Below are 144,179 nucleotides of genomic sequence, written 5' to 3' on the forward strand. Positions count from 1 at the left end.
CCACAGTAAACTTCTTTTAAAATTGAAGTCAATTCTCTCAAACCCTTCTGTAGCATGTGATGCTGTTTGATGGCATTTTACCCACAGTAAACTTCTTTTAAAATTGAAGTCAATTCTCTCAAACCCTTCTGCTGCTTTATCAACTAAGTTTATATAATATTCTAAATCCTTTGTTGTCATTTCAACAATGTTCACAGCATCTTCACCAGGAGTAGATTCCATCTCAAGAAACCACTCTGTATATCCATAAGAGGCAACTCCTCATCCACTGAAGTTTTACTGTGGCATTGTAGCATTTCAGTCACACCTTCTAATTCTAGTTCTAGTTCTTTTGCTATTTTGAACCACATCTCTTGAACCCCTCAGTCATCCATGAGGACTGAAATCAACTTCTACTAAACCCTTGTTAATGTTGATGTTTTGACCTCCTCAAAATGATTCATCATTCAGGATGAATCATGAATGTTCTTAATGGCAACTAGAATGGTAAAACCCTTTTAGAAAGTTTTCAATCTACTTTGCCAAGATCCATCAGAGGAATCACAATTTATGGCAGGTATAGCCTTACAAAATGTACTTCTTAAATAATTAGACTTGAGAGTCAAAATTACTCCTTGATCTATAGGCTACAGAATGAATGTTGTGTTAGCAAGCATGAAAACAAAACTAATCCTCTCGTTCATCTCCAACAGAGCTCTTGGATGACCAGGTGAATTGTCAATGAGCAGTAATATTTTTGAAAAATAAAAATCTTTTTTATTTCTGAGCAGTGGGTCTCAACAGTAGACTTAAAATATTCAGTAAACTATGCTATAAACAGAAGTGCTGTCATCCGGGCTTTGTTTGTCCATTTACAGGGCACAGACAGAGTTCATTTAACCTAATTCTTAAAGGCCTTAGGATTTCAGGAATGGTAAATGAGGACTGGCCTCAACTAAAGTCACCAATTGTCTTATCCCCTAGCAAGAGAATCAGCCCTATCCTTTAAAGCTTTGAAGTGAGGCACTGATCTCTCCTCTCTAGCTATGAAAGTCCTAAATGGCATTTTGTTCTAATGAAAGGATATTTCATTTACATTGAAACTCTTTTATTTAATGTAGCCACCTTCATTAATGATCTTAACTAGACCTTCTGGATAACTTTCTACAGCATTTGCTGCTCACCTTGCACTTTTATGTATGGAAGCAGTTCCTTAAACTTCATGTACCAACCTCTGCTATCTTCAAACTTTGCTTCTGTACCTTCCTCACCTCTCTAAAACCAACATCACCACCTAATATCCAGATGCCCTTGGCAAATTACTTAACTTCTCAGGGACTCAGTTTCCCCATTTTAAAATCAGGGCTTATATCTACTTTGTAACAGTTGCTAGGAAGATTAAATGAGATGTTCTACGTGAAGTGGTTGGGCACTACTGGCACATGGTAAGCACTCAGCCATACTGGTATTATTCGCATTATTAAGAAAATGAGTTCTAGAACACGTTCTGGGGATCTGCTGTAAACCACAATACCCATAGTTGACAATAAAGTATTATACACCTTGAAATATGCTAAAAGGACAGAGCTCATGTAAAGTGCTCGTACCAATAAACAACAAAAACCACAAAACAACACAAGGAAATAGTTGAAGATGATGAGAATATTTAGTACCTTGATTTTGATGATGGTGTCATATATGTTCAAACTCATAAAAATGTATACATTAAATATATGCAATATTTTATATATTGATTATATATCAATGAAGCTCTTTTTGAAAAATAATTGTATAAGATTTTCAGGCATTCTCTTGCTTCAGATTCAGGCCTTATTAATGCTTGTGCTTTTCTTTTAATGCTAATTTTAATATGCATTTGGGTACTTTTACACAAACCAAGCTTTTAAAAAACATTTTAAAATATTTCAGCAGTACTAAGGTTGTTATTTGATCATTTTCTCTCATGCTTCAATCATTTTCCACCCAGATTGTATGCATGCATGTATGTATGTATGTATGTATGTATTTAGTGTGTGTGAGAGGGCATCTCGCTCTGTCACCCAGCCTGGAGTGTAGTGGCATGATTTCAGCTCACTGAAACCTCTGCCTCCTGGGTTCAAGCGATTCTCCTGCCCCAGTCTTCCGAGTAGCTGGGACTACAGGCACCCACCGCCACGCCCGCCTAATTTTTTTTTTTTTTGTATTTTTGGTAGAGATGGGGTTTCACCCTGTTGGCCAGGCTAGCCTTGAACTCGTGACCTCAAGTGATCCACCTGCCTCGGCCTCTCAAGGCACTGGGATTACAGGTGTGAGCCAACGGCACATGGCCCCACCCAGATTTTCAAATGCAATAGTCTGAATATTCTGTTTAACTTTTCCTTAGAAATAAACCTGCCAACATTTTTTTCAATGTATCAATACAGAACAGAAGATATTTGCTATTAAATAAGATCCACATTATTTCCCTTACTTCACCCTAAAAACATACATCATAAATACAGATATACAAGGAATTTCCTCCAAACACTTTATTCAACAGAAATTATAACAATAGGCTTCAAAGTAAAATCCAGGAGACACGTTGTTAAGTTACTCTGGTAACTTTTTCAGTATCACAATGCTTTTAAAAAACAAACACAATGGAAATAACTGGTGGCATTAGCCAAACATGCTGTGTCTTGCCATCTCCATCAAATAATAATATTGGAGAGGCATAACTTTGTCATGTTTAATGGTCATATCCGTGAAATAAAGGACAGTTGTATAAATAGTTGACTTGTAGAAAAAGAGAAAGTGTAAGAAATATTAAAGGAGCTGCTGTCTGTGAAGTTCCAGTTCTGGATTACCATTGTTAGCAAGGTTGCTCACTGACCAGCTTCCTTCAGTCAACGCCATATCCTACAGGTATTATCCTTGCTGCCTAATAAAACAGATTTCACAGAGTTATTTTTTTCTTCATTTCATTCATCTCATTCTCTCTTTCTACAAGTTGACATTTTCTGGGCCATTGGTAATTAGCAATGTGCTACATGGGCTAGGTTCTCCGCACCTAGCTGCAGAGTCTCTGAGCAGCTCAGGCACTTTTGAAGTAGTGATTTTTTTTTTTCCCCACAATACCAGCTAGTTGTAAATTAAGCAGGTACACATCCTGCTTACTTACACTAGCAAGATTCATGGCTTCTTAGAATGGGAAAGAACTTGAGAATGTAGCCACCTCAGCCATCCCCTCTGCCGTCCCCTCAAACATCACTGCCCAATGGAAATACAGTAACTTTGAATATCTCCAGGTTTGGGTGATAAGCCTAGGAGGAGGCAGGACATACCACTCTGGAACTTTTCAAAATTTTAGGGGGGGTTTCTCATCATCAGTGGGCACTACTGGTTTTCTCACCTTCAGGGACTAGGCACATAACATCAGTATAAGAAGTGTGAGTGCCTTAGGACCTAGGAAAGCCTATAAAAACCATATCCCACAAAACGACACTTCATGTTTTAAAAAATGTAAAGACCATGCTAGCTACTTTTCTGCCATTTTCTTTGTGATTCTAAACCCAGCCTCAAGCAGCCCACGACAAAATGCCTGCAGTTAATCACACTGGCGTCCACTCGGAAAATAGAGTAGACTCTTTCAAATAAAGTGATTGCTCTATTGATGGCAAGAGAGAAGTATCACCCCATTCGAAAAAGCTCTGTTGTCTAGCGAGCCAATGTTAAGCACTTTGGTGCTTTGGGATACACTAAATTACTCAGTGGCATCTTAGAAGCACTCAGGAATGTATGTGCCAGCACCAAAGCAAGGCACAACAACAAAATTTCTTTCGCTAAACTCTCCAGGGTCCTCTGTGAAAACTGGTTGAGAGAAGAGGTACTGTAGAGCCAGTCTCACATGAGGCCATGTGGACTAGGAAAGGCTGGTCTTCCTTCTTTCTCACTCCCTGCAGGAGCGCCCTGTGCCCTCCATCATAGCCTCTCACCTCTTTTCTCATCAAGGAGAAGGATTTGATATTGTGTTGACAACAAAAATCTATGGCTTATTTTCCCAGTGTTTTCGAAGTACCTACATTTTAGTTAACACTTGAAAATCACAAGCCTGAAGATTTTGAAGATCATAAGCCCTGTGATTTTGGAAACTGTCCATGATTAAGTAGACTGGGGAGGCATTTTAGGTGGTATGGGGAGATAATTCTCAGCACCCCTGAAGTTACCTGACTAGGAAACCACCTAATTAGCCAATATGTAAAGCCAACCTTGGGCCTGTGGCATTTAACTTATTAGACCAGTAATTTTTAAATTTGCTCAACACAATGAGAATCACTGGTACTTAGGCAGATCCAGTCTTCTGTGCTCACTTAGGGCACCCTACTCCTCACCACTGTGGCACCCGTTCCCTGCCAAGGCCTCCCCTCGAACCACTGCACTAACATGATACCATCAACTTGTCATTTTTCTCCCCTTTCCACAATCTAAGCTACCCTTTTCTTATGAAAAGTTGCTAATATTATTAATTCACTATAAACTGTTAATGGTTGGAAAATGGTTAATACATGTTCTTTTCCCCCCAAACATTAGTGCTTTAGCAGGGGAGAAAACAACTCTGCTCAAAGAATAAATCTCTAATGGGCTGTAAAGCCAACTAGGGAGAATTTTGATCCTGACTTGTTTTGGTTACTAACACTTACTGCCATAAACTCAATTTTTTTCTTGAGACAGGGTCTTACTCTGTCACCCAGACTGGAGTACAGTGGCATGATAATAGCTCATCGAAGCCTCCAACTCCTTGGCTCAAGTGCTCCTCCAGCCTCAGCCTCCTGAGCAGCTGGGACTATAGGTGCATGCCACCATGCCCAGCTAATGCTCTATTTTTTGTAGAGACAGGGTCTTGTTATGTTGCCCAGGCTGGCCTCAAGCATTCTTTCTGCCTCAGCCTCTCAAAGCACTGACATTGCTGGCATGAGCCAATGCATATGGCTGACTAAATATCAACCATTCAATTGATATACAACACCTGGGGAAAGTTAGTAACCAGTAAGGTTACTAAATCTAGATAAATTATTACCTTATCTAGAGCAAATAAAATTCAAAGTTCACAAGTCAATGGCAGAGCTCACTCCTGCAGGTCCTCATAAAGCTAAAATTAAATAATGAAAATATGAGGGCAGGCCAAGATGAGCTAGTGACTATAGAAAAGAGGTAGGGAATGGGGATGAACTCCTGTTAGTATTCAGCTTGGAAAATCTAACAGCCAATCAAGAAAAAATGAGTCTATGGTGTTGATGTCTTCCATACCTGTAATGACTATGTTGCCTTTATAGTTGAAAGTACATGAAAAGATTTCATCAGTGTGCCCCTCAAGAACCTGGAGGCACTGGCCAGTCTGAGCATCCCAGATTCTAGCCGTTTTGTCAGAGCTGCCAGTTAGAAGACGGTTCCCTTGAGGGTTGAAAGAAATCTGCAAAAAAGAAAAATGATCACAGCTTTGTGTAATGGTTCCAAACACATTTCTTATCAGCAAAAAGAGGACATTACTAAGCACATGTCACCTTCCTAGTCTGGTATTTATTGTTGCATAGAACAATTTCTTCATCATGGGAAAAAAAAAAATATTGCAGGGATTAATACATGGAAATTAAAATCCAGAGAGAAAATTTAACTGCCTGCTCCACACATTTTTAAGCATAAAGACCAAAGCATCCATATAATTTGAGTATTCCCCACCCAGCTTCTTTCCAAAGATGCATGATGCCCTTCTCCATGCAAAGACGCAGGGCCCTAGTGTGGGTGAACACACGAGTCAGGATCCTTCATAGCCAAACCCTGATGTCGTCTTTGTGGTCAAAAGCACACAGATCCAGGCCGGGGGCAGTGGCTCAGGCCTGTAATCCCAGCACTTTGGGAGGCCGAGTCAGGTGGATCACCTGAGGTCAGGAGTTCAAGACTGCCTGACCAACATGGCGAAACCCCATCTCTACTAAAAACACAAAAATCAGCCGGGTGTGGTGGCACACACCTATAATTCCAGCTACTGGGGAGGCTGAGGCAGGAGAATCGCTTGAGCCCAGTGAGGTGGAGGTTGCAGTGAGCCGAGATCATGCCACTGCACTCCAGCCTGGGCGACAGAGCAAGACTCCGTCTCAAAAAAAGAATAATAATAAATAAAAATAATAATAATTAAAATAAATAAAAAACAAAAAAGCACACAGATCCTTCTCTAATCTGTGCCAGAGAATAAGTGAATGTTAGAACCTATAAGAAAGGAAGTTCTTATCTACTGCCACCCCAAGTATAGCATTTTCCATAAATAACCTTCTGTGCCTCCCATGTGCCAGGTGTTGCCAGTTGGTATCTGAGTGACCATCAGAGGAACCTGTTAGCCCTGCATTCCTTTGGGCGTCATGCTTACATCCCTCTCTAATCACCAGAAGACAGTGATTCGGGCCATCTCATCAATGACTGAAGGTTTGAGGAGGGCAGGGCCATTTCTGTTTTTATCACTGTGTTACCAGTGGCTGTGCAATGCCCAGCATAGTGGACACTCTCTAAAACTGTTTGCTGAATGACTGAATACTTTAGCTTTGCACCCCATAGAAATGCCCTTACCAGATGCCAATTCAATAATATGTTCACTTAAAAAGCATAAAATTTAATAAAATAGCACTAGAGAATTCTTTATAGTCACTCATTCATGAAAATAGATGTTTACTTGTGGAGGGGACACACCAGATGTATCAATAGCTACCTAGTCAGACACTCAGAAATGTGGGCCAGGCTTCCTCCTCGTCCTGCCTCCCACACCCACACCCCACTTTTCCATCCCCTCCTGCCATCCATAAGCCTCCCAGCTTATGAAGAGGCCATAGTCTGCATGCCCTGGAGACCACCACTGACCAGCCAGAGGGCAATGATCACCAGCTGTAGGTGCAGAGGCAGAAGAGCCGAGAGCACAGCATGGGGCAGAGTTCCAGGGTCTAGATGGAGCCTTCAGAAACCTAAAATCATCAAGCTGATATTTTGCAAAGCAAGAACACAGGTGATCTCAGACAGGGAACCAAGGGATTGGGCTGAGCTGGGAGGTAAGAGCCACCAAGTCCTAGTCTACTCTACGAAGTTCTGATGACACATCTAAACTTCAGATCACTGACTAGGTGGGCCTGCTCTGTGAATGATATTTTGGGGTAAGTTTATACAAAATCCTAAGATACAGCTTTGTAGTTTCAAAGTGGATAATTTTATATTTTAGGTGTTACGTATTTCCAGGAACTACTTTCTCAATTGCATCTAACTTACAGAACACTTGACACTCGCTGCACAGCATATTTTTTGCACAACATAAACTTATGTGTTTACCGGAACAGGAAGAGCACTTTACACGCTCCTTAAATTGCTGTATTAAGTATTTTCATCTAACTAAATATTTTGCTGAGAGTGGAAGAGAATGTTGCTCCATACTTTTTAAGAGGTTTTAGAAATCATTATTATGCTAAGTTTGAGGGCACAGTTAAAAATAAAGTCTTTAGGTGAGTGATTTCTAGAAAAAAAAAATGAGACAATTGAACAAATCTTAGTACTTCAGTTCCAGTAGACCTATTCATAATAAGCATGTGCTTTTTGCTTTTTTAATTTGAGATAGGGTCTTGCTCTGTCACCCAGGCTGTAATGCAGTGGTGCAATCACATCTCACTACAGCCTTGACCTCCTGGGCTCAAGCGATCCTCCTGCCTCAGCCTCCAGAATAGGTGGGACTACAGATGTGTGACCCCACACGCAGCTGACTTTTTTTGGTTTTTTTTAGAGATGTGGTATCCTTATGTTGCCCAGGTTGGTCTTGAACTCCTGGCCTCAAGCAATCTTCTCACCTCTTCTTCTAGTGCTGGGATTATAGGTATGAGGCACTGCACCCATGCCCTGCTCTTTATTTTTTGAAAGTAAATAAACTCCTCCAAATGAGAAAGCAACTCACCTTTGAAATTTCACCTTCATGGCCTTCCAGTTTGGCAATGCATTTTCTTGTGGCAGCACTGAAAATTCTTGCTGTTCCTTTTTGAGAGGGGTGGGGATACATATAAATTCATCTTAAATACAGAACTTTGGATAAAAGACCCTGCATTGTATAAATATCTATCCCCCTGACACATGAGCTCTGTGCTAAGTTCATCTTCTTGCCAGTGGTGAGAGCCGGATACTTAATACTCTAAATGCCTGCTGGTGTCACTGCAGGAGAGGGCGAGAGGGAGCTCCCCAGTAATCCTGAGCTGATTAGAACCAATAATGTATTCCAAGGTAGAAAAGAGAGCAAGAAACTGGAATCCAGAAAGAAAAACCTTTAAGAGAAAAAGAGGAATTAGAGCAAGTTTCAAGAGGCAGGTGATGAAATAAGCAGCAAGACCAGCATGATACACTAGGTGTGAGTCTGAGTTTCTGCAAGGTGCCCAAGGAACATCCCAAGAAGGAGCATCAGCCGCTACTCAACAGGTAAAAAACAGGCTTCAAAAACTCTTTTCCACAGAAAAACCTAATCGAACACTTTGTTCCTGCTCTGCCTCCAGCAACTAAAAGTGCCAAGCCTGTAGTAGCCATTCAATAAATAGCTGTAGGATGGATGGATGGATGGATGGATGGATGGATGGATGATGGATGGATGGATGAAGGATGGATGGATGGATGGATGGATGGATGATGGATGGATGGATGGATGGATGATGGATGGATGGATGGATGGATGGATGATGGATGGATGGATGGATGGATGGATGGATGGATGGATGGATGGATGATGGATGGATGGATGTAGAAATGGATGGAGTAAGTACTATGGACATTTCCTTATAAGTAAAGGATGAATAAGTTAAATAAATAAATATTGAAAGAGAAAAACATGAGTAGTAAAATTTTTGTTAGAAGAAAAGTTATAATTTGCTTTGCCAGATGAAGACTGCTTTTTTAAATCTCTAATTATAGCTTTACATAGTAGTAAAATATAGCAAGGATTCAAAATTGTAGGTACTTGATTTGCATCCAGAGAAAAGTAAAATATTGTAATAAATTTTTTACTTCCCTTTCTGACAATGTCAACTTCATGAGGAAGTACAAAAATGATAAAACTTGCCATTTTAGAATTAATGTAATTAAAAAACATATAACTTGAAATTCAGTTGGACATTTCAAAAGCCTCAAAGGGAAGTGACCAATTTGGTTTCAGAGTCAATAACATGAAAGAGAATGTCCTGCATAGATCTACACTTTAAATTTTATAAAACTATATTTCTAAACTTCAGAAAACTCAGAAATAATACGGCCTGAAACACTGTAATTTTTTTACAGATAGGGATACAACTAAAGAAACAAAAAAAAAAAATCAGCCTTCAGAATAATTCCAATGAAGAAGAAAAAGTAGATAGATAGATAGATAGATAGATAGATAGACAGACAGACAGACAGACAGATAGATACATAGATAGATGTTGCTGCACAGGTAACTATTAGATGATATCTAAATTTTAAGAAGGGAATTAGGAGCAAACACCAGAGATAAATAAAAAAGATCATTCTAAACATCAAGACTTCCTAGAAAGACTTCTCATTCCTAGAATGAGAAGAAGTTTACAAAGCAAGCAAAAGGAAAAAAAAAAAAAAGATATTTTCAAAGCAATGTTTTACCAAACAAGGGAAGAATAGAATCACGGCCAGAGCAAATATCAGATTATAGAGAAAATAAAACTAGAATTGAGCTTGATTTTATTCTCATTCAGCCCAAGAATCCTGATTCTTTAATTCTACCTTTTTTATCCCCACTTAGTGTGAACCAACTTCTAACATTCTATGCAGTCAAACATTCCATGTAATCTAGCATTCTATATAAGATATGAGTATGGTGTTACATATTGTCTGCCTCTCCCTTCACAATGTACCTCCATGAAGGCAGTGATCCCTATCTCTTTTGTTCACTCAAATATCCCATATTCCTAAAACAATTCTGGCACAAAGTAGATATTTTGATACATATTGTTGAGTAAATTATTTCTATCAATAATGATATTTAAAATGAGAGGGGTGGATTAATTACACTTAAGGTATGGTTATTAAAAGCCAGGATCTATGAGAAGATAAAAAAAAGTAAATAGTTATTTAAAAAAATAAAATCCTCCAGCCTCAGGATATTTCCATTCTAGGGTATAAGGAAGACTTATATGTATGAGCAAGGGATCACCTTTGAAAAGTCCTAGTGAGTAAGACAGCAAGCATGCAAATGTAATTTTGAAGGAGACAATGAAATACTGTGTAATTACAATAAATCACCAATAAAATTCTACACCTGATTATAACATAAAGGATATGTGACTGCTTAAAAGTATGTTAGTCACAAGGTATTTCCATTTTAGCCAGAATTTTTGTATCCAAAAATTTCCTTGCAGCCATAAAAAAGAATGAGTTCATGTCCTTTGCAGAGACATGGATGAAGCTGGAAGCCATCATTCTCAGCACACTAACACAGGAACAGAAAACCAAACACCGCATGTTCTCACTCGTAAGTGGTAGGTGAATAATGAGAACACATGGACACAGGGAGGGGAACATCACACACCAGGGTCTGTCCGGGGGTAGAGGCAAGAGGAGAAAGGGGAGAGAAAGGATTAGGACAAATACCTAATGTTTGCAGGGCTTAAAACCTAGGATTGATAGGTGTAGCAAACCACCATGGCACATGTATACCCATGTAACAAACCTGCACGTTCTGCACATGTATTCTAGAACTTAAGTTTAAAAATAAATAAATAAATAAATAAATAAATAAAAATAAAAACCTTGCTCATAACCCCTCAGCCAGCAAATCACATATCTAAGTTCTGCAACTCCAAGTTTGTCTATCCAGCAAATATTGACCGTTATAAGAGATTGTGAGGCATACAGGGAATGTAGTTATACAATCATTATATTGAATAAAAGAGAAGAACTGCTGTCTAAAAAAAATTTCATATAAGTACTTTTTAAAAATGTTTGTTTTTGACAAACAAAAATTACATATACTCAAATTGATGATGATGATTTTATACACAAATATATTGCGTAATGACATCAAAATTGAGTTAATTAGCACATCCACCACCACCCATGCTATACTTGAGACCCCAGAACCTGTTCCTCTTATAACCTAAGTTTGTGCCTATTGGGGCCCGCGCCGGGGGTGGTGGAGAATGAACAGACACAAGAGACAAAGACAAACAGAGAACATGGCGGCCGCGCCTAGAGCCTCCGCCTCACTTTATTTATACTCCATAAATCCCACGTCAGCAAAAATAACACAATGCAAAACAAACTTTCTGCACCCAGATATAACCTTCTGCTTAGTTCCTTGTCTCTAAGTTCTTTCTTATTTTGTCTGCCTTCTTGGCGCCTACTAGAGCTCATTAAAAGTTCAACTAGAGATACTGTCCTTGACTACTGGAGTTCATTGAAAGTGCAACTAGCTACAGATACTGTCCTTGAGCCTTACCTATTCTTAGCATATTATTTTCAATGGCCCCTGCATGTGCCCTTTGACCAACATCTCCCCATTTTTCCCACCCCTTGACCCCTAGTAGTCACCCTCCTACTCTATCTTCATGAGTTCAACTTTTTTAGATTCCATGTCAAAGTATATCATACAGTATTTTGTCCTTTTGTGTCTGGTTTATTTCACTCAAATCCTCCAGGCTCATCCATATTGTCACAAATGGCAATGTTTTCTTCTTTTATGGTGAAAATAAAAGTATTTTACTATATATATATATATATATCACATTTATTTATCCATTTATCTGTCAATGAACACTTGGTTGTTCCCATATCTTGGCTATACTACAAAGCTATAGTAATCAAAATAGTACTGGCATAAAAACAGACACATAGACCAATAGAAAGCCTAAAAATAAACTCACACATATATGGTCAACTAATCTTTAACAAGGCATCAAAAATACACAATGGAGAAAGAAAAATCTCTTTAATAAATGGTACTAGCAAAACTGGATATCCACATGCTGAAGAATATTACACTATTTACAAAAATTAACCCTAAATAAATTAAAGACAAACATAAGATACAAAACTGTTTTACTTCTAGAAGACAATATAAAAGGCAGCTTGACATTGCTCTTGGCAATGACTTTTTGGACATGACACCGAAAGCACAGGCAACAAAAGCAAAAACAAACAAGTGGGACCACATGAAAGTAAAGGCTACTGCACAGCCAAGAGAATAATTTTAAAAATGAAAAGGCAACCCATGAAATGGGAGAAAACGTTTGTAAATCACATATGTGATAAGGGGTTAACATCCTAAATGTAGTTCACACAACTCAATAGCAAAAAATAAAAACGGGCAAAGAACCTGAATAGATTTTTCCAAAGAAGACATATTAATGGCCAACAGGTACATATGAAAAGGTGCTCCTTTCACTAATCATTAGAGAAATGCATATCAAAACCACAATGAAATATCACCTGCACTTAGGATGGTTATTGTCAAAAAGACAAGAGATTTTAAAACGTTAGCAAAAGTGTAGAGAAAAAGAAACCCTTGAATGTTGCTAGTGGGAATGCTAATTGATACAGCCATTATGGAAAACAGTATGAAGGCTCCTCAAAAAAAATTAAAATAGAGCTACCATACAATCCAGCAATCCCTCTACTGGGTACATATCCAAAGAAAATAAAATCAGTAACTTGAAGAGATATCTGCACCCTCATGCTCATTGCAGTATTAGTCACAGTAGCCAAGATATAAAAACAACTTAAATTGTCCATTAGTGAATGGATGAACTTCCAGAATCTCTTAAAGGCTGTCAAGGAGTTTATGCAGACATGATGTCGATCACCACATGCAGTCATCAGAGGAATCGGAAGAATCAGAGGAATGTAGTCATCAGGGGAATCAGACAGAAATATGTGCCTGTCAAAGAGACGATAGTGTAGACACAATGTATTCTCATATATGATTGCCAAGCAATGACATGGTCATAATTCAGCATGACACATATCACAGGGGGTGACACAGATATAATGTAGTGTCATATGTGGTCAACACAGATGTAGACATAGAGTAATGTCATGCATGGCCATGAGGGAGATGACACAGACATAGCTTAATGTCACATGTGGTCAGAGAGATGACATGAATGTACTGTAGGGTCAAATGTGGTTATCAAGGAGATAATGCAGATATAGTGTAGTGTCATACATTGTTGACTAGGAGATTATACAGACATAGGTCAGAATTACGGAGCTGACACATACACAGTATAGCATCATACATGATCATCAATAAGATGATCCGGATGTATAGTAGTACCTACACAGGAGTCCGAATGTTAATGCAGACATACTGTACATCACATGAGGATTTAAAGGAGATAATGCAGACATAGTATAGCCTGAGGTACGATCATTGTCAAGTTCAAGTAGATGAAAAAGACATAGTGTAGCATCACATATGATCATCAAGAAAATAATGGAGACATCGTGTAGGGTCATATGCGGACTATAAAAGATGATACCCAAATAACATAGTATACATGGCCATCATGGATATAACATATATCCATGATTATCATGTGTAATTGTCCAGAAGATGATGCAGAATTGTATGGCACTCTACAAGGTTATCAAGGAGATGACAGAGAAATAGTATAGCATCATACTTGGTTTTCAAGTAGATGACATGCACATGGACATTCATAATATGTGGCTATCAAAGAGAACAAGCTTGGTTTAAACATCATACATAGTTATCAAAGAGATAATGCAGTCATAACAGCATCATATGTACTTCTCAAGCAGATTTTGCACATATAGTGTGGCACCACATATAGTTATCAAGGTGATAACACAGATATCTTGCAGCCTCAAATACTGTCATCAGTGAGATTACTCATAATATCATGCATAGTTATTTTAAAATTGATGTAAACGTGGTACAAATTCATGGATTGCTGTTAAAAACAATGCAGACATGGTATGTAACCGTAAGTGGTTGTCAAGGAGATAATTACATATTAGATATAGTGTAGCAGTATATTATTTTTAGAGTAATAGTCATACAGGGTCTCAGTAAGACAATGAAGACATAATGTTGCATCATACATGGTTGTCAGGGAAATCACAAAGGTTTAAATGTCACAGATGTTTATTAGAAATATGTGACTGATAAAATAGCTATAGTGAACATATGCAGAAATAATGTATAATCATATGTAACTTTCAAGGTGATGGCACAAACATTGTAGCATTATAAACTGTCCTAAATGAGATGAACTACAGCACAATATCATAAGGAGTTTTCAAGGACATGATATAGACAATAGTATAACATTGCATGTGGTTATCAAGAAGAGGAAGTAGATACAGTGTAGCATTATATACGGCTATTAAGGATATGACACATAAGATAGCATTGCATATGGTTGACGGAGACAATTATATTGTAGCATAATAACTGGGAGTAGTGAGACAAAACATAGTACATATATTCAGTGTTATTAAGAAGACCCAAATAGAGTCTAGTATCACAGGATTTACTACAGACAGGGTATGTTACAGCATCACACATCATTCTCAGGGAGATGATTATCAGAGGTTATTGTCAAGGAGGCATCACATAAATAGTTTAGCATCACACAGGGTCATTGCAGAAAAGACATAGTTATAGTATTAATCCCACTTGATGTTCAAAGAGATAATGCAGACATCTTCCAGCATCAAACATGGTCATCAGGAAACTGACCCATAAATTAGCATACTTTACGGATATCAAGAAAAAGAGGCAAACATAGAATAGCATATACATGGTACTTAACTTGATGACACATACATAGAGTAACACCATATGTTACCATCAAAAAGATGACCCATAATAGATTGTCATTTGAGAATATTGTGGAAATAATAAAATCATAGTATAGCATCATATATCGTCATCAAGTAAAGGATGCAAATATAGTTTACATCACTACATGACATGAATTAAAGCAGAGCATCATATATTTGTCAAAGCATGCCGCAGTAATACTATACCATAACACATACTTAATAAAATTATGATGCAGACAGAGTGTGGCACCATATGTTTTTGTCAAGGGTATGATGCAGACATTATGTAGCATCACTGTCATCAGGAAGTTTAGCCATAGTACAGCAGTATCATACATGGCTCTCAAGGTGAAAAAGTCATAATGTGACAACATATGTAGTATGTTAAAAGGTGATACAGACATAGTATAGCATGGTATGTTGTTGTCATGGTGGGCTATAGCCTAGAATTATATATGATTATCAATGACGCAAACATATCATGTGATTGGCAAAGGGATGACATACATTAGTGCAACATTATCTAAGACAGATATTGTATTGAATCCAGCATAAATTTCAAGATGGTGATAAAAACATGTAGCATCATGGGTGGTTTTCAAGGTGATGACTCTGATAAGATGTTGAACAATACATATTAATGCAGACAGTGAAGCAGACATCATGTATCCTCATAAGTGATCATCAGTGAGATGAGGAAGACAGACAATATAATGCCAAATGGGGGGATAAGGGAGATGACATAATCTAGTGTAACATCATATGTAGTCTTCTTGGATGTAAGGTCCACAGAGTGTAACATCGTAAATGGTTTTCAAAGAGATGACACAGAGTGGCATCATATATGGATATCAACATGATGGCTCAATGTAGAATCATAAGTAGTAATCAAAGTGGTGACAAATAACATAGATCATCAATGATTGTAAAGGAGATGTGGTACACATAGTAGAGCATCGTTTGTGGTTATCAAAGAGATGGTGCATGTAGTATTATAGCACCATCCATGGTTATCAAGTTTATGATGTAGATATATTGTAGCATCATACATTATGGTCAGAGAAATGACCCAAAATATAGGATAATCCTCAGTACGGGATCAGGGAAAAGACCAGGTTCCAAGATCATACATGGTTATAAAGATGATGAAGATGCAGTATAGCACCATATTTGTTTATCAAGCAGGTGGTGCAGACATAGTACAGTGTCACTCATGGTTATAAAGTAAATGAGGTAGACACAAATGTGATGTGATGTCCTATGTGCTTATCAAAGAAATGTCACAGAAATATTGTTGCATTATAAAGGCCTTTAGGAACATGAGTAGACCTAATGTAAAGAAAGAGAGAGAGAGATGACTCTCGATAGATAGATAGATAGATAGATAAATAGATAGGATGACTGTCTTCTGGCAGAAGGTGTAGACATGTTGAATGTCATACATGATGATCAGGGAGATGACAGAGACACTGTAGCATACTAGTGGCCATCAAGAGCATGACATAGGCATAGTGCAAGGATATATGTGTTGTACAAGGACTCTACAAAGATTGATTTTAGAACCATACCTAGTTCCAAGGAGATGATACACTTACAGTATCACATGGTTATCAGTGGGATGATGTACATGTAGAGTACCATCACATATGGTAATTTTAAAATGGCACATAGGATAGCATTATACATGAATATCAAGGAGATGACTTACACAAATGTAGCACTGTAGGTTTTCCTCATGGAAATAACTTATATTATGGCATCATAAATGTCACAAAGGAGCTGGTCCATATAAACAGCAGGTATCATATGTGGTTACCAAGGACAAAAACATTACCCATGATGAAAGGGACAGTACAATGTCACATGTGGTTATCAAGGTGATGACTCAGAAATAGGGAGGTATAAGACATGGTTACAAAGGCGATAACTTAGTATAATATCATCTATAGTTTTTAAGGAAATGAAGTACACATAGTATAACATCACATGTGGATATGAATGATATCATGCAGTCATGTTTTAACACAATATGTGGTGATACCAAGACCCAAACAAAGGATAGTGTCACAAATCATTATCAAGAAGATGATCTTCTCATGTGTGGTTCTGAAAGATGAATCCTAAAATTGCACGTCACTTTGTTATCTAGGAGATGATTCAGATATAGTACAGACTCATACACGATTGCGATTGTAAAGGAGATGACAGAGAAATAGTTTAGCAATATACATCCTTGTCAAATGTTACATGCTCCTTTGTAGCATTTAGGATGCTATCCGCAGTGACAATATTGTACAACACATAGCGGTCAGAGATGATGCAGATGTCTTGGGGCACCAAACATGACCATCAGTGACAGGACCCAAAATGTGGCATCACATATGGTTGCCAAGGAGATGTGGCGTGATATTATAGCACACATAGTTGTCTAAGACACACAGATGCAAACATATAAGAGCACAGTCCACAATTAGCATGTTTATCATTGCAGACACATGGCAGCTCTTTATACGATCACCAAGGAGATAACCCAGAATATACCATCCTACATGATTAACAGGTAGGGGATGACAGCAGTATAGCTTAGGTGTGGTTTTCAACAAGGTGACACAGACATAGGAAAACACTGCTGTTTTCAAGGAAATGAAGAATACAAATGAAGTGCAATAGGCGGTCATCACTGAGATGATGAAGACAAACTGTAGCAATGTCCAGGCCTCCAGTGATATGAAACAGACATACCAGACAGTGCATCATTATATATGATCATCAAGAAGATAAGGAACACAGTATGTAGCATAACATATTGTTGACAGCAGATGACACGGGCATAGTTTAGCATCACATCCAGTGATCAAAGAGATAACACGCCGGATAACATCATACATGATTACCAAGAACGTGACACAACTCAGGAGGCTGAGGCACGAGAATCGCTTGAACCTGGGAGGTGGAGGTTGCAGTGAGCCAAGATCGTACCACTGCACTCCAGCCTGGGCGACAGAGCGAGACTGTCTCAAAGAAAAAAGAAAAAGAGAAAGAAGGTGATCTCGATATCACATAACATCATACATGTTGACCATGGAGATGAGGCAGAATGTAACATTATACTTAGTTCCAAAAAAGACAATGTACACACATAAGTCAGTATAGTATGGTATGGTACGGCATAGCAGAGCAGAGCATGGTGTAGCACAGTATAGACACACAGACACACACAGACACAGCACAGAGCCAAAAACTGTTATCATGAAAGGATCTACACATAGTGAAGCAGGATATATGGTCACGAGAAAGATGAATCAGACAGCGTAGGGGCATATGTGATCAGGGAGATGGCACACATGTAATGCAGCTGCCATCTGTGGCCATCAGGGAGATGACATAGACATAGTGTAATCTCATAAAGGTCCTACAGAGAGGTAAGAGAGAAGACAGCATCACATGTGGCTATCAGGGATATAAGACATATGTTATACAGCATCATATGTGGTAGTCAGAAAGATGATGCAGAAAGAGTACATGTGGTTATAAAGGCAATGACACAGACGTAGTGGAGAATTACAAGTTGTTGCCAAGGAGAGGATGAAAACATGTTCTTACAAATAAAATGATCATCAGGGAGACAAAGTAAATATATTGTAGCATCATCCTTAAATAACTAGGCCATGTCACCCATAAGGTGTAGCACAGTCCTTTGTAAGGGCATGATGAAGTTATAGTGTAATTTAAGTGGCTTCAAGGAGATTATAAAAACATAAAATAATATGCAGTCTTCAGGCAAAAGAAGCAAATACACAGTATGTCATATGTGATACTGTATGCTGAATTGTGTCCTTTTAAAATTCATATGTTGAAGTTCTAATTCCCAGTATCTCAGAATGTAATATATATATACATAATATATAATCATGTATAATTTTAGATATATACATGTGTATATATATTATATATACACACACATATATGTATGTATACCCATAGTATGTATGTGTGTATATATACATATATAGTATGGGTATACATATAGATACATGTATATATGTATATACATGTGTATATATACACACATGTGTGTACAAACATGTGTGTATACATACACACATACATATAAAATTATACATGATTCTTAAATATATGCAAGCATAGCATAGTTTCATCCATTGTCAAGAACATGATGAGACATAGTATAGCTTCATATACAATTGTCAAGAATATGGCTCACAAAATAGTATAAGCTTACTTAGGTTGTCAGAGAGATAATGCAGATACAGGGCGGTGTCATACGTTATCAGGGAGATGACACATAGCATAGTGCCATACAAGGCATCAGGGTCTCATAGATGATTGGATGCAGGAAAAAAAAGGTATCTGGGTGATGACATATAATTTTGTGTCATATGAAGATACCATGGATTTGACACAGATAGGTTGTAATGTCACAGGTGCTTATCATGAAAATGAAGCAGACATATTGCAGCATCATAAATTAAGTGATCAGGGAAGTAACACAAAAATATTGTATCATCATACCCTGTTTTCCAAATGGCACAGACATAGTGTAGTATCATATATGTTTGTCCTGGAGATTAATTGTAGCCTAGTGTAATAAATGGTTATTACGAATATGACACAGAAATAGTATAAAGTAACATATTATAGCACCTTATGGGGTTATTAAAGGGGTGATATAGCAATAATATAACATCACACATTGTTGTCCAATATATTTCAAACAATGTAACACCACATATGGCTGTCTAGAATATGAGGGGCGTGTGTGTGCATGTGTGTGTGTGTTCATTAACGAATATATTCATCAAGGAGACAGGGTCTCACTCTATCACTCAGACTGGAGTGCAGTGGCATAATCATAGTTCACTGTAACCCTGAACTCCTAGGCTCAAGTTATTTTCCTCAGCTTACTGAGTAGTTAGGTCTACAGGTGCACGCCACCACACCTGGCTAATTTTGTTTTAATATTTTGTAGTGATAGGGTCTCCCTATGTTGCCCAGGCTGGTCTCAAACTCCTGGCCTCAAGCGATCCTCCCACCTTGGCCTCCCAAAGTATTGAAATTACAGGCATGAGCCACCACACCTGGCCACGATGCATATATTATATAGCATCATACATGATCATCAAGGAAATTGTCATAGTACAACATCATATATGACTACCAAAGAATAAGATAGGCATAACACATGCTTTAGGATACCTCAGAAACATCATGACAATGTATTTGGTTATCAATGAGATGATGCACATATAGTATAGCATCATACGTGGGTAACAGGTTATACACAGACACAGTGTGGCATTGCGATGGTTAATTTTATGCATCAACTTGACTGTGTTAAGGGATACCCAGGTAGTTGTTAAAACATTACTTCTGGGTGTGTCTGTGAGGGTGCTAGACTGAGTAAAGAAGAGCCACACTCACCAATGTGGGTGGGTATCATCCAATCCATTGAGGACCCAGATACAATAAAAGGTGGAGGAAGGATGAAATTCTTCTCTCTTCTGGAGCTGGGACATCCATCTTCATCTTCTCTGGCCCTCAGTCATCAGAGCTCCTGGTTCTCAGATCCTCAGACTCCAAGACTGACACCAGTGCCCTCCTCAGTTCGCTCAAGTTTTTGGCCTCAGACTAAGAGTTACACTATTGGTTCCCCAAGTTTTTAGGTTTTCAGACTTGGACTGAATTACACCACTGATTTTCCTGATTCTCCAGCTTGCAGATGGCATATCGCAAGACTTCTCAGCCTTCATATATAAATATGTGTGTGTGTATACTTATATAATATTGGTTACATACTATATATGTGTGTGTGTGTATTTATATACTATTGGTTACATATTTATATGTAGTATGAACAGAATTATACATATAGTAAATATAGTATAAAACATATAAATATATAATATATAAAAATATATAAATATATAAAATTATATATAGGATAAAACAGAACAAATAGGATATATATATAAAATACAATAGGATATATGTATAAAACAGAACTAATAGGATATATATATGTATAAAACAGAACCAATAGGATATATACATAAAATATCACCACCTTTCTAAAGGTGGCGATGTGATATAGTGGACCCTGCAGACTATGTTGGCCAGGGCAATGAGGTACAAATACTATAGTATCATACATGGATTTCTAAGAAATACTAAGATATGGAACAGTATCATACATGGTTATAAAGAACAGGATAAAGATATAACATACTATCATACATTATTATAAAGAGGATAACAAACACAGTGTAAATTAAAACATAGTAGTCAGATACATGACATAGATAAAATATAGCATCATATGTGGCCATCAGATGGATAACATAGACTTGGTGTAGCTTCTTACGTGGTCATCAGGTAGATGGTATTGATGTAGTTTAGCATCATCTGTGTCTTCAGGAAGATGACACATAGTTCATACTTCATATTCTATGCCTCATAGAATAGCATCACGCATTGTATGTGATGCCATGATATAACAAAGACTTAGTATAGCATCACATATGCTTGGAGACATAGGATGACAAGGAGACATAGGATGATGGAGACATAGTATAGTACCATGTGGTTATCAAGGATCTGGTGTAGACACAGTTTAGTGTAAAACAGGAAATTGTCAGGGAGATAATGTAGAAGTCGTATAGTGTTAACACATGTTTGTCAGGAATATGCTGCAGCCATAGAGTCGCATCATAAATACTTGCCAGGGAAATAGTGCAGACACAATGAATCATCACATGTGGTTGTCAAAGAGATGACACATAATATAGCATCATATATGTTTGTCATGGCAATGACTTGTTCAGTATCATAAAATGTTATCCAGGACATGATGCATGCATAGTACACCAATACAGATGGTTGTCACTGAGAGAATAAAGACATCGTATAGCATTGCATGTGGCTTCAATGAGATGATGTGGACACAGAGTTAGTATCATACATATTTGTCAGCAAGATGACTCAAGGTTTTGCATCATATATGATTATCAAGGATATGATGTAGATATGGCCCAGCATCAAATGTGGTTTTAAAGGAGTAGGTGAAAACACAGTGTAGCATAATATTCAACTTTCAACAAGATGATGCAGATACAGTGTAGAAATAAACATGATCCTTGGGCGATAAGACAGACACAATATCATGTCACATGTGAGCCACAGGGAGATGACAGATATAGTGTAGTATCACATGTGACTGTCACAGGATTGAAGCACACCTAGGATAGTACCATGTATGGTTATCAATAAGATGACTCATAGTATCGAATCACAGTGGTAATCAAAGAGACAATGTATACCATAGCATCATGTATGCTTATCACAAAAATGTGGTAGACATAGTGGAACAGCACATGTGGTTATAAGGGAGATTATAGCACCATTGATGGCAATTAAGTTGACAAGGCCAACATAGGGTAACATCATACATAATAATCAGGGAAGCCAGGCACGGTGGCTCATGCCTGTAATCCCAACACTTTGGGAGGGCAAGGCAGGTGGATCACCTGAGGTCAGGAGTTCAAGACCAGTGTGGCCAACATGGAGAAACCCCTTCTCTACTAAAAATACAAAAATTAGCCAGGCATAGTGGTGCATGCCTGTATTCCCAGCTACTCGGGAGGCTGAGGCAGGAAAATTGCTCGAACCTGGGAGGCAGAGGTTGCGTTGAGCCGAGATCACACCACTGCACGCCTGCCTGGGCAATAGAGTGAGACTCCATCTCAAAATAATAATAATACTAATAATCATGGAGATGACCCAGAATATAGCATCATATACAGATATTAAGAAGATGACAAAGATCTCATATACCTGGTTATCTAGCAGGTGACACAGACATTGTATTACATTTACACATTTATATTTACATTGTATTACATGTACACATTACATGTGGTTATCAGCTATATGATATAGGCATACCATTGTGCCATACATGGTCACCACAGAGATGAGACATGGTTTTTAATCATGGCTGGTCATCAAAGAAATGACCCATAGTGTAGAATCATGCATGGTCATCAAGCAAAGCATAAAACTCTCCAAAAATTAAAATATGAACAGATCACCTACCATCAGCTGAAGCAGTTGCAATAAGCTTTCCAGTGTAATCAAAGCAGCTGTCTAGTATTTCATCATCATGGCCTGTTAAGGTTGCCACACATTTTCCATTTGTAGCATTCCACAGCTACAATTAAAAGCAACAAAAAACAAAAAAAAGACTATGACTTTCTTTCTCAAGTGTGAAGATGGCCAGTGGTCTTCATGACATGCTTATGCCTGGTTAAGTAACTGTGCAAATATTACTTGTGTAATTCTCACATGTTCAGTTAGATTTACTTTGATTCATGACCAGAGACCACAGCCAACCATCAAGGAAGGCACACCCTAGTCACAGAGAAAACCAAAGTCAGACATTTAGAATCTGCCACTACATTAAAGAAAGAAAAAATATCTCAACGTTTATGCTTTACTGGTTGGTGAAGAGTTTTGCTCTTTTTATAGGAAGGACATCAAATGATTAGGAGCTTCATATAAAACTACAATGTCAGAAAATGAAAAGTACATTATAAAATTGTAATATATCTGTTACATAAACAAACGATAATTCCATAGTATAATCTCTTAGTAACCATTTTTTAAGTATAGAAACTTAGGGACAAGGAAACATTGTGTTTGAGGCTCGTTGAGGGTCACTCTACTAATTGAAGTTCTATAAATGAACAGTGGAATATTAAATAAAAATAAAATGCCTTCTCAAATAAGATATTTAATATACTTGAAGAAGGATTGCTTTACTACATCACAATTCCTTCAAATTTGGAAAATCCAAAACTTGAAATTTAAAAAATTACCAATTATTATTTGTAAATTAATATCTTAATTTTATATCACCCTTGAAATTTGTTAATCTTACAGTGGATATCTGACACAGTAAAGAGTATAGACACAACATAAAGCAAAGATATTTATGTATTTAGCTCACCATGCAGGTTTTGTCCATAGAGCCAGTTAATATTAGAGAGCAATCCCAATTGAATAAGGCACTGCTAATCTCAGCACAATGACCAATTAAGATATGTACCTTCCTACAACGCAAAAATAATTAAAATTAATGAAAGATATCTTACTTCAGTATATGCACATGAATAATGAGGTCAAGCCCATCTGGGTAAGCTAATCTAAATTTTGGTTTTTATAAAATAATATATTTGATGACAAAACAAATACGGCTTTACTAGTGCTCAAAAAGAAACTACTAATAATTTCATTTCGGCCGGGCGCAGTGGCTCACGCCTGTAATCCCAGCACTTTGGGAGGCCGAGGCAGGTGGATCCACAAGATCAGGAGATCGAGACCACCCTGGCTAACATGGTGAAATCTCACCTCTACTAAGAATACAAATAAATTCTCCGGGCGAGGTGGCGGGCGCCTGCAGTCCCAGCTACTCGGGAGGCTGAGGCAGGAGAATGGTGTGAACCCGGGAGGCGGAGTTTGCAGTGAGCGGAGATCGTGCCACTGCACTCCAGCCTGGGCGACAGAGCGAGACTCCGTCTCAAATAAATAAATAAATAAATATTTCATTTCAACAAAAATGTACTTAGATTTTAAACTATCAAAATAATGCTACTTAAGGCAACATTTCAAAAAGAAATGGGTAACAAATAGTAAAGGCCATGAGAAGTATTCTTATACCAGACGAGTGCACCCTGGTTGTTCAGAAACCACACATCAACTGAAAGGTCCTTCTTTCTCTGTCATTTCTTGTTGCATACATCTTGGTCGGCACCCCTGATAATTAGCCCCTCTATTAAATCACAGACAAATCCAAGAGTAGTTTTCCAACACAAATATGCTAATATAGTTAACTTCCTAGCAACTAGGACCAAGCATTAGGAAGGAAGTTGAAGTTCTTGGACTAAATTAAATTTGGGAAATTAACTAAGAGTTTTATTTATACATGATATTCATGCCTAACATAATGACAAGCCATTGAAATTTGATTATCCATGGAATAAATAATAGCTATGTAACCAGACTATTGCTAACATTCTCCTTTTATGTTGCTGTTTGTCATTATTTGCTCAAAATTCCAAGGATGCACATATTTTGTGAATCAGAAATATCATTAAAGAATGAATTAATTTACATTTTCCATATGTCCTATTTTTATGGAACCCAAAGCAGAGTTAATAGAGAACAGCTTAAGCTAATAAATAACAGAGGGTTTTCTGAGCCCCCTGATCCAGGTTAAAACAATTTTTAAGAACTAAGAATTACCTTCCAGTATCAGCGTCCCACACTACAACTGTATGATCAAAAGACCCCGTGATGATTCTGTCTCCTGAGGTGTTAAATGACAAGGAGATGACTTCGCCAGAATGTCCCTAGAAAAAGAGCACATACCGCCAAGTATACCAGCAGATAAAACAATTTCTGCAAGTGTACAATATCATAGTCTAAAAGGAAATGCTGGAGAAGGCCGAGCTCTAGGAAGGGAGGTCAGCGGTTGGCTGGGGTGAGGATGGGGAGTGTCTGCACATGGGCACAGGGTTCTTTTTGGGGTGATGGAAAGGTTTGAAAACTAGGTTTTGGTAATGGCTACACAATCCTGTAAGTTTACTAAAATTAGTGACTTAACACACAGCTGGTTCATTTAACTTAATAATGTTGATTAAAAACAAAAGAAAGAGGTTGTGTTTGGGGAAACTAGAGGACGTCCTTTACATTGTCTCGGAAACACTACAGAGCTGGGGACTACATGGGCTAATAACGCATGGTGTGCAAAAGTAAATAGTGTATGAAATAAAACTAATTACTTTTAAAAAGGAAATTATTAGGATAACTTGACATGAAATCGATTGATAAATTCCTGCCTTTGGCCTGACTTTCAGCTCGTTACTGTCTAGTGTTAGTGCATCAAACTGTGAGACAATGGGAAGAAACCCCTCTCTACAGCAGATTCTGGAACTCTGGTAAGGGGATCCTGGGTGGAGTACGTATAGCCCTTGATTCCTTCACTATTTTAGTAAATTCACATAATTATATTTTTAAATAATACAAAGAAATAGAGAAGTTGATTTATAACTGGATATTTCTGATTGATTTCAAAGGACAAAAACATGTAGTTGAATATTAGAATTCTAAGTACGCAAAACAAATGCACTCTGGCGCAGATAGGTGTGCCACGCAGGACCCCTCCCTTCGAGTGCTCTTAGGCAGTCTGTAAAAGGAGTCATTTTAGTTGAAAGTGCAGCATTAATGGGGCCTTTCCCTGCACATTTGCCTGAAAGAAGAGATAGTAATGTTGTTGTTGTTTAAAAAAAAAAAAGAACTGAGAACAGAAAGAGTATACTTACACTAATAATGCTAGATTCTCAGATTTAAGAAAGAAAAGCCATTACTGTTACTTTTAAATGGTGAATTTTTTCTTTCTCAGTCCATGTTTCAACTTTCTTAGAAAAAGCTTTCTGAGGAAACGAATCATCTTTTTAAAAATGTATTTACAGTTTTGAAAGGACAAGGAAACTGAATTTCCCATCCAGCTGTTCCCACTGAGTACAACATAGGGTCACCCTATTTTTGTTGCGGTGACTTGGGCTGGCTTGGGAGAAAGGGGAGGGTGGGAGGAAGGGGAAGGTGGGAGGAAGGGGAGGGTGGCAGGTCGCAGGGAGGTGCTGGGCGCAGCACACCCCACCAGCACTCACTCTGTGGGCAGAGCCCTTTGACCTTCTCCCTCTGGTCACTTGCCCCTCTCTCATTTCAGACTTTGTGATAAGGATGGTTCAAAGAGCAGCGGGCAGAGGAGAGTGTGCTCACAGTCATTGCTTTAAAGATTCTCTTGGCATGGTTCTCCAGTTCTGCCTCTTCCAAAAGTGCCAGCCTCCACCTGCTTTCCTTTTAGCCAGAGAGATGGTGATGGGTTCTAAGCTATAGTTAATGTGTTTTGCAGACTAAAGTTAGTCAAAATAAAAAGCTCCTTGGACTTTCCCAGCACCTCCACCCAGGTCTTTTGGAATAGCCAGGAAACCAGTGGGAATACTCTTTCACCACTACAGTATGAAAACCAGCAACTCAACAACTTAGAGCTCATTTTGTAACAAAAACACAAATAAGAATTAACACAAATAACAGGCTGATTAACATTATTGACATACTCTTAAGGTGCAAACTTCCTCGCCATTCTGAATGTTCCACAATTTGGCTGTTGTGTCCATACTTCCAGTCGCCACCAATGTGCTTTGAGGGTTAAATGATAAACACACCTAAATTACATGAAATGGGAGAAATTTTAGGAAGATAGAGTTTCAAGGTGTTCATTATACACAGAAAATTTTCCAGATGCAATTACCTTACCAGATTCAGCCTAATTCTTTGTACAAAACACCACATATGTGTGACCTGCTATCCCCAGGTTGAGTCCTTCAGAGTCCTCCTCTTGAAAAGAGGCTGCTTGTTCTCCCACAGCACCCAGCTCAGGCTTAGGAGGGGCACTGGCTCCCTTCGCCACTTCCAGACCACAGAAGAGCAAGAACAAAAGTGAAGCCCACTTCCTTTAAGATCCGTGCTATCTAGCTCTCCTTCTCCTTGCTGCTGTCACCACAGTCCTTCCAATCATGGCCCCTCACTCATCAAGAGACTACTGGCTTGTAGTCTCAATGCCAAGTCTTAGGTGGCCTTCACATGGGCAATCTATCCATTTCCCCCAGACCCATGCCCCAGACGACTCTTTAGTAGTCTCTCCCATGGCCACACCATGGACCTTGGTATTATCTTCTCTAGAAGATTCACCACCAATTCACCAATCCAGGGTCACAATTTCCCTTCCCACTCCCCTCCCCTAGAAGATCTTTCATCTCATTGAGGCATCTGCCTTTTCTCCTGGTCCATCCTCCCCATTCAACTGACACCCTGGAAGCACCACTCCTGCCAGTATCCTCGACACTCTTAGTCCCTATCTATCTGATGCACCTTTCGTACAAACTCTTAACATTAACTTTTATCAGGCAAGGATTTTATCTAATCATCTGCCTCCCTGCCTCATCACCCAGCCAAGATAGCTTAAGAGAACTGCACAGAAAGTTACTGATATTGCTCATTTATGCCTCTGTCCTCAACAGAGTCCTCAGCACCATTCCCTACTTTGTTTAAGATGCCTCTGGCTCCATACATTCTCCCATTCCCCACTCCTGCCTCTACTTCCATTCTCACCCCCCCCTCAACAGACAAGCTGGCCTCCTGCCACTTCCCCACAAAAACTCTCCTGTCAGGTAGGAACTTCCCCGCTTGAATCTTACTTTCCTTCCCTTCAGTCTCAGATGCAGAGGGATCCTTCCACCTATTCTAAGACCCCCTTCCCTGGACACCTAGGGGAGATGTGCCCACCAGTTTTCCTTCCCTCTAGACTAGATGCTTTTCAGTGACCTGTAAATATGTTTGAGTAAATCCTCCCTTGACCTTATGTACCCCTCTTAGCTACCCTTCTTCTGCCTTTACAACCAAATTTCTTGGGAAATAGTCTACCATCATTTTTGTCCATCTTCTGCTCACTCTTCAACTCTTCTGAAACCACTCTGGCTAAATGTCCAATCCAGGTTTGGTCAGTCATCCCACTTAACCTCCCTGACATCTGCAGCACTGACTCCTTTGTTCTCTAGTTTCCCTCTCTTTCTTCTTGTTTTTCTTTTTTCTTTTTGTATAATTTGAAGTTCTCTCTTCTCCATCCTCCCAAGATTCTGTCAGTCTCCTCTCCACACTCTACCCTTTCCTCTGGGCAATTTCAATTGCTCATTGGTTTCTACTGCCACTCAGATACCAGTGACTCATGCATCCAAGTCTCTTTCCCAGACCTCACTGCTCAGTTCCAGCCCCAAAGAGCCAACTGCTAAATGGATGCCTCTGTTTGGCTATCACACAGGCAGCGTATATCAATCTAAGACACAAAAGTCATATCGATGCAAACCTGTTCCTCCTCTTTTATGCACAGAATTGGTGAATGGCACTGCCCATCATGCAAGCACAAAATCAGGGAATCCATCCTGGGTTCCCCTTTTCTTTTATGCCTCATAACTACTTAGTAACCAGGTTCTACTCACATTCTCTTCATCTATCTTTACAACACGCCTTCATCATTTTTCACTTGGATTGCAGCAAGATCCCCAACTGGCTGATAACGTTGATCTTACCACCCTCCCATTTCTTTTTCACACTGCACAAAAATAATCTTTCCAAAGAGCACAGATGATCATACCATCTCCTAGCCAAAAAGTCTCAACAGTATGGCATTACCTGCAAAATAAAATCCAATTCCTTAGCATAGTATATAACTTCCTGCATAATATGACCCTTGCCTGCCTCTCCCACTTTAATTGCTCACACCCTGTGATCTGAATTTGAATGGGCTATAGGTGTGCTAAGGCATGGACATTGTTAACCCAGGCAGCTGGGCAGCAGCAGGGATCCTTGCCCATCGCCTCTGGCCATGCACAGCAGGCAGCTCCCCTCAGTGTGCTGCAAATCCACATTTGCATATTCTGCACATGGCACCACATGGAGGGTCAGGAAGTTCTGCTCTGATCACACAGAGCCACCTGAGTTTCAGGCACATACCACTTCTCAGCATTTACCAGGACTGCTCGCTCTGCCTGGAATGCACACGCCACCCCTCTGGAAAGTCTTTCCTGAACACCTTTCCCTGGCTCAGGAGGCTGCACGGCTCCCTCTGTGTCCACACTGAAATCCCCATCTACTCTGACCCTTACAACATATCTTTGAACTTACCCATTGAGGCTTTTACTCCTTCTATTAAATTGTAAGAACTGTGTCTGATTCTCTCAGGTACCCTAAGCATGTAGGCCAGGGCTCCACACATAGTCATTATTTAATAAATATTTATTGGATGGATGTTGACTATGAAAAAGATGAATGTCTCCCTAGGAATTATAGATAAAGAAAATACTTCCCAAAATCTAAAGGAGTGTGGGAAAATGGTCACACTCTAAGGACATGCACTGTAATGCCCAGACCCGCGATGACCCAAAAGCAACCACCAGAGTCCAGAGACAAAGCCAAGCGGCAGGGATCGCTTTATTTCGAGTTCGAACTCAGTTCCCTCCAGCTAGGTATCAGATCCTAGGGAGAGACCCCAAGCTCGGTGTTCAGCCGTCTTTTATAGTCAGACACAAACGAGTTACAGCAAGTTACAGAGTCACTGGGGATTTGTACAGTTGTAGGTTTACAATTGGCTGACATTTAAAGTTAAACATTAGTCAGTTGTTCATTGGTTCCCACCCTTTGACCAAACCACAAACGGCCGCTTGCCCTGCTAGGGACTTTCCAGATAACCTTGTTGTTTTTAGCATTAAGGGGAGTTTCCTGACTTTTCTGACCTCTGATATTCCTGACTTTTCTGACCTCTGATATTCAGTATTTTTCCACTCCTCACTCCCCCCTCTCTCTAGTATCTTGAGAGCCAATCTTGGGTCTTATATGTCTGACTCGGAAGTCTCGGTGAGTACAGGTTGGTACTGGGCTCTCAGGACCACAAGCTGGACAGTGTTGAGTCTTTCTTTTACAAAGTTTGTTAATCTGTTTATTATACATGCTCCTATAGTGAGTAAGAGAAGCATACTTATGAATGGTCCTATGAGGGGCACTAGAAGGGAGTACATGGAGGAATTCCACCAGCTGTTGGCAGCAGAGGTGAATTGTTGTTTCTGCAATTCTAGGCTGAGTTTATGTAGCTGTTGAACTCGCGTTTCTACGAGTCCAGATTCATTTATGTAGAAACAACAATCTTCTCTGAGGAAAAGACAGGTCCCTCCTTTTTCGGCCATTAACAGGTCTAGTGCACGGCGGTTTTGTAAAGTAACTTGGGCAAGGGAAGTCAATTGTCTCTGCAATGAGGCAAGGGATTCAGCGGAAGCTTCCATAGCTATGGAGAATTGATGAGAGAGTTTTGCAGTGCTGATAAGAAAGCTCCCCCGGCTAGTCCTGCAGCAACTAAGGACGTGGTGAATGAGACTCCGGCTACTAGGGGGAGGAATATAGCTCGTTTTGGTCTAGAGAAAGGGGCAGAGTCCCACCTAGAAAATTCTGCAGGGGTGCGCAAGGTTAGTTGAGGGACTAGCGTGACAGGGAGACACAGTAGGGTTATAGTGGCCTGAGCGGAAAGGTTCTTATATAGGGTCCCATTGCACCAGAAGAAAGAACCAGGAGGGGCAAAGAGGGTTGAGTTGGGAGTGGAAGTTGTATTACAGAGGGTAGTGCCGGCATTTGAATAACAAAAGGAAACTTGTGTCTGTCCAGGGTTTAGGAACAAGGGGACGTCAGGGATCAGGGGTGGTATGTGGCTATTGTTAGGGTTTACGCTGAGAGAAGCGTTAGACGGGCCTGGAAGTGGAACTGCAGTTAACGGCGGTCGCCCTAGAGCCACGCAGAAGAAGCATGCAGAGAGATTGCCTAGGCCAGTGGTGTTTGCGATTTCTAACCCTTCTCTTAATAGGGATAACCAGGAAAAGGGGCGGGTAGGAGTTAAAGTTGAAAGCTGGACATTTAATTCCCTTTCCTGGTTCTGTATAGCCGCGTGTAGGGTGGTCTGGATCTGAACAAGGGAATGCCAGAGAAAGAGACGGCTACTAGGCCAGGTAGTTCCTGAAGTCAAGTACATAGCCCCTTTTTGCTGGGAAGTCCAGCGGGGGTTCCAGGGGTCCCAGATAACCCAGGTGTAGCCTGATGTAGTTTTAAAGAAATTGTGTGACTGCCACGTTTGACTGGATAGGGACTCAGAAGTTTTTAGGATTTTAACAGTGTGAATTTTGCAGGACCTATATGGACAGCCGACACTTTGTTCTACCCATGAGTTATTACAATAAGAGAGTGTTTGGTCAAAGAGGAAACAAATTGCGGTGCTGCTTTTCCTGGCTGGTGTTTAAAATCAGTGAAATTTAGGTGGATGGGAGTGCTACAGCCCCCAGGGGGACAGTCAGCAGTGCCTAATACATAGCCCTTTTGTTCTGTCTGAGCATAATTGGTCCAGTTCTCAGTCAGGAAGAAACACCAAGCGAAAGGGGATGTTGCCGGGTTCGCCTGGGTCTCCCCACAAGGTATCCATAAGAGTAGAAGAGTTATAAAGGAGGTAGGTGTCACAGTTACAGTTTAGGTTGCTGACGGCATAGAACAAGTTTTAGAGGGTTTTCTTTGGTCCGGTCAACTGTCCAGGTTGCTGCCTCTCCCGTCGAGGATGTAACAAGGTCCGAGAGTGGGTCTATAGGCTTGGCGTGGGTGTGATGAATCCAGGCGGTGATGCCTTCCACTTTGAGGGCCGTAGGCGTAGTCAGGATCACCTGGAATGGTCCTTTCCACCGGGGTTCTAGGGTTTCTTGTCGGTGGCGCTTGACGAGGACCCAGTCTCCCGGTTGTATTGATGTGGAATGGGTGGAGGCCCAGCTTCATATAGTTCTTTAGCTTGGGCCAGACTTCCTCATGAACTCTCTGTAGGGCTTGTAAGGAGAACAAAAGTTCAAGACCATTATCTGTGTCAGCTTTGAGGAGATTGTCTTTAAGGTTAGGGAGGATAGGGGGTGGTTTGCCATACATTATTTCATAAGGGGTAAGTCCTAGTTTGTAAGGAGAGTTACGTGCCCGGAACAGAGCATAGGGGAGGAGGACTACCCAGTTAGCGCCAGTCTCCATGGTCAATTTAGTTAGGGTCTCTTTTAATGTTCTATTCATTCTTTCTACCTGACCTGAGCTTTGGGGTCGATAAGCACAATGTAGTTTCCAATTAGCCCCAAGGATGGAAACCAGTCCCTGACTTACCTTTGCAGTGAAGGCCGGCCCATTATCCGACCCTATCATGACTGGAAAGCCGTACCTGGGCAGGATTTCTTCTAGGATCTTTTTGGCCACAATCTGTGCAGTTTCTTTCTTTGTCGGAAAAGCTTCTGCCCATCCTGAGACTGTATCTATAAAAACTAGTAAATATTTGTATCCATATTTTCCTGGCTTTATTTCAGTAAAGTCAATTTCCCAATATATACCAGGTCTATCTCCCCTGTGTCTTTTTCCCGTGGTCTGGGTCCCGTGACTGGCGTTATTGAGTTGACATACTACACAGTTTTTAACCGTGGCGTCTACTTTTTCAGGGGCATTTTTAATTTTTAGTCCAGCGTGTTGAATCAAATCTAACATCCGTCGTGGGCCCAGATGAGTGCTTCAGTGGATTTGTGCTATTATTCGCTGCCCCAACCTGTCTGGGAGAATGGTATTGTTGTTAGATTCTTTCCACCACTGATTACTGACCTGTGTTCCGGGGAGTTTACTTATCCACTGGAGGTCTTCTTCTGAGTATTCTGGGTGAAAGGGCAACCCTCTGGGCCCGGGATCAGGCAGCTGGAGGGCCAGCAGCTGAGGAGTGGTTTTAGCCACGTCCTTTGCAGTCTGGTCAGCCAGGTTGTTTCCTCGAGTGACTGGGTTAGTGGCCTTTTGATGTCCCAGACAGTGGACGATAGCCAGCTTTCTGGGTTCCCAAAGGGCAGCCAGAAGATTTAAGATTTCTTCTTTATTTTTAATGTCTTTTCCTTCAGCTGTGAGAAGCCCCCTCTCTCTGTATATAGCCCCATGTATGTGGGCAGTGGCAAATGCATACCGGCTGTCAGTATATACTGTCAGTTTACACTCTTTGCCTAGTTTTAGGGCTTGTGCCAAGGCTATTAACTCAGCTTTTTGAGCCGATGTTCCTGGAGGTAAAGGCTCAGCCCAAATTATCTCAGTCTCTGAGGTTACCGCCGCCCCCGCATACCTCTGTCCTTGGTGAACGAAGCTGCTTCCATCAGTGAACCAGGTGAGATCTGCATCTGGCAGCGGTCGGTCCTGGAGGTCTTCTCTGACTCCATGTACCTGGGCTAGTATTTCAGCAGTTGTGGAGCGGCTTACTTAAGTCTGGGTCTGGCAGCAACGATGCCGGGTTTAGGGTTGTCGGGGGCTTAAATGTTATTCTGAGGGGGTTTAGCAACAGCCCTTGATAATGGGTAAGCCAAGCATTGCTGAGCCATCGGTCGGGGGGTTGTCGGAGGATGCCTTCGACAGCATGAGGGGTGGTGACTTGTAATTCTTGGCCCATGGTCAGTTTGTTAGCGTCTTTGACCATCAGGGCCATTGCAGCAATCATCCGGAGGCAAGGAGGCCATCCTGCAGCTACCAGGTCCGGTCTCTTTGAGAGGTATGCAACCGGTCTGCACCAGGGACCTAAATTTTGAGTTAATACTGCTTTCGCTATGCCCCGGCTTTCGTCCACGTATAAGTGGAAAGGCTTAGAGACATCCGGAAGACCCAGCACGGGGGCCGAGAGCAGAGCAGTTTTGATTTGCTGGAAAGCTTGCTCAGCCTCTTCAGTCCAATTGAAGGGCTGCTGCTCTTTGGTAGTCTGATAGAGGGGTTTTGCCAGTTCAGCGAAGCCAGGTATCCAGAGTCTGCAGAACCCTGCAGATCCCAGGAACTCTCTTACCTGTCATGTTGACTGCGGTCTGGGGATCTGTAGGACAGTCTCTTTTCGAGCATTTGTTAGCCAGCGCTGTCCGCCTCTAAGTAGATACCCCAAGTAGGTTACCTCTGGCCTGCAGATCTGGGCCTTTTTAGCTGAGGCTCGATAACCCAGGTTTCCCAAGGTTTTCAGGAGGTCTTTGGTTCCTTGGATGCAGGCCTCTGGGGACGTTGCCGCTATTAAGAGATCATCAACATACTGCAAGAGAGTTATACTGGAGTGTTGGCATCGGTACTCACCCAAGTCTTCGTGGAGGGCTTCATCAAACAGAGTTGGGGAGTTTTTGAATCCTTGTGGCAGTCTGGTCCACGTCAGTTGGCCACTTATGCCTCTCTCAGAGTCTGTCCACTCAAAGGCAAAAATTTCCTGGCTTTTAGGGGCTAAAGGCAGGCTAAAAAAAAGCATCTTTTAGGTCTAGCACAGTATACCATTGATTTTCAGGACTCAAGGTACTCAGGAGGGTGTATGGATTTGGCACCGTCGGGTGTATGTCCATTACCCTTTAATTGACTTCTCTTAAGTCTTGTACCGGTCTATATTCTTTACTGTTGGGTTTTTGTATTGGTAGCAGTGGAGTGTTCCATGGTGAGTGGCAGGGGCGTAGGACACCATGATCTAGGAGTCGGCAGATGTGTGGTAGAATTCCCTCTTTGGCTTCCAGGGTCATTGGGTATTGGCGCACGCGAACAGGGTCCATCCTGGGCTTAAGCTCAACAAAAATGGCGGGAGGGTGCTTTGCTAGCCCTAGCCCTCCTGTTTCTGCCCAAGCCCCCGGGAAGTTCTGGAGCCAGGAGTCTATATTTTGGTTAGGAGGCGTTAACTCCTGGTGAAGCCGGTACTCATCCTCTAGAGTTACGGTAAGAACAGATAGTGGCCTGTTTTGGGAGTCAGTCACTTTGGGCCCTTCTGGTTGAAAATGGATTTGTGCCCCCATTGTTGTCAACAGATCTCTCCCCAACAGGGGACAGGGCTGTCAGGGATGACCAGGAAGCTATGGGACACTTTCCCGGTTCCCAAGTTTACTGCTCTCTGGGTTGTCCATGGATATTTCTTGGTTCCTGTGGCCCCTTGAACCCAGGAGGAGTTGGAAGATAACTTTCCATAGGGCTTGACTAAGACCGAATGTTGTGCCCCGGTATCGACCAGGAACTGGACCGGGGACCCCTCCACTTGTAAAGTTACCCTAGGTTCGGGGAGGGGATCCGAACCCCGTCTCCCTAGTCTGTATCTTGGGTAACTAGTATCGGCATAGATTTGGGCTGCCATTGTCCTTGCCTGGCTGGCGCTGTTTCTTTTTGGGGCAGTCTTTTATCCAGTGACCAATTTCTTTACAGTATGCACATTGGTCTTTACTCAGATTGCGCCTAGGGGCACGCGTGGATTGGGTGCTTCCTGGTGGTGGTTGTTCTTTTGGACGACCGCCGCCAGGACTTTGGTCATTTTCTCAGTGGCCCTAATTTGTCTTTCCTCTGGAGCATCTCTGTTGTTATAAACTCTCTGTGCTATGCAAAGGAGGTCCTGGACCTGTTTTCCCTCCAAATCTTCTAATTTTTGTAGCTTTTTCTGAATATCTGGGGCCGCCTGGTTGACAAAGGACATAATGACTGCTGCCTGATTTTCAGGTGCCTCTGGATCTATAGGTGTATACTGTCTAAAGGCTTCCATTAGTCTTTCTAGATAAACAGCAGGGCTTTCTGTCTTTCCCTGTAAAACAGAATATACCTTAGCCAAATTAGTGGGCTTGCGAGCTGCAGCCCGGAGACCCGCCATTAGAGTCTGGTGATAAACGAGTAGCTTTCCTCTACCTTCTGCTGTATTGTAGTCCCACGTTGGCCTGGTCAAGGGAAATGCTGCATTAATGAGGTCAGGGTTTGCAGTCGGTTGTCCGTCATCTCCAGGAACCAACTTTCTAGCCTCTACCTGGATTCTCTCCCGTTCCTCCGTTGTGAACAGAATGAGGAGGAGCTGTTGGCAGTCATCCCAGGTGGGCTGATGAGTGAACATGACACTAGAAGGGCTGTTAGGTCCTTGGGGTTATCAGAGAACCGGGCATTCTGAGTCTTCCAGTTGTACAGGTCACTGGTAGAGAATGGCCAATACTGGAGTCTAGGGTTACCTGTGTCATCAGGGGGTCCTATTTCCCTTAAGGGGAGCACTACAGTGGAATCGGGAACTCGCAGAGTTGCCCCACGCTGGACACGCCCGCGCGTTCGCCCTGCCGGCCCTCCCTAGCCATGTTCACTTTCAGTTTCTCCTGGCGCTGCGGCTGCTTCTCGGCCCTCATGGCTTCCTGGGAGTGCAGCCAGTTGGGCTTGGGCATGGGGTCCGGGAGGGGGAGGATAAGGCGGGGGTTCCAAGGATGCGAGGTCCTGGCTGTCAGGCAACACAGTGGGCAAGGGGGCAGTTGGAGTTTTTGGTCTTTTGGTGGTCCCAGTTGGTTGCGCGACTAGGGTTTTACAGGGTTCAGAGGTCAGCAGAAAGGGAGCTAGCCACGGGGGCGGATTTTCCACCAGATCTTGCCAGACTAAAATGTAGGGGATCTGATTTGGGTGTCCCGAACGACCTGGCAGGAAAACCCTTGATTTTACCTGGAGGATAATGGGGAGGCAGAGAGTTCCCTCAGCTGGCCAGCCTACGCCGAAGGTGGGCCACTCAGAGTGGCAGAGGGTTATTAATTTTCCCTTTTTAAGTTCTATACTGAGATCATGTCCCCTTGCTCTCACATCTTTAAAATTATTGACAAGGAGAGAAAGTGGTGTGGTCTGGGAGTTGCCCATTCCGAGGAAGTCCTGTTGATAGACGATGGGTGGTAAGGGATATTAGTGCCTGGTACAGGACTGGCTCCGAAGCTCCTGTAAATCAAGGTAAATTAGTAGCAACAGATAACTTCCAACAACCAAGATATATTGATCGCTAGCGCGTCTCGGGCTTAGGACCCGACCAGAAGCAGATGGGCCACAGAATACAGAGCCCCAGATGAGGACTGGAGGACGTCTCCCACCGGCCTCCACTGACTGTCCTATAGCGCAACTGCCAGGACTAGATCAGTCTCATATACAGACCCCGCAGGATTATTCAGAGGCAGACAGACAACATATAAACAGAGCCGGCTTACTCACTTTTGCAATGACCCGTCGGCCTGGGGTCTGGTGGGCTTAGGGGCAATCCCAGACGAGCCCCCAAGATGTAATGCCCAGACCCGCGATGACCCAAAAGCAACCACCAGAGTCCAGAGACAAAGCCAAGCAGCAGGGATTGCTTTATTTCGAGTTCGAACTCGGTTCCCTCCAGCTAGGTATCAGATCCTAGGGAGAGACCCCGAGCTCGGTGTTCAGCCGTCTTTTATAGTCAGACACAAACGAGTTACAGCAAGTTACAGAGTCACTGGGGATTTGTACAGTTGTAGGTTTACAATTGGCTGACATTTAAAGTTAAACATTAGTCAGTTGTTCATTGGTTCCCGTCCTTTGACCAAACCACAAATGGCCGCTTTCCCACCCTTTGACCAAACCACAAATGGCCACTTGCCCTGCTAGGGACTTTCCAGATAACCTTGTTGTTTTTAGCATTAAGGGGAGTTTCCTGACTTTTCTGACCTCGGATATTCCTGACTTTTCTGACCTCTGATATTCAGTATTTTTCCACTCCTCAGCACTATGTTTTTCTTTGACTTTGGGCAAGTTACTTAAGCTTTCAATGCCTCAGTACCCTACTCTGTAAAATGGGGAAATACCTTCCTCTTAGGGTTGCTATGAGGCACAACTAAGCTAATACCTGTCTATATAAAGGGGCTTAGGACAGTGCCTCTCAAACAGCAAGAGCTGTCAAAGGATCAGTTACGTTTCACTGCCGTATTCCCAGTCACTAGCAAAGTACCTTCAACAGAGCATGAGTTATTGGTGGATTAATACACCATGAATGTTTAGGATGAGTGTAAATGAATTTTACTTCTAAAATAAGCAGACTGTTTTTGTTCTTGTTTTGTTTAAGGTGTACATAAATTAGCAGGATACAGGACCCTTTCCCACCTACAGGTAACTTCCTTATCCTCAGGAAATATTTCTAAGCATTCTACAGTCTGTCCTAAGTATCTTGTTCCTCAGTTCCAGGGGTGGGAGTGGGTGCTAGAACTTGAACACTGCTGGCAGATTGGCTGTCACCAACTACTCACAAAAGCTGTCACCGCTGTGGCTTGCTTTCCCTCCCTCCACCCCTGTATGTTCTTGTTTGCTTTTTCTGGTTCACAGCAGGTATCTTTTCTTCCAGTGAATACTGAGGTTAAAAGATCCGTCACTCTTTGTTATCAATTTCCCCTCTTCATCTAATAATAGTTATTAGCACATTCTTTTTATGTCTCTGTTCAATTCAAAAAGTACTGAGCTATATTTCCCTGCTGACAATGATGGGAGAAGTGGTTATATTTTCTTTCCTGCTTTAGCCTTTTCTCTCTTTCACCCTTAAAAGTCTCTATTATTTTTATACCACTACTGCATTGGGTACCTTCTATTTGTGGATTCTCTTTTGGTATTATCCACTTAAGAATAACTTCAAGTACAACAAGGGAAGTGAGTTAAATATCTAAAGAATCATTCTACCTAATGAAGGCCAGAAATGGAGGGAAAGGGGTGACCCCCACTAACAGGCCAAAACATAACTTGGGGATTTGTTAAAATCAGATCAATTTTTTCCGTATTTAAATCTTTGATTAAAAACATTTAAGGTATTACTAATCATCAGGAGCAGCAGCCTGTTTATTTTTAAGAGCTATCATCTGTTCTTACGGAATGCCAATTATTGCACTAATTGTTATAAGATACATCTCAGAATTGGTCAAGGAAAAGGGCTTCCCGATAGTGAAAACTGTTTCGAGTATCAAACTATTCATGCAAATTTGGGCTCTAATGATACACAGAGAACAATCAGCCTAAATATTTCATATAGTAGTTTAAAAATTATATTACAAACTGTTTTTATCACTTAATTGACCCTCATTGAGTCAGTACTTTAAAGAAAAGTCAATGAAAAAGAAAAAGTAAGATTGGTTATTATATTTATAAATGTATCATATTACGTGTCTACTTAGTCAATGCAGGATACAATTCTTTATAGAATCTGCAAGATATTAACTAGAGTAATTTTTAAATTGTATTGGTACCACCATATAAATATAGGCAGACTAAAAACATGGGGTAGAATTTGAAAACTAATTATAAAAGTGGCTCCACTACTTTTATAATAGAATCCTAAAAAGAAACAGCAACATAAAATAAAATAATAAATTGTTAAATATACTCACAATTTCTGCTGTATGACCCCTGAAAGTATGGTAACATTTTCCTGTTTCTACACTCCAGAGTTTGCAAGTTTTATCAAAGGACCCAGTGGCAATTTTGTCACTAAGATTTAAAAGAAATGTGGAATATTAAAAAAAGACACGTTATATAATAACTGAACTAAGATAAGAGATGTTAATACATGAGTAAAAAATTTACTTCACTTCTAAAGCTATAAGCAATCTTAAATTTGTTTCAGTGGATAATAAAAGTCTAATTTTTGAGTGGTATCAATTTACACATTTAATTTCAAAGGTTTCAAAGTTATAGGTATGTTTGTTTGGGATTATAACAATTTTTTAAAATTATACTTTAAGTTCTAGGGTACTTGTGCACAACATGCAGGTTTGTTATATATGTATACTTGTGCCATGTTGGTGTGCTGCACCCATCAACTCGTCAGCACCCATCAACTCGTCATTTACATCAGGTATAACTCCCAATGCCATCCCTCCCCCCTGCCCCCTCCTCATAATAGGCCCTGGTGTGTGATGTTCCCCTTCCAGAGTCCAAGTGATCTCATTGTTCAGTTCCCACCTATGAGTGAGAACATGTGGTGTTGGTTTTCTGTTCTTGCGATAGTTTGCTGAGAATGATGGTTTCCAGCTGCATCCATGTCCCTACAAAGGACACAAACTCATCCTTTTTTATGGCTGCATAGTATTCCATGGTGTATATGTGCCATATTTTCTCAATCCAGTCTGTCACTGATGGACATTTGGGTTGATTCCAAGTCTTTACTATTGTGAATAGTGCCGCAGTAAACACACGTATGCTTGTGTCTTTATAGCAGCATGATTTATAATCCTTTGGGTATATACCCAGTAATGGGATGGCTGGGTCATATGGTATTTCTAGTTCTAGGTCCTTGAAGAATCGCCATACTGTTTTCCACAATGGTTGAACCAGTTTACAGGGATTATAGCAATTTTTAAAACGAGTTTAATGAATGTAGCAAAAGGTTTAGTTTAGAAAATTACTTACAAATTAAAATAAATAACGTATAGTATGAACTGTGTAAACATAGAAAAATTCTGTTAATAAGTATATGGAAAAGAATAATATTGAATGTAAAAGAAAAATGAAAAAAGATAAATCCCATTAAAAATATGGTTAATATCAAGCCTGTAATCCCAGCACTTTGGGAGGCCGAGACGGGCGGATCACAAGGTCAGGAGATCGAGACCATCCTGGCAAACACAGTGAAATCCCGTCTCTACTAAAAAATACAAAAAAACTAGCCGGGCGAGGTGGCGGGTGCCTGTAGTCCCAGCTACTTGGGAGGCTGAGGCAGGAGAATGGCGGGAACCTGGGAGGCGGAGCTTGCAGTAAGCTGAGATCCGGCCACTGCACTCCAGCCTGGGCGACAGAGCAAGACTCCGCCTCAAAAATAAATAAATAAATAAAAATAAAAATAAATAAATAAATAAATAAAAATATGGTTAATAAGGTTTTGAGAATTTAGACAGTGCTTGTCCTCCTAAGGAAATAATGCCTATATTATTCCAGTTGTAAGAGGGCTTAGAAAGGAAATACAAAGACTTCAGTGACTTTCAACTAAGAGGCTTCTCATATTGACTGAGGGGCAGGGCTGTCATCAACATCCAACAAGCAAGAGTAGATTACCCTGTTTGGCCTTTGATCTTGGAACTAAAACCTTTCCTTTTAACCCTGGCTTACATCTGTCTTTTATACCAGCTCTTCAAGGTGTTCACTCAATTGGATTATCATTTACAGCACAAGCTCATTTTCCCAAAGTGTAAGAGATCTCACCACCCAACACATATATCCTAAAGCAGACTAGAAATTTATATTTATCCAGATGCCTTGATTCTCTCCCTTGTCCCAGGACACCCATATTTCTGTAGTGTCTACGTGATCTCTCAGACTAAAGCAAAGTGGCACCCTCTTTGTCAATGATTGAAGGGCAGCTTATATTGGCAAACACTCACGCACCCAAAGCTTCCTAACAGCGTATCTGACCAGGCTTTCTCCTCTGGCATCCAGCCCAGGGCATTTTACTTCAGCTGCTGATGTCTTCCAATATGTGCTCAAGATAAGCTCAAGGCCTTGCACTTTTTTTTTTTTCTTTTTTTGAGACAGAATTTTATTCTGTTGCCCAAGCTAGAATTCAGTGGTGCAATCTCAGCTCACTGCAACCTCAACCTCCAGAGCTCAAGCAATCCTCCCACCTGAGTAGCTGGGACTACAGGTACATGTCACCATGCTTGGCTAATATTTTTTATTTTTTTGGAGAGATGAGGTCTCATTATGTACATTCTTTATCAGTTCTCTCAATTTTTTTTCACGCTTCCTGCCCCTCAAACATATGAGTCTGGAGTTGTTGTTTCTTGACTGATATCTATTCTATCACAAACTGTTCTCTATATCCACATGACACCACGTTATAGAAGATATCTTTTTGGGAGTACCTGCTCCCAATGTTTAACGTGGGTTCTTTGCTATTTCCTAAGTGTCTCAGCTGGGTTGAGAAATAAAGGGAAAGAGCACAAGGGAGAGAAATTTAAAGCTGGGTGTCCGGGGGAGACATCACATGTCGGCAGGATCCGTGATGTTCCCCAAGCCATAAAACCAGCAAGTTTTTATTAGCAATTTTCAAAACGGGAGGGAGTGCACAAGTAGGGTGTGGGTCACAGAGATCACATACTTCACAAGGTAAGAAAATATCACAAAGCAAATGGAGGCAGGGTGAGATCACAGGACCACCAGATGAGGTGAAATTAAAATTGCTAATGAAGTTTCGGGCATGCATTGTCATTGATAACATCTTATCAGGAAACAGGGTTTGAGAGCGGATAACCTGTCTGACCAAAATTTATTAGGTGGGAATTTTTCCATCCTAGTAAGCCTGGGAGCACTATAGGAGACCAGGGTTATTTCATCCCACCGGCTTCGACCATAAAAGACGGGACACCTTAAAAAGGGGCTATAAGCCTACCTTCAGGGTGCATTCTCTTTCTCAGGGATGTTCCTTGCTGAGAAAAAGAATTCAGCGATATTTCTTCTATTTGCTTATGAAAGAGGAGGAATATAGCTCTGTTTCTGTCCGGCTCACCATTGGCCAGTTCAAAGTTACCTCTCTTGTTCCCTGAACATCACTGTTATCCTGTTCTTTTTTAAAGATATCCAGATTTCATATTCAAACACACATGCTCTACAAACAATTTGTGCAGTTGACATAATTACAAGGTCCTGAGGCAACATTCATCCTCCTCAGTTTACAAAGAAAATGATGAGATTAAGAGATTAAAGTAAAGACAGGCATAGGAAATCACAAGGATATTCATTGGGGAAGTGATAAGTGTCCATGAAATCTTCACAATGTATGTTCAGAGATTACAGTAAAGACAGGTGTAAGAAATTATAAAAGTATTAATTTGGGGAACTAATAAACGTCCATGAAATCTTCACAATTTATGTTCTGCCACGGCTTCAGCCAGTCCCTCCGTTCGGGGTCCCTGACTTCCCACAACAATATCTCTCATGTCAATGTGTTTGAGAATTACTGTATTGAATCAAAGCTTACACCTGCCCTAAGGTATAAAGCAGATACACAGTAAATTTGGTTGAAGTTTTTTTTAATCTCTCTCTCTCTAATACACATACACACACACACACACACACACACTCCCTCCCTCTTATTCTTTGGTGATTGTGTTGAATTCATGCTACCAAAACCCCAGTGACCCCAAAGTGCAATGAGAAACACTGCATTCATGCATACATGAATCATCAGGCGAGGATAACTGATTGGATGAGGGGGTTTTCATCAGGGGCTCTCGGTAGAATTCAGTCGAAGGGTCAAAAAGTATCCCTCACCTCTCCAACAAGAGAAAACATCACTCTCAGATAGACACCCAAACACGTCACGTTTGTTAAGTAGACTGTTAAAGGATATGGCGTTATGTTACAGAGAATATCCTTTAAATAGCATTGCAATGAAAATAGGAATTATACCAGAAGTAAAATAGTGTCATTTATAATTTCAATAAAATCTTTATCTTTTCATAAGCTGGTGTAATAAGGTATTATAAAAACTGTCATTCTCTGGAATATAAAAATGCACAGATCAAAGTTAAACTTTCTAAAACTTAATTGGAATGTTTAATCATTTTAATGTACCAATTTAAGTTTGCTGCCATCACAATTAACATCTTTTGAAAGGGTATTACATTTTTTACAGATATTATATGGGCAACCTAGATATCAAATTTTTAAACTATAGTATAAAATGTCTATTCTAAGTGTATCAAATTTTTATGAAATTCCTCTATTCTTTCCGCCCCTACCCAGGCAATGAGTGTATTACTTTATTACGAGTGTATTGTCGCGTCTGCATCCTAAATGACCTCCTGGTGTTCTATTTCTTCTCACATCCAAACCCTCTGACCTCTTCTCTCTGCCAGAGCTATCCTTCTATTTAAAACATCACTTTCATTGTTCCACTTTTTGTTCCTAAACCCTTGATGGCAACTCAGTCCTACAGGACAGAGTTTAAACTCCACTGAATGCTCCGACCTCACACACTTCTGTTTCTCAACATGAAGTGCTCACTGCAGAGACTGGCCACTGAGTGTGCCTGATGAATCTCCTCCTTGAAACACTGAGCTGCTGAGGTCTCTTTGCTCCGTGTGTCCTCTCCACTGCTCACCACCTTCATCCTTCTGGCTTCCGCTTTCGGCTCACACCATCTCTAAAGACTCTCACCAGGAGAAATCACAGTGATCTCTTCTCTTAATTGTTAAATCATTTACTGTTTTGTTCTAGTCATCATAACACTAGAGTAAATGAGCCACATTTATAGAACCAGCTTTATCTATGGAAACATTCATTTAGCATGTGCAATCATGAAAATACATGCTTGTCTAAAAAATGTATACTCCACTAGATATAAATATATATTTGTTTGCCAATCTTTTCACAAGAGGGCACTGTCTTTCTTTGATTATGTGTCAGCTAAGTGGAGTTCACCATTTGTCTTTCAGAAATGTTATCAAACCTCTACAATATCTAGTTTTCTTTCTTTCTTTTTTTTTTTTTTTTTTTGAGACGGAGTCTCGCTCTGTCACCCAGGCTGGAGTGCAGTAGTGGCCGGATCTCTGCTCACTGCAAGCTCCGCCTCCCGGGTTCACGCCATTCTCCTGCCTCAGCCTCCTGAGTAGCTGGGACTACAGGCGCCCGCCACCTCGCCCGGCTAGCTTTTTGTATTTTTTTTTTAGTAGAGACGGGGTTTCACCGTGTTAGCCAGGATGGTCTCAATCTCCTGACCTCGTGATCCGCCCGTCTCGGCCTCCCAAAGTGCTGGGATTACAGGCTTGAGCCACCGCGCCCAGCCAATATCTAGTTTTCTTTTCTTGCAAATGGAATGAGAACTTAAAGAACTTAAACATACATGCAGAGCAATCTGAGTGCAGAATTTTTCTAGATTTTGACAGTATGCTTTCCAATTGAACATTGATCTCATCCACAACTTCATTTAGTTGTGAAACAATTTTTCAAAGATTTGCCTTATCTATGCTTCCCTAGAAAAGACCAGGTTTCTTTTCCACTCATATTTTATTAGTTTATGTAATATTTAGTTAAATTACACGTTACGTTACACAATTACAATTGAAAGCACAACCAACATAAGCACATTGGTCGACAAATACAACTAACTCTTGATCAGTTTAGAACCTAACCAGTGGGAGGAGAATGCCCATTCCAGTGGGTATCTTCATTGCTACAGATGCTCAGGGTGCCCTGGGAATCAGCAGTGTGTCGTGAGGAAGAATAGAGGACACTGGGTAATCTCCTGTCAATTACCTAGAGGTTGGCTTAAAAATACTTCTGTTGTACTTGGTACTGTTATTTAGCATGTTGGCATGTTGCCACACACATTTTTTTCCTGCCTGGCAAGACTGTAAATTAACTTCTAAATGAAGTAAACCATGCTGTGTGTATATGTCACATTCCCCCAGAGGCACCAGCCCAGAGCTGTGAACATCAACATGCACTGCCTGTTGGAACTTCCAAGGGTGGAGAGTCAAGTCTTGCCTGAGCATGAACTCCAGCTCTCCTCTTTACTACCATGCGATCCTTGGAAGCATACTTGAACCTTGTATTCTTTTTTTTTTCTTTTTTCTTTTTTTGCCAGAGTCTCACTCTGTTGCCCAGGCTGGAGTGCAATGGTGTAATCTCAGCTCACTGCAACCTCCACCTCCTGGGTTCAAGTGATTCTCCTGCCTCAGCCTCCCGAGTAGCTGGGACTACAGGCACCCGCCATCATACAGTACATATATTAGCCCAGCTAATTTTTGAATTTTTAGTAGAGATGGGGTTTCACCATGTTGGCCAGGCTGGTCTCAAACTCCTGAGCTCAAGTGACCCACTGCCTCGGCCTCCCAAAGTACTGGGATTACAGGCGAGAGCCACCGCGCCTGGACTTAAACCTTGTATTCTGTATGAGGATAGTGATAGGTAACCCAAAAACCCCTTTAAGCATTGAAGGAGGTATTTAAAAGGCTTCCAAAGCACATACCAAGCACTCAGTCAGTTTAGACCTCTTGTCTGCTTCCCTTTCTCCCCAAGCAGATGGAGGGATGAATAAATGAATTAATGAACAAATACGTGAAAGGATGAACACACCCGTAAGGATTGTTGAATGCCATGGCATAAACCACATTCCTGTGGCCCTCCAGGGTGTTCAGCTCCTCTCCAGACGCAGTGTCCCAGAGCTTGCACGTCCGATCGTAGCTTCCTGTGATAAAGCTAACACAAGGAATATAAACGTGTTGCAAGGAAGAATGGCAGTGTGTTAATAAACACTTCATGTTTTACCTGCAGGATAATAACTCTATTTAGTATGCTGTTTTTTTGTCTGTTTGTTTGTTTGAGAGGGAGTCTCGCTCTGTCACCCAGGCTAGAGTGCAATGGCATGATCTCGGCTCACTGCAACTTTTGCCTCCCAGGTTCAAGCGATTCTCCTGCCTCAGCCTCCTGAGTAGCTGGGATGACAGGTACCCGCCACCGTGCCTGGCTATATTTTTGTGTCTGTTTTTAGTAGAGATGGGGTTTCACCATGTTGGTCAGGCTGGTCTTAAACTACTGACCTCAGGTGACCTGCCTGTCTCAGCCTCCCAAAGTGCTGGGGTTACAGGTGTGACACACCACGCCTGGCCTATTATGCTTTTTACAATGGAAATCATGTGTGCAGAATAAAAAGTTAAATTGAGAACAATATCTAAATTGTGATATATTCCGTTGTTCCAGCCCCACCCCCACCCCACCCCGAGACAGAGTCTTGCTCTGTCACCCAGGCTGGAGTGCAGTGGTGCAATCTCAGCTCACTGCAACCTCTGCCTCCCAAGCTCAAGCAATTCTCCTGCCTCAGCCTCCTGAATAGCTGGGATTAGAGATGCACCACCACGTCTGTCTAATTTTTATCTTTATTTTTAGTAGAGATGGGGTTTCACCATGTTGGCCAGGCTGGTCTCCAACTCCTGACCTCGTGATCTGCCTCCTTGGCCTCCCAAAGTGCTGGGATTACAGGTGTGCACCACCACACTCAGCCTATATTCTATTTAATAAACAAATGAACGGTTCCTTTAACATTCTCCTACAGGAATAGTGAGCCGAGCATAATGTAAAATAGCAGCATCTTAATCATTCCTTCAACATTCAATTAGGAAAGAGACTTTCTTTTTAAAATATCTCTGAAATCAAAATATTGCCTCAAAAGTATAACAAAAATATATTTCCCCAGCACAGAAAACAATCCACAAAATTGAAAAGCCAGTCTGAATGTCAAGTGGTAACAATAAAAGGTGAAGAAAAGTCTAATAGCAAAACTCAACTAAACAGGCAGGTTGACAAGACAAGGTATCTTTGATTTCTCCTAGGTATTTTCCTTCTACCATCTTCTCCCACAGACTTTCTCTACCTTTGGATAGATGCAAACTCACATTTGCAACTATACACATATATACTATAGATACTTTTATGGGTTGAAATATAAGCCCTCTAAATTTATATGTTGAAGTCCTAATCCCCCAGAACCTTAGAATATGAATTTATTTGGAAATAAGGTCATTGCAGATATAATTATTAACAGTTAAGTTAGGGCCGGGCGCAGTGGAATCCCAGTGCTTTGGGAGGCCAAGGCAGGCAGATCACCTGAGGTCAGGTGTTCGAGACCAGCCTGACCAACATGGAGAAACCCTGTCTCTGCTAAAAATACAAGAAATTAGCTGGGTGTGGTGGCAGGCTCCTGTAATCCCAGCTACTCAGGAGGCTGAGGCAAGAGAAGCGCTTGAACCTGGCAGCTGGAGGTTGCAGTGAACCAAGATCACGCCATTGCACTCCAGCCTAAGCAACAAGAGTGAAACTCCCTCTAAAAAAATAAAAGAGTTCGTTAAATTAGGATGAGATCATGCCGCAGTAGGGTGGGCCCTAATTCAATATGTCCATATAAGAACAGGCCATATAGACACAGACACGCACAAGGAAAACCACGTGAAGATGAGAGCAGAGCTCAAGGTGATGCTTCTCCACATCAAAGATGGCCAGCAAACCACCAGAAGCTACAGGAACTGTGGAACAGCTTCTTTCCCATGGCCTCAGAAGGAACTGACCCTGATGACACCTTGACCTCTGACCTCTAACCTCCACAACTGTGACACAATAAATTTTGGTTGTGTAAGCCACTCAGTTTGTGCTACTTTATTATGGAAGCCCTAGCAAACTGCTTATTGTATGTCTATTTTGTGTTTATTTTATGTCTATAGGTCAAGAGGAGGCTTCTCCCTCGTCTCTGCTACCTAGCACGTCAGCTCCCAAGCTGATCACAGCCATGCTCTCAATAGAGACTTGAAGCTACTGTTCACCATACCCCAAATCACTGACCTAGATGGAAAACGCCTGCTCTGAATAGACTGATCACAGCCAATCAAGTTAGATATGAGGCCACCCTGCCCGACTCATTCCTGAGTTGAGTTCTTCACAAGCCACATTTGCTGAGAACCCAATATGCCTCCCATTCACTGTGGCATGAATATGACAGAAAACTCAGATTAGAATAGTGGGAAAAAGGGCTTATATTTCTCCTCAATATCCAAGAGGGTACTGAAATCAGAAAAATGAATATATTATGTACTTAGCAAACTGGAATCTTTGATAAACACAGAAATTTGTTTCATTGCTAAAAATTAGATATAAAAAGAGAATCTTACCATGAGCCCGATTTGTTAAGTGCAACATTAGTCAGTGGCAATATATGTGCTTTGAGAACCTTCAGTGAAAGAAAACACCATTTTTTAGACTCAAGCCAAATTAAATGTAATTTGTTGGTTATAACTTCAAACCAATGAAGACATTCAATTTTGTCTTAATTATACATCAGATTTACCTTTAGACAGTACTATGTGGCATCTTATTGACACCACTAAGTGTTACCAATTAGTGCTATGTAGTATCTTATTGATAGCACTAATTGGTAACATTTTCTTTTACATATGGCACATAGTTTGTACATATGTATAGACTGGGTATATAGGCAATACACTAAATATGTTTCAATAAAGATTTGACAATGTATTATTACTTTATGAATCCTGAAGCTCCTTTAGAGTCAGAATATGTCTTCTTTATCTTTCAATCCCTACAACATCTAACATTCACACAGTGAATGTTACATGAATATTTGTTGAACGCATATATATAGATTGGACAGTCTATTAAGAGTGATTGGCTGGGCTGGGACAGTCCAAGTTATGTCTGTTATCCAAATATAACTATTAATAGCATGTACCTTCACTATCAAAAATATTCCCTTTGGAGAATAAATTATGAGACATGCTTGTTATATAGCTCATATTTGAAATTAAACAGTGCCACCTGCTGGACAAAGAAATGTTACAAGACTATAACATCCTCTTCCAGAAACAAATGCCTAGATAGTTTGTATCAGGTGAGTATATAACTAATAATTATATTTTATTATCATAATTATATTTAAATCATAAAAGATAAAAGCAGTGTAATACAAAGTAATTCTAAGATAATGACAAAGGAAAATTAAAAGCTTTTCTTGAAGTACTAAATGACTATATTTGCTATATTTAATCATCAAAAAAACTATTTAAAAAGCATATTTACATCACATTAAAACTATATGTCATACAAATAAATAATTTACTGAAATATGGTTTAGTTCACATGAAGGCAGAAAATATGAAATGTTGATTTGTCATAAAACACAACTTCTTAATGTTACTTTAACTAGAAAAAAGCTTTACTTATTCCAGAACTTAAAACTATCTTAATAATACTAACCCTTTAAATTTATCCTTATGTGAGGAGCTGATATCTTTATTTAACCTCTCAAGAAATAAGTGTTTTGGATTTCACTCGTTCATTTAACAAATAATTATTGGGACAATCTTAGCAAACATGTGAGGCACTACAGTCACACACTGACATGCATTTTTCATGGAAAAAATATTTTTAGGGAAAGAAAAATAAATAAAGTATCAATCATTTCACTGAAATTCTTCTATGATATTTTTGTAAATCCATTACCTTAAAAAGATAGAATGTATGATTGCTGTGCTGGCCAAGTTTCTCTTGTAACCTGTGTATCAAAAGTTTGACTTGCTCTGTTTGTGCAGCTGTGATGAGAGGTTCTGCCTTCTGGATTTCTTCTACTAAAGCACTGACATCAGTACTGAAATTCACCCAAAAAAACGTTTATTTTATTTTATGTCAAAATTTGCATATATCTTTATTACATGAAGAATTGATTGTATTGTTTCATGAAGCACACTTATAAAATGTCAAAAACATCATTATCTTTCCCAAGAGATATTGGGGGGGGATCACATAAGTCAGTAAATAGATGATGGCAGGAAAGCAAGAAGCTTGGAATTTCTAAAACACATTTTTCCAAAGCTAAAGCTTGTTTCATGGAGGCTGTGCCAAGAGTCTAATGTTCTCACCTGGTGTTGTGGTTTGAATGTTTGCGTCCCCTTTAAAATTCATGCTGAAACATGTTCACCAATGTCACAGCATTAAGAGGTGGGGCCTGAATAGGTAATTAAGTCACAATGGTGGAGCCCTCCCGAATGGGATTAGATGCCCTGATAACAAGGCTTGACAGAGAGAGTTCATCGCTTTTGCCCTTCTGCCCTCTGCCATGTGAAGACACAGCATCAAGATGCCATCCTGGAGGCAGAGTGCTGCCCTCACCAGACGCCAAACCTGTGGGGGCCTTGATCTTGGATTTCCCAGACAGAACTGTGAGAAATAAATAATCCCATCTCAGGTCTTTTTTGTTACAGCAGCACAAAATGAATGAAGACACCTAGGAAGGCCTAGTCCATACTAGTTCTGAACATGAGCTCTTTTTCCTTCTTTCCTGTCTGTTTTGAATGAACATGTATTGAATGTTCCCAGCATCATACTTTTCACTTTACACATGTTCTCTTATTTAATCCTGTAACAATTTGCTAGTGTAATGCTTTTATCGTAATTATTTTAGAGACGAAGAAACTGAGGTTCAGAAAGATTTGATTTAAAATATTTTTAGGAAAAGAGAAAAATGCCTAACCCATAAATTTAAAGAATCATAAGACTAATATTAATATTTATTATGGACTAAAATATTATTTCCCTGAAAGATAACTGGTCTGAAAAATATACAGATAGATTCAAATTTCCTCTAGCATTCAAATAATTCACAGAAATTCTGAAAATGTTGCTGGTACAGAATAATATTCGGTCAAAAAAGGTTTCAATGTATATACACCATGAAGCATCCAAAATAGAGCCATTTGTGTGACAAGTCCTGTCACACACGTGTCTAGAAGATGCACTATGCAGGTTCCCCCACCTTTAAGAAAGAACTCAGGCCCAGCGTCAGGGTTGGAGCTTTGTTGCCTGACAGCTTCTAGCTGCAGCTCTTTCAGGCACCTTGGCATTCCAGGCCAGGGCTGCCTGTTCTCTCGTGGCTCTCCGTCCACCGCTGAGCAGGGGCGGAGCAAGAGCCTGGCCGTTTCTCCCTGTGAGGCATTCCTCTAGCCGGCAAGTTTTGCTCCTGAGCTCCTCCAGATTGGCAGGGATTCTGTTGTCCTGCCTCCTTCATCGAGGTCAGGTGGCTCCTCCTGCCTGATACTGCTTCTGCTTCATGCCCTGGACTGTCACAAGTGTCACTGCCCAATAAACCTTTGAGTCACCCACCTCTGTCTCAGGATCCACTTCCCAGGCATGTGGCCCCTGATAAGTATCCCCCTCTTCACCCCATCAACAAACATTAAGCTCCAGTTTTGTGCAAGGCACTGAGCTAGGAACCTGCTCATTCAATTGACATGTATTGAGTCGGTACTGTTGCTTTAGCACTGGGTGTGTAAAAGATACGATCCCAGCTCTCAAGAAACATAATCTATCAGAGTAAGAGTGAATATTTTGAACAAAAATGAACCAGGGACTGTCCATAATAATGACTTGGATAAACCCTGAGATATTCCATCGTCAAAAAGATAATTAATTTCATAAGAATTAAAAGGGTAAAAATGCTCCTTTGAAAAGTTTTCAATAACTTATATAAAAACAGATTTCCTTGCAAGATCCAAATGAACCAGATAACCTAAACACTCCAACCCTGTAGGATTTTCATGCAATAATTCCAGCATGTCATCTACGGTGCCAGTGTTTTTACAGGCACAATACTTCCAGATTCTTGCAAAAACTAGAAATAAAATTCATACTTTTTTGAGACATTTCTTTACTTTCTCCTATCACCAAAAGGTCATGTTTATGAGTGGCTAACGCCTTACATCTCCTCAGGAAAGCATAGCACGATTGAGTGACTATAACTAATATGAAGCCCTTCAAAGTGTTGAGTGCCTGGAGTCAGAGCCCACAAGTCCTTTTTGAAATCACCTAATAATTCATACTTTTAAAATATAAAAATCTGTGGTTTTGCGGAATGTCTAGCTGGAGGTTATTCTCTCATATAGAAGCTTATCTGTACCACTTGTGTGATATCCTATGTTGCACAAGTTGTTTCTCAAACTAGACAAAAAGCCTATCAAGTCTAGGGATTATGATTAATATCTTTATAGCCTCTTATAGAATCTAACCCAGATTAGATTCTTACATACGTGTTGAAGTTACATGTACATAATTGCTGACTAAATAAACGAATGTCTAACAAAGAAACTTTCTGCATGCTAGCATAATCACACAAATCAATAACATGTTCCATTTATAAAAATTACAGGTTGAGTTTGATATTAGGCCTCATTATTCCTGAAAATAACAAAGACTGTTGTATTCAATGACAATATTTGTGCCACTGTTTATTCTTTGACTTAAAAAAAAAAAAATCAATTGACTACCTTTTTTGTGCCAAGCACCTGAAATAAGACTTAGACCCTACATAGACCACCATCCTCTGAGCCATGCCCCATCCCCACCCTAGACAGGTGTTCCCAGAATCACCAAACCTCTCAAGTGGCAGCAGTTCCAGGATTGATAGAGCCCCTGTCTCATCAGCTATGGTGCCAAGTGTACTCATTATAAAACTAGAGAGTAGCCCATATCAGACAGGTCCTTTTGCTTACAGTCTCAGGCCACAAACCTAAAACATAACATTTTTGTTTTGTTTCTTTTGCAATTTTCACCCATTGAGATTATTTTCACCTTATCTGAACTTAGGCTCTCACAGGATAATCACTAGTCTGACTCTCTCTTGAAGTAGGATTTTTGTTTGTTTGTTTGTTTGTTTACAAAGACAGGGTCTTGCTATTTTGTGTTGCCTGAGCTGGTCTCAAACTCCTACCCTGAAGTGATCCTCCTGCCTTGGTCTCCCAAGGTGCTGGGATTACAGGTGTGAGCCACCACACTTGGCCTTGGCCTTGAAGTGGAGTTTTGTATGAGATTTCTTTTTTTTTTTTTTTTTGAAGACAGAGTCTCACTTTGTCACCTAGGTTGGAGTACAGTGGCGCAATCTCAGCTCACTGCAACCTCTGCCCCTTGGGTTCAAGCGATTCTCCTCCCTCAGCTTCCTGAAGAGCTGGGACTACAGGCATGCACCACCATGCCTGGCTAATTTTTGTATTTTTAGTAGATACAAGGTTTCCCCATGTTGGCCAGGCTGGTCTCGAACTCCTGACCTCAGGTGACCCTGCTGCCTCGGCTTCCTAAGGTACTGAAATTACAAGTGCGAGCAACCACGCCCGGCTATTTGCATTAGATTTCCTACAGAGAATGAACTCTGGGCATTACATGGGTTTCCTCTGGGTTCATACCAAGCTTCAGTAATAGAGATTAGGGCTCCTTGTTCTGCTCCATAACAATTAATGAGGAGGAACATACGCAGTCAGCCTGAAGAAGTATTTAATAAGAAAATAACAGGCTCAGTAACATTCTTAAAACTCAGTAACAAGTACTTCTCAAAAATGTAAAGGTCACTGGCTGGGCGCAGAGAATCGCTTGAACTCAGGAGGCGGAAGATGTAGTGAGCCGAGATCACGCCACTGCACTCCAGACTGGGCAATGAGAGCGAAGCTCCATCTCAAAAAGAAAAAAGAAAGAAAGTAAAGGTCAGCAAAAATAAGGGAAGTCTGAGAAGCGGTCGCAGCTTAGGGAAGCTTAAGGACACATGATGGCTAAATGTCATGCGGGATTCTGGATGGAATCCTGGAACAGAAGAAAGGAATTAGGGAAAAACTAAGAAAAACTGAATAAAGTGGGCTTTAGCTAATAATTATGTATCACACTGGTTCATTAATCCTAATAAATGTACCTCACTAATCTAAGATGTTAACATCAGGGGAAACTGGGTGTGGAAACTCTACCTTCACAGCCTCTCTAAAATTATAAACTAAAAGGTTTATTTTTTTAAGACCTTAGAAGAAAAGAAAAGAGCGATGACCCTTTTCCCACTTCCTCTTCATTCAGCAAGAGCCTCAGGTGCAACTCCCTGAAACAAACAGAAACTGATACACCACAGAAGAACAATTTTTTAAAAACAATGTATTATTTGCAGTTTATGCAGCTCATCCACACATCACTCTGTGTCAAGGCTTTCCCCATGCACATTTACTTGTTGAATCCTACAGCTAACTTACCTGGGACCAAGATCAAGCAAATCTATTGACTTCGTCTTTAATTCTCCATGTTTTTCATATTCCAACATAATTCCTATAGAAATAAACAAACATGTTATAAAAACACTTACGATGACCACCTATGTCAAAAGTTAACCTACGTTGCCACAGTTTTTTCCATTTTTGTTTTAAATGTTTAATTTTTTAACAACAAATAAGCAGTGATATCTAGTTCCAAAACAAGATCATGTAGACACACTTTTCCCCGGTCCTTCCCTCTAAATTTAACTAAATACCCTTGAAATTGTCCAATAGACAATGATAAAATAATAGAAAGATGGATGGAAGAAGGTAGACTGGCTATGGGTTTCAGGGCTTGAGGAATGACTACGTGGTGAGATTCCTGGATTTTCTTTTTATCACTACACCCCACACCCCAAAACTAGGACAAGAGGCCCCTAATCCCTGCCCCACAAATGGGGCCTCTGCAAGCAGTTTGATCCCGTAGTGGAAGCTTGGAGCTGGTCCAGTTCCCATTGCACACGCTGGGCCCCAGCAGGCAGTCGGATCTGGCTGCAGCCCCATCAAGAAAGTCCTGGAACCTCGCAGACCCGCTCCACAGCCAGGCCTTTGGTGGATGGTCCTCTCCACTTGCACAAGGGGCAACAGTGACATCCACGGATGTCTCAGACCCCACTCCACAACTAGGCACTGAGGCAGCCTTAGCAAAGCTCTGCGTCTCCCTGTCTTCCAGCCAGCAGCACAATCAGGCCAGAAGTGACCACGAAGATCACTCAGTGACCCCAGGCCTACTAGGGAAGTACCTTCCGCCCCCTGCAGGTGGCGCCAGCAGTGACTGAGCAGAAGCCTTAGCAGTACCCGAAAAAACAAAGGACAGTGACGTTGCAAGGGCCTAGGAAACTGCTCCAACACCATTGGAACTAACGCCCACAAAAGTAGCCCAAGAACACATATGCCAAATCTAAGCAGATTTCGCCAGATTGGAAGGTTTAGACAGGATCAAGGATCCCTGTAATAATCAAAATGTCTAGGATACAATTTTTTTTTTTTTTGAGACGGAGTTTTGCTCTTGTTGCTCAGGCTGGAGCGCAATAGCACGATCTCGACTCATCGCAACCTCCACCTTCCAGGTTCAAGCGAATCTCCTGCCTCAGCCTCCCCAGTAGCTGGGATTACAGGCGCCCGCCACCATGCCCGGCTAATTTTGTATTTTTAATAGTGACAGGGTTTCTCCATGTTGGTCAGGCTGGTCTTGAATTCCCGACCTCAGGTGATCTGCCCGCCTCGGCCTCCCAAAGTGCTGGGATTACAGGCATGAACCACCATGCCAATTTTTTGAAAATCACCTATTATACCAAGGACAATCAACAAACACTAATACCAAGATGAATCAGAGGTTGGAATCATCTGACAAGGACTTTAAAGAAGATATTATAAAAATCCTTCAACAATCATTTACAATTTCACTTGAAACAAATGAAAAAATGGAAAATCCAAGAAAATATTTATTAAGCCAAATGAGGATTATAGAACTGAAAAATATGATAACAAAAATAAAAAACTTGCTAAGGGGTGGGGGGAGGGGGGAGGGACAGCATTAGGAGATATACCTACTATAAATGACGAGTTAATGGGTGCAGCACACCAACATGGCACATGTATACATATGTAACAAACCTGCACGTTGTGCACATGCACCCTAGAACATAAAGTATAAGAAAAAAATAAATTAATTTTAAATAAAGAAAAAAAAAACTTGCTAAGTGAGTTCAAAAGTAGAGATGACAGAGAATAGAATCCGTGAACTTGAAGATGGATCCATAGAATATATTCCATCTGAACAGTCCAGCGCTAACAAAAACTAGACAGAGCTTCCCAACCACTTTATTCTACTACCTCTGTCTGTGGATATAAACTAGTACATCTCAAAAATTTGGCTTCAGGATCACCTTACACTCTTAACAATTATTTAGGACACCAAAGAGTTTTTGGGTTTTTTCCATTATTAAAAACTAAAATTGAGAAATTTTTAAATATGTATTAAGTAAAATAACAATAATTCATAGCATATTTTTATAAAATTTTTGTAAAAATATATTTTCATGACCCTAAAAAGAGTAAGAAGAGTAGCACTGTTTTATACTTTTGCAAATCTCTAATATCTAGCTTAAGACACTGGATTCTCATCTCTGCTTCTGCATTCAAGCTGCTGTTAAATATTTTATATATTTAAGAAAAGTATAAGAAAAGAATGTATTCAGACACTGATACGTGGTTGAAAATGAAAGAGTATTAAAATTGCCTTTTTATATCATTGTGAACATTTTTTGACATTATATTAAAACTCAACAAATGGTAACTTCTTAAAATTAGTTGCGATATAGAATCTGAAACCATATTAGTGAACTTCTCCATATACTTGCATTAAACCCCATTGGTCTATTTCACACTTTCGATGGATCTTTTATTCATGCATGATCCATGCATAATCGTGCACCAAACATTTGAAAAATACTGATCTACTAAGTTATGTATATCTTGTAACTGTTGACATATTTCATCACACAATATCAGAAAGTAACATTTGCCACTTTCACTACCAATTTTTATCATAAGAAAACTCTTACTGTTGGTAAGCTGTCAAGATTACGGTGGTAAACAAAAGTTTTCTGAACTTACACTTTTTGCTTGAAAGCTAAAATATATCACTATTAAGAAATGCTGATATTTTTGCTTGAAAGTTGTGGGCTCACATTCTTCATTTTCAAGAAAATGTCTACCAAATGTCTGAGTCTGAAAACCATGTTGTTTCTCAGTCAGTCTTTCAAGTAAAAATGCTTTTCCATGAAAAAAAGTTGGCTCATCTCGGAACTCAAGCGACCACCTATATTTTCCTTAAGACAACTGTATTAGTTTGTTTTTATATTGCTATAAAGAACTTCCCAAGACTGGGTAATTTATCAAAGAAAGAGGTTTAATTGACTCACAGTTCCTCATGGCTGCTGAGGCCTCAGGAAACTTACAATCATGGTGGAAGGAAAAGAGGAAGCAAGACACCTTCTTCACAAGGTGGCAGGAAGAGAATGAATGCAGGAGGAACTATCAAACAATTATAAAACCATCAGATCTCGTGAGAACTCACTCACTATCATGAGAACAGCATGGGGGAACCGCCCCTTGGTCCAATTACCTCCACCTGGTCCTCCTTTGACATGTGGGGATTGTGGGAATTATAATTCAAGATGAGATTTGGGTGAAGACACAAAGCCTAACCATATCAACAACTATCAGACTTCACACTAGAGCAGAAGTGCTTTCTTAGTACTTCCTATTTGATCACCTGGAATACTCAAAATACATGCACTCCCATGTTAATATTTTGCTACATTAATAATTTTCACTGCTTCATCAAGGAAATCCTCAAGCAAAACTAGGTTGTTCTGTTGGGATTTTTTTTGTTGTTTTTTCCTATTGTGAGTGTGTGTCAGTGAAGAATAAATACAGTGACCACCATTAGAGTTTGGTGTCACTACCTTGATTTGTAGTAAGGCACCAGCAGTTTCACCTTCCTTTGCTTCTGCACCATTAGTCACAACGTCAGCACAGTGTAGAAAAGGAAGTTACATCTTATTGTTACTAGGAAAAATAAGTTTGACCTTGAGACCCTGCTGAAAGTGTTCAAGGGTGCCCAGGAGTCCTCCACAGTTTAAGAATCACAGCTATAGACCATAGTTTGGTATAACAGATATAATTCCAGCAGTATTTCAGATCAAGGGAAAATAGGAAATGTTGCCAAAACACTCTACTTTTCAAAAGCACTGAGCCATTAAGAAAGAATGTGGCAGAGGCCAGGTGCAGTGGCTCACGCCTGTAATCCTAGCACTTTGGGAGTCCAAGTGGGCAGATCACTTGAGGTCAGGAGTTTGAGACCAGCCTGGCCAACATGCTGAAACCCCTTCTCTAATAAAAATACAGAAATTAGCTGGGCACGATGGCAGGCGCCTGTAATCCCAGCTACTTGGGAGCCTGAGGAAGGAGGATAGCTTGAACCCAGGAGGATGAGATTTCAGTGAGCCAAGATCACACCACTGCACTCCAGCCTGGGTGACAGAGTGAAACTGTCTCAAAAAAAAAAAGAAAAAAGAAAAAGAAAAGAAAAAGAACATGGCAGAGTTGAAAAGTGTATACTTGGCATCAGATAGATCCTCAACCCCTTACTTATGTCATGATCTAGCAAATGTCAATTTTCTCATCTATGAACCTACAGTTTGCTGGTTGAGATTAAATAAGAGGTATATAAAGCACCTGGAATAAAGTCTTAATGAACAGTGCTTATTTTCTAGCTATTAATCAAATGCTACCTTGGGGCATATCCTACATGGTCACCTTATATTACTTAAATTGCATTTATGCCTTCTCTTTCCAGTGAGATTGTAACATCTTTGAAGAAGGAAGCATATCCATGTCCTATGCTTCCCTATATTCCCAAAAAGATCCTTCTCAGGGCAAGTCATGATTTAAGCACAGCAGGCCTGTGATTTTTGTTTAGGTTCAAGTACAAGCAACACACTCAGATTCCTCTCTGGATTCCATTTCTCTATCAAAAGTGCCTGCCCTTATCCAGTGTCTTCATGATCTTTCAAAATGCTCTAGCAGTGCTTGTTGAATACCTGAACTAACTGGTAGATGACAGGAAGACCGTCCTCAAATTGCTTAATGCATTTGACATTCTCTGTCCTTATAACATGTGGCCTTTCAGAAATAATCAATACTATAAACAATATATCCTCCTTCCTCAAATATACCCTCTTTAAGCTTTTTATAAAATCTCTTCTTTCTCTTTTTCCAATCACTTTGTTATTTTTTATTCTCCTTTGTCCTCTTTTGCCTGACCTTTAAACACTAAGCATCTTTAAACTTCAGGTCTACAGATTCTTCTCTTCTCACCTTACATTCTTTCCCTATATAAATTCATCGGTACCATGACTTTAATTACCATCAACATGCTAACTATTAATCGCAAATCTCCAGCCTATATCTCCTCTGAGTTCCAGATACATAGATGTCTCCCTACCACCTCAAAGAGTCCAGGATCTTCTCCTTCAACACTGCTTCTCCTCTGGAGTTTCTACCTCAGAGTCGGACATCACTACCCACTCAGCTGCACAGCTATGATCTCTCGGAAGGAATGTTTCTCAACCCTGTCTTGCTGGATGGATGTGCTGAAACCTAAACAGGAAATCCAAGCAGCTGTTGTATAATGAACTGCAAGATTTTAGAACAGAAAAGTAATTCAAAATGCTTATAATGACTCAAGAAACTGTCCAGAACACCACAACACAGCAAGCAAATGCTACTTAGAGGATAGTTTGACATAATTTTGTTTTGGTTTCTTTCCCCCCAAGAAGTAGTTCCTTTGTACTAAAGACCTGAAACCAAACTCTACTCTCAAAAGCAAACTTAAAAAGAAAAAAAGAAAGTTTCCGTGGAGAGTCAACCAGTACTTATTTCCTTAGAGTGGAAAAAAAAAAAAAAGACTGTTCATGTCACATTAAACTTTTCAGCAAAATATAGACATTACAGCATTGTTGAAGTATTTTTAAACTTAACTGTGTGCCACATGTTATAAAAAAGATTTAAGGTGCTTACAAAAGATGAATAGAATACAAAAAGCTAAGACTGGAAGAAGATAAGAAAGAGATACTGTATCCACTGAAGATACAGTTAATGGCAAGATCACATTTATAATTGCAAAGAAAATTACTGAATATCTAAACATAGAATTAACAAGAAATGTGCAAGTCCTAAATTTACTATTGAATATAAAAGAAAATTGTGATAAATGAGGAGACACATTTCTGGATGAGAAAACCCAATGCTGTAAAGATGTCAAATTTATGAAGTTAATGTAATTATAATGATTTTACTTTTTGAAATGTGAAAATTTACTCTACCAGATATTACAGTGAACTATAAAAAAAAAAGTGTGGTTTTGATACAAAATTAGATCAGCATAATCATCAATTTTGATCATCTATACATCAAAATTTAAAAATAAAATGAAGGTAATATTTCAAGTTAATAGAGAAAGAAGGTATTGTTCAATAAATGATGTGATAATATTTCAAATTAATAGAGAAAGAATGTATTACTCAATAAATGATATAATAGTTAGATTTTTTGAAAACTTAATAAAATAGATTTCTGCCACATACAATGTACAAAAATATTCCAGGTTGATTACAAATTTTAATACTAAAAATAAAATATAAAACATTCTAGATAATACAATGTATTTGTCTCTTAGTGTCTGTAATCACCTTTGTAAGTACCTGAAATACAATAGCTATAAAAGAAAAAATTGACCAATTTGTCTAAAATAAGTTGTAAGCTTCTGTACGATACAAGATGCCACAAAGTTAAAGGCAAATAGTAATCAGCAAAGTTTGAACCATAAACACAAAGCTTTAAGAACTTAATATAAAGAACTCCAAAAATGATTTTTAAAAAGAAAATTGGACAAAAGTCAGGAGCAGTCAATTTACAAAGACAGAAAATGATCAATAAACCAAAACAAAAAGTCCCTAACTTCATTATTAAGAAAAAATACAAAACAGAATAGACATAAGTTTTACCCATCAAATTAGCAAAGATCACAAAGACTGATAACATTCAACACAAGCAGCTTGAAGACACAGGCACTCTAACGTGTCAGGTGGCTCCTTTCAAGTCATGATCGCATCTTCAGGGGGATGAGGCTGATCTTAGCTATTCCTTGATGCATTTTCCATTATTTGGCTATATACAAATATTTTATTAAAGTAAGAGAAGCCAGGCATGGTGGCTCATGCCTGTAATTCCAGCACTTTGGGAGGCCGAGGCAGACAGATCACTTGAGGCCAGGAGTCCAAGACAAGCCTGGCCAACATGGTAAAACCCTGTCTGTACTAAAAATGGAAAAAATTAGCCAGGTGTGGTGGCATGCCTATAATCCCAGCAACTTGGGAAGCTGAGGCACGAGAATCGTTTGAACCCAGGAGGCAGACGTTGAATGAGCTGAGATTGTGCCATTACACTCCAGCCTAGGCAAAAATAAAGAAATAAATAAATAAATTTAAATTTAAAAAGTAAGAGAAAAATAAGAAAATAGAAAAAATGATAGGGATCTACATTTTTTCTTTTTCATTTTGTTAGAGTCTGAGTCTTGCTCTGTTATCCAGGCTGCAGTGCAGTGGTACAGTCAACACTCACTGTAGCCTCGAACTCCTGGGGACCCATGCCATTCTCCTGCTGCATCTTCTTGAGTAGCCAGGACTACAGGCACATGCCGCTATGCCCAGCTAATTTTTTAATTTTTTGTAGAAACAAGATTTCACTATGTTTCTCAGGCTGGTCTTCAACTCCTGGGCTCAAGCCATCCTCCTGCCTCAGCCTCTCAAAGTGCTGGGATTAAAGGCATGCACCACCATGCCCAGTTGATCAGCATTATCAGAATATAAATCCTTGAAGATCAAGATCACTACAAAGCTATTTGAAAATTCAAGAAAGATACATACTTTAAACATACAAAGTCTGTATCAGTGCAAGATGCCATTATCATCAAGGGAGTGTTTCATTCTGTACTATAATTTTAGATTTTTTGCATTATATATGAGGATATTTAATATGTGCTATTAATTATTGAGGAAATAAATGCTTGCATAAATAAATGATGTACACAATGAATAAGCCATATAATAATAATCTGTAACTCAGAGAAAGGTTGGAAAGAATTAGTACCTGGCAGTACACAGAGTATGATCTAATACTCCAAGGAAATACATTTTTAACATTTTAGCAGATAAGTTAACAAAAGTCTGCTTTCTTTATTCACTATTTGTTTGTAATAAAGTAAAAAGTTCAAAGTCTTTAAGCTGACTACTAAAAATTCTTTGGGATGCTGTACAAATGGATCTAGAAAATAAAGTACAAAATTTAAACATGTACATTTGACTGCTTCACTGTGACAAAACCTCTAGGCCAGGGATCCCCCCACCCCACTGGGCCCTGGACCAGTACCAGTCTGTGGCCTGTTAGAACCCGGGCCACACAGCAGGAGGTGAGTGGCGGGCGAGCGAGCATTACCGCCTGAGCTCGTTCAGCCTCCTATCAGATCAGCAGCAGCATTAGACTTCCATAGCAGCACGAACCCTATTGTGAACTGTGAATACAGGGATCCAGGTTGCACACTCTTCATGTGAATCTAACTAATGCCTGATGATCTCAGGTGGAACAGTTTCATCCTGAAACCATCCCCCTGGTCTGTGGAAAAATTGTCTTCCACGAAACCAGTCCCCGGTGCCAAAAACGTTGTGGAACTTTGATCTAGGCAATATGTTCACCCCTCTCATGATTAGTGAGCTCCAATATGAGCAAAAGGCTGTGATATGTATCATGAAGAATAAAAACAGAAAACAAAGAGTCTGGAAGCAGTGGCTCACGCCTATAATCCCAGCACTTTCGGAGGCCAAGGCAGGTGCATCACTTGAGGTCAGGAGTTCGAGACCAGCCTGGCCAACATGGTAAAACCACATATCTACTTAAAATACTAAAATTAGTTGGGTATAATGGCACATGGCTGTAATCTCAGCTACTCAGGAGACAGAGGCAGAGGTTGCAGTAAGCCAAGATTGTGCCACTGTATTCCAGCCTGGGTAACAGAGCAAAACTGTGTCTCAAAAATAAAAATTAAAAATTAAAATAAACAAAGATGCTGCCAGAAATACATGCTTTTCTTCAGTGATTGTTTCCCATAGTATCTTAATAATCTTGATTTTCCCTTGATTGTGCATTATTCAACAAATCTAATTCCCAAAACACTTAGGTGAGAAGCTTCTATTCCTCAAATTCTTTAATACATTAAAAGGGCATGCTTCAAATGATACTAGTATTCTTTACTTAGATTATATATTCAATCAACAGAAATTCTTAAAGTGCTTAGAATGTTAACTAGATTAGTTAATGTTGACTTAATTCGTTCTTCTGGTCAAAGAACTATGGACTTCACACAATAAATGAAATACAAAAATTGTCACAACTGAGTCAGCTGAAAAATACATAGTCAACACCCACTCTTCCCAAAGCAAAGAGCTTATGAATTAATAAATGTGACCAAGATGAAAAGGAATGTCCCATGTTTGGTTAGCCATGTTACTGGCACGTACATTTAGCCTTTGGGAATGTAGGGAGAGGGATAATTCAGTAGATAGCAGCAAGACAATGCCCCTGACCTATACGTTATTCAAAAGAAAGTGGGAGGGTGAAAATTAGAGGATTGGGAGGCAAAACAAAACTGCTCTATATGCAGAAGGGATAAAGTTAGCACGTGAATGATTCAGTGGAATGATTTTTTCCTATCTGATAATGCTGTTATTGAAACACCTACCTGCTATTCAGTAGTATCCTGGAAACTTGCATATGATTTGGCTCACCAAAGATTGGAATTCAGAAATTAAATGTCAAGCATGCTAAGTAATATGACCTCATTATGAGATAAGCATTAAGGCAATAATGGCAAGCATGAGTCAAGAGAATTACGTGAGCCTAAGATCTCTACAAGAATCCTAGGCTTGGCTGGGCGCGTTGGCTCATGCCTGTAATCCCAGCACTTTGGGAGGCCAAGGTGGGCAGATCATGAGGTCAGGAGATCCAGACTATCCTGGCTAACACGGTGAAACCTCGTCTCTACTAAAAATACAAAAAAAAAAAAAAAAATTAGCCGGGCGTAGTGGTGGGCGCCTGTAGTCCCAGCTACTCGGGAGGCTGAGGCAGGAGAATGGCATGAACCCAAGAGCTTGCAGTGAGCCGAGATCAGCCACTGCACTCCGGTCTGGGTGACAGAGCTAGACTCCATCTCAAAAAAAAAAAAAAGAAAAAAAGAAAAGAATCCTAGGCTTTTAGAGCTGAAGTAGATCAAACATAACTTATCTGGCCCTTTCACATTTCAGGAAGAGTTTGAGGCATTCTGTTTAACACACATCATCTCATTAAACTCCCTTATTCAACAAAAACATTAATGTCATTTTATGCACCAGATTCTCCTCTGGGTGCCAGAGATAAGGAGTAAACAAAATAGACAAAGTTTCTACCTTCATCAATCTTTTATTCTCAATAAGCAAAATAAATGAGTAAAATAATGAGTTGGAAAAAGATAGTCCCAAGGAGAAAAGACAAACCAGGGAAAGGGGGTGTGAAATATCATGAGAAGAAGATAGAAATGCTCAGAAAGGAGTCATCTAAGTCTTCACTTTACACACTTTTGAGGAAAGAGTTTAAAAAGATGGGGCACTAGCGATACAAATGTACAAGGGTAGGTTATTCAAGGCAGAAAGAACAGCAACTGCAGACCCTAGGTGGGAACACCTCTGCCCCATCCAAGGAACACCAAGGAGAGGAGTGTTGCTGGAGGGAAAAGTCGAAAGTGGTGAGGTCAGGGAAGCAACAGGGGGTGAGATTTTGGAGGGCCTTGGGGATCATGGCCCTTTTACTTTAAGCGAGCTGCGAAGCCATTGGAGGGCTGGAGCAGAAGAGTGACATGGTCATATTTATGCTCTAACAGAACCACCCCATTGCCATATAGACTGAAGAGGGGCAAAGCTGGAAGGAAGCTTTCACGCTAAAAAGAATGGTACCAATCAGGTAGGAGAAATTGTTGAATTCTGCATATATTTTGAGGGCAGGACCAGCAGGATCTGTTAGTGGATGTGGAGATGAGAGAGAGGAGACAAGGAAGAGTCTAAAATATCTGACATGAGCAAGTGGGAAAATGGAGCTGCAATTTGCTGAGATGGGGGAGACCATGGGAGACCCCCATCTGAGATGCAATTCTCCTGCCTCAGCCTCCTGAGTTGCTGGGATTACAGACCCGCACCAGCACACCTGGCTAATTGTTTTGTATTTTTAGTAGAGATGGGGTTTCACCATGTTGGGCAGGCTGGTCTCAAACTCCTGACCTCAGGTGATCCGCCAACCTCAGCCTCCCAAAATGCTGGGATTACAGACGTGAGCCACTGCGCCCAGCTTCAGGATAGTTTTTAAGCCTTGAGAATGGATGAGATTGGCTAGTGTATGAGCGTAGATAGAAAAAGGAAATCCAAGTTTGGGGCTCTGGGGCTCTCCAACATTAAATAATCAAAAAGAAGAAGAGGAACCAACAAGATGGACACAGAAGAAGTGACAGTGAGACAGGAAGGAAAGTAGAATATGTGTCCTGGAAGCCAAAGGAAAGCAGAGCGGTCAGATGGGTCGAATGCTGCTGTCAGGTCAAGGCAGGCAAGGACTGTGGCTTGACCAGTGGATTAGCAATGTGAATGTCACTGGAGATCTTGAAGTGGGCAGTTCCAGTGCGGCAATGAGAGTGAAAGCATGATAGGAAGGGAGGACAGCACTTGGGGAGAATATTCTTCCAAAAAGGTTTCTTTACTCTGAAGAGAAAGAATCAAATAAAATAAGCAGCTGGAAGGGTCTAGTAGACCTGTGAAGTGGTGCTGTTGTCACCATGCACCCATGCTTTGATAGAATAAAACAAATTGCCCAAGTTTTTATTATTATTATTATTGTATATGTTGAGAATCAGTTCTTCTGAACCCAGAGCCCACATTCTTAACCTACACTCCACAACAAAGGGATAAAAGCAAGAACTTCATTTATTGGTACACCTATGGGAACCAGCACAGGCCTATGGGCAAAAAGAGCCAAAAGAAAATTATGGAATACTTAAAGGAAACAAACTATTAGTCTTAATTTTTAATTTTCTATATACTATATACCTATGCCTAATTTAAATTTCGTAGATACTCTCAGCCTGGTGCAGTGGGTCACACCTGTAATCCCAGCACTTTGGGAGGCCAAGACAGGTAGATAACTTGAGGTCAGGAATTCAAGACCAGCCTGGCCAACATGGTGAAACCCCATCTCTACTAAAAATACAAAAATTAGCTGGGCATGGTGGTGCACACCTGTGATTTCAGCTACCTGGGAGGCTGAGGGATGAGAATCGTTTGAATCCAGGAGGTGGCGGTTACAGTGAGCCAAGATTGTGCCACTGCACTCCAACCTAGCACAGAGCAAGACTCTGTCTCAAAAATTAAATAAATTAATTAATTACATAAAATAAATTTCTCTAGACACTCTCATATATATAACTTTCTCATGTTATTTTAACTGGAATTCTATGACAGAGAAAATGAGTGTCTTTTCTACAAATGTCAACTTCCCATTGGAGAAAGTAGCTGTCCAGGATTGGTCTTTCAGGGAGGCAGAAGCAGCATCCCTTAAGATTTTCAGGATTTATTCTCAGTAATTTCCACACCTGATCTCTCATCAAACACATCCATTTACCCATACATTCATTCAACAAACATTCCTGATCTCCTATGTCTCCAAATCTCTTCTAGGAGCTGGGCATGCTACAATGATCAAAAAACACTAAGATCTTAGTTCTCACGAAGTTTACATTAAATGGGAAAGTGGCAGACATTTGAAACATAACAAGTAGAGTTTTGGATGCTGACAAATATAATTTTTAAGCACTTTGTGGCATAGAGTAAAATCAGCACCAGCTACTTCGAATAGGTGGGAAAGTCTCTCCAGGTGGCTGACATTGATCGAACCTGAAGAAAAGGAAGCAGCTTTACCTAGCTCTAGGGAAAGCTGGGTCCACAAAACAAATGAGGAAAAGACCCTCTCTTAAGTCTTAGAAGAACAAGCTAAAGAAGTCGGAAGTACAGTGAGGCTACACAAGTGAAGTTTTAGAAGTTAACGGTGCAGGATAAGCCAAATCCCACAGGGTGCAGATGGTATTCTCAGCATGGTAGGAAACTATTGGAGATCTTGAATTCAGATTCCACTGGCTCCTAGTGGCAGATGGATTGTAGGAGATGAGTGAGAAAACCAGGAATCCAGTTGAAAAGCCACTGGAATGGCCCAGCCAGAGGGAATGGTGGCTGGAATGGAGGGTTGGACTAGGCTGGCAGCTGGAAGGGATGTTAGACCAAGAAATCTGTGCTGTGGAAAGAGGGATAATCTGATGGATTCCCAGAATATTTTGGACTTAGAGCTGGCAGAATGGATAAAGCAATGCGGGGGTGGGGGTGGGGTGGAATTAATGATCACAAGAGAGAAACAAAAAGTGACCACCTAGGTTTCTGGCAAAAAACAGGCAGGGTGACGATGCCTTCTACTGGCAGGGCACAGTCTGAGGAAGCAGGAGGATTGGGATGGGACTGGAAAAAAGAAATCATGAGCTCTCTGTGTGATACCTCATCAGAGATGTTGGATATGTTGCTGGGAAAAGTGAGACATTCAACCTTAAATTCAAGTCCCATCCCTCATAAAGCTATTCTAAACCAAACAAGTCCAAAGTATCTTACCCTCCTTTGAAATCTTTATGACACTTCCTATCCAAACTTCACTGGGCTAGTGTATTTGGTTATCTTCTGCCTGGAGTGGCATGTTTTGCAGATTTTTTTGTTTGTTTGTTTGCAGATGTTTCTAATTCAGAATATGAGTTCTGAATTAGAACCCAAGAATTCCACTTCTATTTCTGTCCCTAACAAGCTGAGTGATCAATGGGTGTCACTTATTCTTTAAAGGTGACCATGTCCTCACCTAAAATTAGAGTTAGGCAAGGATTAGGTAATTAATGTATTGCTTATGTTACTAAGTAATAGTTAAGTAATTTATTCCATAGTTACTTCACTCATTGAAATCAAGGACTATGAACTTCGTTAAAGTTTCATAGCACAGAGCACAAAGCGTGTACGCAGTAGGCACTCAATAAATTCAGACGGACTGATATGCACAGTCAAGCTAAACTCTTTAAATTCCTAAAAGAGTAATTGTTAATGTTTTGAGGACGAGTCCAGCATCTGAAGGAATGAGGGGCACAGGTTGGGAAGTGCCCGACTTCCAGTCCCACCTGGGAACCCCGCCGCCCCTCAGTCCCCGTGCCCTCCTCTGCCCCAAACCCTCCCAGTCTGGGAGCCCAGGGTCCTACGTGGGGCTGACCGGCCGGGCTGGCGCTTACCTGGCGGATAATACCGGAGCAGGAAACTCTTGAGCTTCATTTTCTTGCTCTCCTATTCCCGGCCGACGGGCTTCGTAGCCATGGAAACGGCTAAACAGCAGAGGAACGCGGATGCGCATGCGCAGGTTTCACCAAGCGGTCCTGGGGCTTCCGGGTGATCCCGCTACGCTGGCTGCTGGGGGTGTCCCGCGGCTCCAGTGCGCGGGAGGCGAGTGTTCTGGAGGTGTCTAGAGTGAACGGGGTGGGGGCACCTCGTATTCTCACTAAGGGCGACCTCAGAGGAGCTAAGCATGGCCGGGAACCGACGGCCTAGGCCAGAGCCTGGGCTGCATGCGCTATTTTAGCACATTCGTTTCCCAAAAGGAAGGGCAGGAGGAAAAGCCTGCTGCTGGTTACCACTCGGAGCCCCAGCCCGTGCCCTGTCCTTGTCCTCCCAAAAGAAAAATGACCTCAACTTAATATCCTGCGTTTCTTGACTCTGTGCCATACGTTGCACTAAACGGTGTATGCACACATACTCATATAATCCGAACAAGGTGTGAGTTATGTACCACTTCTTAAGGATGAAGTAACTGAGAATTAGAGAAAGTGGAGAACTACCACTAGAGGTCACAGCCTAAATGGATAGTAGAGGCAGAAATTGAAGGCAGGTGCGTCGGAACCTACACCAGAAAGCCTGCACCTGTACTCTCAACCTGGGCTTAAAACTCTCCAGGCCTTCATGCGGCCTGTCCTATTTCTTGCCAGCATCGTTGTTTGCCTGCCACATTTCCATCAGGAAGTCTGTGGAGAGAAAGAGTCAGCCAGCCAGCTTATCAATTTCCTTTAAGAAATTTGGCCTAAATCGGAATTTCCCAAACTTAAGTAACTACTGTGTTATCTGCACAACTATGAGCCATATCTCTCCTTACCTCTTCCAGAGATCCATACCTAAGTTTTCTTTAAGTTCTTAAAATGTCTCTAGATTGACTCACTTATTTTACTTAACTTTGTAAAATGTAATTTTAAAAATTACCTTTACTTTTACAGTTACTGGCTGTTTACTGAAAATTATACAGAATTTAATTCCACCTGTGAAGTTTTCATTTCTAAATTTAAAATTATATGAAATGTTCAGTAAACAGCCAGTAACTGTAAAAGTAAAGGCAATTTTTAAAGGTGTTGAATTGGTCGTTAAGGGCTGGGCCATCAGGAACTTGTGCATCTCTCTCAGGGAGATCTGGCCTTCAGAGATGACAGCATTTGGCCCCAGGAGGAGCCTGCAATCTGTCCTCCGTCTTCCCAGCTTGTGCCCCCCATGGGGATACAGGATAGTAAGGAGCTAAACAGAACCTGCTGCCTGAATGGGGGAACCTGCATGCTGGGGTCCTTTTGTGCCTGCCCTTTCTATGCCTTTTTGTGCCTCCTTCTATGGATGGAACTGTGAGCATGACATATGCAAAGAGAACTGTGGGTCTGTGCCCCATGACACCCAGCTGCCCAAGAAGTGTTCCATGTGTAAATGCTGGCACGGCCAGCTCCACTGCTTTCTTCAGGCATTTTTACCTGGCTGTGCTGGCCTTGTGATGGATGAGCACCTCACGGCTTCCAGGACTCCAGAACTACCACCGCCTGCATGTACCACTTTTATGCTAGCTGGCATCTGCCTTTCTATACAAAGTTACTCTTAATTGCTGTTGACCTATTTCCAGAAATACAATTTTAGGTATCATGCAAATTTCATGACCAGTAAAGGCTGCTGCTACAACGTCCTAACTGAAAGATGATCATTTGTTAGTTGCCTTAAAATAATGAATACATTTCCAAAATGGTCTCTAACATTTCCTTATAATGCCAATTACTTCTTACCTCTTTGCCCTGCCCTCCCCACAAAAACTACTTCTTTTGTCAAAAGAAAGTCAGCCATAATCTCCACTGTGCCTAAGTCCAGTGTTTCTTGATACATATAATTCTACCAAGGTCTTCTTAAAATGTTATTTTAAACAATTGAATTATATCTTCAGATTATTAAAGACTATGTGGACCTTAGGATACAGTTTTGAGTAGAGTTGATAAAAATCCATTAAAATAGTCTCTTTAAAAGGAAAGAAAGCCTCTTTAAGGGGAGGAAATAGAGGGTTGAAGGAATGGAAGTTCATCTGCGTGTATGCAGGGAGACTGGGTAGGAAAGAGGAAGCACATGGGAGAGAGAAGTTGGAAAACATAAAATGGGTTACTTGATGGTGATTAGGTGGGTGTAGAGAAGCAAATTAAAAGGCTAAATGGAAGGCCAAATTTCCATTGTCTGTAGAAAGCTATATGAGACAAGGACTCCCATTTTTTCCCCAAAGGTGTTGTAAAAAGAATGAAGTCTCCTTATAAAAATAAAATTATACCTCAATGTCCCCAACAAGATTGCTTAATAAATTATGTCTCCTCCAAGCTATGCAATTATTTTAACTGTTGTAGAAAATGTTTACAATATATTTAGTTGTAAACCAAGTGATAAAACTACATATTGTAAAGCCAATTTTTAAAATACATTGTATATATGTGTATGCACAGTAAAAATAGAAAATATATTGATCTAAAGGCATTGAATTACTATATACTACAATATATTACTATATTACTATATACTAATTACTACATACTGCCACAAAGACTCTGAACCCAAAACCATTCCTTTCTTTGTAAAGGAAGGAAGGAGGAAGGAAGGAAGGAAGGAAGGAAGGAGGGAGGGAGGGAGGGAGGGAGGGAGGGAGGGAGGGAAATTAGCAACTGTTTGAGATTGTTAAGACAGGCTACAAGATGGAATAGCATTCAACTGAGCCTTCCTACTTGATGTGTTCAGAAGATTGAAAAGATCATTGAGATGGCAAAGCCTTTGCTACTAAGTGACACAATTTAGCCTAATATAAACATGCAACACATTTTTTTTTTTAAATCATCTTTTTCTCACCAGTAGTAAGCATCCCATACTTGGAAAACAGCGAACCATGTGAAATCCAAGCTCTCTTCCAGCTCAAACTTTCTCCTAGCCATTAAGACACTCCGGAAGGACTTATGGAGGGAGGGGCAAAGAGTTTGTTCTATAGAAATGAGAAAGTCTTTGGTAGATTTTGGTCACCTATGTTATTGCTTGTGCTCATGCCATTTAAAATGCCATCTTTGGGCAGGGCATGGTGGCTCTTACCTATAATCCCAACACTTTGGGAGGCCAAGTTAGGAGGATTGCTTGAACCCAGGAGTTCAAGACTAGCCTGGGCAACAAGGCAAGATCTAGTCTCTACAAAAAAAGTAATTAGCTGGGTGTGGTGTGTGCCCCTACAGTCCCGGCTACTCAGGAGGCTGAGGTGAGAGGACCACTTGAGTCAGGGATGACATCACCAATAGTGGGATGAACTGACATATATTACCTTATATTACAATGCATTGAACACAGCAAGGCCGGGCGCGGTGGCTCACGCCTATAATCGCAGCACTTTGGGAGGCCAAGGTGGGCGGATCACGAGGTCAGGAGATCCAGACCATCCTGGCCAACATGGTGAAATCCCATCTCTACTAAAAATACAAAAATTAGCTGGACGTGGTGGCACGTGCCTGTAATCTCAGCTACTGGGGAGGTTGAGGCAGGAGAATCGCTCATACCAGGGAGTCACAGGTTGCAATGGGCCGAGATCATGCCACTGCACTCCAGCCTGGTGACAGAGCAAGACTGAAGAAAAAAAAAAGCAGCAATTCTCTGGAATTCCTGCCCAAAATGAATTACTTGACTCAAATCATAAGTAAACATCAGAGTAAACCAAATTGAATAAATTGTACAAAATAATCGTTGACAGTCAAGGAAAGAAAAGTCTGAAGAAATATTTGAGATTAAATAAATCTAAAGAGAATGACTAAATGCACTGAGTGATGATAGATCCTGAACCAGAATAATAAGTACTTACAAAAGACATCATTGAGACAATGGATGAACTCTGAATATGGATTGTGGTTTAGATAATCGTGTTATATCAATGTTAAGTTTCTTGACTTTGATCATTGTACTGGTTATGTAAGAGAATGTCCTTGTTCTTAGGGAAAGCATACTGATTTATTTCAAAGTAAAGGGGCATGCTAGCACCCTGATCTCAGACTTCCAGTCTCCAGAACTGTGAGGAAGAAGTTTCTGTGGTTTGTGAGTCACCCAGTCCATGGTACTTGTTACAGAAGCCTGAACTAAGACGTTCCCACCAGCACCTGCCTTGAACAACCAGAAACTAAATAATGAATAGCAGTAATTTTAATCTGCTAAGCCAATCCAGTCTAATACAGTGAAGTCACTCTGGGTTTCAGTTATCCAAGTATGGTCCCCAAACCAGCAAGGTCAGTATCACCTAGGAATTCATTAGCAATATACACTCTCACGTCCACCGAGTTCCAACCTACTGGATCAGAAACACTGATGAGGTCCAACAACACGTGTTTAAATGTGCTTTCCTGGTGATTCTAATGAATGATGAAGCTTGAGAGCCACTGTGCCAGCTTAATAGGTTACACTGGCTTGGACAGAATGAAGCAAGTGAAATTGTGCTTCGTCTCCCATGATCAAGTATTTCTGTGTATTCCAGGCAGTCTTCCCTGATTATCAGGAACAGTAAACTGGTTGTTCAGTCACACGCTCGAATGTAAATGAGACCCAGAAACAACATGGGAAGAAGCTGGAATTATCTACATAATTGGGTTTCAGATGCTCCAATGTACTGAGAGAGGACAGTGGACATCAGGCTGAGGGAGGAATCCGAAGGTACCTGGGAGGGTGGGAGTTGGGGAGGGAGGTAGTCTCTAAAATCAAAATATGTATAGTGGGCGTGGCGGCTGACGCCTGAAATCACAGCGCTTTGGGAGGCCAAGGCAGGAAGATTGCCTGAGCTCAGGAGTTTGAGACCAGCGTGGGCAACAGGGCAAAACCTCGTCTCTACAAAAACTACAAAAATTAGCCCAGTGTGGTGGCACTTATCTGTAGTCCCAGCTACTCAGGAGGCTGAGGTGGGAGGATGGCTTGAGCCTAAGAGGTGGTGGTTACAGTGAGTTGAGATCACACCACTGCACTATATGGATGTAGTATATCTATACATACATATTTATATGTACGGATGTAGTATATCTCTACATACATATATTTATATTTACAGAGAGAGAGAGAAGGAGGAGGAGGAGAGAGGGAGGAAGGAGTCAGTCTGGGGGATCCAGCGTCTATATTTTTGAGGCTGGGCAAGGTAAGGGAGGAAGAGTTCCAGCTGCAGCTAGGCTTGGTGGATTCCATTTGGCTCAGCTTCTCCTGGAAAAAGCTGACATCAATGAGATGACTGCATCACTGCTGTTGGGGCCTCACCAAGAGCAGCAGATAAAAAGAGAGATGCAATCTTCTCCAAGAAAAAAAAGACACAGATGCTCAGAGCCAGGCAGGAGCAGTCTGCTGTGCACAGAGTTTAAAGGTGGCCTGGTCACAGCAGGCCCCAGAGCAGAGGAACTGCATCAGGGTGGAGGCATATGGACCAGACATCGCCATTTACCCTCTTCCTCTGCCTGCCTCCATCCCCACAGCAGGACTCAAAAGCATCTGATCTTACCTGGAACTTGAAAACTGACAGGGCCAGGGCCACTAATTGTATCATTCAATACGTATGTTTAAGGACCTGCTAGTACCAGGCATGCTGCTCTTATAGATCTAATTCTGAAAAATATTGCAAGGGAGTTATTCACAGAAAGAATCAGACTTTGGGTGAGTTTGAAATGATTGTAGGTTGCCAGGCGCAGTGGCTCATGCCTGTAATCCCAGCACTTTGAGAGGCCGAGGCAATGGATCATCTGAGGTCAGGAGTTCGAGACCAGCCTGACCTACATGGTGGAACCTTGTCTCTACTAAAAATACAAAATAAGCTGGGTGTGATGGTATGTGCCTGTAATCTCAGCTACTTGGGAGGTTGAGGCAGGAGAATCGTTTGAATCCAGGAGGTGGAGGTTAGAGTAAGCTGAGATCACGCCATTGCACTCCAGCATGGGTGACAAGAGTGAAACTCCATCTAAAAAAAAAAAAGAAAGAAAGGAAGGAAGAAATGATTGTAGGTCAATGGGAGACAGACCTCCAGATGTGACCAAATTTACATTCACTGATGGGTCAATGCCAGTACATGGCAGGCTGATAAACAGCCAGCACAGCTGATAAAACAGCTTTACCACTGAGGCATTAGAGCAGAATGCCTGACTTGAAGCCTACCGTTTTCTAGATGTGGGATCTTGGCCAAGGTCCGTCACCTCTCTGGGCGTTAGTTTCCTCATCAAAAAGCTAGAAATGATCATGGTATCCAATTCATAGAGTTGTCACTATGAGCTGATTCACTTGAAACATTCTGTAAGAATTAGGGACGGTGATGATAATAATAAATAAGCCTTATTATGCTAAATTTGTTTGAAACTGAGGAAAGGGTATGTACATATCATTTGCATTTCAGTTGATAATCTAGGTCAACAATTGCTCCAATTGCAATTTGGAATCTTTTGTGTGATCCTTGACAGGTATACCTTGCTAATTATGTCAATTAGTGTTAGTATACTTGGCTTAAATATTAAAATTAGCTTACATTTTTAAAAACATAACTACTTTCTCTTTGGACCTATATAGATTTACCTTCTTAAATAAATGGCCTAGAGGATCTAGAAGCGAAGAATGGATTCTATACCTTACCAAGCTAGAGATAGTCCAGAGAAGAACGATACAGGTGGAGAAAGACCAGGGATATCTGGAACATGAACCAGAGACCCTGGGGTGGGCATAATGCCACCCTTTGTGCCTGGCACACCATAGGTCCTTAATTAGTGAATGATTTTCGTTATGATCTGGAAGAGGAAGTCACTGATTATGTGTGAAACTACAGGGCAGGGCTAAGAGAGTTAGATTCATGGAGGCAGATGTTGGCTCCCTATAAAGAGCTCCGTGCCAGTTTGTCCAGTAATGAATGAATAGACCAAGCTGTGTCCAAAAGTATGAGAATTTCCCAGCACTGAAAGTGTTCTAGCTGAGGCAATTTGACCGGTTGCCAAGATGATTTTAAAACACGATTCTAAGTTGGCTGAGAGACAAGACCAGATAAAATTTTCCTTTCATTTCTGTGGTTCCATGATCTTGTGCTCTCTGTATGTCTGTGTGTTTTCACAAAAAGATAAACATGGAAAGGTATGAAACAGCAGGTTGCTTTTTGGAAGACAGAAGTTCCAATCCTACCCTTTCATCAGTGAAGTTTAAGCAAATCATTTGCCCTTCTAATCCTCAGTTACTCAACTGCAAATGATTTTCGCTCATTCCATTCAGCACTCACACACCACGACCCACTTATTCCTGCTCTGGCTCTGATTCTTGTCGTTCCTGCCACCCAGTGAGCCTCCCACATCAGCTGTTCTAAAGCCTCACGCAGCGAGAATCACCTTGCACACATGCTCAATTCGATTTTCTGCAACAGTGTGTGCTGGGTGTGGAGTTCACATCACACACTCCAAAACGTCCGTACCATACGATGCCTGCCTCCAATCCCTATGCCAACAACTGCATCTGGCCACTTTCAAGTAAACTCATGGGACCCTAGTGATGGTTCTTTCATTTTGTGTTGAAAACTCCATTCTATTCGGTGTGGTTTATTTGATTTTTCTTCCTCTTACAGGGTTTATTCTAAACTCCTGAAGGATCTGATACAATAGCCCTTTGCAGAATTATGGAGAAAAGGTCTGAAATGATCAGCCTTGGTTGTCATTGGTTCTATGCTCCCACTTGCATTATAATGCCTTCCTCAGCTTGTCAGGGTGCCTCCTACCACCTCACTGCAGCAACTTGCTGAAATGTCACTGCACCCTGTTTCAGTCCCCTGAGGACAGTCTGCTGTGTGCCACTTCTGGAGTCTCTCCTCTTGGTCCTGGATGCCTTAAAGAACCTATAGTTCTTGGTGACTTCCATGTCCCACTCTGGGGTCCAGTGAACTTTTAAATACCTAAACTTGCCAGTTTGACAGATAAATTAGTCGTCTCTCTCCAGCCTGCATCAGGCCGCCATTTCCACTCAATGCCCACCCCTTTCTGCAATGCATGAAAGCTGCCTTGTGAGGCTTGCTGGATTTCCAGGATCACCTCAAAGAAGTTTGCCATCATTTATCTCTCTTCTCGGATCCCAACATTCCAAAGAAGTTCTCTTCTGCCCTCCTACCTCCAACTGTGACTAACTGTCTCCCTCCTTCTCCCTTCTACCCAGTTAAATGAGTCATTCTCTACATATGCTGGTGGCAGTGGCACTGGGGATTGACTCGAATCAGATCACTGGTGCCCTCTGCCTTGCCTGAGAAAAAGGCCCTGGTTAGGCTTGTGAATTTCATGCAGACAGGTAAAGACATCCTGCCATGCTTTTTATGGTGCCACCGCTAGCACAAGCCATGCCTTTGGGCACATTGTGGAAAGGCATCAGCTCTGCGTTGGAGGGTGTTCCTTCACACTGCCAGGACCTCCAGGGCTAATGCGGGCATTCCCGAGGCCAGGAGACCCAAGCTGAGCAAGGGCCAGGCTTTGCCCCACTCACTGGCAGGGCTTCGAGAGCTACTCAGACTGCCCAGTGGGCCACCCAGTCCTGCACACGTGCCCAGGGAGCAGCTGATCCTTGCAAACCCCTGCTAGACTAGCCCTGCTCACAAAACACCTTCACCTCTCCACACTCCCTCATGAGCTTATACTCTCCTCTAGTGTCCTTGCCTGCAAGTTGTTTTTCAATGAAAAGGAAGTGGGGGAAAGATGGTGTAATGCGTAATTACATCAGACCTGCCAAGAATCAGACTTCTGATGTTGCTAATGACTTCGTCCTCTTTAGGGAGGCCTGATGGCCTAGAAAGGACACAAATGTGAGTCAGAGGATCCTGACGTTTGAATGCCAGTTCTGCCACTTACTAGCAGAGTCCCTTTTAGAACCTCGATTCGCTTAAATCAAAAGGGGCATAATAATACTATCTGCCTCATGGGGCTATTTTATAAAACAAATGATGTAAAACACACAGTGTGCTGTATACCCAATTTCTAGGCACCTAAAATCTTTTTTCTTTGAACATTATCATAACGAAATTAACCACATCTATAACTAAATTGTTTGACTCTGGAATACATGTTGATATGCAAAATATATCTAACCGTCTATTTCAAATAAAATATCACATCGAGGGACTGTTGCAATTCGGTCAAGGTTACTTATCTGCTACATAGATCACTGCCAGTAGGGGGCAGCAGTGTACACCTGGTTTATAAGCGCGTTTACATTCTTTCCGCAGGGTGACTACAGTCAATAATAACGTAATTGTATATTTTAAAATAACTTAAATAATGTAATTGGGTTGTTTGTAACTCAAAAGATAAATGCTTGAGGGGATGGATAACTCACTCTCCATGATGTGCTTTTTTTCCCAATCCTCAGAGACATCTGAAATGTGCTTATTTCACATTGCATGCTGTCAAAATATCTCATGTACCCTATAAATATATATACCTACTATGTACCCACAAAATTTTACAAATAATAAAAATAAAACTTTTTATAATAAAATAAGCAATAAATAAAAGAAAATACTCAGAAAAGAAAGAGGAAGGAAGGAAGGAAGGAAGGAAGGAAGGAAGGAAGAGAGGGAGGGAGGGAGGGAAGGAGGGAGCGAGGCCAGAGCCTATGCCAGACAAAAGAGCCTACGTATCGAGCAAACTCCTTCCTTTTAGCTACCGCAAAGTTATCCTGGAAATAACTTGGCCAGGCGCGGTAGCTCACGCCTGTACCTCCAGCATTTTGGGAGGCAGAGGCAGGCAGATCACTTAAGGTCAGGAGTTTGAGATCAGCCTGGGCAACATGAGTGAAACACTGTGTCTACTAAAAATACAAAAATTAGCTGGGTGTGGCGGTGGGCGCCTATAATCCCAGCTACTTGGGAGACTGAGGCAGGAGCATCGCTTGAACCCAGGAGGCAGAGGTTGCAGTAAGCCAAAATTACACTGCACTGTACTCCAGCCTGGGCAACAGAGTGAGACTCCAAGAAAGAAAAGAAAGAAAGGAAAGGAAGAAAGAGAGAAAGAGAGAGAGGGGGGAAGGAAGGAAGGAAGGAGGGAGGGAGGGAGAGAGGGAAGGAAGGAAGGAAGGAAGGAAGGAAGGAAGGAAGGGGAGAAAGAAAGAAAGAAAGAAAGAAAGCAAGAAAGAGAGAGAAAGAAAGAAAGAAAAAGAAAGAAAGAAAGAAAGGCTCCTTACCATGACACACAAACATGCTAGCAATGGTAACAATGATAATAATTAACATTTATTGAATGCGTACTGTGTACCAGGCTCTGGGTTAATTGTATCACCCAAATCATCTGCTTTAGTCTTCACAAAAACTCTACCCAGTTAGGACCATTGTTCCTGTTTTACAGATGACAAACTGAGGCTTTGAGAGAAGAGCACAGCTTGATATGCCCTCTCTGTTTATGGCCATTTTGAAATAGTTCTTTATTTAGCCAACTTTACTTGCCTTGGTCTAAATTTTTTACTTTTTAAATTATTTTCTTATTGCCTTTTGCTAATACAGAACTGTTTATACCACTGCTTCTCCGAGGTGTGTCTGTGCTGACTCAACACCACACGGTCCTTGCAGGACTTCCTGTAACGTCTAACAAACTCCAAGATGATAATATCTTGAATGCCTCTCAGCCAGGATTTTGACTGTGTGTGTGTCAACTGAACTGAATATGTGCTTGCTGAAAAGTGACATTTTAAAGCAGAAAGGGAAAGATCAGCTTGTCCTTATTTCTTGTTTTCAATGGAAATATATACAGGAAATACTTACAACGATAAAAACTTTTGAAACCTATGGTTTTATGCTTGTTACTGCCACTGTTATCTTTGTTCCCAGGACGTAAATCTCACAGACTGCCCAGCATCTCCAAAGAGCAGCAGTAGTAGTAGGTAACGAGGAGGTGTAGCTGCGCAAACCTTGGCTACTCTCCCAAAGGGGGATTCCAGATCCTCTCCACCTCCTCTTTCTTTCTCGGACTCTGTTGGCACTCCCTTTTGTCTTGAAGCTCCTTTCACTTTTTCCTGCCTTTCTGTCTTTTTTTTTTTTCTCTCTCTCTCTTATGTTTTAGTTCCACATTTCTGTCTCCACCTCCACACATGTAGCAGTTTCTTTTCCTAAACCAGCTCTTTCTTCTTCAAAGCCCTCCTGAACATCCCTTTCCCTTTTCCTCACATTTAATCAGCTAAGTCCTTTTATTTCCAAAACTCTGACATGGCCACATTGGCAGATTTGGTGGGTTGGCTCACTCAGTTCTGTTTCCTTCCCCTGCCAGTAGGCCTAGTGCCTGCTGGAGCCCGCAGACAGCTCCACAGCCCAGGTTCCACGTGGGGCCTGATTCCCATCAAGCAGGCGACACCCAGGTGATGCCCGTGCCATCTGGAAGCAGAAGCAATGTTGGCAGGTAGAGTCAGAGCTGCTGCAGGCAAGCTCGGCCCGGTCATCATGGGGGTAGTCTGTTTCCTTCTGCAGCAGCTCTAACAGAGCTCTCCACAGCTAGGCTCTAGCATCATGGATGGTGACAAGCCGCGTGCAGGCCATTCAGAATGCCAGCGAGATTGTGGTCCCCTAGCCGTCAGCTGTGTGCTGGCGTCCCAGTTCCCTGCTCCCTGATCACAGCAGAGTCGGCCACAGACCTAGTTGAACAGTTCTGCAGTGTTGTTTTGGCGGGCCTACCTGAAAATTCCGCTCAGAATCTGTTCTCATCCACTAATGATTTGGAAAATGTACTTCCTGTTTCAATCACTTCAGTTAAAACTACCACTGAGTCCTACCCAATCATTAATTAGTAGAAGAAGTGATTAGAGACTGGGATCGGTGGGTCACCTCTGTAATCCCAGCACTTTAGGAAGCCAAGGCAGGTGGATCACCTGAGGTCAGGAGTGCAAGACCAGCCTGGCCAACATGCCGAAACCCTGTCTCTACTGAAAATGCAAAAATTAGCCAGGCATGGTGGCGTGTGCCTGTAATCAAGCTGCTCAGAAGGCTGAGGCAGGAGAATCGCTCGAACCCAGGAGGCAGCGGCTGCAGTGAGCTGAGATAGTGCCACTGCAATCCAGCCTGAGTGACAGAATGAGACCCTGTCTCAAAAAGAAAACAAAATCCACACTGGCTGTCAGTCAGCCTCCTCCCCAGCAACCCCAGTTTATGCTCAATGGGCTCATGAATAAAGTGGTGTAAGAGGCAGGGATAAAGGTCAGGCATGGCCCATAGAGGATTCCTTGTCACCAAGGCTGGCCTATCTATTGCCGCTGGGCTGGCTTGCCAATTGCTCTGCTACGTATCCAAATTGCCTGCAGCAGCAATCAACCTTGCAGCCCATTCTTTTACCATCCCTGGAGAACCAGGCTGACACCCAGCAGAAGGTTGATCATGTTGGAACTGCTCATCACTAAGGGGACAGAAGATTGCCCACAGTGAAAAAGACTTATACTAGATAAGAATTTTCCATGTCTGGCCAGGCGCGGTGGTTCACACCTATAATCCCAGCACTTTGGGAGGCCGAGGTGGGCAGATCATGAGGTCAGGAGATCGAGACCATCCTGGCTAAAACGGTGAAACCCCATCTCTACTAAAATTATAAAAAATTAGCTGGACGCGGTGGCAGGCGCCTGTAGTCCCAGCTACTCAGGAGGCTGAGGCAGGAGAATGGCGTGAACCCAGGAGGCAGAGCTTGCAGTGAGCCAAGATCGCGTCACTGCACTCCAGCCTGGGCGACAGAGCGAGACACCATCTCAAAAAAAAAAAAAAAGAATTTTCTATATCTGCCTACTGTGCTCCCTCCCGCAACACAATCTGCCTTGTCCATCATCCTGATATCCAAACAATATTATTTCTCACAAAAATCAAGGCAGTCAAATGGTTCTCTTCTCTTACACATACCTTGCCTGAGCAACTGGCCTACAGAACACTCAGCTCCAGGGCCAAGTGGAAAAGCAACACTTGGCCGGGTGTGGTGGCTCATACCTGTAATCCCAGCACCTTGGGAGGCTGAAGCAGGTGGATCACTTGAGGTCAGGAGTTCAAGACCAGCCTGATCAACATTGCAAAACCCCATCTCTACAAAAACACAAAAATTAGCTGAGCACGGTGGTGCACATCTGTAATCCCAGCTACTCTGGAGGCTGAGGCAGGAGAATTGCATGAACCCAGGAGGTGGAGGTTGCAGTGAGCTGAGGCCGTGCCACTGCACTCCAGCCTGGGCGACAGAACCGAGACTCCATCTCAAAAAAAAAAAAAAAAGAAAGAAAAGAAAAGCAACATTTGTTAGGTTGGGGTGTGTTGTTCTTGATGTGGTTTTTTGGTTCTGAACCAGCACCCGATCATCTTGGGTGCTGTCTCTCCTATGGTCAGAACACATTGTTCTGGATGGCCAGGGTGGGGATGTGAGTGGCATCTCTTCACATTCCACCCAGTGATTTACTCAAAAAAGTTTGATCGTGATCTATTTGACTGCTTGTTTAGACGTCTGAGATCGCAAGAACAAAATTGTTCCACCATTAGACACACCCGTGTTCCTGTAACTGAAAACTACCCTTTGGCCATTTCAGATTCCTTTTGTCCCTGAATAAACAGGCCAAAAAAAAGGGGCAGGGAGAGGAGGAAGGATTTACCACATTGGCTGAGAAGAGTAGACTGATTATCAAGGGGAAATTGAGTTCCTGTTAAATTACGCAGTTGATGGGAGAATATTCCTCAAACCCAATAATCTTGTCATGTCAGGTGGTAAAAGTCAATGGAAGACCATGGGAACCAACATGACAAGGACCTTCCTAGGGTTCATGCCGTTCACAAAGGAAGGTTTGGATGACCCCCCTAAATAAAGACTCTAGCCTGCTCAAGGCAAAGAGAACACAGAATTGGCAGCGGAGTAAGAAATGGACACAATAAATACCAAGTAAACCTCATGGTCAGTTGTGGAAATGAACACTGTTCATTGTTATAGCAAACTTATTTCTTCTTTCCACACTGTCATATTTTTCTCTCTCTCCCATTTTTCTACCATTGAGACAGCCAGGTGGGAGGGAGTCCAACCTCTCCAACCAGCCTGCATGCTGGGAGGAGCCACACAAGTTCATGCCATTTGCAGCAGGGAGGAGCCTGGCCCCTCCTCCTCCTGTGTGGAACCTGGGATTGGAATGGCTGGTCAGGAAGTGCTCTAACAGGGACCCTGGCCTAGCTGAGAGTTCCTGTTTCCATATTTTCTAACTTTTTTACCCACTAAAACCCTGGGTTTTTGGTTTTTTTTTTTTTTTTTTTGAGATGGAGTCTTGCTCTGTCGCCCAGTCTGGAGTGTAATGGCTTGATCTTGGCTCACGGCAACCTCCGCCTCCCAAGTAACTGGGATTGCAGGCACCTGCCCTCATGTCCAGCTAATTTTTGTATTGTTAGTAGAGATACAGATAGTCTGTTGGCCAGGCTGGTCTTGAACTCCTGTGTCCTCAAGTGATCTGCCCGCCTCAGCCTCCCAAAGTAATGGGATTACAGGGGTGAGCCACTGCGCTGGCCACAAAACTCTTGTCTTACTCACCATTCAAATTGTCTGCGAGCCTACATTTTCATGGCCGTGGGAGGAAGAACCCCATCTTTAGCTGAACTAAGGAAAAGTCCTGCAACACAATTTTACATAAGGCTCTTTGGTGAGTGTTAACTTCATAATTTTGTCCATAGGTTATAGTGAAACCATACAGGACTGTGGTTAAACAAAAGAAAGAAGGACTAACCCCCAGAGATGAACCCTGCAACTGATGACATTTGCGGTCCTGCTTTGGGAAAAAAGTATTCTCATTTGCATGAGGAATGGTTTTATTGCCATCATGAGAGCATTTTTTGTTGCTGTTGTGGTTTGAAAATTTAAGTGTGGGAAGATGGGGACACATGAGTGTCAAGTGGTCAAAGGTTTGGTCTATGGCAAGAATTGGACTTTGGCTTCATCAGCTCCATCCCAACCCCCTTGGACTTGGCTCCACTGCAAGCTGGAGGCTGAGAAACCAAAGACTACATTTCTGAGGCATCCTTCCAGCTCAATTTTTTTATGTGACCTTGCCACCCAAGCCCTCTCTGAGCTGTGAGAAAGGATGGGAGCAGGGTGTTTAAACCCAAATCTGGGCCATGTTCTTAGCCATGATGAAAAGTTCAAGAGTGTTAGGAGGCCGGGAGTGGTGGCTCACTCCTGTAATCCCAGCACTCTGGGAGGCCAAGGCAAGTGGATCACTTGAGGTCAGGAATTTGAGATCAGCCTGGCCAACATGGTGAAACCCCATGTCTACCAAAAAAAAAAAAAAAAAAGGGAGGGATTAGGGTCAGAAAGGTGGGAGTTCGATCCCTACTCTGCTACCTAATCCCTATGAGAATGTGGGCAATTTACTGACCTTCTCAGAGCCAAGCCTCGGTATCTCATGTGTCAAATGTTTATCTGTACCTAGTAGAATTATCCCAAGAAATAAATATAACCACCTTGTAAAGTACCTGGCACAAACCATGAAATGTCATTTCCCTATCCCTTAACAATTGATGATCTCTTTGGCAGTCAGACAACTGGCCATATCTTTTTCAGCGATACAATGAGCAAAAAGTGTGCAACATTACAGGAATGATAAGAAAAAAATTTCTATTATCTAGTAGGGCATAAAGCCAGGGAAAATCTTACCCTAACTGGGGTCTGATTTATTTTTGGAGGTAGAAAGTTATCTGGGCAAAAGCCTCCTTTAGAATACAGGGCCAATATCATATTAAAACTTCTGGACTATATCACTGTTTAAACATATGGTTAAACGTACCTACACATAGTTTACAGGTAACAGAACTGTGTTCATATGCAGCCTTCTGCTTCTACTACTATCTTGATTTATTTCTCTCTTGAAACAGAAAGTGCTATTGCCTACAGGGATTTTATTTTTATTTTTATTTTTATTTTTTTAGTATTCTTCAAGTTAATGCTAATGTTCCTAAAATATGTTGTTACATGCTCTCTACTTTCACGGTAAAGCAGAACTATATTGAAATGCTTATTATCAAAAGTCACGCATGATTTAACCTATAGATATGAAAATAATAAAACTTCAAATCATTTCTTCACAGTGGAAACCCCCACTTTTTAAACAATGAAGTGTCAGCGTTGGCTGTCCTACTGAGGCTACTGTTCTAGAAATGTTTGGCACCTGATAAGCCTAGGCAGAACAAGAAAGCTATTCATTATCCAGTAACAAAATATACAGTGTTAGATATCATTTCTGGTGTAAACTTCTCAGTACTTCCCATGACATAGGTGGAGGAAAGAAGTTCCCCTTTCAGAGAACAGGTTTGGAGGAGAGAAGGGATTATTTTCTCTTTTACTGAAATATGTCATGGGTTTGATGAAAGCTATGTGTGATGCTTAAATATTTGAAGACTATACTAATTTGATTTTTCTATTGTAACCAGGAATATAGAAACAATGAGCAGATATTTAGATATATAGGATAGAGTACACTCACATATTAATGGTACTAGGAATGGAGTAAGTGAAAGAATAGGAAATACAAGAAAAAACAACTAAGAGACAGATGGCTACAGAAGAGGAAAAGAAGATATTAAATGTAAAGAAAGAGGGACACAAAAATAAAAGAGAGAGAGCGAGAACTCTAAAATATAAATAGAAGGCTGGGCACAGTGGCTCATGCCTGTAATTCCAGCACTTTGGGAGGCCAAGGAGGGAGGATTGCTTGAACCCAGGTGCTTAAGACCAGCCTGGGGAACATGGAAAAAACACATGTCTACAAAAAATACAAAAATTAACTGAGTGTGGTGGTGCACGTCTGTGGTCCCAGCTACTTGGAAGGCTGAGGTGGAAGGATCGTTTGAGCCCAGGAGGCAGGGTTTCAGTGGCCAAGATGGTGCCATTGCACTCCAGCCTGGGTGACAGAGCCAGATCCTGTCTCAAAAAATAAAATAAAATGTAAATAGGAAACACAGTGCTAAAGAATCTGAACTCAACACCTAGGTCTTGGAATAAGTATAGGAATGGCGTTGTTTATTTCTCTGTCTCCTTTACTTGCCAAGTCAACGAATTCACCACTGCATCACTCAAGTTCAGCACAACGCCAATAAACTCTTGTTCCGTAACTGAGTGAGGTTGAGGAATCATCACAGAACTACTGAATGTTAGTTACAAAGACCTTGAAAGATGCACTCTCTTTGTAGCTATTGTTCACCATATCTTGGTTCTTTCTGGTAACAAACAATACTCTTCTCAAGACAGCTGGAGATAGATAGCTTTCTTCTAATAGGATAAAACCTCTTGCCTCTGCCTACCAGTTTAGCCCTTGGAACTGTATCTGGCACATCTAACTTCTCTTCTATAGGACAGCCCAGCGGAAGCCAGATTTACATGGCCTTCAAGATCACCTCGAAACTCCACTGGTTACTCACACCACAGTTTCCAGTGCTCTCATCTTTATGACTCCATCCTCTAAGAGCATTTTCCTGATCTTCTTTCCTCCTTTCAAAGCATGGCTGCTTCTCTTGATGTGGTTGGAACAATACAAAGGAAAGGGGCCATGACTGCCTTCATTCTAGAGACTGCAGGTATAATACTATACCTTCCATTCAAATTACTTTTCTTTGAGCGGTCACAGGGTAATAAGAAGAGCTCACCACTGAAGGGCACTTTACAGTTTACATGCCTCATACCTCACACTGAAAAACAATCTTCATCCTCTCCTCTGGGTACAAAGCTCTGGGAAATGTTTGAAATAGGACAAGGAAGTTTGTCTTTGATCAAACAAACTTCATGCACCAACTCTCCTTCCCGCCCAGGGATGTTCCCAAGTGCCTTTCCTTCAGCTTCTGCACTTAGCAAAGCTGACTCACACTTACTTGCCAACATACTGGCTTGCCAGCCTGCTGGGAGCTTCTTGGTTAACTTCCCTTCTCAACAATCCCCTCCAAATCCTTTCCCAGCCAAGCTCTTCTTCCTCCTGCCCATGATTCTGGTTAAGGGAACAAGTGCTGAGCCAGGTTACATCATTACTCAGGGGCATGAATCCAGACAATTGATTTGACCTTCATTCCCTCTCCTGTAAAATGAGGATAATAAAAATGCTGACCTTCTTGAGTGCCTGAGAGATATAGCAATAAGTGGAAACCTCTCAAATGGGGCCAGGGACCCAGAAAGTCCTCCGGAAGCATTAGTTAGTATCACAGTGCTTGTCCTGGGTCTGCCTCCTAAGGAAGCCCTGTGATTTATTCAGTCACACGAAAGACTGGCTTCAAACTGTCATGTGCAGGGTTCCTTACACTGAGCTCCTGAAACTGTATGCACAGTTATGTGAATCCAAACGTATTTCCCCTGAAATTCTTTACCCCAGGTGCAAAGTAGAGTCACGTGGGGAGCTTTTAGAAACCACTGATGTCCAGCCCCATCATCCCCAACCAGATATTCCGATGCTAAGCATTCCTAAGTAAGGCCCAGGCACTTCTCCCAGTAAACGTAACAGGCAGCCAGGGGTGAGAACCACTGATGCATGGCAAGATTCTTAACAAAGGTGAGCATCAGGTCACTTGTGTGGTCTAAGAAAAATAAACTACCCATGCCAAACCTCCCAGAAACTCAGACCCTATAGGTCTGAGTTAGGATCAAGTAACTGTTTTAAAAGCAATACAGGTGATTTGGATAGAGGCAGGAGGCAGATAAATTCTAGGCAGACAGGGGCAGGACCCCACTGAAACTCCATCTTCAAGTCAAAAAGCCTGAAACCCATGGCCCAAAGTGAGAACTTCTATCCCTTTTTGCCTGCTCTCTCCCAATTGGTTCTTTCTGAATAATGTCTTTTTACCAATCAAATATTGCCCTTTCCAAAACTACCTGGAGCCTGTCCCACCCCCGATCCTGTGCCTATAAAGACCCCAAACTCAGTCGGTAGAAAAAGAGAAGTGACTTGACTGGAGAGAGGTTACTTGGCTTCAGAGGGACAGCTGGACTTCAGAGGAGAGATGGCTTAACTTTGGACTTCAGGAGATTATTGGTCTGTCCTGCCCCATCTCCAGCTTCCCTCTCTGCTGAGACCCATTTTCATCGCTAAATAAAATTCTCCACTTTCACCATCCTTCAGGTGTCCATGCGACCTCATTCTCCTTGGATGCCAGACGAGAGCTTGGGACCCACCTAGTGCAGGAAACCAAAAAAGGCCATCACAGTGGCCCTTTGCTGTCACTGATGGAGCGATGAGAGCATTGTAACATGCCCTCTGGGGCTTTAGGGTTGCAGGAACACCCACCTGGCTACCACTGCAGGGCCCACATGAAGTCTGCTCCTTCCAGCGCCCAAAGTGGCCAGCCAGATCCTCCACTCACTCGCTCATGTGCTTCCTCCCACGAGAGGTTGAGCACGACAGGCCAAATAAATGGATCACCCCTGTTGCAAGTCTGAAGGGGCTGGGAAAAACCCTGCTTCAATTCTGATGTGTGCCAGAGAACCACTGGCTGGCAAGTTTTCATCACATTTTCCAAACATAATAAAAAAATTTTTAAAAAAGTGGTTCCCTAACAGAAGTCAATGGTGTGGTATCTACCTAGGATGAGGTTTCTTCTGCCAGACTTCTCTTTTCTGGCCTCAGATGTTCAGCCCTAAGCTCCCTGGGGCCAGCCCTGGCTGTTCTCCCTGCTAATCAGACAGATCACCAACCAGAGCAGCTTTCATCTTTACTGAGAATGAGGAAAAGCAGGAGAAATGGCTGAAACCATGGGGTTCCTTCTTCATCTGTAGTCACAATATTTTAGATTGAATGAAATAGCTTTAAGAAAGTTGTTTCTATTTCTGTCAACATATGCATGTGGGAACAGGTTTTTAACAATAACTGATAAAAATGAAATCCAGGAAGAAGTAGGATATTGTCACTTCATGTCACACGGCACCAAATATATATGTGCAAATTGACAAGCTTGTATAAAGAAACAAAAAATAAGCCCAAGTAAGGTAAAATATCTGAACTCCTTAATACAGTCTCTTTAAAAATTTATATATCAACATAAGTTTACCTCCTGGGCTTTCTTAAGATAAGTTTTTCATTATAGCAAAATTGTTCTTCCCATATTTATGGTGTTAAAATGTCCTTTCTTTAGTGAAATGGTGGCACATTTGCCTTTTCATTGGTTTGTAATGACTTTGCTCTGATAAAGAACTGGAAACTGTATGTTGGTAAACACCCCTCTGCTGTGCATCCCCCACAACTTTTTAAAAACCAATCTGTGAAATCCCAGAGTCTTGCAAACAGGTGGTCTCTGCATATCACTTTTCAAAATACTTAACCAATGTACAAACACCTGAACCCCACGCAGCCCTACAAAATGATTATCTCCCAAATACTGGCTTTTAAACAAGTGCCCCAGACCCATGCTGAAATTTGACACCCATACTGGAGGTATTGCATTTTTTTTGTTGTTGCCTGTTTGTTTGTTTGAAATGGAGTCCCACTCTGCCACCAGGCTGGAGTGCACTGGCACAATCTTGGATCACTGCAACCTCCGCCTTCTGGGTTCAAGCGATTCTCCTGCCTCAGTCTCTCAAGTAGCTGGGACTACAGGTGCATACCACCACGCCCAGGTAATTTTTGTATTTTTAGTAGAGAAGAGGTTTCACCATGATGGCCAGGTTGGTCTTGATCTCTTGACCTTGTGTTCCTCTCGCCGCAGCCTCCCAAAGTGCTGGGATTACAGGTGTGAGCCACTGCACCTGGCCAGTATTGCATTTTTAAAAGGAAAGTTTCTTTACTCAAATGGATCTATAACTAGTGACACAACATAATGAAAGGAAGGATGAAGGATAAAATGTGTCAAGTATTTTGGGAAAGTGGATATAAGTGAACTTGAAAAGTACTCTTTTACATGAAATATGAAAACAAAGCATGGAAGAGGATGTTGGATGGATGGATGAATGGATGGATGAATGGATGGATGGATGGATGATGATGGCTGGGTAATTGATAGAGAAAAGAAAAGCAATGGAAACAGGAATAGAAAGAATTGGGAAGAGGGAGAGAATTAGATGAAGAGGAAGAGAAATATAAGAAAGTGTGTAGATAGCATCAAGGAAAGAATGCTGAGAATTACTCTACAAATGAAAATACTGATTATGTCCTCAGTTTTCTTTTCTGAAAATGAACAATAAGGTTCTGTTTTCCAAGTGTAGCATTGTCTCTATCTATGGGGTAGACAAAGAAACAGAAAAAGGAAAAAATGTGTTAGATTATGTGTTAGTTTCCTATTGTCACTGTACCACACTACCACATTTTAGTGGCTTAAAAAACAAATGTATTCTTTTATAGTTTTGGAAGTCAGAAGTCCTAACATCTAGGCAGCCTTCCTGTGCACTTCTCTTGCAGCTCTGAGATCCAGCAACATCTTTGGGTTCTACTTTCTCATGACTGCCAAGATTGCCCTGGGGATAGAGTTGCCAGATTTAGCAAATTGAATACAGGACACCCCAGCAGCTTTGAATTTCAGCTAGACAGCACATGGGTTTTTTTGTTGTTGTTGTTGTTTGTTTGTTTGTTTGTTTGTTTGTTTTTAAGTGGGCTCCAAATATTGCCTGGGACATAATAGCACCAAAAAAAAATATGTTGTTTATCTGAAATTTGAAGTTAATGAGGCATCGTCTATTTTATTTTATCTGGCATGTTTCCTTAGGGATTATACCTATTCCAACCAGCCAGATGGGGAAAAGATCATGAGTAATCATGCTCTAGGGAATATTTATGGTCCTGGCTGGGATGCATTCACTCATCAAGAATCAATTCGCTTCCCACTCTGGCCAGGTTTCTCTTACATCCCTCCACCAGCCACGTGTTTCTTCTAATCAGCTTTAATCATATTGCCCCTCTCTATCAGCCTCCCAAACTCCTCAATGTGTCCTGGAAGTTCCTGCCCCTAACCCAATTGGGCAGCTTCATTTATTCCTCATTCCTCTCTTCCCCAACTCCTGACACCTTTCTTCCATGCCTCATAGAAATTGCTGAGGAAAAGAGGCAAACTCTAAAATATCTGAAGAGATTTACTCTGAGCCAAATATGAGGGACCAATGGTCTGTGACATGGCCCTCAGGAGATCTTGAGAACCTGTGCCCAAGGTGGTCGAGGCACAGCCTGGTTTTATAGATTCAAGAGAGACAGGAGACATTAATCCAATACATGTAAGATGTACATTGATTCAGTCTGGAAAGCCAGGATAACTCGAAGCAGTGGGGCTTCGAGGTTATAGGTAGATTTAAAATTTTTCTGATTGACAATTGGTTGAAAGAGTTACTGTCTAAAGACCTGGAATCAATAGAAACGAGTGTCTGGTTTAGGACAATAAGGGGTTGTGAAGATCAAAGTTTTATCATACAGATGAAGCCTCCAAGTAGCAGTCTTCCAAGAGAATAGACTGTAAGTGTTTCTTACCAGACTTTAAGGTCTGTGTCGATGTTAATGCTGATTGGCTCCCCAAAGGGAGGAGGGTGTAATGAGGCATGTCCAATCCTCCCTTCCCATCATGGGCTGAACCAACTTTGGAACGTCCTTGTCCAAGAATAGGGATCCATTCAGATGGTGGGAGGGGCCTTGCAATTTTATTTTTGGTTTACAAACTCTGAGCCAAAATGGAGTTCATCTGTGCCTCAATAATTGCTCAGAGAGGGAGGAAAGTCATGACTGAAATGGGCTGATTGTCACTTAAATAAACACCCAGGGCCCCACCAGGAGAAAATCTGAAACAAGTCTTCCAACTTCCCTGTGAAATCCCTGATTCCTTTTCCTCTGTCTATGGATTCTGAGTCCAGGGTCTTTAACTGGCTTGAGTAATTTTTGTTAGCATCTCCAAAAAGGTAAAAGAGAAACTGAATATAGAAAATAGTGCAAAAATAGAAATTCATTTAAGGTAGGGTGGTTTTTAGGCTTCCGTTCAAGAAAAATAGTCTGACCCAGTTTTCAACTAGGTCAAGATGTGGTAAACTGAGTTAAATCGTGAAAGGCTCACATTACCCTAGAGCAGAGGAAGATTTTTATGAAGTCACTTCCTTGCTGCTTCATTTGCTGGAGCGAAACTTGCCATTCCAGCCTAGTGAGTATGGTACCCTGAGGGGGTGAGGGAAAATGAACTCATAACTTCAGCAACCCTCTTCTTGCGTTTTCCCATCCTCCTCCCACCTTTTACCAGGCTCACCATTCCCTTCTGCAATAGTTGGTTTTTCCCTGTTTTAATGAGTTGGAATGACCCAAAAGGGGTGGCTTTGTGGTGCTTTTCATCTCTTCTTTCCGCCTTTTCTTTTACTCTTAGCAGAGTAAGAGGGAGAGAGACTTGCAAGTTAGAAAACCTAACAGTGTTTATCTTTTTTCTTCTTCCTTATTTTCTCTGGCATCATAACTCTTACATAGTTTTTGGTTCTTTCGCTTGAGTATTTACCTTAGCCTCTTTAAATTATCAAACTATTAAGATTCCTCTTATGCCATTCTTGTTTCTCTTAACAAAGGTTTTTCCCATCACTTGGTTCTGTTGATCTTTGAAATTTGAGCCCTTTTGATTTCCTGCAAATGTTTGCTCTTTTAAGAAAGAGAAATAAAAATAAGCCACATTTTATTTTTGCCTCATGAACTTCTAATTTTCATGTTTCTATTAAACATTTCTGATCATTTCTCTTTTTTTCTGCTAAAACTTTTTTACTTTTCTCTCATTTATCTCTCCCCTTTTTCATCTAAGAGAGATCTTAAGAACGCAGCTTCCAATGTCTTCTTTGTTTATTTCTTCCCTTTTGCACTGCAATGCTTCCCTATACTTTTATCTTCTTATATCTTTAATCTCTTTTCTCTATTTCCCACCTGACTCATTCCCTTCTCTCTCTTCCCCTTTGTATCTGTGCCTGAATTTTCTCAAGTTTTCCTTAGTTTTCTCTTCTTTTCTTTACATATTCCTTGGTTTTTCCATTGGTTTGTATTTCCTTGTTTTAAGGGAGAAGGAGGGATATCTTAGATATTCCTTTTTACTTCATAACAAAAATGTTCTTGCTTCCAAAAAGTCTCTAGTAAATCTAAACATGAACAGGACATATTCTGGCCTCTGACCTGCCTTGGGGGCCCCATTTCTTAAACCCTCACACTCACCTGGAGTGCCAGACTAGAGGGAAGAATTGCAGTGCCAAAGGGGTGAAACAGGCAAAGAAGACTTTAGCGTGAGTCTTGCCTCTGCCTAGAAAGCTCTTTCCTTCTCTGCTAATTTCCTTCTTTCCCTCCAAGACTGATCCTCAGAGTGAGGACTTATTCTCACCTTCCTAGCCCTGCTGGCCAAATCTCATTTAACCTCATTATCACTCTAAATTCAAAGTGGGATTGTAAATTTGATCTTTTAAAAAATTTTTCAGTTATAGCAACATATGGAAGAATGCATGAAATAAATATACAGTATATTGAATCATTACGTTTTGAAAATCTGTGAACCTGCATGCAAATCAGCACTCCCTGAAACCTCGTGTGTTTTGTTTCTGCCATACCCTGCTCACATGCTCCTGGAAATAACTACGGTCCTTGCCCTTCTGATAATCACTTCTTCACTTTTCTTTATCGTTTCACTACCTTTGTATGTACGCTTAAAAGTAAAGTGTAATTATTCATGGTGTTGAATTTTAAAGAAATAGCGTCATCTTGTGAGTGTTCTCTCTTGTCGTCTTCTTCTCACTAGACACCATGTTTAAGATTCCAGGATGTTATTGCATTCAGCTGCAGTTTATTTTCTCTTCTGTCTAGATTTCCATTGCTTGTGATGTCCCACAATTTATTTATTCTTTCTAAAGTTGATGGCCCAGTTTGGAGCTACAATAAACAATGCTTCTGAAACCATTCTTTTACAAGAATCCTGGCACATGTATACATGCATTACTCACAGGCATGTATGAGAAAGAACTGCTGACTCAAAGAGTATACATGTGTTCAGCTTTAGTAGAAAATGCCACACTGGGCCAGGCACAGTGGCTCACACCTGTAATCCCAGCACTTTGGGAAGCCAAAATGAGAGGATTGCTTCAGCCCAGGAGTTCGAGACCAGCCTGGCCATCATAGTAAGATCCTGTCTCTAAAATAATAAAAATAAAAAAATTAGCCAGGCGTGGTGGCCTGTGCCTATAGTCCCAGCTACTTGGGAGGCTAAGGTAGAAGGATCACTTGAGCCCAGGAGTTTGAGGCTTTAGTGAGCTATGATCACACTGCTGGACTCCAGCTTGGGAACAAAGTGAGACTGTGTCTTGAAAAAAAATTTTTAAGACAAACTCTTTTCCAGTGGGGTTACCACAGTTTTCTTTCTCAGCAGCAGTGTATGGGAATTCCTTTTGCTCCATAGCCTTGCCAAAACCCTTGCTCAATGGAAGGGCAGAGACGGTATCCTCCGTCTCTATACACCCGAACCTACCAGATTGACTGGCATGTAGAAGATGCTCTCATTCGTTATTTTATAAAATTCCCTTGTGTTTATGAATCATTATAGACTTAGTCCAAGTCTAAAATTTTCCAAGGATCCATCTTAGGGGGATTACTGGTCAGGAGAATGTGAACAACATCAACTCTGGAAATTTTTTTTTGAGATGGAGTTTCACTCTTGTCGCCCAAGCTGGAGTGCAGTGGCATGATCTCGGCTCACTGCAACCTCTGCCTCCGGATTCAAGTGATTCTCCTGCCTCAGCCTCCCAAGCACCTAGAATTCCATGCACTTGCCACCATGCCCAGCTACTTTTTTGTATTTTTAGTAGAAACAAGATTTCACCATATTGGCCAGGCTGGTCTCGAACTCCTGACCTCAGTTGATCCACCCACCTCAGCCTCCCAAAGTGCTGTGATTACAGGTGTCAGTCACTATGCCTGGCCTATATTGCTATGTTTCTCACAGAACATAACCTTAAACCCTCACCTCTAATAAGTAAATAGATGCCTAGTAAATGTTGTAAAATTACAAGTCATTATGTGTGGATTTTTATTAAAAGATGTCAAAGAAGACACATTTGGCCACACCTAGCACTGTGTCTTCATACTTTTCCGGAGATCATTTACTAGGAATGACATGATTCATGCACAGAAAGCTGAAACTTATAAACACATGTTCCAGGATTTTTTCTTAAATGTCAGTGAAGTTTTGCTAATAAAAATTTCCCCACCTAGAAGTAAATGTTTCCCTTAATTCAGATGTTAATTGAGTGTACGAGGTAATGCTCTACTTTTTTCTTAATGCCATTTGGTTAGGGTCTCTGTGATAAGGTGGCTTAAAATTCTCATCTTTAAATCTCTTTGACCTTTAAAACTTTTTCCTTAAAACAATGTACATTTGAAAATGTTCTTCAAATAGAACACAAGTCTATGAGACAAATTATTTCCCTTTACAAAGAACTTTTAACAAGTTGATAAGAAAAGAGAATATTAGTCATTAGAAAATTTGTGTAAATTGTTGTTACACTTCAAAAAATAATGTTTGAGACACAGAAAGGAAAGAACCTCCCGGGGCTTCATCTTACCCAATTATCAGTCCCTACCAACTTCATCAAGTCATTTCCTAAATGATGGAAAAATCCTTATTAGAGCGTTACAGTCATCAATCAATAGAACAAAAAAAAGATTAAAACTTTATTCAAAATGATTGTATTTTAGGGCCGGGCACAGTAGCTCACCCCTGTAATCTCAGCACTTTGGGAGGCTGAGGCAGGTAGATCTCTTGAGGTCAGGAGTTCAAGACCAGCCCGGCCAACATGGTGAAAACTTGTCTCTACTAAAAATACAGAAAAACTAGCTGGGCATGGGCATGGTGGCATGCACCTGTAGTCCCAGCTACTCAGGAGGCTGAGGCAGGAGAATTGCTTGAACCTGGGAGGCAGAGGTTGCAGTGAGTTGAGATCATGCCACTGCACTCCATCCTGGGTGACAGAGCAAGACTCCATCTCAAAAAAAAAAAAAAAAAAATCTCATTTGATTTGGCAGAGTGACTCACACCTGTAATCCTAGCATTTTGAGAGGCTGAGGCAAGAGGATTGCTTGAGGCCAAGAGTTCAAGAGAAGCCTGGACAACATAGAGAGATACTGTATCTACAAAAAATAGAAAAGTTAACCACCAGGGGTGGTGGTGTATGGCTTTGTTCCCAGCTATTCAGGAGGCTGAGGTAGGAGGATTACTTGAGCCCAGGTGGTCAAGGATGCAGTGAGCCATGATCACACTACCACACCACCAGCCTGGGTGACAGCACAAGACCCTGATTCAAAAAAAAAATCACATTTGCCCCCCGGTCAGCCATATTGTTTCTTTGAAGTCAGAAATAAAGGACTTTTTGCAGAAAGAGGTTGTCATCAGCAAAGGGGGAAAACACATCATCAAATGACAGGGACTTTGCTGAGTAGAAAGAGCAGTGAGCTGGGGCTAAGAGGTTTCCCATGCTGTAGGCTTCTTGGTGTATACTTGAAAAGCTCCCTGAGCATCAATTTCTTCACTTGTAAAATTAGATAAATTAGATAATATCCAAAATCACATGCAGGCTTTAGTTTATGTGATTGAGTGATTGATACTAAGGCCCAGAAATAATGAGAAAGTAAAACTTTTATTTTAATCAGAGAAAGATCACAATGTAACCACCTCATGGGTTCTTCTTGCCCAGATAGAATCAATTTATCAAGACAAGAGAATTGCAGTAGAGAGTTTAATACACACAGAGCCGGCTAAACAGGAGACCAGAGTTTTATTATTACTGAGTTCAGCCTCCTGAAAATTCAGAGGCCAGGTTTTTTTATTTTTTATTGTTTTTTGTTTTGTTTTGTTTTCCAGACAGGGTCTTGCTCTGTCTCCCAAACTGGAGTCCAGTGGCATGATCACGGCTCACTGCAACCTCAACCTCTTGGGCTCAAGCAATCCTCCCACTCCAGCCTCCCAAGTAGCTGGGACTACAGATGCATGCCACCACGCCTGGCTAATTTTTGTATTTTTTGTAGACATGGGGTTTCACCATGTTTCCCAGGCTTGTCTCAAACTCCTGAGCTCAAGTGATCCACCCCTCTTTGGCCTCCCAAAGTGTTAGGATGGCAGGCATGCTCCACCACACATGGAATAGAGGCTAGGAAGTTTTTAAAGATAGTTTGGCAAACAGAGGCTAAGGAATGGGGAATGCTGATTGGTTGGGCCAGGGATGAAATCATAGAAAGCCATCCTCTTGCTTTGAGTCAGTTCCTGGGTTGGAGGCACAAGACCAGATGAGCCAGTTTACCATTCTGGGTAGCAGCAGCTGGTTCAACAGAATGCAGTCATAAAAATACTTTGAACATCAATCGTCTTAGGTCTTACAATAGTAATGTTATCTATAGGAGCAATTGATGAGGTTAGGAATCTGGTGGCCTCTGGCTGCATGACTCCTGGGCCATAATTTCTAAACTTGTGGCTAATTTATTAGTTTTACAAAGGCAGTCTTTTCCCCAAGCAAGAAAGGGCTTTGTTTTGGGGAAGGACTATTACCATCTTTGTTTTAAAGTTAAACTATAAACTAAATTCCTCCTATAGTTAGCTCAGCCTATGCCCAGGAATGAACAAGGGCAGCTTTGAGGTTAAAGGTAAGATAGGGTCAGTTAGGTCAGACCTCTTTCACTGTCATAATTGTCCTACGTCATATTTTTCTCATTGTCATAATTTTTACAAACATGGTTTCAATGATGTTTTACATACTCTAGAAATTAAACAAAAAATCCACTACACATTTACCAAAATGGCTTTAAAACATTTAAAAACAACAGCACTAAATGTTGACAAGTGCGTGGAGTAACTGGAACACCTATGTATGGTTGGTGGGAATTTGAAACGTTATAACCATTTAGGAAAAAGATCCATCACTTTCTTATAAAACTAAACATATATTTACCCCCAACCCAGCAATTCCACCTCTAATGTACCCAAGAGAAATAAAAATATATGTCTACAAAAATATTTGTACAAGTGTGTTCATAACAGTGTGAAACAAAAATGAAATTCTAAGCCTCCCATCTGACTAAATGGACCCTCTCTCCTGATTGGCCAAGGGGATCCTAAAGAAAACCTAAACACTATTTTAGGCTATGAGGGGAAGGGAGGTCAAACATGCCTCGTTATACCCCATCTTGTTGAAGTTTAAGCAAAATTGACCACCATTAATATTAAAACAGAGATCCTAAGACTGACAAAACAAACTCTTTGTAGCAATGAGATACTGTACTCCAACCTACGCCTGATATAACATCACATGAAGTATAGCAGGCCTTGAAGGAAATCAAAGTATTTCATCCCAAAATATATTTATTTGACATGTATTGAAATGGCCCTGCAAAGTCATCTTTTATGGGGAAAGTTTGCATTTTGTAGAGAATTCCCTTCCCTTTCCAGGTCTTTTCCTTATTCAGGAGAGACTTAACTAAGAGACTGACATCTTTTAAGGTCTAATAAGAGACAGTTATCATCTATTCTCTCTGAAGCCTGCTACCTGGAGGCTTCATCTACATAACAAGAACCTTGGCTTCCCCCTTATCTTAACTCAATCATTTCTTTCTGCTAACTTCAACTCTTTAGGCAAAGCTTAACCTTTTCAACCAATTGTCACTCAGAAAATCATTGACTCCACCTATGACCCATGGCTACCCTCTTCAAGATATCCCACCTTTCTGGGCCAAATCAATGTATATCTTACATGTATTGATTTACATCTTTGCCTGTAACTTCTGTCTCCCTAAAAGGTATAAAACCAAGTGGTAACCCAACACCTTGCGCTCATGTTCTCAGGACCTCTTGAGGCTGTGTTCTGAGCCATGGTCTTATATATTTGGCTCAGAATAAACTTCTTCAAATATTTTACAAAGTTCAGCTTTTTATTGGTCAACAACAGCTTTATTCATAATAATCCAAAACTGAAAATAGCGTGGCTGTCCATCAACAGGTGAATGAAAGAACAAACTGTGGTATATCTATACAATGAACCACTACTCAACAATAAAATAGGAAATACACTATTCATTTAGCAGCATTGCTAAAAAAAGAAATAAACAAAATGGGCTATTAATACATGTTACAACACAGATGAATCTAAAAATCACGCCAAGTGAAAGAAATCACATACTGTATGTTTTAGTTGGTTCTTGCATTGATATAAAGAAATACTTGAGATTGAGTAATTTATAAATAAAAGAGGCTTACTTGGCTTGTAGTTCCACAGGCTATATAGGAACCATGATGTTGACATCTGCTCAGCTTCTGAGGAGGCTTCAGGAAGCTTGCAGTCATGGCAGAAGGCGAAGAGGGGAAAGGCATGTCTTATATGGCAGGAGCAGGAACAAGAGAGCAAGGCAGGAGGTGCTGCACGTGTTTTAACAACCAGATCTCAGGAGAATTCACTCACTATTATGAGAATGACACCTAGAAGATGGTGCTAAACCACTCATGAGAAATCCACCCCCATAATTCAACCACCTCCCACCAGGCCTCACCTCCAACATTGGGGATTACAATTTGACATGAGATTTGGTGGGGACACAGATCCAAACCATATCACTGTGTGATTCCATTTAAATCAAGTTTTAGAACTAATCTACAGTGGAAAAATTAATAACAATGTTTGCCTTTGGGATAGTTGTTAACTATTGATGAAAAAAGGTGTGAGAGAACTTTCTAGGGTGACGATAACACCATATATTTTTGGGGTTTGGATTTTCACTTTGACAAGTGTAGGCATTTGTCAAAATTGATGGAATGGTACACTTAAGATTTGTGCATTGCATTTTAGGTTAATTACCTTAAGCATGATAAACAAATATTGAACCATAATTAATGATAAGTAGTTTGAAATAGAGAAAGGTAGAGAACACTATGTCTGCAACTTATTTTGAACTTTTTCAAAAACTATGTTGGGTTGATGATGGATAGAATTAGGAGATGAAGCAAATTGGGATTACATATATTAATCACAGTGTCGGGTTAGTGGGGGGATGTGTTCACTGTACAACTGTTTCAATATTTCTATATGTTTTATGTTTTAAAATTTGTACAATAAAATGTTAGGAACAAATCAAAAATTAAAGTGAAAAGGAAAGAACTGAACCTGATTATTTGTCAAGATGATACTATACCATAGAGAAAAAAAGTTATTTAAAGTCATTTTTTTAACACAATGTTTTGTAATAACTTAGTGGGACAGGGTGGAAGATGGCCAAATAGGAACAGCTCTGGTCTGCAGCTCCCAGTGAGATCAACACAGAAGATGGGTGATTTCTGCATTTCCAACTAAGGCACCCAGTTAATCTCATTGGGACTTACTAGACAGTGGGTATAGCCCACAGAGGGCAAGCCAAAGCAGGGTGGGGCATTGCCTCACCCAGGAAGTGCAAGGGGTCAGGGAACTCCCTCTCCTTGCCAAAGGATGCCCTGAGGGACTGTGCTGTGAGAAATGGTGCATTCTGCCCCGATACTAAGCTTTTCCCATAGTCTTCACAACCTGCAGACCAGGATATTTCCTTGTATGCCTACACCACCAGGGCCCTGGGTTTCAATTGCATAATTGGGTGGTCCTTTGGGCAGACACCAAGCTAGCTGTAGGGGCTTGTTTTCATACCCCAGTTGTGCCTGGAATGCCAGCGAGACAGAATCATTTACTCCCCTGGAGAGGGAGCTGAAGCCAGGGAACCCAGTGGTCTCGCTCAGTGGATCCCAGCACCACAGAGCCCAGCAAGCTAAGATCCACTGGCTTGAAACTCTTGCTGCCAGCACAGCAGTCTGAGGTCAACCTGGGTCACTTGAGCTTGGTGGGGGGAGGGGCGTCCATCACTACTGAGACTTGAGTAGGCAGTTTTCCCCTCACAGTGAAAACAAAGCCTCCGGGAAGTTCAGACTGTGCAGAGCCCACCACAGCTCCGCAAAGCCTCTGTAGCCAGACTGCCTCTCTAGATTCCTCCTCTCTGGTAGGGTATCTCTGAAAGAAAGGCAGCAGCCCCAGTCAGGGGCTTATAGATAAAATTCCTGTCTCCCAGGGACAGAGAAGCTGTGGGCACAGCTTCAGCAGACTTAAACATTCCTGCCTGCTGGCTCTGAAGAGAGCAGTGGATCTCCCAGCACAGTGTTTGAGCTCTGATAAGGGATAGACTGTCTCCTCAAGTGGGTCCCTGACCCACGTGCCTCCTGACTGGGAGACAGCTCCCAGCAGAGGTCAACAGACAACTCATATAAGAGAGCTCCAGCTGGCATCTGATAGGTGCCATTCTGGGAAGAAGTTTCCAGAGGAAGGAACAGACAGCAATCTTTGCTGTTCTGCAGCCTCCACTGGTGATACCTAGGCAAACAGGGTCTGGAGTGGACCTCCAGCAAACTCCAACAGACCTGCAGCAGAGGGGCCTGACTGTTAGAAGGAAAACTAACAAACAGAAAGGAATAGCATCAACACCAACAAAAAGGACATCCACTCAAAATCCCCATCTAAAGATCATCAAGATCAAAGACCAAAGGTAGATAAATCCACGAAGATGAGGAAAAACCAGTGCAAAAAGGCTGAAAATTCCAAAAACCCAGAATGCCTCTTCTTCTCCAAAGAATCACAACTCCTTGCCAGCAAGGGAACAAAATTGGACAGAGAATGAGACTGATGAATTGACAGAAGTAGGCTTCAGAAGGTGAGTAATAACAAACTCCTCTGAGCTAAAGGAGCATGTTCTATCACAATGCAAGGAAGCTAAGAACCTTGAAAAAAGGTAAGACGAATTGCTAACTAGAAAAACCAGTTTAGAGAAGTACATAAATGACCTGATCGAGCTGAAAAACACAGCACGAGAACTTCGTGAAGCATATACAAGTATCGAAAGCTGAATCGATCAAGCAAAATAAAGGATATCAGAGACTGAAGATCAACTTAATGAAATAAAGCATGAAGACAAGATTAGAGAAAAAAGAATGAAAAGGAACGAACAAAGCTTCCAAGAAATATGGGACTATGTGAAAAGACCAAACCTACGTTTGATTGGTATACCTGACAGAGACGGGGAGAATGGAACCCAGCTGGAAAATACTCTTCAGGATATTATCCATGAGAATTTCCTCAGCCTAGCAAAACAGGCCAACATTCAAATTCAGGAAATACAGAGAACACCACAGAGATACTCCTTGAGAAGAGCAACTCCAAGACACATAATTGTCAGATTCACCAAAGCTGAAGTGAAGGAAAAAATGTTAAGGGCACCCAGAGAGAAAGGTCAGGTTACCCACAAAGGGAAGCCCATCAGACTAACAGTGGATCTCTCTGGAGAAATCCTACAAGCCAGAAGAGAGTGGGGCGGGGGGCAATATTCAACACTCTTAAAGAAAAGAATTTCCAACCCAGAATTTCATATCCAGCCAAACTAAGCTTCATAAGCAAAGGAGAAATAAAATCATTTACAGACAAGCAAATGCTGAGAGATTTTTGTCACCACCAGGCCTGCCTTACAAGAGCTCCTTAAGGAAGCACTAAACATAGAAAGGAAAAACCAGCACCAGCCACTGCAAAAACATACCAAATTGTAAAGACCATCATGACTATGAAGAAACTGCATCAACTAACAGGCAAAATAATCAGCTAGAACCATAATGACAGGATCAAATTCCCACATAACAATATTAACCTTAAATGTAAATAGGCTAAATGCCCCAATTAAAAGACATGGACTGGCAAACTGGATAAAGAGTCAAGACCCATCAATGTGCTGTATTCAGGAGACCCATCTCACGTGCAAAGACACACATAGGCTCAAAATAAGGGGATGGAGGAATATTTACCAAGCAAATGCAAAGCAAAAAAAAGCAGGAATTGCAATCCTAGTCTCTGATAAAACAGACTTTAAACCAACAAAGATCAAAACAGATAAAGAAGGGCATTACATAATGATAAAGGGATCAATGAAACAAATAGAGCTAACTATCATAATGTATATATGTACCCAATACAGGAGCACCCAGATTCATAAAGCAAGTTCTTAGAGACCTACAAAGAGACTTAGACTCCCACACAATAAAAGTGGGAGACTTTAACACCCCACTGTCAATATTAGACAGATCAATGAGCCAGAACACTAACAAAGATATTCAGGACTTGAACTCAGCTCTGGACCAAGCAGACGTAATAGACATCTATAGAACTCTACACCCCAAATCAACAGAATATAAATTTTTCTTGGCAACACATTGCACTTATTCTAAAATTGACCACCTAATGGGAAGTAAAACACTCCTCAGCAAATGCAAAAGAACAGAAATCACAACAAACAGTCTCTCAGACCACAGTGCAATCAAACTAGAACTCAGGATTAAGAAACTCAAAACCACACAACGACATGGAAACTGAACAACCTGCTTCTGAATAACTACTGGATAAATAACGAAATTAAGGCAGAAATAAATAAGTTCTTTGAAACCAATTAGAACAAAGACACAATGTACAAGAATCTCTGGTACACAGCTAAAGCAGTGTTTAGAGGGAAATTTATAGCACTAAATGCCCACAGGAGAAAGCGTGAAAGATCTAAAATCAACACCCTAATGTTACAATTAAAAGAACTAGAGAAGCATGATCAAACAAATTCAAAAGCTAGCAGAAGACAAGAAATAACTAAGATCAGAGCAGGACTGAAGGAGATAGAAACATGGAAAACCCTTTGAAAAAATCGATGAATTCAGGAGCTGATTTTTTGAAAGATTGACAAAATAGATAGACCACTACTAGCCAGACTAATAAAGAAGAAAAGAGAAGAGAATCAAATAGACACAATAAATAACGATAAAGGGGATATCACCACTGATCCCACACCAATACCAGCTACCATCAGATAATACTATAAACACTTCTACACAAATAAACTAGAAAATCTAGAAGAAATGGATAAATTCCTGGACACATACACTCTCCCAAGACTAAACCGGGAAGAAGTCAAATCCCTGATTAGACCAATAACAAGGACTGAAATTGAGGCAGTAATTAACAGTAAACCAACAAAAATTGCCTAGGACCAGATGGATTCACAGCCAAATTCTATCAGAGGTACAAAGAGGAGCTGGTACCATTCCTTCTGAAACTATTCCAAATAATAGAAAAAGAGGGACTCCCCCCTAACTCTTTTTATGAGGCCAGCATCATCCTGATACTGAAACTTGGCAGAGATACAACAAAAAAGAGAATTTCTGGCCAATATCCATGACAAACATCAATGCAGAAACCCTCAATAAAATACTGGCAAACCAAATCCAGCAGCACATCCAAAAGCTTATCTACCATGGTCAAGTCTGCTTCATCCCTGGGATGCAAGGCTGGTTCAACATATGCAAGTCAATAAATGTAAAACTAAAATCCAAGAAATTAAGTAAAAACTCTGTAACATTAAATGTTATTGGAAATACCAATATAAACTAACACATTTTCCAATATATTTCCTAGTTCTTCCCTTATGGATAATATTAGGAGTCATAACACCTATTTACAACAAGTACCTTAGAATTTAGATTTTGATTTCTATATGCCATCACCCGCCACCCACAACATAACTATGGCTTCTTGGAGAAATAGTTGATTCCAGGTCTGAGGTACAGAAGGCCAAAGGCAAGCCTGAGACATCTTGCTACAGAAAGCCAGGAATGCTCAAAGACTAGTGGGCACATGTCAAAAGGGCACAAGAGCTACATTTGGGTTAACATGGGCTCCACGAACCCTAACCCTAACCCTAACTCCAGCACTAATCCTAACCCTAACTTACGTTTCAGTCTTTAATCCATCTGGAGTTAATTTTTCTATAAGGTGTAAGGCAGGGGGAGGTAAGGTGTGAGTGACATGGGTTAACATGGGCTCCACAACAGTAAGTGATTGCAAAACCTTGAATAAATACAAACCCATACCATATAGAAAGAGGAAGGGAAACATACATTTGCTGTCACATCAAATGCTTACTCTAAAAAATTGTTACATTTTTCTAACTCTATCCTCAGGGACTGAGGAAAAGCTCTTTTTTACAGAGGAATTTTAGCTAATCAATGCAGAAGGAATAAGAGATCTTTTTAAACCACCAAAGAAGTAATTGATTCAGGCAAGGATCATCCATGGATTTAAAAAATTACTATTCAAAACCATAATGGGAAACAGGATATTGACATATATCAAAATGTCACCCTGTGGATTATTTACTATTTGCATAGGGAAGTCCCTCCCTTATAATGGAGAGATCTGGCTGGCATCCTGTGATGATCACCAAGTGATGAAATTAGCTTCACTAATTATGCAACAAACTACCATTATTTGCCTTGTGAAGTGAGGCATGTAATCCAAACGTCACCTATAAAATTATGTCAATTTTACCTAAATTTCCTCAGCTTTTAGACTTAACTTTCAGTTTGAAGAAAACGTAGAGGTCAGAGAAAATATTAAATTAAAAGAAGCAACCACCAAATGCAGAATGTAAAATGTAACAAATAATTCTTTGTTTTAATTTTTTTTTTTTTTTTTTTTTGTAGAGACAGGAATCTCACTATGTTGCCCAGGCTGGTCTTGAACGAGCTTCAAGCAATCCTCCTGCTTTCACCTCTTAAAGTACAGGGATTACAGGCGTGAACCACCATACCTGACCCACATATCTCTTCAAAAAGTCAACATGGGCTGCGCACGGTGGCTCGTGCCTGTGAGTTCCAGCACTTTGGGAGGCCAAGGGAGGCGAATCACTTGAGGTCAGGAGTTCGAGACCATCCTGGCCGACATGGTGAAACCCCATCTCTACCAAAAATACCGAGGCATGGTGGTGCTCACCTGTAATCCCAGCTACTTGGGAGGCTGAGGCAGGAGAATGGCTTGTACCCCCAAGACAGAGACTGCAGTGAGCTGAGATCATGCCACTGGCCCACAGAGCTCAACTTGGTCTCAAAAAAAAAAAAAAAGTTGACTTTTTTTTTTATTTTTTAAGATAACTAGAGAAACCTGGTGAAATTTCTAGAAAGAGGTGTAACTGGCCAGGCACGGTGGCTCACACCTGTAATCCCAGCACTTTGGGAGGCAGAGGAGGAAGGATTGCTTGAGCCCAGGAGTTCGAGACCAGCGTGGGTAACATGACAAAACCGCATCTCTACAGAAAAAACAAAAAAAATTCATTAAATTAAAAAATATTTAACTAGCAAGGCGTAAACCTTTATTAGAATCTAATTTGGAAGGGAGAAAGAACAGCTGAAAAAGACATGTGGAACACAATTGTAATGTGGATTGGACAGTAGATGTATTAGAGAATGATTGGTAACCTTATGAGGTGTGATATTGACATTAATGATGGATGACAATTTCTTTAGGATACCAATGCTAAATTCTTAGAGGTGAGATTACATTGTGTCTGCAACTTACTTGGAATACTTCAGCTAAAAATTTCAGACAGAGAGAGACTGAGCAAGAACGAGAGAACAATATAGTAAACAAGTGTTGAAACTAGTGGGTGTGTGCCTGGTGCTCATCGTACCAGCCTTTCAATTTATTTGTACGTCTGAAAATCTTTCATAATAAAATGTTTTAACAAAAAGGAGAGCAATGAGTAAGATCATCTTTTATAAGCTCATAACGGAGAGTGTGTTTTGAAAATAGGACAGTATCAAATCAAAATGAATTTAAAATAAAATTATCAAATATTCGAATAAAGTAAACAAAACCAGGGTTCTGTTCACCACGAGTAACACCAGGGTATCTGGCTTCCAGTGCTGATCTTTTCTAATGTATCCTATGACTTGCTGCCAAAATTCATTTTCAAAAAAAAGATCTGATCATGTCGTTCTTCTTTGATGGTTTGGGAGCAAATCCTAACTTCTTTCGAAAGACTCCTGACATGCTCCTATTCCCATTCTCCACAACAGCCAAAAAATGACTTGCTCTTCTTCATAAACCACCCCCTTTTTTTTTTTTTTTTTTTTTGAGACAGAGTCTTGCTCTGTTGCCCAGGCTGGAGTGCAGTGGCACAATCTCGGCTCACTGCAACCTCCACCTCCTGGATTTAAGCAATTCTCCTGCATCAGCCTCCCGAGTAGCTGGGATTACAGGTGCCCACCACCACATCCAGCTAATTTTTGTGTTTTTAGTAGAAATGGGGTTTCACCATGTTGGCCAGGCTTGTCTCGAACTCCTGACCTCAAGTGATCCACCAACCTTGGTCTCCCCAAGTGCTAGGATTACAGGCATGAGCCACCATGCCTGACCCATAAAAACGCCTTTTGTACCAAAGCTTTCTTTGTTCTCTCAGTGTGGTGGATATCATAGATTGGCTCACTCAACTTCCAGTCAGTCTTTTTTTCTAACTGGAAAGGTCAGAAAGTTAAAAGCAACGTTTTTGAAAACTGCCTTTCCGCTACAGTGCTGGATGTGGATGGGGTCTGCCTATTAGATGAACTAGTAAAAGATTTGGAATGCAGAAATGAGGAAGGGTCTTGTTTGAGAGAGGATCTTGCTCTGTCACCCAGGCTAGAGTGCAATGATATGACCATGGCTCATTGCAGCCTCAACCTTCCAAGCTCAAGCGATCCTCCCATCTCAGTCTCTCAAGAAGCTGTGACCATAGGCATGCACCGCCGCGCCTGGCTAATTGTTTTCTAATTTTTTGAGACAGGGTCTTGCTCTGTCACCCAGGCTGGAGTACAGTGACACCATCTCAGCTCACTGCAACCTCCACCTCCTGGGCTCAAGCGATCCTCCCATCTCAGCCTCCCAAGTAGCCGGGACTACAGGTGTGCACCACCACACCCAGCTAATTTTTGTATTTTATGTAGAGATGGGGTTTCACCACGTTATCCAGGCTGGTCTCAAACTCCTGAGCTCAAGCGATCCACTTGCCTTGGTTTCTCAAAGTGTTGGGGTTACAGGCATGAGCCACTGCACCCAGCCTAATTTTTTAATTTTTTTGTAGAGACAGGGTCTTCCTATGTTTTCCAGGCTGGTCTGGAACTCCTGGCCTCGAGCAATCTCCCTGCCTCACCCTCTCAAAGTGCTAGCATTACAGGCATGAGCCACTATGCCAGGCTAGGATCATCTTTACATCTTTTTTTCCTAGTCTTTGCAGATCATGAAGTGTTTCTGCAAGCATTCCATATCCTTCACCAACTTCAAGGGTAATGAGCTGTCAGAGCTTCTTGATGAGGCTTTCTAATCCCTGGATTGTAGCTGTGGGGGGTCCAGCCTCTAGTTTCTTCGTAGTCTAGGTGTGGGTGAAGTAGGGTCACATTGCCGGCACAGCAGTTGGTGACTCCAATCAATATTCTTAATTCCAGCATAGCTCCCATGGTGGGTCACTTCTTTCTGTTTCTAGAATTATTCATAGAAGACCAATTATGAACCAATCCTTTCAGCCTTTCCAGTAATTTTCTATGGCCAGATTTCCTGTATTAAATCCCTTCTTGATTAAATTACTTGCAGTGATTTTCATTTTCCGCTCTGAACTCTGATAAAGCTCTATGAATCTAAGAAATAAATATCTTTAAAAAAAATAATATTTTGTGCCAGGCATGGAGGCTCATGCCTGTAATCCCAGAACTTTGGGAGGCCAAGGCAGGCAGATCACCTGAAGTCAGGAGCTCAACACAGGCCTGGCCAACATGATGAAAACCCATCGCTACTGAAACCACAATAATTAGCCAGGCGTGGTGATGGGTGCCTGTAATCTCAGCTACTTGGGAGGCTGAGGCAGAAGAATCTCTTGAACCAGGGAGACAGAGGTTGCAGCGAGCTCAGCGAGCTGAGATCGTGCCATTGCGCTTCAACCAGAGCAACAAGAGTGAAACTCCATCTCAAAATAACAATAATAACAATAATAATAATATTTTGAAATGACAGGTACTTACACTTGGGCAAGGATTCCAAAACCTGGAATATCAAACCACCTTTAGACACTTGGGAAAAAAATAGATTTCCTGACTCCACCCCAGACCTATAGGATAAGATCCTCTCAAGGTGGAGTCTGGAATACATTTTTAAATCCCCAGGTGATAATGATGCAACCTGCCTAGCATGGAAGTGCATGGACTCATATGTAAGACTTAAAGATGTCAGGTCTCGTAGACGTCATGAAACCCAATCTGATGCAAGACTCTCAAGGCTAACATTTTGTTATTTCCCAACGTTCCTCTCCTACAGATTACAAATTATTATCTGTAGTAATTTATTAGCCTGGCAGGGACAGTCTTCTAAGGAAAGCCACCTTTGCAGAAAAAAAATGAAATCACTTCTTTCAAAACTACATAACAAAATAAATTCACAGACTAAACTGTGACTTAAAAATCCACATTTTACTTTACAAAATATATAATGAACTTACAGTAGTATGTGATATACAACTAAGCTCTTTAAAGATATTTTTAACAGCTCAAAACACAGTCCAGATTTTACTAATATACTAAAACAAGATCTCAAAATAGTATATCACAGAAACATGATATTACAAGATTAGAAGCAACCTTCAAGATAATTATTCACAACAGGAACTTATAGTAGAAGGCATAGTCCAAAAATAAAGACATTGGGCCAGGTGCGGTGGCTCAAGCCTGTAATTCCAGCACTTTGGGAGGCCAAGGTGGGCAGATTGCCTGAGGTCAGGAGCTCAAGACCAGCCTGGTCAACATGGTGAAACCCCATCTCTACTAAGAATATAAAAATCAACTGGGTGTGATGGTGGGCACCTGTAATACTATCTGGGAGGCAGAGGGAGGAATCGCTTGAACCCGGGAGACAGAGGTTGCAGTGAGCTAAGATCGTGCCAGTGCACTCCAGCCTGGGTGACAGAGCAAGACTATGCCAAAAAAAAAAGAGAGAGAGAGAAAAGAAAAGAAAAGAAAAGAAAGAAAAGAAGGAAGGAAGGAAGGAAGGAAGGAAGGAAGGAAGGAAGGAAGAAAGAAAGAAAGAAAGAAAGAAAGAAAGAAAGAAAGAAAGAAAGAAAGGGAAAGAAGAAAAGAAAAGAAAATGAAAATAAGTGAATTCAGAGGCCCTTCACCTTGATCTTTTACTGAGTCGCTAGTTGAACGACAAACACAGTGTTTAATGGGGCATATAGGACGCTTTTCAAATAAATGCCAAACTGTGTTCACTACTCTACTTAATCATTTTTAAATTTTTCCTGAAATCTTGAGGTGTTTCCTAACCTAACCCCTTCTGTTGATCCTGCACTAATGTGCAAACAGTTGGAGAGTTGATCAAAGATGAACAAGAAAAGCAAAGTAATAAAAAAAAGTAACAAAAATCTGTAATATTGAAAGAGGCAAGTGATTGTGGAAATGTGTTCAAGGTACTTGAGTCAGAAAATGAAGGCAGAGGGGCAAAGTTTTCCTCCAACATCACCTTTAAAAGCCTGAGAAATAATCGAGAATAAATACCCATCCACTTCTAATATTCTGAGTCTGACAAGAGCGCTGAGGGACTGCTGCTTTCTGTTGGTTGCAGAAGTGGACCACAGCTATGCCCGGATTGCTTTCAATTCCTCACCTCTCTTCTGGGTATCAGTTACATTGAGTTCTTTGAAAATTGTAAGACTGAATGGCTAACTGTTAATTCAATATCAGAAATATTCTGACCTGATTTTCAAGGTGGAGAATTGACATTAGTAAATAAATACACATGAGATACATTTTGAAACCCATCTGGGCCTGTTCAGAAGCAAGTTCATGATTAGTAATTTCATATAGACTCTGCATTTGATAAGCAGAGTATCGGGATCTCAGAGTCTAGGGTAAAAGGTGGACCCGATGCTACCAATTCTCACTAGTCCTTATTTGCAGTGATTGCCAATAAGCTCATAGAAGAAAAGAAAAACTTAATTTAGCGACTTGAAATACATAAAGAAAATCAAACATATTTATTGTGTTGTATTTGGGCAAGTGACCTCAAGATCATTAACTTGTCAGGTATTTACAGAGTTTCTAGCATGTGACAGACACTCTGTCCAGCCTGGGATAGAGTAGTGAGCAGGGTCTCTGTATCAGGGAGCTTACATTCTGGGCACGTTCCACTGTACCTGGAATGCTACCCATGGTCCGATGATCTACTTCTGCTCAGAATTCTTAAGGCATGGACTTTACAGCCAAGTTGACCTGGACTTGGACCTGGACCTCACCTGTTGCTGAACATGTAAGCCTGGGTGCTTGTTCCACCTACTCTCTCTCCTGTCCTCCTGGTCCCCAGGGTTTACATGTCCATCAACACAGCACCATGTTGGAATGGGAAATGACCTGGTCCCGTGGTGTAGAGAGAGAAAGCACACCCATGTCCTTCAGATGAGGAAGGCCAGTTCTTGGAGGAAGCAAACAACATTTTCCCTGCAAACTCCCTCTTAATCAACTTTCCAGCTTCAAGGATCCATCCAGAGAGGACTTCTTCAGGCTGATCCTTACCTTCACAGAGATAAGCAGGCCTGTTTTCTCTCTCATGAACTTTGACCAGAAAGCAAACTCACCTAACCATGAGAATCAGCCTGGCACTTGTAGAAGTACAGATTCTTAGACTCTAGGCCTACTAAGTCAGAATCTCCAGAAATTTCTATTTTTAACAAGCAATACGGAGAAACACTATTTCAGGATCATAGCCCTGGACAAAATCTAATTAAGAGATGAAGCCAGGTGGCTTGCTAAACATAGGAGAAACTTTTCTCCCAAGGGGCTATTAGAAATGGTAGTCATCTAATTTCTTTTAACGCCACCACAATAAGCCTAAATTTTTTTTAAATTAAAGGATATGAAGAAAGAGAGATGGCATGTGGTACCTTGTTAAAACTGTCCCTGGTGCTTCAGTTTTTGCTGAGATTGAAACATTCCTGTCCTTTAGATTCAAAAATATTTCTTTAGGCATCCTAGAATTTTACTAAGTCTAGACATTACATCAAAAATTTAGATAGTACTATTTTATTTTATGTATGTGTGTATGTATATATGTATTATTTATTTATTCATTTATTTATTTTGAGACAGAGCTTTGCTCTTGTCACCAAAGCTCGAGCACAATGGTGTGATCTTGGCTCACTGCAACCTCCACCTCCCAGGTTCAAGCGATTCTCCTGCCTCAGCCTCCTGAGTAACTGGGATTACAGGCTCCCACCACCATACCTGGCTAATTTTTGTATTTTTAGTAGAAACAGGGTTTCACCATGTTGGCCAGGCTGGCCTCGAACTCCTGACCTCAGGTGATCCACCCACCTTGGCCTCCCACAGTGCTGGGATTACAGGCGTGAGCCACCACACCCAGCCCTGTTATGAGCATCTTTATCCACACATATTTATGCTCTTATGCAGTTATTTCCTTAGAATAAATTCACAGGAAATAGAAATACTGTACTGTGAAATAGATACATATTTTTAAGGCTTTTGATGCATCCTGAAAATGTGTCTTTAGAAAATTTCTACTGAATTTTACTTCTACCAATTGTGTATTAGAGCGCTGGTTTCCCCTGGGAATTATCAGGTAGTTTTTCTAGCCATTCCAAGTCATCCCAAAAGCACATTTTAGCTGCAAGGCTTCGTGTTAGCCACTGCAGGAAATGCAAAGAGGTAGAAGCTATGCAACGTTCCTCACCCAAAGAAAACCACAGCATTGTGGAGTGAAAGCTCATGGAGGAAGAACAGTGCATGGGAGAACAAGGCACAAGCTCCATCAGTGGGAGAAATGCAACATGCTACGGACGCTGAGAGGAATGAGGGAGAAGCTTTGGCTGATCTGGGAGTAGTCCATGTAGGAGCACAACCACTCAAGCTGGACCTTAATCTAGATGGAGATTTGGCAGCATTCTTGGTGAAGTTCTGTATGAAGATGTGTGGACAGAAAATGGCGAAGTATGCCCACGCCATGGTAAAGAAGCCAGTGTGCCTGGAGTATGTGAAACACATAAATTAAGAGGCAGGATGAGAACTGGATCATGGAAGGCCCTGCAGCCCAAGCTGAGGACCTGATAAGTAATGGATACCCAGAAGTGATTTAGAATCCTGAGAATGATAAAATCAATATTGTGGCATAGATTTGGCAAAATACGTTCAAATAAGAAGAGATAAAGGGCTAGAAAACCTCTTCAGAGGTGAAAGCCACAGAAAGATGAGGGCAGTGAGAATGGAAACAAAGAGTAGGGAGGAAAACTGTTGCCAACCATAACCAGCCAGGTGAGTGCCTGGCTAGTGGTGGGGGTGGAAGACTAAGGGTGAGGAAGGAGCCAGACGACTTTGTGGTTTTGAACCTAAATGATTGGTAAGTGGAGACAGACAGACGGACTGGTAGACAATAGACAGAGAGAGAGACAGACAGAGAGAAGTCTCAACCTCAGGGAGAGGTTTAGGGAGGAAATACTCATAGTTTGTCCAGAGAGAGAGAGGGAGAAGGAAGGGAGGGAGAGTGAGAGGAAGGGGATAAAAAAAGAAGAGAAAAGGAAAGGAGAGGAAAGGAAAGGAAGGGAAGGGAAGCGAAGGGAAGGGAAAGGAAAGGAAGGGAGAAAGGAGAAAGAAAGAAAAGAAAGAAAGAGAAAGAAAGAAAGAAAGAAGAAATAAAAGGGAGAAAGAGGGAGGAAGAGAAGGAAGGAAGGACGGAAGGAAGGAAGGAAGGCAGGGAGGGAGGGAGGGAGGAAGGAAGGAAAAGAACGAAAGAGCGAGCAAGCCATGTAATGAAAAATATTGAAGAAAAAACAAAGAAAGGGTAATTTTTGGAGCAAGGTAATGAGAAGGATGAAAAGGAGTTGGAACCCAGCTGGAGAGGACAGCATGGCCTTGGGCTAAAGGGAGAAGCCCCTCCAGCATTCAGGAAGATCTAAGCGGGCGCTGCTTGGAAGTCAAGAGAGAAGCCCGAGGACACCTGTCCATGACCTCTGTGCTCCTTGAGAAGCAGGAAGTGAGGCCCCCTAACAAGACAGCTCTGTAAGGAGCTGTGTGTGGGGGCAGCATGGCAGCTCCAAACGAGTCCAGCCTGGAGTAGACACCAGGAGAAGCTGCTAAGTTCAGCTAAAAGACGACTAAGGTCAGGGGGACTTACTGCTCCCCTCATCTTGACCAACTTTAGAAAGGCTTCTTCCTGCCTCTACACCTGGCCTCCCTTTCCTTAGAGCATCTATTAATACTTTAGAAAACTTGTCTTTGTGAATCATTTCTCTATGCCTTTGAGATGTATATTTTTGGAAAAGCCTCTTGTCCATTTTATAGCACACGAATGTCTTTCTCAAGGACTTGAGGGCCATCTATTTGAAATGTAGATACTGCCCTATCTCCCAGCTCTGCAGTAGTGTGACAACCTAACCTCTGTGGGCAGCCGCCTGGCTCTGAGCTGTAAAACTAACTCCATCACGAAGATATGATACAGTGTACTTTTCCTTTGGTAAAGCCAATCAGCAAACGCAGAGGGCCGACCATACCTTACCCCAGCTCTGAAAAACCCTTCTGTCCTCTGTTTCAATGGAATTGAGTCCAGACAACAGTACTGGCCTTTCTACCCTATTGTAAGATCCTTGCCTGTCTGACTTTGTCCGGTGCGATTTTTGTTTACTTACAGGCATACGGGAAGCCCAGCTGATTTGGAACATCATGAATTTGCAACTGACCAGACCATAAAAAGCGGAGTTCTGCCCCAGTGCTGAGCCAAAAGTAAATCAAGAGGATGAAGGGTGGCACAGCAGCATGTGTGTGGCACAAGGGGACAAAGAGACCAGGATTTTGACAGGAGAATTGTTTCGGTGTCACATCCTGGGATTTAGGCTGGCTGGGGAAAGAACCAAAGCCTGCGGATAAACTGAAAGAAAAGGGAGGAATCAAGAAACTAGAGAACTGCATAAGATTAAAAACTAAAGCGAAGCAGAAATCAAGAAATGAAATTAACTACCAAGAAGAGAGGAAGCCGTCCTCAGAGAGGAGTCAGCCAGTTCAGTTCCTGTCATCCTCCACTTGAGTTCCTTCTTGAGCTCTCCCGATCTCCTCAAGGTGGCAGCTGCCTCTTCCACCCTCATCTCCAGCCCCTTTTGCGGCCTGTGCGCCTACACACATACTCACTAGTGCATACACACATGTGCACACACGAGCTTCTGTGCACATGCCTCAATTTCCCCACCTGACAACTCCCAAGGCATCCTTACACCCTCAGCTCCTGGAGGCCTCCTGCCAGCCCCAGGTAGAACTCATGGCCTTTCCCTTAACTCCTATAGCATTCCTACTACAGACAGTGCATACAATACAGAATTTAGGTTTTGTGTTGTTTCTTTTTTGTTTTTAGTTGGAGAAGATTTTTACCCCTTTTGCGGCAAAACGGAAAACAGGTTGCACCAAACTGAGTAAGTGCGGCTGATTCTTAGGGTAGGGCAGGGAGGAGGGGCAAGTCAAGTCAGGCCTAGACAAGTCAGCTCTGCCAAGCTGAGCAGAGTGGTGGTGGCAGGAAGAGGCAAGTGGCGAGGGCAAGGCCTGCCCCGGGAGCCCTAGGGGTGGAAACTTAGGAAATGGAATCATTTCAACAAGTGAAACAGCAATTCGGGCCAAATGGGACCGCACCCAACATGCCAAACCCAGGAAGCCAAGGAACGAGGCTGCGTTGCAGGAGACAGACACCATGTGTCCTTTCTACTTGCATTTGACAGAATGCCCAGGGAAGGCCACGAAACTGCTGCAAAACAGGACAAAGAGCCTCTGCTGTTACAGAGGGTGGTGCAGGGGGATGCAGGGATGCCCTGTGTGATTTTCAGGGAGAAAGACCTATGTCACCCTTTGGCTTGAGATGTGAAGCAATTGCTGCCAAATAATTCAGGTGGATGGGATGTTCATTAATTCGGAAGTTTTTCCAGGACTACGCCACTTGATAAACAGTTCTACCCCCAAAATGGGGCTAAGATTGATGTGGGAGAATTCCTGGAGTAATTCACATAAGAAAAGAGAGGAATGTGTGAAAACATGGTTTTGGTGAAAAATATTAGAAATAAATTGGTCCGGCGAGGTGGCCCATAGCCATAATCCCACCACTTTGGGAGACCAAGGCAGGTGGATCCCTTGAGGTCGGGAATTCAAGACCAGTCTGGCCAACATGACAAAACCCTGTCTGTTCTTTTTTTTTTTTTTTTTTTTTTTTTTTGAGGCGGAGTCTCGCTCTGCCACCCAGGCTGGAGTGCAGTGGCCGGATCTCAGCTCACTGCAAGCTCCGCCTCCCGGGTTTACGCCATTCTCCTGCCTCAGCCTCCTGAGTAGCTGGGACTACAGGCGCCCGCCACCTCGCCCGGCTAGTTTTTGTATTTTTTTTAGTAGAGACGGGGTTTCACCGTGTTAGCCAGGATGGTCTCGATCTCCTGACCTCGTGATCCGCCCGTCTCGGCCTCCCAAAGTGCTGGGATTACAGGCTGGAGCCACCGCGCCCGGCCTGTCTGTTCTTAAAATACAAAAATTAGCCGGGCAGGGTGGCACATGCCTGTAATCCCAGCTACTTGGGAGGCTGAGGCAAGAGAATCGCTTGAACCTGGGAGGCAGAAGTTGCAGTGAGCTGAAATCGTGCCACCGCACTCCAGCCTGGGCAGCAGAGGGAGATTCTATCTCCAACAAAAAAACAAAAAGTGTATGAATACATGCAATAAATCCCAAAGGACCCAGCATTAGCCCCCATTTGCTCTTCTTGGCTCCTTAGTCTTTAGGTCCTTTACATACATGGATCTGCTTCTAAATTTCAACTCTCAGTAATAAGCAGGTCTTTCTTCCCTGGATTTAAGCCTCCGAAGCATTAAGCTCATTATGGCCTGAGTCTGAATGAATCTACATTCAATACTTTCCTCATCACCTGGAATTTAGGTGATGAGGAAATTAGGTGAATTTCTTCAAATTAAGAATTTAAACTTTAATTCACCTAAATGTAAGATTTTAGATTATTGAATTGTAACAATCTCTTAAAATCATTGTTTTTCAGGTGAAGGGAGAGGGAACCAGAAACAAGAAAAATGAAAAAAAAAAAAAATACACACTAGCTTTTCAAACTTGTGAACATTTCCTGCTAGAAGTGCCTTGATGTCAACAACAAAAGGAATACAAATTGTGTTGTACCATTCTGGAGAACAGGCAGCACTTTCTGTAACCACATTGTTGTATGGTATTTATTCCTAGACATTGTTTGTTTTAACTGAGCCAGAGCCACAGAAAGAACACAAATTCGAAGAATCACCAGACTCGAGGAATGTCAGTGCTGCTGAGTGCTAATGCAATCCCCAAATCACAGTTTGAATGCATATTCAAGTTTTCCTAACTTGAGTTGGCCCCAGCTGGAGACTTGACACTTGGTAAGCTCAGTGAAGAAAATTGTATAATCTTAGGAGTTCTAACCTATGAGCTACCCTTTTAGTCAGAGTAAAGCAAGGCCTAGTGCAACAGTCTTCCATGTACCTATGTTATCTCCAAAAACTAAGACTGCACTCTTGGGCCAGGCACGGTGGCACACGCCTATAATTCCAGCACTTTGGGAAGCCAAGGCAGATGGATCACTTGAGGTCAGGAGTTCGAGATCAGCCTGGCCAACATGGTGAAATCCCATTTCTACTAAAAATACAAAAATTAGCCAGACACGGTGGTGCGTGCCTGTAATCTCAGCTACTGGGAGGCCGAGGCAGGAGAATCTTTTGAACCTGGTAGGTGGAGGTTGCAGTGAGCAAAGATGGCACCACTGCACTCCAGCCTGGGTGACAGAGGGAGACTCCGTCTCAACTAAAAAAATAAATAAATAAATTGTAAAACACCATGGTACTGATGAATTTCTACAGGGAAAGAATGTAAGGTGAGAGGAGAAGAATCTTTAGGCTTGAAGTCTAAATATGCTTGGTGTCTAAAGGTCAGGCAAAAGAGGACAAATCAGTAAAGGAGAATGAAAAAATAACAAAGTGATCAGAAACTGCACTCCAGCCTGGCTGATGGAAGCAAGACTCTATCTCAAAAAAAAAAAAAAAAAAAAAAAAAAGACTACACTCTTGGACAGGTTTAATCAGACCTGTCTTCCTTGCCCTATCCAGGGTCCTTTCTAAGCCAAGGGGAAGATGGAGGCTTTGTTTCTGTGAGAAAGGCAGGAAATTGTGTCAGGCTCTACACAGATATGAAGTTCTCCATCCCCACCCTCTCTCCCTTTTCCCAACCTTATTGTCCTCATATTTCATACATTTATTTGGTGATACGTGTTGTATGTCCCCTCTTCTAAACAGCTCTTCTAGAACAGCAGAGCAAACAGATGTACAAGAAGATTGCAAATAAGCAGCCCCAAGGCTGAGCATCAGGCACCGGAAGTACTGCTGTCTCCTTGAGACAAAAACACCTTATGCCAGAGGCCAGAAGGGAGGCACAGGAAAGCAGCAAGGTTATCCTGTTTATCCCCAGTGACCACCTCAGCACCTGGCACATAGTAAGTGTTCAATAAACATCTCTCGGTTGAAGGAACACATGAGTGAATGAGTGGAAAACATTATTTTTATCCAACAAACTGTGAAGAGATGTAGCAAGAAAGAAAAGTACAACAGTGTGATATATGTCTGGCACTGCTAGGGAAGACGGTGTCCACATCACAACTGAAGCTTACTCCTTGGAGAAACAAACTTTTTATTTAGAAGCCTTTTTGATCCCCCCCAAAAATCTAAAGTGCTCTAATACTTTGATGGTATCTTCTAGAACAGCAGAGCAAACAGATGTACAAGAAGATTGCAAATAAGCAGCCCCAAGGCTGAGAGCATCAGGCACCGGAAGTACTGCTGTCTCCTTGAGACAAAAACACCTTATGCCAGAGGCCAGAAGGGAGCCCTGAGAACAACTCTAGACTCCACTGTATCTTTAAAGACTGTGTGACCTTCAGTAAGGTTCTTAATTCTCCTCACCCTGGGTTTCTTTATCCAAGAACAGGCATAAAATTAGAGTTCAGAGCTCGTATTCCAATAAAGTACATTGGCAATCTTAGCAAGTGATATTAACATACAAATGCTTAAATACTCTAGATATTATTAATGACATGATTATCACCCAAATTTTTGCATTCATCTTTTCTTTCTCATACTGCTCGTGCTTCCATCCCAATTCTCCATTGTGCCTCCAACTCAACTCCACAATGTCCCCCATGACCTTCAATGGAAACTTTTTTCTATTGTAAAGCAAATTCCCTGTCCTTCCGTCTTCTACTTCTTCATCTCCTGGCTTCATCTGAAATCTGAGTTTATGGCAAGAACACTACTTCTCCCTGGGATCTTCTCAAGATGAAGGGGCTCCTCTCCCACTCCTCTCCCACCACAGGGCCAGGAGTGGGTAGAGACCAGCATTCTTGTGCTTCCATGACGGCACTTCCTCATTCCTACATACCTTTCCCATCATCTTCTTTGAAGCATATGGATGTCATTAGACCATCCACTTCCCCTCCCTCTGGCTGTCAGTTAATGGCCTCGATCAGTTCTTCAGCTCAGTGTTCCCTTTCATTCCTGTTGATGACATCAGTGTGGACAACTTTATAACCGTGTGGCACAATGCTACTTATTCAGTAGCCTTATCCCCTTGCATAGTAAACTCCAATCCAATCCAGCCTCTATTTCTAAGCAGGGTCGAAGAACATGCTAAGTAACACCACGGGAATACAATTAACAAAACCCACAAGGTGGGAAACCACAGAACAAATGTCTTGGTTTCTCCGAAGCATAAATTGCAAAGGAAAAGGAAGGAGATGGGGCTGGTGGTGAGGAGCTCTCAGATTAAAAGCAAAAAAAAAAAAAAAAAAAAAAAACAAGCCAAAACAAATGAAGTGTGTGGACCTCTTTTGGATCTTCATTTACACCTTCATCTACATCTTTAAATCTTCATTTAAAGAAAAGATGGATGCAAATAATGTTTTTTAAAGCAACTTTATTTTTTTAAAGCAAGCAGAGAAATTTGAACCCTGACTAGACATTGGATGATATTAGAGAATTAGTGTTGATTTTTAAATCCATGTGAGTGAAATTGTATGTTTTTAAAAGTTCATATATATATATATATATATATATAGAGAGAGAGAGAGAGAGAGAGAAATACTTATAAACAAAATAACTTAATGTCTAGAAATTGCTTCAAAGTAATCCAGGGGGGATAGATGGGAAGAAGTGAGTTGGGTGATGTACATGTAACAAGATTGGCCATTAGTCAGTTGAATCCAGATGATAGATACATGGGGGCTTTTTATATGATTCTCTCCACTTTTGTATTTTCCTTAATAAAAAGTGGAAGGAAGCAGGGCTTGGTGGCTCACGCTTGTAATCCCAGCTCTTTGGGAGGCCAAGGCGGGAGGATGCTTGAGACCAGGTGTTTAAGACCAGCCTGGGCAACATAGTGAGACCCCATCTCTCTTTTTTTTTTTTTTAAGGAAAAATTAGAGGAAAAATCAGTGGGAATGACTCATCCATCCTGGTAGCCTTCCAATCATCACCCTGCTACCCCACCACTTGAGTTGCACACCCACAGTCACACGCTTGGACTTTGGCTCCTGGAGCTGCTCCAGCCCCTCCGGCCCTCCCATTCTCCTGCTCTTTGACCACACTGAGGCTTTTTATCTGAGGCCTCCCCATACTCTCCCAGTGTCTCAGATACCTTTGGACTTCATCTCCTGTCTCTGGTCTAAACTGCATAGTTCAGCACTTTGACCCCTCTCTGTACCCTTATCATTGACTCTCTCGCCCTCTTGTCCTTGCGCTGTGCCTAGATGCAAAGCCTGAGCCTACACTAGTCCAATTAGTCACCACTGTCTATTCTTACACCCAAACTGCAGCAGGCCACCTAGTGCATGCCAATGGAAATCACAGCGGCTTAGTTATTTCCAACCTCAGTGAACCCCAACACTGTGGAACAACCTTGAGTGTACCCCTGTGTCCTCTACTGACTATCTCAAAGCATCTCCTTTCATGTCAAAAGTCACTCATCACTCTCAAAAGGTGACTAGTCTTTCACCAAGAAAAGCAAGACCACCAAATTCAAAGTCTGTTAACTTCCTCCATCACAAATTGTAAAACTCTCCCCACCTACTCCTGAGTGAATTTTGTTCCAAAAGAAGAGATGACTCAACTGAACTGTGTTCTGGAAACCACTTCTGCTTTTTGAGAGAAGTTGAGGTACCATTTGTTACTCTTTTAGAATCTTCACCTCTTTATAATATATTCAATCTCTCTCTCATTCTCTCTCTCTCCTCTCCCTAACTCTTTCAATACTTTTCCATCTAAAGATAAAAGGCTCTCTTTCTAGCTTTTATTTCCTCTTACCTTCATTGCCAAACTACTTGTTACCATTCATTCTTCAACCCGCTATCATTGGGATTCTCTCTCCTACACTACCTCACTGAATACTCCTATAGTTACCAATGACCTACAGATTGCCAGGGGCGAGATATTATTCCATCATTATCTTACTCACCTCTTAAGATGACACTAATGGAAGGAACTAGGGAGGCACCAAAGAACTTGGAGACTACTCTGAGAACACAGCAAGTGAAATCCACTTATAGGGCCTATGGCTATGGCCAGGCATCAGCAGTCTTACACAAGAGACTTTTGGAAAGTATATGAGCAAAAACTCAGAATCATTCAGATCGTTAGAGTGTATTTAGGAGACAGAAGTAGACTGTTGCATAAACTAGCAGTGGTTCTCAAGAAGACTGTACAAACAGAAAGAGCTACTTAGCCCAGGGGAGAGCAAAGGCATCCTGTGGTGTCACCTCAGAGAGTCAAGGGGCTGGATGAAAGTTGAAAGGAGACCTTCACCGTATCACTATTGCCTGAATCTAAGAATGAGAGTGAATTCATGTACTATACATGTCATTAAAAATAAGTTCAGAGACTGAAGATTCTAGTAAAAGAAGTCAAAAACCAAAGAGTACATGCTGGATAGTTCCACATATACAAAATCAAGAAAAGGCAAATTAATCTATTGTGAAACAGGCCAGAACAGCTGTTACCCTTAGGTCGTACAAATGGAAATGAACCTGAGAGCGCCTTCCTCTGCTGTGTTGTGGCAGGGTTCTTTCACAGGTAGACGCATATGCAAACATTTATTAAGCTGCACAGTTAGGATTTGTGTATCTGGGCCAGGTGTGGAGACTCACACCTGTAGTCCCAACACTTTGGGAGGCTGAGGTGGGCAGATCATGGAGTCAGGACTTCGAGACCAGCCTGACCAACATGGAGAAACCCTGTCTCTACTAAAAATACAAAAGTTAGCCGGGCCTGGTGGTGGACGCCTGTAATCCCAGGTACTCAGGAGGCTGAGGCAGGAGAATTGCTTAAACCTGGGAGGTAGAAGTTGCAGTGCAGTGAGCCGAGATCATGTCACTGCACTTCAGCCTGGATCACTCCAGAGCAAAACTCCATCTCAAAAAAAAAAAAATTGTGTATCTTACTGCGTGTAAATTATGCTTAAATTAAAAAGTAAATAGGAAAGCTTTTTTCCAAAATGGGAAAAAAAAAGAGAGAGAGAAAGAGAGAGAGAGAGAGAGCTGTGAATTGGGAGTGGCATCCCTAATCCAAGATCATATTTAATCCAGTGAAAACTAGAGCATTAAATATTCAAATTACATAGCTAAGGCCCTGCTCTCTGATCCCAGGCTTAATAAACCAGCTTTGTGATTCCAGTTTGACTGATCAGGTAGCTTGCTCCCCTAATTTAGCCGTGTGCTTATGTCCACATACTTGACCCTTGGATGCTTTCATTGTTGATTAGTAAATTGGCATTCTAGCCTGGAGCTTTCAGTCTTCAGAAACTCACTTAATATTTATTAGTGGTCCTGGCCTCAAAAGATTCAGACAGCTTCAGAGTGCTAACAAGCTTTGCTCCTTTCCTGACTCCACAAGCCTTACCTGCTGAGGCCTTCTGGCAGTGAGACAAATGTGCTGCCTCCTGACAATGCCTAGCTTTGGCTGTGCTGTTCCAACAGTGACTGATCGGGAGGAGGGGAGGGGTGTCTGGGATGAGTCCCAGGCTTCGCAATCCCACCTCTTCTGCACTTTTTTTTTTTTTTTGGCCGTGGCTCTGACTGAGATTTCACCGTTTCTCAGCCTCCTCATTGCAGCTGTCTCTGGTACCTCTGCTTTCCATCCACCCCACCTCGCTTTCCTCTGCCACACAGAGACAACGTCTATTTTGACCTTTACAGTGGTTTCCCAGTGCTGCATGGTCAAGCCCAAACCACGACACTTAGTTGAGATAACAGTTTTACTTAACCTGAAGCTACTCCACCCCTGTCCCCACTCACATATACTCCTCTTCATCCAGTATTGCTCAATGGTGGCGTCACTGGCGTTTGGGGTGGCACAGTTCTTCACTGTGCAGAACCATCCGGTGCATTCCAGTGGGTTTAACATCCCTGGTTCCTGCCCACTGCATGCTTGTTGTACCCACCCTCAGACATTGTGACAACTACACATGCCCCCAGATATTTCCAAACACTCCCTGCTGTCCCTTTTCCAACTGGCTACTTCCTACTGATTCTTCATACCACAAGCATTGGCCTGAATCTTGTGACATTGCCATCTTCTCAGGTCAAGAACATCAAATATTGGCTATTTACTATGATTCAACTGCATAGTACTTCTTCTGGAAACCCTCAGGAACGATGCCCAGTGACTTTCCTTGTTAAAGTGCTGGCCACCCAGTGTTGTAAGAGCTGCTTTACTCGTTCCTGCCTCTCGCCACATTGCTCAACCTTAATTATCTAGCAGTAAGTTACTAAGTTTTAAGTCACTTCATTTCTGTAGCACTTGGCACAGTGCCCAGCACATACCAAACGTATGTGTGATGAATCAGCACACAGGATGTTGAGCATACTTTCCCTGATGATTCAGTGTTGCTGTTCCTGAGGATGCAGATGCCCTCGGGGACAATTGAGCCACTTACTCTTTTTTGGCTCCACGTCAAATGACCCACCACTGCCCTATTTTATGGATTTCTGTGTCTTGATTTTGCATGATATCATCAGTGTGCCTGCCTCCAGTGACCCCGTGTGTTCTTTGGAATCTGAGGCATTCTGTGAACCTTGGTGCATGAATGTACCATAGTTAACTACTGGTTTGGAGTCTTTTCATCGTATTTCTGGGCTCTTACCAGGTTTCACACGTTTGGGGGCTCCCCTCTGGTTAGCAAGGCAGTCACTAAGAACTCTCTGAATAGTCACTTTCCTTTCAGAAACTGCTTAAAGATGACTCGGGAGGACTTTTAAAGGGAGAAATGTTCGTATGCTGAGATCCTGGCTGGTGACGGAAGGATGGAAGAAGTGATCCCTGAAGGTATATTATTCTAAATGGTTGTTGTGTCCCTATAGTCAAAAGGTGTGTGGGCATGGTTTCCTTATTTTAAACAGTTTTTTTAAAAATCAACAAACATTGGGTTATGAATTTCAGATATAGGATCTTTTTCAACTTTTAGTCTGGATGACTTGGAATTAAAGAAAAAAATAGAACAAACTGTTCCATTATAATTCACGTAAAATCAAACCCAGGGTCATGAGGGGCCGAGGTCAAGGGAACAACTAGAAGTAAGTGGCGCATGTAATTTCTCAGACAATTCTTATGTTTTCTGTGCCTGGAAATGGTTTCAATACACATCATAAAAATGATATATAACTCAATCAGCAAAATAACTTTTTGTTTCTTTCTTTATTTTCAATATTTGTCTTATGAACATTTTTCTTATTTTATGATGTAATTACAACAATTTAGGAGACAGAACAATATAAACAAAAGAATGTTAGTTTTTTTAAAAAAATAGCTTGTTGCTCGCAAGAAAGTCCATATAATCTTATTCCCCCCCAAACATAATTTTGTACTTTGCACTAAACCAAAATAGCTTATGGAAAATTAGTATTAAATAGCCAAACACAGAAAACCTACAGTTATAAATAACATAAAATACAGTTTAACTTGAATGTGATGCTTAAACAAAGCAAACTATGATGCAATATGAATCAACTTCATTAATTGGACAAGTCCCAATGAGGCGCAAATTAGATAAGCACTAAAGCCTCCATCATGTGCAAGTGAAACCTCCAGCCCCAGCAAGGCTCTTTCTGTTCTTGGGCTAAGTCCAATTCCATTCCAGAAAAGCCACAGTTTCTACATCTTGTTGATTTTTTTGCTGTAAAATGAAAAAGAAGAAAAGTGTAAGTAATGACAAGGTGACTGCATGGGAGGAACGACTTTGGTACCTAAAGGTTGCTCCATCTGCCCTTAATCTCAACTCAGTGTGTCAAGCAGCTCAGAGTTCAGATGAGGAAATTGGGATTTAGAGAGGATGGCCCTTGCCCAACCTAACTCAGCTCATTAATGACAGAAACAGGGTATGTACACATTTCTTGTGTCTCCAAGTTCAGTGGCTATGGCACACTGGTGTTAGGTGCCTTCCGTCCCTTGATAAAGTATTACTGTCTATTATTGTCAGTGTAAATCAGAACCATTGATCTCTGTTTAACTAATGTTTATTTTTCAGTTTTTAACAAACAACCAAATGCTGGATTGCCTTTACATTATATAAATAGGAGGCATCTTTGCAACAAGAATCAGGCAGCTAGTAACTATCAAATGCATAGAGAAATCTAATACATCTTTTAAGAAATCAATAAATTAAAATAATAATAACAACGATGATCTGGAAGTGGAAAAATGCATTCTTTGTTTTTGTGGTCCAACTCAAATTTTCCCTTTAAAAATTCCACAATAGTTAGACTAAAGAATCTCAGAAACCTACAGCCCACCCCTTTGAATACTCTTCTTTCCTCAAACCTTTGCAGAGGCTAGATGTCAGTGTAACATACCTGAGGTGACGTACAATAATTTCACCCAGGTCTGCTTTGGATTTGCGCACACAGACAACCCTTTCCTTGTGTGAAAGCTGAAAAATCAGAAAATTTGATTTGTGTTGAATGAGCTTTTAAATGGGTTTTTCATAGAACGTACAATGGAGATTTTATATTCCAGTTCATTACACACTAAACACTTCAGTTGACGAGGTAAAATAAAATGCCAAAAAAACAAACAAAAAAAATGCTTCTGATGAAGATTGCTGCAAAATGAAAGTGATTCTCCCTTTCTCTGCAATGTAACAAATAATAGTACAATGGCAGAAGATAAAGTCCCAGAATTGTCATATAATTTTGCTATTGGTGGTTACGTAGAATATGTATGTATGTGATCAATAATTTCTATAATTCCAAAATATAATATCCTATATAAATCAAGAAAATTGTATGTGATAGTATAATTAGTCTGAGATTTTACTTTTGGTCTCAAACATTTTCTGGTAGAAGATGCTCATGTCAAAATATGTATCTTCCGTATTTTCCTAACATATCACTTTAATAGCCTTAGAAAGTGATTTTTGCCCTATACTAGTTCCTTTTGACCAATTTTTTAAAAAGCAAGTTTTTGCCTTATTCCAGTCCTGTTTAAAGTGAACTTTGAAGTAGATATGTACTAAGACAAAGCTATCTTTGCCACATCATTTGTTTCTTTTTAAGATAAGATCCCATGTTCAAAACATCAGTAATTTCTGAACGAAACTCTAAAAAGGCAAACATTTTTAAAACTGAAGTTTCTAGGTATTCCTGATACAAATGAATTAAAATCAATTCATAACTTACATGACAGCATTGATGTCGCAGGTTTCATTAGCCAGCTGCTGTGTGAAGCCCACAATAAATTTAGGATGAAGGATACGGTCTGTATATCGAAGACAGCAGTCAAAGTTGCTTGCTGCTAAAAAAAAAAAAAGTGAAAGGTATTGGGTCCACATGAACAAACTTATCCTGTGACTGGTATTATAAAACTACCTTAAGTTGTGAAAAATCTAGTGAATCTCATGTATATGATGAATAAACCACTAGTGGAAGAGTTTCAATGTCTTCGAAACTTTTGTAAGGTCGTTGAGAACCAATTTAACACAGTTTACAGTTCTTTGAAACAACAGTTCGTGTGCTGAGAAGTTTTGGTTCGATAATACAATTGAGAAACACACGACTTCTCGTAAGTGGGATATCTTGAGTAAGAAGCACAAAATGACAATATTTCATTTCAATTCACTATAATCATTCAAGAATATGAGCACCCCCTTCCCTACTGCTTGAAGGAACCCTTGTGTAGATAAACTTCCAAAAGCAGAAAATGAATAAATTGGCAGATCTTAATTTATTATCTGGCTACTAAGTATTGAGAAATAGAGCTACAAAGGGAAATACGATTTATAGGAGTGAAAACGCTTTGAAATTGTCATGTTAGCTAATAGGAATGTTTAATTTTGTTCATAAAAGTTCAACACGTGGTTGGGCATGGTGGCTCACGCCTGTAATCCCAGCACTTTCGGAGGCCAAGGAGGAAGGACTGCTTGCCTCCAGGAGTTCGAGACCAGCCTGGGCAACATAGTGAAACCCTGTCTCTACAAAATAATGTAAAAAAATTAGCCGGGTGTGTGGCACACGGCCGTGGTCCCTGTTATTCAAGAGGCTGAGACCGGAGGTTCACTTGACTCCAGGAGGTTGAGGCTGCAGTGAGCAGTAATCATGCCACTGCACTCCAGCCTGGGTGATGAAGTGAGATCCTGCCTCAAAAAAAAAAAAAAAAAATCGATGTGCATTTTCAGGAATGCACCTGTTGCTAAAAGTGATGTGTGACTATTGAGCAACAAAGCAATACTTGGACATTCCCCTGAGTCAGACAACAACATGCTGTCAGGTAAGGGATTAATGTTATTTCAAAGTTGGCAAGCAAAGTCCCCCGGGCCTTGTGGGGATGTTGATGTCAGGTATTATAATCTACTCCTTAAGGATGAGTTTTGAACTTTACCAAAACTATTAAGTTGGGAGGTAAGAAAGTTGGGGATGTGGGAGTATTCTCTACATTTCAAAACGGCCCCATCTACTGGTAACATTACACACTTTGTATCACTCCCAGAAACAGCACTTTGGCTTTGTCCTGAAGTTTAGGGGTCTCTAAGAGCCCACCACTCCCCAAATCTGCTGAGACTGACAGCAAAGAGGAAAGCCTGATCCACAGCAGTTAACTCTTCTCTCCTCCACTCCACAATGGGCTGAAAACTTCCATCACTCCCTCTTGTATACTTTCAAACAGTTTTCCACCCCATAGGGACCCCCAGTTTAGCTCAAGGCTTAAAGGAAAATGAAAATAGTCTTTCTCCTGTGCTGGCAGAAAGAGCGACACTTACCTTCTGATTTGCTGCAGAGGTGGAGTAGCAGCACTGACATCAAAGCAGCCAGGAGCAAACTCTTGCTACAGCACATCGTTTTTTAGCTCAAAAAACAGATCTGCTCAGTGCTGGGTACCCAGTGCTTTGGGAGTGCTCTTGTGTTCTGACAGCAGCCTGGGATGGCTCTATTTATAGCAAATATTGGGAATGTACACAGAAGGTGTGTTGCCACATGGGGTTTTCCCCATTGATCAACCAGCCCCATCATGTCATCATAAAAAAAAAAAAAAACCCGCAAGGAAAACTTCCTTCTTTTTCCTCATATTGGGAAGATGCAAAGGTCAGGGTAAGGGACAGGAATTTGAGAAAGGGAGAAATCCTGTTAAATTATTTGGACTTGCAAAGAGCAAAAGCAGCTCAGCCTTGTGGCCCAGAAAAGACTTTCATCCAGTTTTAACTTAATCTTTTTTTGCATCTGAAAGTAGAGGAATAACAGCGATACAAAGGTCAGCCCCACACAGGAACATTCCAGCACTCCTATTGTTACACCCTATTTGCTTTCCAGAGTCAGTCAAGGAGGAGGGGGAGGAGGAGGAGGTGAGATGCCAGGCATACTCTGGTATGCATATACCATCGCATGGTTGATGTTCAGCTGTCATGAAGAAGACCCTGAATTGCTAGACTAACATTCAGAGCAGGTACTATAACAGTGCTACAGTACTGTCCGCAGTTAGAGCAGAAAATGTCAGTCTTTAAGTAAGGCTGAAACCTCATCTTCACCTTGATTTAATGTCAACTCTTCTAAGAATCTTATACATTCACATGACTTTAATCAATATTGCAGTTCAGGAAATAATCCTTACCTGCCTTTAGCTCTTCATGATGATGTACTAATAAAACTCAATATAGAGCCTCAGAATGGTTGAAGAAAAACCTACCAGCAGTAGCTAGTCAGCAAAACAAATGTCAAATAATGGTACTAATGATGATAATGTAATATGACTCCCTAACCTAAGGCAGTAGAAGAGTTCTCCACTAGACCCAAATAGGTTGAAAGTAAAAGGATAAAGAAAGATGTACCAAACAGTAAACAAAAGAGAACTGGAGTTGGTGATGCCTATATCAGACAACATAGATTTTTTTAAATGTTACTAGAAATAAAGAGGGACTTTCATGGTGACACAAAATTAACCCACTGGGAAGATATAAAACCCATAACCATACATATACCTAACAGTAGCACCCCAAACTACAGAAAGTAAAAACTGACAGAATTGAAGGGAAGAATAGGAAATTTTATTTTATTTTATTTGAGACAGAATTTTGCTCTTGTTGCCCAGGCTGGAGTGCAGTGGCACCATTCTCAGCTCACTACAACCTCCGCCTCCCAGGTTCAAGCGATTCTCCTGCCTCAGCCTCCTGAGTAGCTGGCACTACAGTCACGCGCCACCACGCCCAGATAAGTTTTGTATTTGGTAAACACAGGGTTTCACCATGTTGGCCAGGCTGAACTCCTGACCTCATTACAGGCGTGAGCCACCGTGCCCAGCAGAATGGGAAATTTAACAATAAAAAAATTGACAGCTTTGATACCACGTTTTCACTAAATAATAAAATTTAGGCAGAAGAGCCACAAGAAAATAGAAGACTTGAACAACACTATAAGCCAAATAGACTTAGCAGGCATCTAAGGACTACTCCATCCAACATCAACAGAATAGTTGCACATGGAACGTTCTCTAGGATAAAGCATATGGTAGGTTATGGAACAAGTCTCGATAAATGTAAAAGGACTGAAATCACATAAAGTATACATTCAAACCACAATGGAATTAAATTAGAAATCAGTAACAGACAGAAAGGAAACCATATATTCCTAAATAACCAATGTGTCTGGCCGGGAGTGGTGGCTCATGCCTGTAATCCTAGCATTTCGGGAGGCTGAGGTGGGTGGATTGCCCGAGGTCAGGAGTTCGAGACCAGACTGGCCAACATAGAGAAACCCTGTTTCTACTAAAAATGCCAAAATGAGCTGGGTATGGTGGCACATGCCTTCTAATGACAAAAACACTCAACTAACTAGGAATAGTTGAGAACTTTCTCAACCTGATAAAAGTCATCTATGACCACATCACAGCTAATATGAACAGAGATGAAAGACACTAATAATTGACCCTGATTAAAGAAGAAAATAGAAAATTTGGGATGGGCGCGGGGGCTCACGCCTGTAATCCCAGCACTTTGGGAGGCCGAGGTGGGAGGATCACAGGTCAGGAGATCGAGATCATCCTGGCTAATAAGGTGAAACCCCGTCTCTACTAAAAATACAAAAAAATAACCAGGCATGGTGGCGGGCGCCTGTAGTCCCAGCTACTCTGGAGGCTGAGGCAGGAGAATGGCGCGAACCCAGGAGGCGGAGCTTGCAGTGAGTAAAGATTGCGCCACTCCAGCCTGGGTGGCAGAGCGAGACTCATCTCAAAAAAAGAAAAAAGAAAATGATTCCTTTATAATTATTGAGGAATTCAACCTGTTAGCAAATAAAACATTTGTTTACTAAAAATACGTTTTATTTGAATAACAGCTTTTTTTTTTTTTTTTTTTGAAACGGAGTCTAGCTCTGTCGCCCAGGCTGGAGTGCAGTGGCACGACCTCGGCTCACTGCAACCTACGCCTCCCAAGTTCAAGCAATTCTGCTGCCTCAGCATCCTGAGTAGCTGGGATTACAGGCGCCAGCCACCACGCCCGGCTAATTTTTTGTATCTTTAGTAGAGACAGGGTTTCACTGTGTTAGCCAGGATAGTCTCAATCTCCTGACCTCGTGATCTGCCAACCTCGGTCTCCCAAAGTGCTGGGATTGCAGGTTTGAGCCACTTTATTCTTCATGACATGAACAGGCTCTAACATAAATTAGGTGCATTCCAGCCTGGCCTACGTGGTGAAACCCCGTCTCTACTAAAAATACAAAAATTAGCCCATGTAGTGGGCACCTGTAATCCCAGTTCCTCAGGAGGCTGAGGCAGGAGAATCGCTTGAACCTGGGAGGTGGAAGTTGCAGTGAGCGAGATCACACCATTGCACTCCAGCCTGGGCAACAGAGCGAGATACCATCAAAAAAAAAAAAAAAAAAAATTAGGTGCACAATAGATCTTTATTGAATGAATGAGTGAATTTCTATCCTTCCTCTTCAGTGAACAGTAGGGTTCATGTAAATGAGTCATTATTTGAGTGATAATAATTCATGTCCTTTTTCCTCCCTGACCATAGCTTGTCCTTTGTGTGTGTATATTTGTGTGTGAATGTGTGCATGTAAATGTTCTAACATTGAAGACTAAGCAGAGATTATTTTCCATAGCAGAAAAGAAGTGGCCTTAGAAGTTTCATAAATCAGAATCCAATTTAGGGTTCTACGTGGAAGGTTAATTTCACCCCATGGCAGCACAATGGAAAAAAACAATCTCTACATGTCTGCAAAAAACATTTTTATTTTCCCAAGATCAAAAACAAGCACTGACAGGCTGGGTGCTGTGGCTCACACCTGTAATGCCCTCACTTTCGGAGGCTGAGGCAGGAGGATTGCTTGAAGCCAGGAGATGAAGACCAGCTTGGCCAACGCAGTCAGACCCCATCGCTTAAAAACAACAACAACAACAAGAAACCAGCGCTAATGGTCTACCTGCTGGGCCCTCCAAAAACTTAGGGACATTATCTGATGTACCTGTGTGAAGTTTTCATAATATTTACTATTAAATGAAGGTGAAGAGTTGCTTCTAGTTGGTTAAAAAACAGTTGAGAAGGAGATATTGAAGGTTGTCAGTGGGTGATAAAACCTGGTTTTAATGCTATCCTGGGACCCTCTGGTGGAAGCAAGGAAGGATTCCTGTGGCCTCTCTGGTGATGTTTTGCTAAATGAAACCCTCCAACCTGCCAGCTTCAAAAGTATCTCAAGACGGTGCAATGGCTCATGCCTGGAATCCTAACACTTTGGGAGGCCGAGGCCGGTGGATTGCTTGAAGCTGGGGGTTCAATACCAGCCTGGGCAATACAGTGAAACCCCATCTCTACTAAAAATGCAAAAATTAGCCAGGGGTGGTGGTGTGTGCCCGTAGTCCCAGCTACTGGGGAGGCTGAGGTACAGGAATCACTTGCACCCAAGAGGCGGAGGTTGCAGTGGGCCAAGATCACACCACTGCACTTCAGCCTGGGCGACAGATTGAGACACTATCTCAAAAAAAAAAAAAAAAAAGGTGTCTCAGATGTCTCAGATGGTATGGCAATGGGTAAGGAAAAAATTTTCAGCGGCCCTTTGGCTGTCAACAAGCATAAACAGTCAGGCACAAAAAACAAACAAAAACAAAACCCAGAAAACAAAAATAAAAAACACACATTAACAAAACCATTCAAGAGGTGGCCTTCAGCAAAATTAGCAAACTCCAAGGTAGGAAACCAGGTCATTTGGGGTGTGTCTGGAGAAGAAAGAAGCCCAGCATTGCAGTGGAGGTGATGAGAGCTGTAACTGTTCTGTTTCTGGATGAGCCCGCCACTGGCTTAGATGTTAGCACATCAAATGCACTTTTCCTGAAGATGACAAGGCAAAGAAGGCCCATCCTCTTCTCCATTCCTTAGCCTTGTTAGGCCATCTTCAAACCTTTTGATAGCCTTAGCTTGCTGGCTTCTGGAAGGGTGATGTTCCATGGTCGTGTATAGAAAACTTTGACATATTTTGCGTTTGCGAGTTACCAGCATGAGTCCTATAAAAACTCTGCTGATTTATTTGTTCCATATCGTTAATAGAGGCTCCTCTGCTGTGCCCTTAAATAGGAACCAAGGAGGCAAGAAACCTGGGAACTCGAAAAGCCTCCCAATCAGGAAAAACAATGAATAGAGGAATTAGCTGAATTTTATGTCAATTCTTCTTTCTACAGGGAAACTAAATATGAATGTAATGAAATCTTAGTAGGTGAAAAAAGGAGTGAACTTTCTTTGATCATCAACTCAGTTGGGGTCCAGATGTTTATTCAAAAATTTGCTTGGTGAGCCTCAAGGCTCCATTCCTGAAATAAGAGCCCCAGTTATCAGACAGGGCATCCAGGTTCTTTACTGTGGTTTAAACAATAGCCCTGCAGGAATTTATCGTAGAAGTGGCTTCCTGTTCTACTTGTCCCGCAGCCAATGCCTGAACAGTCTCAGTGGTATTTCTTCTGGTCCTTGAAAAAAAGTAGCCTATGCATGAGTTTATCAGTGGCTATTTTAGAGTATCATCATATTTCTTTGGAAAGCTGATATCTGACCTACTCCCTGTGAGAATTTTATAAAGTATGACATAATGAGTGCATTGCATCTTTTGTTAAGACCAAAGCTGAAGGTGGAATCTTTTTTTTTTTTTTTTGGAGACAGAGTCTCTCTCTGTCACCCAGGCTGGAGTGCAGTGGCGCCATCTCGGCTCACTGCAAGCTCCGCCTCCCAGCTTCACGCCATTCTCCTGCCTCAGCCTCCTGAGTAGCTGGGACTACAGGCGCCCACCACCATGCCTGGCTAATTTTTTATCTTTTTAGCGCCCAGTAGAATAAAGTATGACATATCTACAGAAAATATAAACCACAAAAAGTAACACAGGAGATGATATGCTATCCTACAGAAAGCATACATAGATATAAAACATACAGATAGATATAAAACACAGAATTTCTCCTACACATGGGAAAGTAAGCCACGTTATTTCACAGCACTTTTGAATGCAACTTCATCTTTATTTTGATTTTCAGGCTCAATGCATTTGTGATCAAAAAGTTTGTTGTTATTAGATAGTGTAAAATAAAGCAGATCATTTCTGATTATTGCAGATGATTGCTTCCATTATTGGACAAGGAAGTGAGGACCTGGCTGCTTTCCAAGGAACCTTTCGCCATGGTAAAGGCAATTCTATTTATCAATGTACATGAGGGCCCAAAGGTCTTACTAGGAATTTCCCTTTTAACTTTTGAGGCCAGTGAGTCTTCCTTACCACTTCAGAATAATTTGCATAACCAAGCCTATCAACTTTCCATGATTAAATTGTCCTTACAACAAAGAATCAACTCCATTGAAACAACTTTACAGGTCCACATGAGTGATTTCTTAAATCTTCAAGTCTTTTAGGAAATATGAGCTTTTTACATTTTAGTATTATCAAACCAACTTTGCCTTTCTTTGCTCAGCTGGTGGTAGAATGCCTTAAGCCCTGTTGGCTCAACCAAGATCTGTGCCTTGAAATCCAGGTTGAAGGAGGATTAAAATGCTAAACAAAACATCAAGAAATTAAAACTCCCCTAAGAAACAAGGTAAATGCTATAGGACATACCAAAATACTCAGTGTTCATGCTGAATGTCTGTGTATGTGTGCATGGTGTCACCATGAGAAGATACCTGGGTGTACTCTGTAACACATGTACACTGATTTATTGTGCTTTAAAATAGTATTGATTTAGGCTGGACACAGTGGCTCGCGTAATCCCAGCATTTTGGGAGGCCGAGGCAGGCAGATCTCTTGAGGGATATGAGTTCGAGACCAGCCTGGCCAACATGGTGAAACTCCATCTCTACTAAAAAGACAAAAATTAGCCAGGCATGGTGGCATGTGCCTGTTGGGAGACTGAGGTGGAGAATCCTTTGAATGTAGGAGGCAAAGGTTGCAGTGCGCCGAGATCGCACCACTGCACTCCAGCCTGGGCAACAGAGCGAGACTTTGTCTCAAAAAAAAAAAAAAAAAATTATTGATTTTCTGTATTTCCAGCATGTTATATAGAATTCTCCACAATAAAATAAATTGTGCTTTTTTGTTTAAATATTCTAACACATTCATAGCATTTTTCTTAAAGGGAAATGCTATGCTTCTTGGTTTAGAAGAATTTTTTTATAACAATATTTCATGAAAAATGCAACAAATACTCTTTACCAGTTTCCTTTCTTCTTTTTTTTTTTTCTGAAACAGAGTCTCACTCTGTCACCCAGGCTGGAGTGCAGTGACATAATCTTGGCTCACTGCAACCTCCGCCTCTCCTGCCTCAGCCTCCCTAGTAGCTGGGATTATAGGTGCGTGCCACCATACCTGGCTAATTTTTGTATTTTTAGTAGAGATGGGGTTTCACCATTTTGGCCAGGCTGGTCTCGAACTCCTGACCTCAGGTGATCTGCCCACCTCGGCCTCCCAAAGTGCTGGGATTACAGGCGTGAGTCTCCGCTCCCGGCCTTTCTTTACCAGATTTCTAATTGATTTTAGTATGACAATTTCCTGAGATAGCAAATGGATGCCAATCTTTGATGAAAGGTATTGGTTGGGATTCTGAGGCTAACTGCACTACATTGAGGAGAGTGGGATGACTGTTTTGAGATGGGGAGATGATGTCATGAAGGCAGTATATTTGTAATTCTAGAATCATATCTGCTCCCAATTTTTTGTAACGGTTTTAATGTAACATTTGCTGTTTAGTCTTTTCCTTGCAAGGAGACTTTATCACAAAGAAAAAATGTGCATGTCAAAGTACATAAATCTTCTAATGTTTTATCTTCTCTTGAAGGTGGAAGAAAGTCTTTGAGGCACAGTACAGAAAGAATAGAGTTTTAAATCTCTTTCTGTGCTTCAAAATATATTACCATAATACATACTCTGTTGAAAAAATAAAATACATAAATAAGTTAAAAGAGGAACGCAAAGATTAGTCATAGACTCAGCATCTAGAGAATCACAGTGCTAAGTTTTTAATAGCTTCCAGATTCACTTCTGTTCATATATTTAACATAAATTGAATCTTAGAGTACATTTTTTTGACCTAGCCTTTTCATTGAAGGATATGAATACAGTCATCTGTTCATTTTTTTAAAAATGACTTTGTATGCCGTCATTTAAAACAGTTGTACAATTTTCAATTGTATGGTTATTCATGATTGAATTCTCCAGGTTGTTTCTAATTTTTCAATTATTATAAATAGTACTATGAAGAACAGTATGGATGAATCTTTGTACATATTCTTAATTACTTTCTTAAGATAACTTCAAGAAATGAAACATTGGGGTCAAAAACTATGCATATATTTAACAGTTTTGAGATTGTAGGCCAGATGTGGTGGCCCACGGCTGTAATCCCAGCACTTTGGGAGGCTAAGGCAGGCAGATCACCTGAGATCAGAAGTTCAAGACCAGTCTGGCCAATATGGTGAAACTCCGTCTCTACTAAAAATGCAAAAATTAGCCTGGCGTGGTGGTGCGTGCCTGTAATCCCAGCTACTAGGGAAGCTGAGGCAGCAGAATAGCTTAAACTTGGGAGGCCGAGGTTGCAGTGAGCCAAGATCGCACCATTGCACTCCAGCCTAGGTGACAGAGTGAGACTCTGTCTCCAAAAAAGAGAGAGAGAGATTGCAAAACAACCTTCCAGAACTCCCTGATCAAGTAAACCCATTTCTCTGCACCTTTCACGAAGATCAGATGGAGATAAATTTACTTAGGATATTGCAGAAGCAACTACGTCTTCTTCTCATAAATATGAGTATAAAATGTGACAAGAGCCTCAGCACCATCAGCTATTGTGATTATGTCCTCACCTCTACTTCATTAACCACAAGGGACTTTTTTTTTTTCCTGGCACAAACAGCACATGCCCTTGTAAAGTGAGTATGCCACACCCTGAACTCTTAAAGTCAATATTTTGCCAGGGAAATCGAAGAACCGGAAGAAGAGAACCAATGGAAATGGGGAGGGCAGTCCCTACCACTCCCGTACTTTCCAAAGGAGCCTCTGCGTGCCGAGCATATTTACTTAACAGACCAAAGGTTTTTAATATGTATGAGAGTTGTGACACTGATGATGAAATATTGGTAGCTCTCTATCGTAAATCTGAAAATTCCCCTGCATGTGTCTCATAAGAAGGCAGCTACAGTAATCATCCGACTAGGCAGAGAACAGTTTACTAAGGAATGCTGATCAGTTAAGGTACAAACAGGGACTGAGGCCTGCATTCCTTCATAGCATGTAGCTTCAGGTTAGAGCCAAGAATTTCCAAGTGGTCGTTATGAATGGCGTTAATAGGCTAGCATGTTGGCATATTCCAAGTTCTAACGTGTGATGTGTAAATACTCCAATTTGATGTGGGTTTAAGTCTATTACAGTTCTGTAGAAAAAGGTTCAGCTATCCATTTGTATATGGCTCCAGAGTTATTCCAGGAAAATCTAAGCCTAACCATTTGTTTAAGACAATGTATATTTACTATGAACATAATCAGAAATGTGTGCAAAAATTCCGTACAAAACTATTCACTGCATCACAATTAAAATAGGAAAGGAAACGAAAAATACACAAATACTCAGTAAGAGAATAGTGATTAAAATCATTCTTGAATATCCACAAAGTTCAATATTATAGTATGTTGCCGTAATCTGCAAAGCATTTTATGCAAGGGCTAAATGCTAATGACATAATGACAGTGAAACTAGTAGGACACAAAATCATAAATGGTGTGTTAACTCATTATGGGAAGTTGTATATTTCTTATAATTGTGTATTTCCTATATTTATGCATCTTTTAAAAAGACTAGAAGGAAATTCACCAGAATGAAAATACAAATGATCTCTGGTAGTGGGAGGCGCTCCCCTTTGATTTTCACATTTTTTCTATATTTATCGATATCTATTTATTTATTTATCCATTTATTTATTTATTTATTTATTTTGAGAGGGTCTTGCTCTGTCACCCAGGCTAGAATGCAGTGGAACAATCACAGCTCACTACAGTCTCAAACGCCTCTGCTCAAAGGCATCCTCCTGCCTCAGCCTTCTGAGTAGCTGGGACTACAAGCACATGCCACTGCACCTGGATATTTATCCTTTTTTTTTTAAAACAATAAACACATATTACTTATAATCAGAACAGAACAAGCTATTTTCAAGACCACATGTGAAACGAACTACAGTTCCTAGTATATGAAGCAAAATAAACTTAGAAATATAGTCGGGCACCATGGCTCATGCCTGTAATCCCATCACTTTGGAAGCCCAAGGAGGGCGGATCACTTTAGGTCAGGAGTTCAAGACCAGCCTGGCCTACATGGTGAAGCACTGTCTTTACTAATAATATAAAAAAGTAGCTGGGCGAGGTGGTGGGCGTCTGTCATCCTAGCTACTGGGGAGGCTGAGGTACGAGAATTGCTTGAACCTGGGAGATGGAGGTTGCAGTGAGACAAGATCATGCCACTGCACTCCAGCCTGAGCAACAGAGTGAGACTCTGTCAAAAAAGAAGAAGGAAGGAAGGAAGGAAGGAAGGAAGGAAGGAAGGAAGGAAGGAAGGAGGAAGGAAGGAAGAAAGAAAGAAAGGAGGAAGGAAGGAAGGAAGGAAGGAAGGAAGGAAGGAAGGAGAGAAAGAAAGAGAGAAAAAGAGAAAGAAAGAGAAAGAAAGAGAGAAAGAAAGAGAGAGAAAGAAGGAAGGAAAGAAAGAAAGAAAGAAAGAAAGAAAGAAAGAAAAAAGAAAGAAAGAAAGAAAGAAAGAAGGAAAGAAGGAAAGAAAGAAAGAAGAAAGAAAGAGAAAGAAAGAGAAAGAAAGAAAGAAGGAAGGAAAGAAAGAAAGCGTTAGGCTGGGCTCCATGGCTCACGCCTGTAATCCCAGCACTTTGGGAGGCCAAGGTAGCCAGATGACTTGAGCCAAGGAGTTTGAGAACAACCTGGCCACCATGGCAAGACTCCATCTCTACAAAAAATGCAAAAGTAGTAACCAGGCATGGTGGCAAGTGCTGTTAGTCCCAACAACTCCGGAGGCTGAGATAGGAAGATGGCTTGAACCTGGGAGGCAGAGGTTGCAGTGAGCCAAGATCATGCTACTTCACTCCAGGATTCCAACATGGGCAACAAAAGTGAGACCCTGTCTCAAAGAAAATAAGAAAAAGAAAAAGAAAAAATATATAATTGTACAGAGTTACTTTTATTTATAGCTTTAATACTTTATAGTAAAAATTGCCACTGGAAGAGGAATAAAGACCTTATTTCTTTTTTTTTTTTTTTTTAGACGGAGTCTCTCTCTTGTTGACCAGGCTGTAGTGCAATGGGGTGATCTCGGCTCATCGCAACCTCCGCCTCCTGGGTTCAAGAGATTCTCCTTCCTCAGCCTCCCGAGTAGCTGGGATTACAGGCATGTACCACCACGCCCAGCTAATTTTGTATTTGTAGTAGAGATGGGGTTTCTCCATGTTGGTCAGGCTGGTCCCGAACTCCTGACCTCAGTTGATCCTCCTGCCTTGGCCTCCCAAAGTGCTGGGATTACAGGCATGAGTCACCATGCCTGGCCAAGAAAGACATTATTTCTTAGAATACTTCATACCAGGCTCTCATGAAAATATTACAGTAAGCCTTACAAAATTTTCACTGCCCTCCTAACTGTGTAGATGGCCCTAGAAGAAACATAACTCTGCCAGGAAGACATCAATAATATATTATATCTTGTGTTGGGATTTACAGGATAAAATAGATGAAAGCTAACTGGAAACAATTTACGTAGTAAATAAGCTTTTAAGCTTTTAGAGAATTTAATTGTGAAGTTGTTTTATTAGGTTACAAAAAATATGTCCATAAAACTGTTTGAGAAATACAAATTAATTCATCTCATGAAGGCTAAAAAATGACTAATTAACCATACCAATAACTCACTGTGTTGGTTGGGCAAGTTATTGCGTTCTCTGGGCCTTGGTATCTCCATTAGACAATTAGAAGTGTGCAGTTAGTTATTCCCCGAACTCTTTTTTGGAAGTAATATTATATGATTCAATGCTATAAAAATAACATTGGAAAGTAATATCATATGATTCAATGTTATAAAAGAATTCTTTTACAGATCTTACTAATTAGCAGCTTCATCTCCACTCAATGAGAAGAAATGACTATAACCTCTTACAGTATTCTAGCCTGATGATTTTAATCAGTTTATAACAAGCCAATTTAGCCAGTGGTTTTTTAAACGCTTTATTGCCTTTCGCGATGGTCTGACCGTAAACAAGCATCCATTTTGAACCTTGCTCTGTTTCATGAATGCATTACATCATGCCATCTTAGCCTTTCTTCTCACAGCGAAGTTAGGCAAACCCTAAGCTATCGTGTCACTTCCAGCTACATACATTACCATTTATGGCTTATTTCTTTAGAGTTCAGAGGTGCCTATTAGGAGTGAACCCAACCCTAGAAAACAGATGAGCAACTGGAATGCTCCATCATGCCTGCCAGCCCAGGTCAAGAGCCATCAATCTGCTTGGAGTCTATACGGCACATCAGAAAGAGGAAAGGAATCATTGGCTTGATGCAAACGATGTTTCAACCGCTGCAGAGATAGGTAGGGTGACGTAGTAGCTGACCAGGGAATGACGCTAATAAGCCCAAAGCTTCGGATCCATTACCCAATTGACTTATTGATTTGCCTCTGTCACTCGGATCTTTCCAAGCTGGCCACATGTAAGGGAGCTTGAGTGAGTGATGGCAGATGAATAAGAATAAAATGTGGTTTCTACTGGTACAAACATCAGCATAGTGTCTCCAGAAAAAGTCTGAAATTTTTATGAAAGCCAGTGAATAGGATACACCCTGCATGATGATTGAGTGTAAGCGTCTTCTGAGAGGCTCCTGCCCTTTCGGAGGAACACTGATTCCCCGTCAACCCCTTTTAAACATCTGTGTCATACAGAGTAAGCCTTCCAGGAAAGAACCTTCTCCCAGAGATGAGTCAAGTGCAGGTGATAATTTTTACCTAAGCTGAGGGATGAATAGGACCACTGAGGGATGAACAGGACCACTGAAGGAAAAAAAGTTAAGGCTTGGTGCAGTGGCTCACATCTGTAACCCCAGTATTTTAGGAGGCCAAAGCAGGATCACTATAGCCCAGTAGTTTGAGATCAGCCTGGGCAACATAAGAAGACTCCACCTCTACAAAAAAAAAGTTAAAATAGGCTGGGTACGGTGGCTCACGCCTACAATCCTACCTCTTTGGGAGGCTGAGGTGGGAGAATCACCTGAGGTCAGGAATTTGAGACCAGGATGGCCAACATGGTGAAGCTGCATCTCTACTAAAAGTACAAAAATTAACCAGGTATGATGGCACACACCTGTAATCCCAGCTACTTGGGTGACTGAGGCAGAAGAATCACTTGAACCCAGGAATCAAGGGTTGCAGTGAGCCAAGATCATGTCACTGCACTCCAGCCTGAGCAACAGAGTGAGACTCCATCTCAAAAATAAATAAATAAAAATAAAAATTTAGCTGGGCATGGTGACACATATGTGTAGTCCCAACTATTCAAAAAGTTGAGGCAGGAGGAATTCTTGAGCCCAGAATTTCGAGGCTGCAGTGAGTTAGGATTAGAATACTCCAACCTGGGTGGCAGAGTGATACCCCATCTCTGATAAATAAAATGAATAAATAAATAAATATTAAGGAAAGCTATGACTCTAGGAAATCGGGTATCTTGCCATGAAAGTCACTAGAGACTTTTCCACCCTAAAACTATGTGTTACTCTGGAATAGAGATTCAGAATCACTTTTTTTTTTTTTTTTTTTTGGACGGAGTCTTGTTCTGTCGCCCAGGCTAGAATGCAGTGGTGTGATCTTGGTTCACTACAACTTCTGCCTCCCAGGTTCCAGCCATTCTCCCACCTCAGCCTCCTGAGTAGCTGGGACTACAGGTGCGCACCATCACACCCGGCTAATTTTTGTATTTTCAATAGAGAAGTGGTTTCACCATGTTGACCAGGCTGTTCTCAAACTCTTGGCCTCAGGTGATCCTCCCACTTTGGCCTCCCAAAGTGCTGGGATTACAGCGTGAGCCACCACACCCGGCCCAGAATCACTTTTAAAAAGATGATTTCAGTAATGAAAGCAGTTAACTCACAACACCTTGGAGCCTGAGTAGCACATGAAGCACCTTTATATAGTTATCCTTTGTTCATTTCTCTTACTATGAATTTATTTCATTTTAATATCACTTCTGCTTTCTTTGGGGATTTAAGCCTATTTTTTCCTCGCCTTCCTCCTCCCTCTTTTCTCTCTATCTTCTCTCCCATCCCACCTGCTTTTCTTATTCCTTTTCAATAGGCCATTAGTTTTGACATATAAAATATAGTATATAAGATTTTCCCCCTCTTTCTGCTTCTGTTTTTCCTCCTTCCTTGCTTTCTGTGCCAAATATTAGTGTACATGAATAGAGTTTTACTTAAGCTCTAGAAAAATGTTGACCCTTTTACTTTCTGATAAAAATGTATGTGTTTACTTTCAAACTGTACCTCTAATAGAAAAGACATTAGCAAGTTCTTCCACAGACTTTTGGGAGTTTAGAAGTAGGTAGCATGAACACATAACGGCTAAAATGCCATTACAAATGAGAAAGCTTCTGTTTCAGCATGAAGGCAGCTAAGAAAATCATCCAGACACAAGGTTCTTCATCCCTCCAACTCCTAAGAAGTCCAGCCTCCACAATAAATAATAGAAGTAAGAGACTAGGGCCAGGTGCAGTGGCTCATGCCTGTAATTCCGGCCCTTTGAGAGGCCGAGATAAGAGGATCACTTGAGGTCAGGAGTTCAAGACCAGCCGGGCCAATATAGTGAAATCCCATCTCTACTAAAAATACAAAAATTGGTTGGGCATGGTGGTGCATGCCTGTAGTTCCTACACAGGGGGCTGAGGCAGGAGAGTCACTTGAACCCAGGAGGCAGAGGTTGTAATGAGCCGAGATCGCACCACTGCACTCTAGCCTGGGTGACAGAGTGACACCGAGACCCTGTCAAAAAAAAAAAAAGAAGAAGAAGAACAAGTAAGAGACTAAGTACAGGAATGCAGGGAATTATTTTAAGAAACTGGGAAGCTAAAACTAATGAGAACTTTCAGTGAAGGAGGGAAGAAAGGAGGAAGAGACTGATGTGATGTTTCCTATAATTTATAGCAATAAAGCACATTAGAAGGACAGGAATCTCTTATTTCAGGAATTTTAACTATACCAAAATATATAAATAAGAAATGATCACTGAAAGTTACCGTGCCAAATTCCTCTATAGAATGTGAAAGGCGCATCTTAGAGAAACACATGAACACACAGAAGCATTTGTTGAACATCTGCCATGCGGTCAGGTTGCCCGGAAGAAATAACACAGGCCAGAAACCAGAAAAACTAAGTTCTAAGGTCATCTGGGTCACACACTAGCCATGTGGCCCTGATCAAACAAAAGTTTAGCCTCAGTTTCTCATTTAAAACGTGGGAATAAGCATATATCCAAGTATGATTGAGAGGATTGGTGAGGTGATCTAAGTGAAAGTAGCCTGTACAATGTAAAGTATGACTCAAGCGCAAACTGTTATTGATGATACCGTTTCTACTGCATTAAGCAATGTGGTCAAGACACAGACATAAAAGAAGTAGTCTTGTGATTGAGCAGCTTGTGATTTAGTTGGAAAGACAAAACAAAAATTCATAAGAAAGTCATTACAAGGGCAAGCATTTATATAGCAACTTACTGGCAGGCACTTTTATATGTGTGTTATGTATATTAATTTGTTTAATTATTACAATAATAATATAAGTATCATCATATATAGTCTCTATTGTATATATCATAATGACTATTATAATTCCCATTTAACAAGTGAGGAATCTGCTACAAAGTAAAATGAAGTAACTTGCTCAGAGTCACAGGATGTAAGTGACAGAAATGAGATCTGAACTCAGTAGTAGAGAGAGAGAGAAAGAGAAAGAGGAGGAGGAGGAGAACAAGGAAGGGGAGGAGAAGAATAAGGAGAAGAAAAATAAATAGAAAGAGGAAAATACGGTTCTAAATTCTGTGTTCCACATTTTATGTTATTAAAAGGAGACATTATTCAGGTAACCAACAACCTAGTGGTGAACACTCACTCTGATGAATATTCTCAGAGAAACAATATATTAAAAACTATTCTCTTCCTTAAAGGAGTTGGTGAATTATGAAGACACTACAGATAAAGTGTTAGAGTATGGGAATTTGACACAGGACATTTTACACAAAAGAAGAAATGA

At 41.2% G+C, this 144,179-nt stretch overlaps 2 protein-coding genes, 1 long non-coding RNA gene and 1 pseudogene across 9 annotated transcripts; 2 read left to right on the plus strand and 2 right to left on the minus strand.

Annotated features, from left to right (window-relative positions):
- Positions 1 to 2,201: 2,201 nt before the first annotated feature.
- Positions 2,202 to 69,051, minus strand: DAW1 (dynein assembly factor with WD repeats 1). Of its 6 annotated transcripts, none has more exons than XM_033229966.1 (14): positions 68,929 to 69,049; positions 54,864 to 54,936; positions 50,314 to 50,458; positions 48,966 to 49,024; positions 46,384 to 46,506; positions 39,699 to 39,798; positions 27,018 to 27,125; positions 26,680 to 26,757; positions 25,141 to 25,247; positions 23,846 to 23,948; positions 22,933 to 23,047; positions 7,937 to 8,013; positions 5,266 to 5,428; positions 2,202 to 2,899 (listed from the first exon to the last, which is right to left on the minus strand). In XM_033229966.1, exons 1-14 carry the CDS (start codon positions 68,966 to 68,968, stop codon positions 2,865 to 2,867), a joined length of 1,326 nt encoding a protein of 441 aa, XP_033085857.1. In that variant the 5' UTR covers positions 68,969 to 69,049; the 3' UTR covers positions 2,202 to 2,864. The 6 variants fall into 6 exon arrangements, with proteins under 6 accessions (XP_033085857.1, XP_033085859.1, XP_033085858.1 ...); XM_033229968.1 differs by lacking the exon at positions 68,929 to 69,049 and adding an exon at positions 59,941 to 60,100; XM_033229967.1 differs by lacking the exon at positions 68,929 to 69,049 and adding an exon at positions 59,938 to 60,100.
- Positions 69,040 to 70,598, plus strand: LOC117094159 (annotated as a pseudogene).
- A 53,234-nt stretch (positions 70,599 to 123,832) lies between these two features.
- LOC117094422 lies at positions 123,833 to 134,449 on the plus strand. The gene is made up of 3 exons (XR_004441543.1): positions 123,833 to 124,231; positions 133,979 to 134,045; positions 134,333 to 134,449. It is a non-coding gene; the product is annotated as an uncharacterized LOC117094422 (long non-coding RNA).
- Positions 124,577 to 128,319, minus strand: CCL20 (C-C motif chemokine ligand 20). 2 transcript variants are annotated; one of them, XM_033229974.1, is made up of 4 exons: positions 128,157 to 128,319; positions 126,580 to 126,691; positions 125,755 to 125,831; positions 124,577 to 125,078 (listed from the first exon to the last, which is right to left on the minus strand). In XM_033229974.1, exons 1-4 carry the CDS (start codon positions 128,230 to 128,232, stop codon positions 124,948 to 124,950), a joined length of 396 nt encoding a protein of 131 aa, XP_033085865.1. In that variant the 5' UTR covers positions 128,233 to 128,319; the 3' UTR covers positions 124,577 to 124,947. The 2 variants fall into 2 exon arrangements, with proteins under 2 accessions (XP_033085865.1, XP_033085864.1); XM_033229973.1 differs by having other exon boundaries at positions 126,580 to 126,694.
- Positions 134,450 to 144,179: the final 9,730 nt, after the last annotated feature.

Source organism: Trachypithecus francoisi, unplaced genomic scaffold (genome assembly GCF_009764315.1).
Source record: "Trachypithecus francoisi isolate TF-2019V2 unplaced genomic scaffold, Tfra_2.0 Lachesis_group13, whole genome shotgun sequence".
Lineage (NCBI taxonomy): Eukaryota > Metazoa > Chordata > Mammalia > Primates > Cercopithecidae > Trachypithecus > Trachypithecus francoisi.

Bases quoted from the DNA above. Each gene is read 5' to 3' on its own strand.
- DAW1 (XM_033229966.1), bottom strand. From the start codon at position 68,968: ATGAAGCTCAAGAGTTTCCTGCTCCGGTATTATCCGCCAG. The intron at 49,025-50,313 runs GTAATGGATTTA...CTTTCACTGAAG, and splicing joins ATACATTCTATCTTTTTAAG to GTTCTCAAAGCACATATATT. The intron at 5,429-7,936 runs GTGAGTTGCTTT...TCTTTTTTGCAG, and splicing joins ATGAAGGTGAAATTTCAAAG to ATTTCTTTCAACCCTCAAGG.
- CCL20 (XM_033229973.1), bottom strand. From the start codon at position 128,232: ATGTGCTGTAGCAAGAGTTTGCTCCTGGCTGCTTTGATGTCAGTGCTG. The intron at 126,695-128,156 runs GTAAGTGTCGCT...TTTTTTTTTTAG, and splicing joins CCTCTGCAGCAAATCAGAAG to CAGCAAGCAACTTTGACTGC. The intron at 125,832-126,579 runs GTAAGTTATGAA...CTGATTTTTCAG, and splicing joins TGCGACATCAATGCTGTCAT to CTTTCACACAAGGAAAGGGT.